Source organism: Somniosus microcephalus, chromosome 10 (genome assembly GCF_052327205.1).
Source record: "Somniosus microcephalus isolate GS21.2 chromosome 10, FLI_Smic_1.0, whole genome shotgun sequence".
In the NCBI taxonomy this organism is placed as follows: Eukaryota; Metazoa; Chordata; class Chondrichthyes; order Squaliformes; family Somniosidae; genus Somniosus; species Somniosus microcephalus.
Window position 1 is genome coordinate 37929016 of NC_140996.1, and position 144179 is coordinate 38073194.

Below are 144179 nucleotides of genomic sequence, written 5' to 3' on the forward strand. Positions count from 1 at the left end.
GAGCCAAACTCAAGCATTAGGCCCTTGACATAGGTTAGGCCTTAGATGCCAAAATTTAATGGAGGCATTTTCAAAACGAGTTGGACATTTTTATGTGTATGTTGAAATTTATTTTGCAAATTATTTATGACATGTTTGTTATGTTATAGATTGTATTTATTACCTGTATGCAATTGGTTGGTTAAGGGAAAGCAACGGCAGCCTAAAGGATATTGATTTTCTTTTTAATGATTTGATTGGTTTGATTTCTATCTATTTTTACTGATAGATTTGCCTCACGACTCATAGTTACAGAGTTATGATTTGTCCTTCCATCATGAATATGAAACCTAAGCCAATCTGTGGCAAGACGTTTGAATACACAAAATACAATACTAGAACATAATGCCACAGTTTATTATCAGAGTATAACACAAGAAGTATGAATATGATGCCTAAATTGTGACACATTGGAAGAATGTACACATGTACCAAATTTAGAAAAATACAACCGGATGTTCTGTGCACTGCTTACAGTTAGTCAGAGGATACATTATTTTATAATAAAGGACAATTAAGCCATATGTTGACTTTCAAGATTTTTCACTATGTCACCACAGGAGGATCTTGATGTTATTAAGTTAAATATAGCACAAGTGTTTAAATTCACAGAGCAACAGAGCTGGGAAATGTAGATTATGATTCAGATCAAGTGACTTTAGACAATGAAAGGTAGTTTAGGTATCCCAGTGAATATTCACACTTTTTATCATAGGGATGACCTATTCATGTGAGCACAGCATGCAGTGTCTACCAAGAACCAATCCTAAGGGGGTGTAAGGGGTTTTAGATCGCAGAGGTTTCCCTGAGGTTTCTCTCTCTAGAGGCCTCTCTTTCTTGCACAGTAAACCTTGAGTGGTTCGACCCACTCACCCCTTAGATTCTGTACTCTGGACTTAGGCGCAGGAACTACAATGTAGAGAAAACTCGTGTAGACCAAGTTTGATGAAACAAAATGAAATTTTATTGCATAAGGAAAAATATCAAATCAAATGCAAGCAGATAAGGGAGTACATGGGAGGGAAAAACACATGAACAAAATCATAACGACACAGTACCAACTAAAGCAAATACAGGCATCTTATACTCTACAAAGATCATTATGAAATAAGGAAACACACGGAACATCGAGGGACAACAACTCATGTTAATTGTACCCTTAAATCCACCCCCTTATTAAACCTATCTAGATCTGATTGTGAAGGGCCAGAAACATGCTCACCAATCCCACTAGGAAGTGCAAGGTTTTGAAATCGAGTCTGTGTTTGGTCCTTTCAGGCGTTTCGTCTCCACGTGGATCGTGGAGCCCCTGCGAGCTGCGCCACACCTCTCTCCTGAGGTGGGGGTCGGGGGCGGCTGGACACCGGCGGGCCTGGATGTCGGCGGGGTCGAGGATCGTCGGCTCGACCCTGGTTAGAGGAGCCTTGGGCTGGCTCCCATCGCTTCTTCAGGTTCCTTTCCTCTCTTCTACCGAGCCGTGGTGGCTGGAAGGTTTCTTCGCTTGGGACCTTTATTTTTTTGTTTCTTCTCCCAAGCTGGGTCGATGGCCTCTCATTCCGGCAATGGCCGGGGACGGTCGATGATCTCCCGATGTGCTTCCCCGGGGCGGAACGCCTGCGATTGACTGCTCCTTCTTCTGGGTGTCCGGATTCAAGCTGCGTGTTTCCAGCTCTCCAACCCGGCGTGTCTGACTGTCCCGAGAGCTTGCTGCTGTTCGTACCTCTCCAAGCTTGCCCCAACTGCCGAAAAGTCTCTCCAGATATACCTTTCTTCCAGAGGCTTCACTTCCCGCCCAAAATCAGGTTAGTCTTTGTTTTAATTTTGGCGGGCTGTCAGCACAGTGGGGTCACCATTATATTTTAAAATGTCTTAAACGGCTGGTAACAGGCCCATCTCTGATTTGAAATTACCTCCATTGTTTTTAATGTCCTGCTGATCTCATTATCTAGTCCTGGGTGCTGTTCTCATGAATATGAAATTGTCCCCTTTTGTCTGGGGCAACATCTTGATGGCCTCTGTCTCCAGGCTGATCTTGACTAGATCTGCATCTATCCATATGCATACCTGTGGGTCTGGTTTTGTTCTCTCAGGAACGGCTTCCAGAACTTACTGTGGGTTGAATCCACAAAATCTGTCTGAGGTTGCGCAGGAACCATTTTAAAGTGTCCCAATAAGCTGGTCACATGGTATGGTGGCCATTTTGTATGCCCCTTTTTCTGGGCTTCTTTTAAAACAGTCTTTAAAATCACGGCCTCTTCTGCCATTTGACCCTTATTAATGTAAAGTCCAATTTTGCGAATCCTACAGGGGTGATTGAGGAGAGGGTAACGGTTCTATCGACAGGCCTACTGGTGAATCATTGACTGGGGAAGAAGTTGCAGGGACAGTCCTCCTCCTCCCTCCGCCCTGCAACTTCCTGTGATCAGGAGGAATAAAATAAGAGGAAAAACATATTCTGGGCAAATCATTCCATTTAGGTATGGCGAGGGAGCCGGGCCTAGCAAGATAACTCTCAATGATCTTAAGCTCAGAGATGGACAAAACCAAAAGGCTGACCAGGCTGAGGTGGGGAAGTTAAGTTAACCCACTAGTGTAGGGTGGTGTGGCATGCTTTATTACTTATTATGGCCTAGAAATTCGGTAGGCCTAGCGCCACATTTGAGGCGCTAGAGGGCCTAGCGCCGGAGTTATGGCCAGTTGAGAAATTCCCTGGGGCCCTAAATCGGCGTTGCACCGGTAGCGCTGCGCCGGCACCGATGACGTCATCGGTGTGCGCAGCGTCCCGGTTGCCGTGGTAACCCGGCCCCAGGCCAAAATTCAGTTGCGCCCGCCTCGCCCGTGGCAGGCACAACTAAGACTCTGGCAACAGAGTCTTCCCCCAGTGTGCGCCGGCGCATAAAGGTGGAGTGGCGGCCGGCCGCGTTCCCGGCAGCCGCCTGCCCGCACCTCCCTTCCCGGACTCCTGCATTCCCCCCCCACGGCCCTGATCAGTGTCTCATGCGAGCCCGGCACTTCCCCGAGGTGCCGGGCTCAGATGTCGGGTCAATCCGCCGGACAGTTGTCGGCTGCAGGCAGCTCCTCCTTAACAGGAGGAGGAGGCCTGCAGTTCCCCCGCCTGCCGCACCGCATCGGGTGCCGCAGCGGGGGATTAGCGCCGGGAAACCCAAGTTCACGCCCGTTTTGAGGCGCTAAAGGAGGGTTTTAGCGCCCGCCGCCGTCTGGGCCCGGCGCACCCGAATTTTCGTCGCGCGCTGCCGCATTACAGCTGGCGCAAACTTTCTGGCGCTACAGCCCTGGCAAGACCAGAACCCAATTTCTAGGCCATATTTCTTATTTATGAGGAGAGAAGTGAAGTTAAGCAAAGTAAGTGAAGTTAAGCAAAGTAACATACTCTGCATGTTCACTTGCTGTCTGTAAATGAAACAGCTGAATGATTTGTACCTGGTTCATCTCACTAAACCAGTTGCAGTCTGCCTACAGAAAAATTGAAGACGTGCATGTGAGCAAGGGCGAAAGACACATATCTGGTTCAGGCCACAAGGGGGTACTATTGTTACACCCCGGGTCATGCTATTGTATAATTGATATTGGGCAGTACGGATTCGCTGTTAGTGCTCGGACCACTTAATGGAGTGACCAGCACTGTTGAACCCAAGAGAATATCTAAATCGGACCTGAAATTTGTAATACCATGTAACACCTAATGTATTATCAGGGCCAGTGATTTAGGATGACTAAATAAGTTAAATTGCATTTTTATTGATTAGTGTTCTGGCATTGTTACCGATATTTGGGAGATTGACGGCAACCATTCAGAAGGAATTTTCAGAAAATGTGTTCAGCCAAGCTCAACCAAGTTTAAGCCAAGCACGCTGTTCATTTTTTGGTGAAAGCAGTAAATCAGTGGTTTGATCATTATTATATTTTGCTTTAGCTATGTAATCGTACTCAATGTCTTCTCTTTCCTTTTTAAAGGCTAGGATCAGCAAGATTTAGATGAGATTGGAGGTATTTTTCTGGCATATTAGCAGCACTAAGAAGAAGCTGGTGATGGGTTTATACCAGTGGGACTGTCAGAAATGTTTATGACACTATGTAGTCTTGGATTTTGACAGAACTGTGGTGGAGTTCCAAAGGTTTAGCATCAGTGGAGGCATCTAGTGTTTAGCTGTATTGAAGAGAGCTCAAACAGTAAATTCTGGCGTGCTCTGAATGGTGAATATTTTATTTTAAATGTAGAATGTTTCTCGGATGTATGCACCCTTTACCCCAGGTAAAGTCACAAAGTTCATGCTTTACATTTTCAATTTTTATACAATCAAATTCACTTATCTCACATGCTTCCAGGCTTTTCTATTGTATCGCTAGGGGGCGGTGCTTACAAACAGCAGGTCCTGGCACATTCCATGAGTGTTAGCTTTGAGTCACAAGAGAAGGACTTCTAACTGATGGAGCCAGAATGAAGACGGGATGGTCTTCACCTGGACGGCAACCATTCAGAAGGAATTTTCAGAAAATGTATTCAGCCAAGCTCAACCTTCTGTAGAAGGGTTTCGACCCGAAACATTGACTCTATTTCTCTCTCCACGAATGTTGCCTGGCCTGCTGAGTTTTTCCAGCATTTTCTGTTGTTATTTCTCAACCTAATAATTCAAGTTTAAGCCAAGTACTCCAAAATGATCCTTAGGCTTCTGACCCAGAATTAGGCTTATTAAAGAAATCATTTTCCAGAGATTTACATTGCTGCACAGGCAACTCTATAGAGGGAAAAAGAGGGAAAGGGGTAGCTGTATTAATTAGAGTTAACATAATGGCAGTAGAAAAAAGGGACATAACTAAAATTAATCTTAAAACATGTGGCAAATCCGAAAGTTGCAGTCAGTTTCAAAGGCGGAATGATGGCAAACTGGCAGTGTTCGCCGTCATCCGGATCGTAAATTCTGGGCCAATATGGCTTAAGATAAAGATTGAGAAAAACGTAAGTAAGACAAAGACCAAAGTAATAGGTGAGAAAAAAGCTAATTTTGAGGGGCTGAGAATGGAACTAGGGCAAATTAATTTCACAATTTTTAACTGGTTTGTCATATTATTAATTTTAGTTTTGCTTGTGAACTTTTGGCTAGGTGACAAATGTAAGTTAGAAACTCAAATAAACTTGAACATCCTAGAAGTAATTTGATTGATTCATTTTCTACTCTTTTGTTGGTAGATTTTCATCACTGCTCATTGTTAGAGTTTAGATAGGAACACTTTTTTGAACTTATCCCTACATCAAGTATCTGCAAAACAGCGAAGGGAGGAACTAAAAATCAGTAATTATATCTGGACACTGGCGATGCAATGGATCAGAAAGTGGTGCTTTCAATTATGGGTTTGAATTTAGTCCAGACTGATGGGATTAGTCTCTGGCTTTGCTTACTGCTGGGGTTCTATTTGGAATGAATTTGAAGAGTCTCAATCAGTAAGTGTAGGTCCCCAGCCTAACCTGTCCACAGAATCAGCAGTCTCACTCTCCAAAGCCACAAAGATGGCTGATATGGCAAGTAGAAAGATTCACTCCCGTGCAATAGGGGCAGCTTCACGGAGGCTTGGGCTAAGGTAAATTGTTAGGGCAGTACAGAGCGAACATATTCTGCAGCTGACTGTGGGATATCTGACTTGGCTGGGAGTGTCCAATGCTGGTGATGATGCCTAAAGTGAGAATGTATTCCACTCCCTAAAGTGGCACCTCTCAAAATTTACTAAAAAAGTTTAAACTGTGGAAAATAAAAGTTTTAATTGCAGCAACACAAATGGCATTTCTAAATAAAAGGAAAACACATTAAGCTTTGTTTGCATGGTATTTCTTGAATTAAAGGATATTAAGGAGAAGCACCTCGAGAAATATAATCTAAGAGATGCAATCCAATGACTGCCTGATATCCTAAAGCCAGAGCCCCAGTTTGTGGGTAAGGAAACCAAAACGGATACCAGGCATTAATGTGAGAGTTAAATTGATGTTGTTACACAAGGACAAATGGTTTGCATCACTTTTGATTTTGTTTCAAATTAGTAGTTAACAGGCGGTTAATAGGTTTTTCCCAATGTTTTGACTACTGCTGTGGTCTTCCCAACGTCAGGTAATACCCCACACCACTTCTGCAGCTGTCATCCAAACACCAACATAACAACAGACCCACAGCACGTGAGCAGAGGTGTGCTGTGGGTCTGTTGTTATGTTGGTGTTTGGATGACAGCTGCAGAAGTGGTATGAAGGATGCAATGGGACAATGGTTAGTATCAGAGGTAAGGAAATGTTGTGAATGTTATTTTTAATGTGGTTAGATATTTCTGCACGTGACAAAGTGTGAGGTGTTTGTGTAGCCTCATCTCATTGGGAGAAGTGACAGATGGCTTCTGCAATCTCAGCTGCAGCTGCCATCTGTTTTATCCTAAGGAGAGAGTAATTGGAGAGCCTAGGTGCAAGGGCTTACCTGTTTACAGTGATTGTCGGTGTTTGACAGCACCTCAATGCTGTAAAAAACTGACAATTCATCTGTCAAACAAGAGTGGTGCATATGCCTTTAAGAAAACTGGCAGATGAAGTGTCATCAACTGACGTCATCTGACACCGGCTTTCTTTTAATTAGCCGCCAAGCCCGCAGGGCAGGCTTAACAAGGCCAATCAGGGCAAAATAGCGTCTGTTCGTCAGACATCGCTGGGGGTGGGACTAGAACCCGGAAGGCAGTAGTCCCGCCCCCAATTCATCTCACTAAGTAAAATCCAGCCCTTTGTGTCTGTCTTCACCGAAGAAGGGGCAAAAATATTCCTGGAAGTAGTGGAGAATCAAGAATGAGGAACTGAAACAACTAGTATTAGTAAAAAAATAGTACTGGAGAAATTAATGGGACTGAAAGCCAATAAATCCCCTGGATCTAATGGCCTACATCCTAGGGTTTTGAAAGAGGTGGCTATAGAGATAGTGGATGCATTGGTTGTCATCTTCCAAAATTCCATTGTTTCTGGAACAGTTCCCACAGATTGGAAGGTAGCAAATGTAACCCCACTATTTAAGAAAGGTGGGAGAGAGAAAACGGGGAACTACAGGCCAGTTAGCTTGACATCAATAGTAGGGAAAATGCTAGAATCTATTATTAAGGACACTTAGAAAATAATAATGAGATTGGGCAGAGTCAACAGTGATTTATGAAAGGGAAATCATGTTTGACGAATCTGTTATAGTTTTTTGAGGTTGTAACAAGCAGGATAGATAAGGGGGTACCAGTGGGTGTGGTTTATTTGGATTTTCACAAGGCATTCGAAAAGATGCCACACAAGAGGTTATTAAACAAAATTAGGGCTCATGGGTTTGGGGGTAATATACTAGCATGGATTGAGGATTGGTTAATGGACAGAAAATGGAGAGTAGGAATAAATGGGTCACAATTTGGGTTGACAGGCGGTAACTAGTAGGATACCGCAAGGATCAGTGCTTGGGCTTCAGTTATTCACAATCTATATCAATGATTTAGATGAGGGGATCAAATGTATCCAAGTTTGCTGATGATACAAAGCTGGGTAGGAATGTAAGTTGTGAGGAGGATGCAAAGAGGCTTCAAGGGGATATAGACAGGCTAAGTGAGTGGGCAAGAACATGGCAATTGTAATATAATGTGGAGAAATGTGAAGTAATCCACTCTGGTAGGAAAAATAGAAAAGTGGATTATTTTTTAAATGGTGAGATATTGGGAAATGTTGGTGTTCAGAGGGACCTGGATGTTCTTGTACACAAATCACTGAAAGTTAACATGCAGGTACAGCAAGCAATTAGGAAAGCAAATGGTATGTTGGCCTTTATTACAAGAGGATTTGAGTATAAGAGTAAAGGGCCTAGAAATTCGGTGGAGCCCCAAATGGGGCGCCAAGCTCGCCTGGGCGGTGGAATTACCGCTGCGAATGGAGCTGTTGCACCTGCCGGAAATTCAGTTTGAGTGCCCCAAAAGGGACGCGGGGCGCTGCTCAAGGCGCCCCGCGTCCCTCTTGGGGTGCTGAAACTGAATATCACAGCGCAACGTGCCGCAGTGCCACATGCTGCGGCACGGCGCACTGCGGTACTTCAGGCCTTCCTCCCCTTCTTAAGGGGGAGGGGCCTGAACCAGCGCGATGACTGATTGCGAGTGCCGGCAAAAGAGACCGGCACCGAGGAGAACTGCCGGGCTCTCAGGACACAGACGGCACTGCCCGGGGGGGATCAGGAGGCCAGGGACAGAGGTGCTGGCAGGCGGCCACCGGAAAAAATGGCCGCCCCGCAACTCCACCTTAATTTGCGCCACTACCGCCACAGGTAGGCCCCGTGAGCTGGGCGCGATTTGCGACCGGCGTTACAGAGGCGGGCGCGACCAAATATCGCGATCGGGGTGGTAGCGGGGTGCTGCGCACACCGATGATGTCATCGGTGGTGGCGCAGCGTTACAGGCTAACGCCACCATTAGCAGCCCACTACATATCGTGGGAGGCATGGCCAGTGGTGCTAAAGCCACTGAGTGCCCTCTTTAGGTGCTAACTGGTGGCTCAGCCCACCGAATTTCTAGGCCAAGATGTCTTACTGCAATTATATAGGGCCCTGGTGAGACCACACCTGGAGTATTGTGTACAGTTTTGGTCTCCTTACCTAAGCAACGATATACTTGCCATAGAGGGAGTGCAACAAAGGTTCACCAGACTCATTCCTGGGATGGGGGGATTGTCCTATGATGAGAGGTCGAGTAGACTAGGCCTATATTCTCTAGACTTTAGAAGAATGACAGGTGATCTCATTGAAACATACAAAATTCTTACAGGGCTTGACAGTGTAGATGCAGGGAGGATGTTTCCCCTGGCAGGGGACTCTAGAACCAGGGGTCATAGTCTCAGAATAAGGGGTCAGCCATTTAGGGCTGAGACGAGGAGAAATTTCTTCACTCAGAGGGTGGTGAACCTTTGGAATTCTCTACCTCAGAGGGCTTTGAAGGCTCAGTCATTGAGTATATTCAAGACCAAAATTGATAGATTTTTGGATATTAAGGGAATCAAGGGATATGGGGATAGTGCAGGAAAGTGGAGTTGAGATAAAAGATCAGCCATGATCTTATTGAATGGCGGAGGAGGCTGGAGGGTCCGAATAGCCTATTCCTGCTCCTAGTTCTTATTTTCTTATGTTCTTATGTTGTTACCATCTAATTTCTTCTCAATTTCCCTCTTAGCTACATCCAGGTGGGCTATAAAGTAATGTCCAACAAAGAGCTGGCACAGACCAGTCCCCAAATTCCAACAATGACCATTGGAGTGCACCTCAATGTTAAGTTGCTTGTTGGATTAAAAAATGCTGACAAAATTTGACAACTTAAACAAAAAAGCACAACAAAATTCTGGTTGAAATGATACTTCTTCAAGTAATCTCTGGCTTGCCTCTTTGCTATTTGGCACATTTTCTCCAGATATTTATGTGGTCTCAGCAGCCAAGGTCATAATCAAGAGACATCTGTCCTTTTTCCAGTTGCCTTCTGCTGTTCCTTGGTTGTTATCACACACACATACACATATTATATTTTATGTATAATTGTATTCATATATATATACTAGTTGGGGGTGCCCGGCATTGCCAGGGCTTTTTTGGGCCGCGCGGTTTACAGCTGGGCGCTGCCGCTCCTGCGCTCTGTGTCACTCTTTGCCTCCCTGACCCTCTCTCTGTCCATCCCCCTCTCTCTCCCTGTCCCTCTCTCTCCCTGCCCCCTCTCTGTCTCCCCCCCTCTCTCTCCCTGCCCATGTATGTCCCCTCTCTCTCTCTCTCCCTGTCTCTACCTCTTCCCCTCTCATCTCCCTCCCTCCCCCTCTTTTGGCACCCGGGGAAGGGCTTTGAAAATTGAGCCAGGCCGCGGTGGCCGTGCGGGGCCTAGTGGTTGAGACCCGGCCGGGCTCTAGGGCCGAGACGGACCCCAGCTGATTACCCGGTGCGCCCGGCTGCCGCGCCGCAGGTAGCGCGGTTTATGGACGGCCGCTGACGCACCCCCGCCCGCTCTGTGTCTCGGGCCGAACGGTTGTGAGGCCCGGCCCGAGTGACTCCAACTCATCTCCCGCTCCCGGAGCCGCAATGTGGGGGTTTGTTTGGCTGGTGCTGTCGCTGTGGGGATGAAAAAAATGGCGGCGAAGTTTCGGGAGGCTGCAGGATTAGGCCCGCCCACAGACGGCGGATTGGTCAACCATCAGGTCTCTGAACTGTAGGATTGGTCAACCATTACGTCACTCAACGCTAATGAGCGGTAGGATTGGTCAACCGCTAATGAGCGGATTTTTGAGGATTTTTGAACGTTTTTTGCATAGTGTCCGAACAATTTTTGTCTGACCAAAAAGTAAATATGTCTATTAGACTCCCCTAATGATAAGCTTTCTTCTGATATAACATGCGTGTAGGTACGCTCTATAACTTTTGAGTGTATAGCGGACGGACAGACAGACAGACAGACAAACAGACAGACAGACAAACCAACTCGTTTATATATATATATTTATATATATATTCCACCCATTTGAATCTTAGTCTTAATTATAGTGTTATAACATCAAAATGCAGTTTATATATTTGTGACTTTCTCTCCCTTCAGTTATTTGTGTAGCTTATGCTATAGTCTAGTGTGTTTACACCACAGGTGATAGTGATGGTGACCTCAAGTGGAGTGCTGCAACATCACATTAACCACTTGTAGATGGAAACGATAAACCTGCTAGCAAAGCACAATTCCTAAGACCACAATCATGGTATTAAGATGTCAGTTGTGTTTTCTTTCCCTTCACTTTAATAGTGCTCCAGCAGAGGACTGACAAAACTCATCAAGCGAATTCAATGTCTAACCACAACATTGCCAGACTATTTTGTGCCTGCTTTTAAGCTGGATAAATGTATATACTCAACAGATCTGAGTACACTAATGTACACCTGTGCTGAAGGATTTGCCAGTTTCTCAAGAACTTGTGTAACACCCAGACAAAAGGCTCTGTATACACACAACAGTAGCGAGATTGGAAACTTTGACCAGATCACATCTGCATCCGTTACCACATAATGAACACTTTTTGTAAACGGAACTCCAAGAGAAATGTAGATTTTGTGATGAAGGAAATAAGCAGAGTCCATCAGCCACAAAATGAACAATTAACAAAGTTAGAATGACACAAGTATATCCAAAGTGTAGATATATTCTGAGTGTATAAGATAAAATAGGCCACTGAATATTATCCTCCCTTTTTTGTTATTGAATGCTTCCTAAGATACGTGCATTAAATTAGCTGCTTGTCTCCCAAGAAACAAGCTTCAAAATGCAATTTGTTGACATCAGATGCATTTTAATTATAGCTCTCATTTTACTTGTGTCAGTTTGGTAAGTGTTTCCAGTAACTGGCAGACTTACAGTCTCGCCCTTGTACTCCTGAAACGTGCTCAGTATTACAAAGGCTTCTGGTCACAAAGCTCTCCAGTCTGAGCTACTTCTTTTGAAAAACCTTATCTTGATTGCAATAGCATACTTAGAGGAGGAAGATTTCATAAGTAGTAAAGTAGAATTCGCATTCATTTTTCTACACTTGCCACATAGCGATTTTCTAAGATTTGGAACAAAGCCAATTTGACTCAGCCTCAGAATATGCATTTGATAAGTCTTTCTAAATATTGACTTTGTATAGGGTGATGACATTTCCAATCAGTCCCACAATTAGTCTGTGTAATTCAGTCTATAAATTTGATGCCTGTTATGTGCGTAACCTGCTACCAACCTTTATCAAGATTCTTTACTCAATTCATGTTTCCATCAAAACGTGTGTTACATCATAAATTATCCAATACATGTTTAAATAACATTTTTTAAAACTTCACGGTTTTATAGTATTTGGGTGAAATTTATTGCAGATGCCAATTAAAACATGATGAGCTCATTGAAAACAAACCCTGGCACCATACATACTTTGGACAGAAGTGAAGAAGAGGACTTTACATCTAAGCATATTTAGCTATCAGCAGTTGCATGCAAATAGTTAAGAGAGAACAGTATATTTTTAAGTAAAATGTTCACGTTTCACACAAGTTATTGCCAAAACCAGAACTCTATGAACATAACATACAATCAAAAATAAACTGGTCCTCATTTCTTTCCGTTTTCAATGAGATTTCAAGTAAACATTTTCCCATATAATGCATGCTCTATAAATGATAATGGTAAGAGGAGTTGCCTATCAGCTATAGAATCAAATTGAAAGTTATGCTGAAGTAGAAGTCATTCCTTTCCAGCACCACAGCTAGGAAACCACCAGAACTTGACATATTGAGAGGCAGGTTAGCAGTGTGATTTCTCCCTCTCACTGGTATAAAAACAGATGGTGGCGGTAAGACCACATCTATGTGTACAAATAAGAACCTTCTCCGGTTCTCATGTCAACACAAAGCATGCAGAAAGGCACAAAATGGTGAACCAAGGATGGAAAACGTTTATATTAAATATATATGATATTTTCTGAACACGAGCAGTGGTGCAAATTACCATAGTTAATGCTGTGCAAGTTGTATCAGTAAAAAGCATTCAGTCCCCAGAATCGGAAATGCTAGGGCAATGACATTTTACAATTTTGGATTATTTAAGATCTTTAATCTGAGGCATTAAACTGCCTGCTCAGGTGGTTGAAAAACATCCCACAGCACAATTTAAGAACAGAATGTTCTCCTAGTAATGACATTTCTCCCTCAGCGAACACCTTCAAAAACAGCTGATCAGGTCCTTCATCTAATGGATGTTTGTGGGAGCTTGCTGTATGAATATAAGAAGTTAAAAATTTGAAACATGAGTAGGCTATACGGCCCCTCGAGCCTGCTCCGTCATTCAATTAGATCATGGCTGATCTTTGACCTCAACTCCACTTACCCGCACAATCTCCATATCCCTTGATTTCCCTAGAGTCCAAAAATCTACCTATCTCAGCCTTGACTATATACATTGATTCAGCATTCACAGCCCCTTTGGGATACAGAATTCCAAATTCCTCCTCATCTCCGTCTTAAATGGCCAACTGTAGGTATTCGTGTTGACCTCTCGGGACGAATGCCTACTAAATAATTTAGTTCGAGTTCGGATGAATAATCACTAAGTTGTTTATTAACTGGAACTGACGAAATACAACAGGCAAGCTGGCTTTATACAGGAGCAATGCGAGATAGGTCTTACCCCGATGGGGACTCCACGAGGACTGAGTCCGTAGTCCTCGGGAGAGCGTGATGACGTCATCACGCTTAGTCACGTTTTCCCACTCTTCGGATGTCATGTGACCGCGTCCTGATGCTAGCGCGTTGGCCCGCGCTTGGGGCGGTCACGTGACCCGCGCCGATACATCGGCGCATTCACCCGGTGCGGAGGCTGGCCGTTGAGGCTGAAGTCACGACCGCGGTAGCAGGAGCTGGAGGCCGAGCTGAGCCGGCGCTTGCCGCGGGGGATCGCGTCGCTCATGTCTGCCAACCGATGTGGCCGAAGTCGCGGTAGGCCAGGCTGTGCCGGCGGCTGTCGCGCGTACGTCACGCAATGCGTGATGTGATGTCAGCGCGCTAGGGCGCGTCTTAAAGGGGCAACGGCCCCCACAGGTAAGTTAAAGGGGCAATGGCCCAAACAGGTAAGTAATACACGTACAGTTAGGTTAAAGTGAATTATATACATTATATATGTGTAAGGGACACCCGGTGGAACCGCCACACAACCCCTTGTCCTGACACTATGCCCCCTAGTTCTAGCTCCAGCCAGGGGAAACAACCTCTCAGCATCTACACTGTCAATTCCCCTCAGAATCTTATATGTTTCAATGAGATCACCTCTCATTCTTCTAAACATCAGAGAGTATCGGCCCAATCTACTCAAGCTCTCCTCCTAGTACAAATGCCTCATCCCAGGAATCAAGCTAGTGAACCTTCATTACATCGCCTCTAAGGCAAGTATATCCTTCCTCAGATAAGGAGACCAAATCTGTGCACAGTACTCCAGGTGTGGTCTCAATAAAGCCCTGTACAATTGTAGTAAGACCTCCTTACTCTTGTACTCCAACCCCCTTACAATAAAGGCCAACATGCCATTTGCCTTTCTAATTGCTTGCTGTACCTGCATGCTAACTTTCTGCATATCCTGCACGAGGACACCTAAATCTCTCTGAACACTAATATTTAATAGCTTCTTACCATTTAAAAAATATTCTGTTTGTCTTTCTACCTACCAAAGTGAATAACCTCACATTTCCCCACATTATAGGCAGCGTATATTTGCCACACCAAAGTTCTAATTGGTCCCCTTGGTTGACAAGACCAGATTTCTGATTGGTCCCCTTGGAGGACAAGACACACCCAGCAGTTTGTCTGGAATGTTTAATTAGATCCTGCCTGCCTGAGTAATCAAGTACTTTGCAATGTTTAATTTGATATATTCATTGTGATTGCCAGGTTCCAATCAGATCTCACATTGCTAACACTATTGCTTTAGAGAACAGACAGGGCTCACCCTCCTGGGTTAGGACCTTCACCACCCCCCCACAACAAGTTCCTGACCTACCCCCACTCCCCGAGTTCCTGACCTTCTTCCCCTTAAGTTCCTGGCCTTTCCCCTCCCCAACAATTCCTAACTTTCTCCACCGCCCACCGGGTTCCTGACCTTCTCCCTCCCCAACAAGCTCCTGACCTTCTTCCCCCCCCAACAAGTTCCTGACCTTCTCCCTCCACAACAAGTTCCTGACCTTCTTCCCCCCCAACAAGTTCCTGACCTTCTCCCTTCACAAGTTCCTGATCTTCTTCCCCCGCAACAAGTTCCTGACCTTCTCCCTCCACAACAAGTTCCTGACCTTCTCCCTCCACAACAAGTTCCTGACCTTCTCCCCCCCAACAAGTTCCTGAATGAAGGGACTGTGTGTGTGGGGTCCATGTGTGTGTGTGCGTGTCTCTGTCTTTCTGGGCTAGTTTGCCAGAAGCATCTTCTTTCTTTCAAATACACAAATTGAATTGATACAGGAAACTTTCTGGTATCCGGCACTAATGGGACCGAGCTGGTGCCGTTAGATCAAAACTGCCATATAAACCAGCGGCAATGTTAAAACCTACAGAGTTTTCAGCTCCATGTGAATCAACAAACCCTGTTGCTTAGCAACAGCTTCAAAACAGTCGGCTGCAGCTGCAAGCGTCTCTAACTGAAGCTGTTGCTTAGCTACAGACCTTGCAGAGCCTGACTGGGAAAAAAAAAGCAACAAGAAGTAAAAATACTTATAGGAAACGGCTCCTGAATTTTGCCGGTAGATAGAGCTTTCCGGACTTTTAACCTCCGGTTAAACGAAAGTTTCCTGTATCATGCTTACTATTCAGTTAAATGAGCAAGATTTATCAGTAACACTGTTACCTAAAAGTTTAATTTGGAATAAGTACAATACACTTATTCATAACAGTAGTGAAATCTAACCATATTTAGTGTACTTGGTACATATCAACTATGTTGCATCTCAGATATAATTGACTGTAACTTTAATACCAAATGGCCAAATTGTAGGAAAATGTGTATATGAATAATATGATAATCTATAGAGGTTCATTGATCAGTTGAAGAACTCACTGATTATTTTCTAATCAAATAATCCTTCATTTAATCTTCACAAATTTTTCCGCTGTTCTACATTTTTGCCATTTTTTTGTTATGGGTTATATCAGTATTGCCAAGCTCACAAAAAAACCACACCATTAAAATACCAACATCAGACAAGTCCAATATTTAAATAATTCATGGAAGGCAACATTTCCATATCCACTGAAGGAAGCTGCTTGTGAAATAATAATGAAAAATGCAGTTCGGATATTGCTACCATCAAAGACATCTGCATTTCAACAATTGTCAGTTAATGTACAACAAATATCTCATTACGGGACATTGGTTCAGCCTATTGCTTAGCAGAATCATCACCCACAATATTCTGGGCAAAAGTCCTGGATGCTCCTTTAGTATAGTTGTTGATTTTCAAAAGCTAACCCAAAAGCCCTTGTAGCTGGCAATAGTCACTGACCCAAATGATGCAGGATACACAAAACAAACACATGACATGGACAGAATCTCATGAAATTTATTGACACAGGACTCACAAGACAAACAAATGACATTGTTCAGCTTTCATGGATTTAATAGATACAGGGTTGACAAAACTCTCACCAGTCAATGTAACGACATGCACCAGCTAGCAGCTGCAGGCATCATGTCTCACTTCTGGGGAGGCAAAAACCCAGAAGGTAAACCACAATCTAATTTGTGGAAAAACTCTGGAAAATTCCTCCCCAACTCCCAAAGGCAATCAAGCAGAGCTCCAGGAGCCCGTGGTCAGCCACGATACATTGGCAAAATAAAATGTAGTGATAGCAGCACTAGATAACTGGCCTTGACCATGTGAGGACCGGTTCTGAGCGATTCAGTGCAAACATCCACTGTGCAGCATGTTAGGCATCCATCATGGAAAAGACATGGTTAACACGAGCACCGCTCACATATATATGTGTATGGAGTCACACTGGGAGGGAAGCAACAACGTTGAAAGAGCTGAGAGCACCCGTGCCCACATCGCACTAATAAAACCTCGAGCTCGATGCTCAGGTGGCAGGGAGGGTCCCTCAGGTGGCAGAAGCTGCAATGAGCCGGGGCAGCATTTCCCTCTCTTGACTTTTTCTTCTTATTGAAATGTCCCAAGCCTTTTGACCCCCTTGGGTGGCCTATTGGCTTAACAGACATCAATCGGCAACCTTCAAGTGCCTGGAGGTGAAACTGACCCGAGCCCCAGGGGTTACACATATTGAAATGTCCTGCGGCCATCTCTTGTGCTGGGCCAGGTGAGGCATCAGTCAGCCCCCGTGTGACAGGCTGCTGCCGGGGCTGCTCGGGTGTGCGAGGCAAAGTGGTGTGTTGCTGGAGCCCAAAGTGCCAGCTGCAGGAGGTGAGGGGGCAGGAGCTCGGTCAGCCATGGATGGTGGGGCGTCCTCCCCATGGGCGGGGGACCGAATCAGCAATGGCAGCTGGAATAGCTGGAACTGCCGTGAAGCTCAATGAGTTGTTGCTTGGCTCGACAGTCTCCTCTGAACTTTCCACACAAGGTTCCTCTCTTCGCTGCAACATGAGAATCTGGCTCCTGAGCCATTCCATGGTCCGTGTGAAGCGCTCTGTTCCACGGCTGGTCAGGATGGTCATCAGGTGATGCAATGCGTTGGATGCAAGTCGGTACTTCTGAGGGGACATGGGCAGGCTTATGACAACACGTGCATGTGAGTTTGCGATGAATGCCAATGGCTAGAGAGGGCAAGTCTCCCCAGAGGCAACCCCAAATGCCTCTCGACTACAACTGCATGTTTACAAGGGAGTAAATACTGTAGCCAGAAAGTGCAGCTGCAGGTAGTTTGACCATCACGTTTCTGCAGATTATATTCCTTGAAACCAGAGGTCACCGTGACTATATCAGCATTGTGCTGCTTAATGCTCATGCCAGCCACGTGCCAGTGATCCTTGCACATTTTCTTTGTGGCATACTCCGTGAACTCTTCACAGAGACTGTAAATCTGCTGGCAATTCTTCAAGGCACCTCAAAGAAGCATGCTGCAGGAACGTAGCATAGGTGCACTCCTTATCCAGGATGTCATTGTGGGAAACCAGGTTGTTGACACACTCTGCCATTGATGAGGAAGAATTGAGTAGTGTTTGATCTTCCCGTTCTCGGACTCAACGCGATTATTCGTACTGTTCCCAAATATTAACACAATTCTGCGTAGATACATGGCCCACATCTCCTTCTGCAGGATCCAGTTGGCCAACAGATATTTCTGAATTAAAAGAAAGGTGTTACAGCACAGGAATTAGCAGACTCACCCTTACATTTTTTATTTTCGTTCATGGGATGTGGGCATCGCTGGCAAGGCCAGCATTTATTGCCCATCATTAATTGCCCTTGAGAAGGTGGTGGTAAATCACCTTCTTGAACCGCTGTAGTCTGTGTGGTGAAGGTACTCCCAGAGTGCTGTTAGGAAGGGAGTTCCAAGATTTTGACCCAGCGATGATGAAGGAATGGCGATATATTTCCAAGTCAGGATGGTGTGTGACTTGGAGGTGGTAGTGTTCCCTTGCGCCTACTGCCCTTGTCCTTCTAGATGGTAGAGGTCACAGGTTTGGGAGGTGCTGTGGAAGAAGCTTTGGCGAGTTGTTACAGTGCATCTTGTAGATGGTACACACTGCAGCCACAGTACGCTGGTGGTGATGGGAGTGAATGTTTAAGGTGGTGGATGGGATGCCAATCAAGTGGGCTGCTTTGTCCTGGATGTTGTCAAGCTTCTTGAGTGTGTTGAAGCTGCACTCATCCAGGCAAGCTCTGCACTTAGTGATAAGCATAGGCCCACCTGCAGTGGAAGGTGCAGCTGCCCAATCCTGTTCATACAACTCTGCAGACTTGGTGCTTGCATGAACCATTTCTTTGCAGATTTGGAACACCTTCTCCTTGATCCTGTTGTGTACTAAGTAGCTGCTGATCTTCTTCTTTAGGTTCATCATAACATGGAACAGACATAGCAGAACGGTAACCCCTGGCAAATTCTACCTGACCGCATTAAATCTCCTTAATGTCCTTATCCACCATGACAGTCTTCACACGATCAATGCTGGATCCCATCAGTTTTACGAATGCTTCAACAATATTATTTAGCATCTCAGATGTCTCATTCTATACAAAGGCGTAGAAGGCAGCCCTGCTATGGTTGTCCTGCACCATGATTTGGTAAAAGGTATAGCCGGGCTTGTTTATCTTATAGGTGCCGTCAATGAACAAAATCTCGGGAAAGGTCTGAAACCAAGACCACATTGCATTTGTTGCAAAGGCATTGAAGTCGACATTATTTCTGTACATGCTAATATGCACCTGCCCGACCTCTGAGACAAGCTCCAATGCAGCTATTAGAGCAGCCATGCTTCCGTTCCCAAGCTTTCAGCCGTGAATTGATGCTCTTGATGTCACTCAAGATTGTGACCTTGTTGAACTTCTGCACAATTTATTCCTTCAACTGCTTGTTTTTTAGGTTGGAGCTTGGCCAACTCTGCCACATATTTCATCTCCTCTGGACTGAGATGCCGCCTGCAGGAGTGAAATGAAAGGAACTCCTTCCTCAGTATGTGGCGCGTGTATACAGGATGGCGTGATGTGATGGGCATTTTCAACTTCTTCCCGCTATAGGCCAGAGTAAGCATGGCCTCGCATCCCATTGGGAAGTACCTGAAACAAAATAGAATTGGGGTCAGAATTATCAGCTGCACACAATCGATTGATGCATACTCACAGTTTCAGTAGATCCCAAGCATCGTGTCCACAGCCTATTCATGCACAACATAGGTCACTTGTTGCGGTACTTAACCTGCATCATATGCATGGTTTGGGCGGGTTTAGGAGAGAAGTCAGCAGGTTTAATTACAGTGAGGGTGTGTTGAATTAACAAGACCACAGCAGAGAAACAATCAATCTATTTGAGGCATGAGGACTAGTAGTGCATGGTGGAGAAGCTCAAGATGCCCACCTGCTGGGCAACCATTTTACCACAGTAACCAAGCAGATGTATTAACACTTACCGCTGGATTGGTATAATCCCAGTTGACTGGATGCACGGCTGCCTGGAGTGGACACAGCACAGTTTCACAAGCATGTACTGGAAGCTTGTGGGGATTGGCATCTTCTGTCTCCTGTTCTCAAATGCCACTGTGTGTGAGGATGCCTTGTTAAAGAGGCTCCCAATCATCTGTGAGAAGGGAAGAGAGTTGATATTCACTGAAATCTGAGTCTTTCACCATAAATGTAAGATAACACAAAGCCTGCAGCTGAACACAATGGGAACAAAATACATAGACAAGCACAGGTACCTGTTGAAACTCCTCCAATTTCAAAGTAAACTCTTCATAGCTATCAAAATCCAATGTTGTGAAGATGTCCTTGAATTGCTGGGTGGTATCCATGGGCACGTCACTTGCCATCACTGACTGCAGCTCTACAAATCAACACATGGAACAAACGGCAACTACAGTGAATGACAGTGAACTCAAGTTAGGATGACAACATGGAAAAATAACTCAATGGCATACAGTGCAGTCTGAGTCAGAGTGACTTAGATAGCTTCTGTGAAATGAGGAGTGTGGTAGTGAGCAGGAAACGGTGACTAGCTCAGGCAGCTTCCATAGACAAGACCACAAGCAAAGGGCTGAGAGGCCTCGCTACAATATTCCAGTCAGCGGAGGTGGGGTGATTAATGGGGAGGGACATGAGGGGGTCAGGGCCATGATTGGTGGTGAGGAAGGTCAGGAGGCCATGGTGCCACAAGAGTCCATGATCAAGTTGAGGAGCTGGAATTGGCTCAGGGTTATCTGGATCGCTCTTCCTAGACACCCCCACCCCTATGCCCCACCATGCCACACATCAGGGCCCGATCAAGCAATGGAACAACATGTAACTCACTTTTAAAGCATCTAGGGAGCATAGCATACGGAGCACAAAGAGAAGTTCACAAAATTTTCACGTTCATTCGTCATTTCTAGTCGGCCTCTATTTTCAGTGACTATGAACGTGGTGTGGATGGTCTCTGGCTATGCTCTCGACCTAGAATGAGTGAGGAGGGAAAAAAACACGCAAAGAAATCTACATAGAGCTACTGATCACTGAACACCATTTTAATGCTCAGAATACTTGCAGTGTCCAGACAGCAGAATTCCAAAGGTTTTCTCTCAGGGCCAGGGTGCCTCTTGCAGCATCTCAAAATAAATGCTTCAGACTCAGTCTATGGGGGAGAAATTCAAGGTCACTGGCAACTGGAGTAAACGGCCGCTGAAAATGGCCGCAATGATAACGGAACAAAATTTGCCTGGGGGCCATGGAGATTGCTGGTGCAGTGCTCATCTACTGTGCAACGCTGTCCTGGTGGCATTACTGGAGGCATCCAAGATGAAGTTCCTGTCCAGGTGCAGCGTCGGGAGCTTCTCACAGCCTCTGGAGGCTCGAGAGGCCGAATGGCCTACTCCTGTTCCTATTTCTTATGTTCTTATGTATGGTGTGGGACAAATGTTGAAAGGGGAATTGGGGTTGGGACCACAGGCAGATGATTCCATCCTGATATCCCGGCCAAAAAGCGGCTGTCTGGGATGCATCCTTCCATCTGCTTCCTCCTCTTCTGCTTCCTCTTCTTTACCTTCTCCTCTTCTGTGCCTTCCTCTTCCCTCTGCCAATTGATGCAGTCAATGTGAAATGACTGCATAAAACACTGGAAATACTCAGCTGGTCAGGTAGCATCCTGACCTGAGACCTGAGACGTGAACTCTGTTTTCCTCTCCACGGATGTTGCGTGACCTGCTGAGGATTTGCAGCATGTTCTGTTTTCTCAAAGGCCTTCATTTACCATCTGAGCCCTTGCAAGTGTCCAGCAGCACTCCCTACACACTTAAAAAAAACTTTTCATATTTATTGCAGAAAGCCACCACTTCAAAAAAATTTCAAAAACTGTCCAAAACCTTAAATCCAAACTTACCTGCACAATGTGTATGTCCATTTAAGAGGTGCAGACATCACCATTGTCAGCCTGGGTTTACCTGTTGTGCTTAGGACCCAGGGCTGAAAGTGCTAGGGTCGAAGTTCACGTTGGTGATGTTAACTCGGCATTGCACACTGTTTGACATCACACCGCTGCCATTTTTTCTTTCAGGGCATTACCAGTTATTGGCAGCACAAAGGAGAACATGAATATGGCAGCCGCTGCGGGACCCACCACCAGCTGGTGAAAGAGCAGTGGCCGCCATTTTATCGCCGTTTCATGGCGCTACGGAGTGGCAATTAGTAGATGAATTTCTAGCTCTATGTTCCTAGAAGAAAATGAGAAAAAGAAACAAACACTAAGTACGGGTACTGTTTTTTACACAGATCATAGAATTACAAAAGGTCAGAAAACTTGCACCTCCCAGACAGCAGACTCCAAGGGCCGTCGCTTGGCAAATGGCAAACCTTGGTCCAGACATGGCAAATAAATGTACAAAAGGATGAAAATTGACCGAGATCCTTGCACCTGAAAGTAAGAAAACACAGCTCTCACAGTTGCACTACAAAGGAAATGAAAACACTGGGAAAATCACACAGAGGACAACTAACGTCCTGCAACTGCAGAGAACTGGCAGTGGGATGCCATTTGTACAGTGGACAATGGTGATCACCAGACAAAAGGCACGGAGAGGAAACTGTGGAGCAAAACAGAACAAACAAAATACACTGGCAGTTTCACATGGAGCGTACCAAATGCACTGAACACAATATGCGGCATATAGTGAACTATGCTCAGAGACTTTCACACTGTGACGATAACCGTACTGGTGGGCTTTCACAGAGTGGGGACCTGAAGGGTTCCTCAAGATGAATTGCCATAATATACTATGCTTAGGAAGACTAGTGCAATGAAGAAAAATACGAGACCACATAGAGCAAGCACTAGTCTGACTACTATGATTAATGCAGTCATTGGTGATACTGCCATAAAGCACTTCTGAGTTTAAGGTGCAACTAATAGGAAGCCACGAATCACTACTCTGATTAAAGCAGCAAGGAATCCAAAATCGGCTCATGTGTGGCACTACAAATTGCAAGCAAACAAGTCACCAACTGTACTTATAGCTACCACAGATTACTATTGAGGTTAACATGCAACTATCATGAACTCACAAAATACTACTGTGATTAAAGCGACAATCAATCCACAATTTAAGCACAGATTGATTTCTAGCAACACTACCATGAATTACTATTGAGGTTAACTACAAAGCAAAGCACAGCCAAAGGTACCAAGATCCAAGCAGCAAGTTGCAGCATCTCCAGGCTCACACATCAGCGGGCAATGCAAGGCAGCAGCTCCGAGCTCATCAGGCTCAGGTTCCAGACTCGGCAACGTGATTCTACAGGCCCCACTTCTGGTTTTGTCATCGAGGATCGAGTGTGCGCATGTTCAGCTCTGGTATACAGTGCGTATGCGCAGAAGGCCGCAAATGTGTTTGTGCAAATATTCACAGCACACATTATACTCCATCTGCCACCTTATTGCCCACTTACTTAACCTGACTATATCCCTTTGCAGGCTCTTTGTGTCCTTCTCACTGCTTACTTTCCCACCTAGCTTTGTATCATCAGCAAACTTGGATACATTGCACTCGGTCCCTTCATCTAAGTTACTAATATAGATTGTAAGTAGCTGAGGCCCAAACACTGATCCTTGCGGCACCCCAGTAGTTACAGCCTGCCGACCCGAAAATGACCCATTTATGCCTACTCTCTGTTTTCTGTCCATTAACCAATCCTCAATCCATGCTAATATATTACCCCCAACCCCATGAGTCCTTATCTTGCGTAGCAACCTTTTATGTGACACCTTATCGAATGCCTTTTGGAAATCCAAATATACTACATCCACTGGTTCCCCTTTATCTACCCTGCTAGTTACATCCTCAATAAACCCTAATAAATTTGTTAAACACGATCTCTCTTTCATAAAGCCATGTTTACTATGCAAATTGGCTGCTGTGTTACCCATAATAACAGTGACTGCACTTCAAAAGTAATCCATTGGCTGTTTTGGGACTTTGGGACATCCTGAGAACGTGATAAGGTGCAATATAAATGCAAGTTCTTTCTTTATGTGACGGGGAGAAAGTATAATAGCTGGACAATAATTATTAACAGCTACACAGAAGAAAATACCCAACCTTCTTAGATATCATTTTGTAGTTCACTAATAATTAAGATACTGAAGATTCATCAGAAATCTGCACATTTGGAAGAAATTAATGCTTATAGATACTGGAACACTTTTAAATCTTAACAGCAAATGGGCCTTGTTTTTTGTACAATCTGATTAATCTTTTATCTCCAGCTTATTAAATAGCACTCATATTTGGATTTAACAGCAGAACTACATCATGATCATAGTTAACTTGTACTTTATAATGCAAGCAATTTATAACCCTTAAGTACCACTGTTCTCAGTAATTTTAATTTCAATATCCCAATTTGGAATGACTAGGCATATTTTCAATAATCTAACATTTTGTAATGTTTCATTCTGTATTTTATCAAACTGATAGCTCTTTTTTCCCCCTCACATGGCAATATATAAAATATTTGAACAGTAATTTATTGAGCAATGCGCGGTTTTAGAGATCGGGCTCATTGTGGGAATAGGACTAATTGGGTAGCTCTTTCAAAGATTCGGCACAGGCGCGATGGGCTGAATGGCCTCCTTCTGTGCTGTATCATTCTACAATTCTATGAAATGGATGAATGAAATCATTTTTCAATGCACACAAGATGTTAAAGGAGGTTGATCTGTATAAAAAATCTTTAATAAACCTTTTTATTCTTTGTTCATTGACACAAAACCAAAGGTGTAAATTGTAAAAGTCATTATTGCATCATTTTGGATGTGATAAAAATAAGGGGCAGCTCTTCTGCTTTTTCATCAAAGAAAGTAAAGTTCACACAGCACGTTTAAAAAAAAGCACCACTCTAAACTATATTTTTTCAAAAAAGGTTCGAATTTTGAGAACTCTTAAGACAATGCCAGATCTGGTTTAGGTTTACATTAGCCTGCTTGCACATTGTTAACTCCATTTAAATGGCATTCAGCTACAAGTGAGTTAAGAGTGATAGCACAAGTCTTGCAACATTAGAGATGTTACACTTTGGAAGAAACAATTGAGGGACACATTTACAGAATGAATGGTGTTGAACTTCGCTAAAGAAGAAGATGAGAGAAATCTAGGAGGTGATAGCAAACTGGGTTGTAGGGCTGGAGGAGGTTAGAGATAGGGAGGGGTGAGGCCATGGAGGGATTTGAACATGAGGATGAGAATTTTAAATTTGAGGCATGATGGGAAACCAACATAGGTCAATGTGCACAGGGGTACTGGATGAGTGGGACATAGGATGTGTGGGTTCGGATACGGGCAGCAGAGTTTTCAATGAGCTTATGGGGGGTGGAAGATGAGAAGCTGGCCAGGAGAGGATTGGAATAGTCGAGTCTGGAGGTAACAAAACAGAATATAAGTGGATGTATAACACCAAGTTAATAGATAATATCACTCAGGACAATGTAGGAAACTGGCATGTAATTTGCCAGAAGTGCACTCAAAATGGAATTTCAGCTTAAAGGAGTCCAACAAAATGGAGTAAGAAGATAAAAGGTGCTGGAAATTGTTGGGAAATTGAAACTAATTGAAATCATGAAGGTTTATTTAAAGAAGATGTTCCCTACAAGCAATAGGAAGCATGGTGGAAGGCATAGACAGGAGATAGCTTGTTAGTGGGACATAAATATGTAATGCCTTATCTGGCCCAGTGTAGCACCCATTGTTAAAAGAAAGTTTGAGAAGTTAGGGAAGTAAAAGTGAAACTTGGCAATTCTAGGTATCCATGCATCATTAACTTGATATTTTCCAGGATACGTATTATTAGAACTGATTAAGAACATAAGAAATAGGAGCAGGAGTAGGCCATACGGCCCCACAAGCCTGCTTCACCATTCAATAAGGTTATGGCTGATCATCAACCTCAACTCCACTTTCCCGTCCATTCTCCATATCCCTTGATTCCCCTAGATTCCAAAAATATATCTATTCCAATCTTGAATATATTCAACGATTCAGCATCCACAGACCTTTGGCGTAGAAAATTCCAAAGATTCACAGCCCTGTATATGAAGAAATTCCTCCTCTTCTCAGTCTTAAATGGCCAACCCCTTTTCCTGAGATTATGCCCCCTAGTTCTGGGCACTTCAGCCAGGAGAAACAAACTGTCAATTCCCCTCAGAATCTATTATGTTTCAATGAGATCACCTCTCATTCTTATAAACTTGTCTATTCCAAAGCTCTCCTGGACAGCTGCTCCTTCACCAAATGAGGTGAATGCTTCGGACACATGTGTCACCTGATTGGTCAATTGAATGGAAATGGGTTTTCCTTTGAACTTAAGGTATATAAGAGCATGCTTGGTACATCTCTCAGCATATTCCTAAGTGAAGAGTTATGATGAGAGGGTTAAGGAGTCATCTGTTTCCTTGGTGTATTTGTCGGGATATCAAATCCAGTGTTCTTATAGCAGTATGTAAATGAGGTAAAGAAGGCAGCTACGGATGGAGCCGGGGTATTCTGGAGGGGATCTTGCAGTGACAGTAAGAGTAACTACTGGTGGAGATGTATTGGCTACATTAGAACATGTGGTAATGGAACCCTGTTAGGGCAATCGGCAGATCAAGATCATGGAAAAGAGATGGTAGAGGAGGCTGTTTGACTGTCCTGAGAAGTCAAGGAGGACCATTGCATTAAACATCATGATGAAATTTCCTCTTTTACGACCGATTATAATGATAACTAGCAATGTGGATTGATTGATGCGTTATATTCAGCAACTTTAGTGACAATCAGAATGCTGCAAAACTAGTCAGAACGTAATCACAAAGCGGAAAGGGGTTGCTTTTCTGCTCAATATTTTTAAGATGTCTCTTTGTTCCTTCATTTTTCTATCCTGTGAGGATCACTGACACTTGCTTCTTCTAGTAAAGCAATGAAACACCAATGGAGATATGAAAATCAAATTGACTAGTCATTATGGGGACTTACTGGACAGTGGTAGCTTCTAGCTTCTAGTATTTGGAAGGACAGAGTATGGAATGCCTGTATTATAATGGAGGAACCCTAATATTCTAGTTTCCATATGGTTATAATAATAGAAGACCATTAAAAATAAAGTTCAAAGTATTGAAAGTTTCTTGTGCAAATCAGGTGAAGGGTCCTGCATAAGAAAGGAAAGGAGGAATTAAGCTTCATCTAGAAGGGTCAATCCTTGCCAGTAAGGATATAGAACAAAACTAGGATTTTTATGACAAACATATTCAAAACATTGATTTAAAATTAGGCAACTAATTAAAATGGAATTTCTTCCTTAAGTAAAGGCAAATAGGCCAAAGAGTAGCAGAAAAGAAGAACAAATGAGAATAGAGGACTAATGAGCTTAGTGGAAATTTTTTTTAATTCATTGGATGTGGGTGCCGCTGGCAATGCCGGCATTTATTACCCATCCCTAATTGCTCTTGGTGATGGTGGTGAGCCACCTTCTTGAACTGCTGCAGTCTGTGTGATGAAGGTGAAGGTACTCCCACAGTGACTTTGTCATAGTGGTTTGTTACAACTGAGTGGCTTGTTACACCATTTCAGAGGACAGCTTAGAGTCAACCACATTGCTGTGGGTCCAGAGTCATATATAGGCCAAGCCAGGTAAGGATGGGCAGATTCCCTTCCCTAAAGGCTGTTAGTAAGCCAGATGGGTTTTTAACAACAATCATGGTCACCATTACCGATACTAGCTTTTATATTCCAGATTTATTTAATTAACTTATATTTAATTTCCCCAGCTACCATGGTGGGATTCTGAACTCAGAGGGATGGGTTTTCATTGAGGAGGCAGGTAGGAGGCGGGACTACAACTTTCGAGGTTGTAGTCCCGCCTCCATCGAGTTGTAGCCAACCCACGTGATTTTGACTTGATTGACCTTGTTGAGCCCACCCAGCCTCGCCAACTTGCCGTGGTTTGGAGCCATCAGGAATCCCACACTTCACCAATGAAAATAAGGATTAGGCTAAAAACCGCCCGTTAACTACCTGTTAACAGGCAGTTAATTGGCACTAATCCCCTTCCCACCTCGGGGAGGCGGGTCCCAGCGCGGGTCGGGCACCCACCTCCTTTGAAACTGGCATGGAGGTGGGTATGGGGCGGGATGGGTTTGTGCCACCTGATTTCAAGATTTTAACCCCCCACACACCTCCAATCCCGCCTCCACGGCTCAATGTAAATCCTGCCCACAGTCTCTCGATCATTACCCCCAAGCCACTGGATTCCTAGTCCCATAACATAACCACTATGCTACCGTTGCCAGTGTTTGGCTGTGCTGCATTGACTGTAGTATTGAATGAGTGTAACGAGCGAACTATAGATGAAGGCATGTTTAGCAAGATTCTATTTTTCGTCATTTTAAAATCTATTGCGACATTCAAAGTGTTATTATGCAAATGATTAATCACTGCACCGCTTAATGATTCCTTTCCCAGACAACTTTTATTGGATTTAAAACCTTAGCTTGGTATCACTTTATCACTACTGTTTGATTTATCTCATCTTGTTTTATTGGCCTAGAAATTGGGTTTTGGCTTAGCCAGGGCTTTAGCGCCGGAAGTTAGTGCCGGCGCTAAGTCCCCTGCGCGCGCCAAAAATTCAGTGGCGCCGCGCCCAAACGGCTGCCGGCGCGACTGAAGGGTCTTAGCGCCTGGAAAAGGGCGCTAACTGCCGTTTCGCGCCGCAATTCCGGCGCTGCGGCACCCGATGCGGTGCGGCAGGCTGGGGAAGTGCAGGCCTCCTCCTTCCGTTAAGGAGGAGCTGCCTGCACCCGGCCGCGGCCCGCGCAAATCTGCTTAAAAATGAGCCCGGCACCTCGGACAAGTGCCGGGCTTGCATCTGTTCCGGGGGGGGGGGGGAGAGAAGTCCGGGGAGGGAGCTGCGGGCAGGCGGCCGGCGGGAAAGCGGCCGGCCGCCGCGGGGCCTTTAATGCGCCGGCGCTAACTGCAGTAAGGCACCTCTGACAAAACGCTGGTTGCGGCTGCCACGGGCGAGGCGGCCGCAACTCAATTTCGGAGTTCGGGCGGGTTACCACGGCAACCGGGACGCTGCGCACACCGATGACGTCATCGGTGCCGGCGCAGCGCTACCGGAGCAACGCCGATTTAGGGCCCCAGGGAATTTCACTACTGGCCATAACTCCGGCGCAAGGCCCTCTAGCGCCTCAAATGAGGCGCTAAGGCTACTGAATTTTCAGCCGATTATTTTCCACTATGGTAGTGCCCTGCACTATGAATCTTGGACCTGCAGCTTGCCTTCTCAACAATAGCAGTAATAATAAAAATCTGAGGTAAACTGTAATGTTATCATGCAGATTAAACCTCTGCAGTCATAAAATATCTGCTAAAATACCATCTAGTTGCCTTTCTATATACAAAGAATATTAGAAAGAATTATTCTACTTTGCCTTGTGCTGTTGAAAATGAAATATTTTTTAGATATAAATAGCGGCTACTGAAGTGTTTTCATGAGCATTGAAAAGGTCAAGATTGGATCAGACACCTTCAGAGACTAATGTCTGGAGAAAAAGAGCAGGCAAGGGTGGATATTTAGTTAAACCAACAAAATCTACAGCTACACAATAGCAAAATACTGGGGATGCTGGAAATCTGAAATAACAACAGAAAATGCTGGAAACACTCAGCACATCAGCATCCGTGGAGAGAGAAACAGAGTTAACGTTTCAGGTCTGTGACTCTTCGTCAGAACATTAACTCTGTTTCTCTCTCTACGGATGCTGCCTGACCTGCTGAGTGTTTCCAGCATTTTCTGTTAAAATCTACTGCTACTATTTTATTGACAGAGTTAGAGTAAATGACACATAATGTGCAGTCTATGCACAGAAAATTAAATCTGGATATAATTGTGAAACCATTTGTTACTATCATAACGGTTGTGTAGAAGTGTTAACTTGAGAAATCTTTGCCAAAATAACCAACCTTTTTAGATTGTGACAGGCTGTAGATGTCAGTATTTTATTGTAATGTCTGTCATGAAACTAATGAAGAAAAATGCAAGCATAACTTCATTCTAACTGGAGGAATTTCTGGAGTTCTTTGAGGAAGTAACATATAGGGTGGACAAAGGGGAACCAGTGGACGTAGTGTATTTAGACTTCCAAAAGGCATTTGACAAGGAGCCACACAAAAGATTATTGCTTAAGCTAAAAAATTACGGGATTGGGGATAATATTCTGGCATGGATAGAGGATTGGCTATCTAACAGAAGGCAGAGAGTTGGGATAAATGGTTCATTCTCAGACTGGCAATCAGTAACTAGTGGTGTTCCGCAGGGGTCAGTGCTGGGTCTCCAACTCTTTACAATCTATATTAATGATTTGGAGGAGGGGACCGAGTGTAACATATCAAAGTTTGCAGATGATACTAAAATGGGACGGAAAGTAGTGAGTGAGGAGGACATAAAAAACCTGCAAGGGGACATAGACAGGCTAAGTAAGTGGGCAGAGATTTGGCAGATGGAATACAATACTGGAAAGTGTGAGGTTATGCACTTTGGCAGGAAAAATCGTAGAGCAAGTTATTATCTTAATGGCAAAAAACTGGAAAGTACTGAAGTACAAAGGGATCTGGGGGTCCTGGTGAACGAAACCCAAAAGGTTAGTATGCAGGTGCAGCAAGTGATTAAGAAGGCCAATGGAATGTTGGCTTTCATTGCTAGGGGGATAGAATATAAAAACAGGGAGGTATTGCTTCAGTTGTACAAGGTATTGGTGAGACCGCACCTGGAATACTGCGTACAGTTTTGGTGTCCATACTTAAGAAAGGACATACTTGCTCTCGAGTCAGTACAAAGAAGGTTCACTCGGTTAATCCCGGGGATGAGGGGATGGACATATGAGGAGAGGTTGAGTAGATTGGGACTCTACTCATTGGAGTTCAGAAGAATGAGAGGCGATCTTATTGAAACATATAAGATTGTGAAGGGGTTGGATCGGGTGGATGCGGGGAAGATGTTCCCGATGATGGGTGAAACTAGAACTAGGGGGCATAGTCTTAGAATAAGGGGCTGCTCTTTCAAAACTGAGATGAGGAAGAACTACTTCACTCAGAGGGTGGTAGGTCCATGGAATATGCTGCCCCAAAAAGCTGTAGAAGCTACATCATTACATAAATTTAAAACAGAAATAGACAGTTTCCTAGAAGTAAAGGGAATTAAGGGTTATGGGGAGCGGGCAGGAATTTGGACATGAGTCTAGGTTCGGAATGGTCATGGCCCTGTGGGTAGCGGAGCAGGTCCAGGGGCCGTGTAGCCTGATCCTGCTCCTATTTTGTGTGTCTAATTCTGTTAGATTCAGGAGATGGTTCCACGATAGTGGATTGGTGGTTAGGATCAGATCAGCCATGATCTTATTGAATGGCGGAGCAGGCTCGAGGGGCCAATTGGCCTACTCCTGCTCCTATTTCTTATGTTCTTATATTCCTACATATTTGCTATATTCCTACAGAGGTCTGACTATGAATATAGTTGATGGCTCTTGACATTGTTGTGCAGTTTTGGTCGCCTTATCTGAGGAAGGATGTTCTTGCCATGGAGAGAGTGCAGCGAAGATTCAGCAGACTGATACCTGGGATGGTAGGAATGACGTATGAGGAGAGATTGGGTCGATTAAGCTTATATTTGCTAGAGTTTAGAAGAATGAATTCTCTACCACACAAGGCAGTTGAGGCCAATTCATTAAATATATTCAAGGAGGTGGATATATTTCTTAAGGCTAAAGGGATCAAGGGATATGGGGAGAAAGCAGGGACAGGGTACTGAATTTGGATGATCAGCCATGATCTCATTAAATGGCGGAACTGGCTTGAGGGGCCGAATGGTCTACTCCTGCTCCTATCTTCTATGTTTCTATGTTTCTATGTGCTGAAGATGAATTTTCAGGAAGGAGCACTTAGCTATCCTGGAATATCAACTTCACCAAGTAATGGACAAGAGTTGTCTTCAGAATGCGACCTGCTTCCATCAACCTATGAAACAAAATTTTTATATGTGTGCACTTCCGATGCAGAGCCTTGCCCACCTTGAGCACAAATTAGGAATTGCGGGCCTGCTCCCCATGGATGGAAAATTATCACTACGTTTTCCCAATACGTGCTCCCGGCAGGCAAAGCTCTCTGCTGGGAGTATCTGCTCACAAAACCTACCTTATGGTGTCAGCTCTTCCCTCTTGTAGGACTATATTACATTGTCTGTACCCATATACAGAGTATTTCATTAGAATCAGATTAGAATGATTTTTGAATTTTTTACCGTTTTAGTTTTCATCAGAAAGTATAAAGACGATTCATCCCACCAAAAGTATTCCTTTCACAGAACCCACACAGTTTGCATTGCTTTACTGCTTTGTTCTGTTCCTTTTTACATGCTGTTTAATTGTAATACCTTCCACTTCTGATGAAGAGTCCCCACCTGAAACACAAACTTGTCTGTCCTCTCTGATGGACCTGCTGAGTGTTTCCAGCTATTTTTGCTGTTTTTCAGACAATCCAGCCCTCTTATTTCAATGCTCAATCATGCAACTTGTTAGTGTCTTGTGCTTGACTGGATTCCCTCAAAGTACAGGGTATATTCGATCCAGCCTTACGTGCCTCTGTGCACAATCTCCTGCCATTCATGAACCACAAGGACTTCCATTCTATTAGTATGTAGGTTGCCTTCATTTTATGGCAACCTACACCACCAGGATTATTTGATTGAGAAAGAAGTGTGCAGGGAGAACTCTTTAGTGATTTAAGGGTGAATTTCCACGATGATTTTCCTCCTTGCCCCCTGGATCTTTGGCAGAAAAGCTGCAGAAATCCTTGGAAAATGGCATAAGTGCCATTTACACAAGTGGATCTTGTTCTCCAGTGCTCACTAGGATTGTTCCCTATACACAGGCACTGTTCTCTGCCCCTTAAATGTGCTGCCTTGACCCCTTTCTCATATTCCCATTCTTGACCCCTCCAGCTATCACCCCAAGTCTAACCCCAAGCTCACTTGGCTGCTCTTCACCCAGCTCCATGCACAGCCCTTTCAAAATGTCCTTGCCAATCCCTTAAATCTGGATTCCACCTTCAGCTGTCTCAGTTTGACTGTCTGTCAATCCCTTGCACATGTCCTCTGCCTTGCTACCTCCCTCTCCTTGAAAAGCCTTTTCAAAATCTATCTCTTTAACCATGCATTCTGCCATCTGTCCCAACTCTTCCACTATTGCTTTGCATTTGTTTCGCCTCTGTGAAGCACCTTGGGATATTTATTATGTTAAAGACCTGTTGTTGTTTCCCTGAGGAAATGATTATTGATGAGATGCGTAGAGGAGGGGATTGAGATTGACCCATTCCCAGTAAGATCAGTATAATCTGATTAATCAGTATAACTAGTGCTACAGCAATGTGCAACATGGGTGTAAATTATAACCATAACTGACTTACTGGCTTCCAGGGATTGATTCATTGTCTTGCTGGTTGTCGCTGCAAGAGCTGAAACACATGCCTTGCTTCCCAAAGATTTAGTAAATAAGATTCATCCAGAGCATCATTGGGGTTTTGATAGAGTGAATAGGGAAAGACTATTTCCTCTGGCTAGGGATTTGGTGACCAGCGGTCATCAAAGCAAACTTGTCACTGAGAGAGTGAAGAGATAGGTTAGGAGAAATGTTCTTTACACAAAGGATTGTTGGACCATGGAATGCTTTGCCACAGGGAATGGTTGAGCCAGTGACCATCGCATCTTTGAAGGGAAAATTCAATAAATATTTGAAGTAGAGGAAGATACCGGGCTACGGGAACTGAGCGATATTCTATGGTTCTTTGCTGGTGATCAGTCGGGCATGGCTTGTGGAACTGGACTGGATTATTTGCCTTTCTTCGCCCCAACAGGTGGCAGCTCTTGCTGGTGGCATTTTGTCTATAATTCTGTTCTTGAGTAGCATTCTGGTGGTGTGCTGATTTCCCATGTGTATTAAAAACAAGAACTAGAAGGAGGTAGGAATTCTGGGCTAAAAATTGGATATAGCCAAGAAAGTGGCAGTGTTAAGATTAAATGAGGTTAAGCTGCACCACCTGAAATTGGTCCAGTTAAGATGCAGACTTCATCCTCACTCTTCATTAACATGATTTTAGTCATGATTTCAGTGCTAAAACTGCTGCTCATTGGCGTTATACTGAACAGGTGGACCAATATCAAGGACGATCTAATTTACAGTCATGATAGCCACAGGCATTTTCCACTACTTACAGCGAAGGTACATTCATGCTGCAGCACTTCATTGTCAGGCTGCTCAGCTGTTCAGCTGCCCCAACAACACAGTGAAGAGGCCGATGGTGAAGCAACACTTACAAGTAGTGATGGTAGAACATAGATGGAGGGAGGGTGCCTGTAGGTTCTCCGATGAAGTTCTCCAGGCATTGGTCTCCGCGGTGGAGAGGAGGTGGGCGGTGTTATACCCGCCAACTGGCAGGAGGCTCTCGCCACACACATCCAGGACCATGTGGCATGAGATTGCAGAGCCACCTAAGCTCTGACTTCTGTCATCGTCGACCGGGATGACCTCAGAATTATTATACGGTGCCCGCAAAGCCATGTGTGTGCACTCGATGGCGCTCTGCACATGGGGAAGCCCGCTCTCCTGGCAAAGCCACATGCACACTCGTTCCGCTTCTCTCTGCTGAGAAATAAGCCAATGTAGTCCCTTCTCCTGGTGTAGAGAGCCTCAGTGACCTCCAGATGCAGCGATGGATGGCGAACTGTGAGATGTTAGCTATATCTCCTACTATCGACTGGAAGGATCCTCTGGTGAAGAAATTGAGTGCCATGGTGAACTTGACTGCCACTGGGAGACCCGTGGTCACCCTGCTCTCAGGCTGCCGGTCTGGTTGCAGCAGGTGGCAGAATTCTGTGACCACCTCCTTGCTGAAGTGGAGCCTCCTAAAACACTGCTCCTCGCTTAAGTGGAGGTAGGAGAAGTGCTGTCGGAAGACCCTAAGGCCTCCTGTTGTGAGCCCTCATGGCCCTCATCGTCCTGCCTCTGTATGCAGGTTCCCATCTTCCTCGCTGCCTCTGCTCCCTCTGCCGTAAATCCTGGAGGGTGAGGTTGACTGCCAGTACAGCCCCCATGACTGTGAGAACGTGTTGTGAGCAGAAGCCTTTGAAAAATAACGAGGGACTTCTGCACTTGAATCAAAACTGCCTTTACCAAAATCTTGAAATAACTAAAGAAAGCTGTTTCTGTTGCAGGAAGTAGCAAACATCTGCTGAAACTGCTGAACCATGTCAGGTGCAATTGATTGGGGATGGTGCCTTTAAATATCACTGCTGCAACCTGCTTCCTCCTGGCAGATGCCAGCTCTCCCTGTCGCTGTTCTGTGCTGATGGTAAGGTAAGTGGCTAAATCCAATGTTGAAAATCGGGCGTCAAGTAAGCGTTGCACATTCATTGACATCACAATCTCTGTCATTTAAATCTCCCTGGTGCTAGTGTTCACCAGCAGCGTTACCGGCAGCTCGAAAATGGCCCACACCAATGAATCTGTCTCCAGCTAGCAGAAGAGCGCCAGCAGCGGTCTTTTCGCCATTTCATAGTGGTAGTCGCCGACGCTAAAGCTTCCAATTTCTCCACCAAAGGCTATTCTGTTATGTAATCCATGCTATTTCATCTTATTTGATCACCCTTTAGACTTCATTTGTTCCTTATTGCTTCACTGGGTAGCATAGAATAGGAAATTCAACGTCTGCTGATACTGCATGAAGCAATGGTTCCATGCAATTGTTTTTATCAAGAAGTTTTAGCTCTGATTTTAACCCCCTGAGCACCACTAGGATGGGGCATGCGGTGGGGCGGGGGGGGCTAAAATATAAGCAGCATGGCACACACCAAGCCCCATGCTATTTAACAGGCCGTGTGTGAGACCCTTGCCCAGAATGGGGCCGTTCTCATCAGGGAAACACAACGCTGAGGATCAGCAAGCACAGAAGAGGGCGAAAAACGTAAAATTATTTTAATTTTTAAAGGTTTCATTGGAGGCCAGGATGAGCAAGCATACTCCTCCAGGTCTCCCAAGGAATCCTTGGGTCACCCATGCCCTGGGATTGCCACGATTGCTTGGGTTCCTGCCATCTTCACCTACCTTTGCCAGGGACTGTTCCCAGCCTCCTGCCATGCTCGCCTGACTCTGCTTCGTAGACTGATGTCATTGACACCAAGTTCGGGTGGGAATTGGGCCTGGTCTATTTAAACGAGACCTGCAAGTTAAAATGGCCCAGGTCTCACGTCAGCGAGCTGGGGTAAGCATTACGCTCACTCCACCAGCCCCAAACTCCCCACCTGCCCCGAGTTAAAATCGGGACTTGTGTGGAGTTATCTGCAGTTAGTATTATAAATTATAACCTATTGCAATGACTGTATTTGGTTAATTAAATTTCAGAAATATAGTTGTGCCCTCAGACATTTGCTGTTGAACCTGATTAAGTTGACAAAGAATTGGTAATGTTATTGCTTAATGTTTTAACTAGGAGTTGGTTGTCACACCAAACTAGAGTATATTTTTTAAAAAGTTTGTCATCTGGACTACTTTATGCATGCAGAAACATCATTACTACATGTATAAAATGCGTAATTTTATTGACGAAATGGAGAACTGGCTCATGTATAGTGCTTTATGATGTCCATAGGGCATCCCAAAGTATGAATTGCTCTTTTAGCAATCACGCCATTGTTAATCTGTAGTGTGCCCAGCTTCTTTAAATTCAACAGAACAATAACTCTTAATCACTCTCCCAAAATGCCTTCCTACCACTTTTGAAATACATTGTACAGCAGTACAAAATCATGATTAAAAGGTGGATTTTCTGATTTCTTTTTTGTTTTGATTACAATGGATAGAAAATCTGATCTGCACTTGCCCCAGGATGTTCCATTACTATGGGCGAGGACTTTGGAAATCTACCCTAAACACAAAGGCCGGAATTTTACCCTTAAAAAATGGTGGATTTGGAGCATGGAGGTAGTTGAAGTGTTAAAACTGGGATTGGCGACCTGATCCCGCCTCCACCCCGCCCACTTCCGGTTTTAACAGAGGTGGGACTGGGACGGGACAGGAGGCAGGTGACCAACCCTGCTCCTAGGGAGCGGTACATCAATATTAAATATTAAAATGAGGCTGGAAGCCTCTTTTCTAACCTCCATTTTGAATTTAACTGCATGTGGACGGGTTTCGCACAATTCGTGAAACCCAGCAGTTAAACCGAGGTGGGGACTGCTGCATCCAGGAGGTAAGTGGCTTTATACCTACCTCCTGGATCCAGGATCTCTGCCTAACCCATCCTACTGTGATTGGAGACCCCACTAGGAGGCCACTGATCACATTCTCAGGCCTCCTCCCACAGGCCTCTGATCCCCACCATGATGCCTCTAGCCCCCAACCGATGATGCGGAGGCCGGCCACAATCCTCTGCTGGCCAGCCCCAATCCTCTCTCCTAACCTGCCGATCCCCGGCTGACACAGCCCATCAGGCTCCCAATCCTCCGGAACCCCACCCCCGCCGATCCCTGGTCGACTCCAATCCCCAATCCCCGGCTGACTACCCAGCCGTTTCCCCCACCCCCGCTGATCCCCGACCAAACCAGCCGATCCCCGGCACGCAGCAGTGGGGGAGGCAATTAAAATCATTAGTGGCTGCTTTACAGCCACTTAACAATGCTTTTTTCCCCCAGCTTTTTGAATTTGACAGGTCGCCTGCCTGTTTCCCGCTGTGCTTAGACCTCGTCTATGAAACTGAGGCGGGAGGTCATTAGCCATTGTTTAAGCTGATCAGTTGACAGCTTCAAATGTCAAGACATCTTCCCTTAGCCACTAGCTTCTCTAAAATGCATTTCCACTACAGATTCAGAATGCTGCAAGTTTTTACACAAGTCTCCATCTAGTCTGACCACATTACCTCTCCCACCATTGACAGATCGCATCTGTCATCTCTACTTCATCTGACATCTATTCCATCAGCATTGGTGCACTTAATAATCTCTCACCTTGGTCCACAGAACCCCACCATGATCAGCCCCAACACCAGCATCACCAGGCACACCAGCAGCACCAACAACAACACCAATCTTCTCCGCAATCAACTGATGCTGCGCAGGACACAGGGCATCAGCACCCAACCTCATTACTGCCCGGGACACCAGAGATGGCCTCACCATGGCCAGATTTACTTCACTTGACACTGTACACCCTGGCTGCCACATGATGCGCCAGGTTGGCATCACCTCACACCAACACCGTAAAGCATCCCTACAATGACCAATTCATTGTTTTCACACACATCACCATTGCGGGGGTTACCGTTATGTCTCGCCATTCACTGCAACTCACTAAGCCAATTCCAAAAGTCCACACAAATCTATCCAAGAATGCAAAGTGTTGAAAATAAAGATTTCAGTGTTTGCCAGCACATTAACAGAAACTTTACATGAATATTGGATAAAACAGCCAAGTGCCTACTCTTGTGTGTTGTTAGTTGGTATGATTGCACTGGTATGAGGATGAGTGTGAGGGGTAACTAGTGAGATGGGGATGTGATAATGTAGATAGAGGGGGATGGGTGGAGGTGCAAGGTAAGTTGGTGTGATTAAGGATGTGCAGGAGTAGGGTAGGGAAGGCAGAGTGATGGGGATGTGATGAGAGGCACAGCAGAATGAGGTTGAGTGTGGCTTTGTACTAACGTTTCATGATCTACTGAGATCATTGAAACATTTGTGACACTGCATCCAGGTCCTCCTGACCACATCCCTGCTTGTGACCTCCTCTGCAATGTGCAACCAGGCTGTGTTGATCTCCTGGGGAGGTCTTCTCTGCCCATGGGAAAGGAAGAGGACCTCCCTGTGTGCTGTGACTCCCTCCACTGCAGTGTGTGTCATTGTTTGCAGCACCTTAATGTTGTAGAACACTGAAAGCACAACTGTCAAATTTAAGTTGGACATGGTCCCTTTAAGGAAATCGGCTGATGACGCGTCATCCAAAGATGTCATCTGACCCGCTTCCATCAATTGGCTAGGAAACTCGCTGAGCAGGCTTAACAAGCCCAATCATGGTAAATTCATTTTACAGAGCGGGCTGGAGACAGCAGTGGGGCCACGATCCGCCACCGATGTTGTCCGTCACGGACCCGCCGAGATTGGTAAAATCCAGCCCATCTTTTCTACAGATCATCCTTCAGCCTTCTCTTTGCTAGAGAAAAAAGCTTCAGCCTGTTCAATCTTCAACCTTGTAAATCTTTTTTGCACCTTCCCTAACGTCTCTATATCGTTTTTATAATACGGCGACCAGAACTGTGCACAGTACTCCAAGGATGGGCTGCAAATGGCAGCGGGCAGATTGGGAGTGGGAATGAGGCAGTAATTCCGCATCATAATTTTCAGAACATCACCGCCCAATTCCCTTGAAGCAGCGGGAATGAAAGTTGGGGCCATCGTGTCACTTGTTGTCATAAATTATGAACCATGTGTTATTTAGCAGAGGAAGATAAGAGAATTAACACCTCTTTCTCTCTGTCTCTAGATATAATTTACTGAGGCTTAGTTCACTGCATGGTGCCTCATCACATGGAAGCATGGGTCAGAGATCAGCACTAAACATCAATTCTGTGAGCCATTACCTCACTCCACATTAGGAGTGGAACCTCAAAAATAAAGCCCTTGTGTGCCTCCTCCATATAGGAGATTGGTGACCTGTGTATTGCCAATCTTTCCATCCCCAACACATCTGGATATTATCAGCCTCTGATATTACTCTTTCCCATTCCATCACATTGTCCAATTATGTTATTCATTGCTTCTTGATCTTTCAGACAACAACTTTCCTTATGACACCAGATTAATATTTTCCTTATCATATTACGTCTTACTTCTTTTATTTCTTCTGCTAAATTTCCTCAAGAGCCCTCTTTTCTAACATGCCTTCAGTCACCTCTCCTAACTCTACTTTTACTGTTCAGCATCCTTTCTTCTCTATGAAATGCCTTGAGATGTTTTATTACATGAAAGGCAACATAAAAAATCTAACTTGTTTTTGTTGTTGCTAGGTCAAGGATTTTCATTCGTCAAACTTCCTTATATAGTGTTCATCAAATGTCTGTAACATCATAACTCAAACCCTAGTCTATTTACTTCAACTTCAAGGTCCAATATTCACAGCCATACAATGCTGTTTAAAATGTTCTACTTCTTAATGCAAGTAGCATCATGTCATGCCATCTATTTTTAAATGAACACAACGGCATTGATGAAGAGAAAGACAGGAGGAAAAACCTTGGCTCTACACAATTCAATGCACCTGGAAAATGTGGACCAGGAATTTCCTCAGAGCTGCTTTAAGTTTGTCACTTAATCGTTGCCGGAAGTGTAACGGAAACCTCATTTATGCACGTAAACGGGAGTACTGCTGCACTTTCGGAGTTATGGTGGTGGAGCTGGAGCAGATCCGATGAACAAACATATTAGCCACAAAGATCGGGAGTTGTCTCCTCAATGCATTCCGCACTTCTAGAAACAGCCAGAGGCACAGCGTATCTGGAAGAATTAAATCACCAAAAATTTGTACAATGATTTTCCATGCATTGGGATTCGGGAGAGGAAGCCGGGGATTTGTAATTGGGAGTCGGGAGAGGAGGCTGGGGATGGGTGGTGGGTGGGGGTCAGGCGTTGTGAGCGGTGGCGATTGGAAGGGTGGTTAAATGTGGGGTTGGGAGGAGCACTCCTGCTCCTCCCGGCTCCACATTCAGGTAAGTAACTTACCTTTTTCCTTGCAGGCGTTCTACATGGTTGGTTTCCGTGAGTGCAGCCCATGATGGCACTGACTGCCTCAGGTCAAGCCAATCTTGGATAGGAGACCTCAAGCAGGTGTTAGGCCCTTTATTTGCATATGCAAAGGGACCAATGGTTGCTTCAGGGTGGGAAATGATGCCTCTTGTTTGTCCTTACCCAATATAGTGGGCGATGCACTTTCAGCCGGATGTATGTGTGCGCTTCCTACCGGCCATTTTGGGGCCTTAGATGCAATTTCTAAGCAATAGACCGAGATAGCAGGAGCTGCAAGTGAAGATTGAAAAATGACGCTGTTGTCCTGAGTTTCTGATGATTGTCCATCGACATCACAACAGAAGATCAGAAGAACCATCACAGAAAGTCCAGGTGAAATAAGCACACAACCTAAGGTAAAAGCGCTTCCATTGTTGGAGGAATGGCTAACATCAGGCCCCTCGGAAGGAATGGTGAGGGAGCTCTGCAACTCCTAGGAAGACACGCTACAGAGCTTGTTGGACATGGACAAGCTAGAGAGCAACTATCAAGTTCAGGTTGGCAAAGGGCTGAATGATTTACACAACTGTGAGTTTTTGCATTCTGATGACTCATTCCCCAGTATTCCTCTCTCCCCCAATCCCCTATCTCCAAACCCTGTTCCCCAGACTCTCGCTCTCTTCAGGAGCCTGATCTCCAGTTCCCTGTCACCCTCTCCCTCTAGTCACGCCACCCTGTTCTAATCTCCCGATGTTAGATCCGTGGTTCAGTGGATAAATAATTACACGGATGCTGTATATAAACAAACAACAGGTCTTTACTGGAGGAGGGTCATCTCTAGACTGGGGTACAGAGGCATGAGCACAGCTTATATACTGGTGTGGTTACTGCCGGTACTACAGTATACAGGAGCTGTAAAAAGTAGTTCTGACTTAAAGCACACACGCTACAATTCCTCCCTTTTTAGATTAATAATACCCCCTTAATATTCAAATAACAATTACATTTTTACATGTACGTTTAATAACAAAAGTCCATTTATAGATTCAGTCTTTGGGGTGGCTTCCTGACCCTTTCGGGATAGCGCCTTTCCGGAGGTTCTTGTTCTTGGTGCAGAGGCGATTCTGACCCCTTTTCATCGGGTAGTTCATCGGTTTCCACTGCCACTGGGTCTGAAGTAGATGCTACCGGTATGTCGGGTTCATCCCCAGGTACTCGAGACATGGGGTTGACGCCTTCCTGTGACGCTAAGATCTGATCGACGTGGTGTCTCACAATGTTCTCCCCGACATCCACTGTGGACATTAATGGCCCCTGCCTTGTACATATCGTTCCGGGTTGCCACTTCTCTGTTCGATAGTCACGGGCCAAGACTGGTTGCCCTACATTGAAGCTCCTTGTCGGCTTCTCGTTGATGTGCTGGAATTGTTTGTCCTCAACATTTCTTCGCACATTTGGTCTGAGCAAGCCCAGACGAGATCTCAACCTTCGGTTAAAGAACATCATGGCTGGGGTCTGGTTGGTAACTGCATGTGTCGCGTTTCAGTAGGCTAATAAGAAATTGTCCATCTTATGCTGTAGTGGAATTTCCTCGTCACACATGGCCTTTATCGCCTTCTTAAAGGTTTGTACGAACCTTTCAGCCAATCCATTGGTGGCTGGATGATACGGGGCGGATGTGTAATGCCTTACCCCATTCCTTTTCATGAATTTTTGGAACTCGTTGGACACAAACTGTGGTCCATTATCAGAGCAGATCTGCTCTGGCAAACCGTTTCTGGCAAATATGGTCCGTAGGACTGCAATCGTTTTCTCTGTAGTGGTTGAAGACATCTTTATCACCTCAGGCCACTTTGAATGAGCATCCACTGCTATTAAGAACATTGAGTCCATGAATGGACCAGCAAAATCAATGTGCACCCATTGCCATGGAGAGGAGGGCCACTCCCATGGGTGTAGAGGGGCATGTGGTGGTGCATTTTGGACCTTCTGGCATCCTAAGCAGCTCTTTGTTAGGTCTTCGATTTGTTGATCGATTCCCGGACACCACACATAAGCCCTAGCAAGGCTTTTCATTTTCACTCCCCCCAGATGACCTTCATGTAGCTCCTTTAGCACTCTCTCCCTTAACTTGGGTGGAATCACCACTCTGGATCCACACATCACTGTCCCCTGGCATACTGACAGCTGTTCTCTTCTAGATGAGAATGCTGGCAACAGTGAGTCGCCATGTGTTGGCCATCCCCTCACCGTCAATTCATATACCCGTGACAGCGTCGGATCATTGCGGGTCTCCTTCTCTATATCCGCGTTTGTTACTGGCAATCGTTCCATTATCGACGAATAAAATATCTCGATAGGTTCCACTGCTGGTGCTTCCTCCACCGTAGGCAGTGGCAGGCGCGATAGCCCATCAGCGTTCCCATGCTGTTTCCTGCCTTTATATTCTATTTCATATTGATTCGCCCCTAGAAACAGGGGCCATCTTTGTAACCGCTGTGCAGTCATTACTGGCACGCCCTTCTTAGGATTAAAGATGGAGACAAGTGGTTGGTGGTCAGTCAGCAAGGTGAACTTCTGCCCATGCAGATAATGGTTGAATTTTTTTACTCCCCATAATAGGCTGAGGGCCTCCCTGTCAATCTGGGCGTAGTTGCGCTCGGCTGAGGTTAGTGACTGAGACGCAAAGGCCACTGGCCTCTCCAACCCGTCTGGGAATTTGTGCGACAGCACCGCTCCAATGCCGTAGGGTGATGCATCACATGCCAAACGAATTGGTAGTGCTGGGTTGAAATGGGCCAACACCTCTTTTGATGTGATCAATTCTTTACACTTCTGGAAAGCTCGTCTACATTCGTCATCCCACTTCCATGGTACCCCTGTTTGCAGTAGAGTGTTCAGCGGGTGTAGTACCGTAGACAAATTTGGTAAGAACTTGTGGTAATAGTTTACCAACCCGAGGAACGACCTCAGTTGTGACACATTTTCTGGTGCTGGAGCCTTGACTACTGCCTCAATCTTGTCAGGGGACTTATGTAACCCCTCTTCATCGATGACATGGCCGCAATACGAGATCTGTTTCTGGAAAAACTCGCACTTGTGGCGATTAGCTCGTAGCCCATATTCCTTTAATCTGGCGAGCACCTTCTCCAAGTTAGCGAGGTGATCGCCGTCATTTTCGCCCGTGACCAAGATGTCGTCCAAATAACACTGGGTCCCTGGAATCCCTTGCAGGACCTGATCCATCACCCTTTGCCAGATGGCCGGAGCCGAGGCTACTCCAAACACCAGCCGGTTGTATTGATAGAGACCTTTATGGGTGTTGATCGTAAGGTAATGTTTTGAAGCTTCTTCTACCTCCATTTGCAAGTACGCCTGGGCTAGATCAATTTTGGTGAAGCGCTTACCACCAGATAGCGAGGCGAAAATATCCTCAATTCGTGGAAGCAGATATTGCACCGTGTGAAGGAGTGGGTTCACTGTCACCTTAAAATCCCCAAAGATGCGGACCTTCTTTGGTTCCCCAGGCGTATTACTCAACGACCTCTTCATTACAGGGACGATGGGTGTAGCCCACTCCTCCAGTCCACTTTGGACAGTACTCCTGAACGTTCCAACCCTTCCAGCTCTGCTTCAACCGCTGGTCTGATCGCATAAGGCACTGGTCTGGCCTTCAGAAACTTTGGGCTTGCATTATCCTCTATTTTAATTGTTGCTGTTATTCCTTTTAGTGTTCCTAGTCCCTCCTGGAACACTTCTTTTGCGTCAGTTAGCATTTTTGACAGTCGTCCAGGTGTGATGTCGTCATCCTTTTTGGCCTCCACCTTCAGTGCCTGTATGGAATGCCAATCTAAATGTATCTTCCGGATCCACTCATGTCCTAGCAGTGGTGATCCTCCATTTGGCAATACATATATATCCATTTTAGGTATTTCCTGACCTTTATATGTCGCTTTCACCCTTATTATTCCTTTGGGGTAGACTTTTTGCCCCATATACATCTTCAAGACAATCTCTGTAGCTTTCAAGGGTATGTGTGAAAATAGCCGCTTGTAGTCTCTTTGATTTATGACTTAGAGCTGACCCTGTGTCCAATTCCATTTCCACTTGGACTCCGTCTATCTTGAGTGTAATCCAGATAGTCTGGTGATCCTCTATTTCGGTTACATTATGTAGTTTCAGACAACCGAGCTCCTTGCTCCCGGAGTCTGTATCACTTTTCTGTTCATCTGAACCACTGTCCATCACCTGGTGTACCTTTTTGTACTTCTCCAGTGGAGATTTCTTACTGTTGGTTTTCTTCCCAGACCTGCAGACTCTTGCTATGTGTCCTGCTTTCCCACACTGTCTGCACACTTGGTCCTTGAACCAACAATCTTTCTGGTCATGTGTTGTTCTGCCGCAGCGATAGCACTTCCCTGTTCCATAGGTCATTTCGTTGGTGCCGTATTCTTGCGGTTTCCGTTGTATCTCTGCAGCGCCCCTTGTGGCTGCTTCGTGTGATACTGCCATATTGAAAGCTTTGTCCAGCGTAAGGTCCTTTTCTGATAGAAGCCGTTTCTGGGTTCCTTCACTTTGTAGCCCACACACAAACTTGTCCCTTAACGTGTCTGCTAGTCCCGCTCCAAACTGGCAGTATTTCGATAGCTTGCGCAGTTCTATTAGGTACTCAGCATTGCTTTCGTCTTTGTGTTGGTTCCTTTTATGGAACTTAAATCGTTCTGCTATCAGCAGCGGTGTGGGGCTTAAGTGGTCCTGTAGGATTTCTACTATGCTTCCAAAATCCTTGTTTACCGGCTTCTCTGGGGTTATTAGATTTCACAGTAACCCATAAGTTTTTGCACCCATGGAATTTAATAGAACCAGTGCTTTATTAGCATCTGGCACTTCATTCGCCCTGCAGTACACCTCAATATGTTCCACATATGTCGCCCAATCTTCGACTTCATTGTCGAACGTAGAGATACTGCCACTCTTCGGCATCCTTGGTTGTGCGTTAACTATCCCCAATGGCGCCTCCCGCGCTTCCCCTTCTTCTCCGCTGGCACAAAATGGCATCTCCCGCGCTTTCCTTCCTTCCCGCGCTCACCCGTCTTCTCTGCTGCGGCTGCACAAAATGGCGTCTCCCGCGCTCTCCCTGCTTCTCCGCGGCTCAATGGCGCCTCCTGCGCTCTCCCTGCTCCTCCGCGGCTCAATGGCATATCCCCTTGCTTTGCCCCGCGGACCCTGATCAGCCCGTGATCCCTGGCTGTGCTCTGCGCATTCTTCTCTTGATATTTGTCGACGCCGCTCAGTCTAGAACCCGACTGTTTCTTACCCTCTCTCTCCGGTTTGCAGTATTTTTCCTTGACGCCGCTCGGTGATCAATCCCCGGCTGCGCCCTGCTCTCTTCACCCTCTTTCTTACCCGGTCGACGCTGCCCGGCTCTCTCTCTCTGCCGTCGGTCGGCTCCAGCCGCCGCTGCTCGGGAAGGGTCTGCTCTGGACCTGTCATCGGTCTCTTACTGCTCATTGTGGCTGGGGAACTAAACCCGGCTCTCCACAGCCTCCCCAGCGAAGTTGGATCTCTGCCTGACTGCTGGGCGGTTGCTCGCGGTCGACGCCCGTGTTCCTGGACTCGACTATTTTTTTTTTTTTTTTATGTTGCAGGTAGATTCGCATCAACACTCGTCGCCACTGTTAGATCCGTGGTTCAGTGGATAAATAATTACACGGCTGCTGTATATAAACAAACAACAGGTCTTTACTGGAGGAGGGTCATCTCTAGACTGGGGTACAGAGGCATGCGCACAGCTTATATACCGGTGTGGTTACTGCCGGTACAACAGTATACAGGTGCTGTAAAAAGTAGTTCTGACTTAAAGCACATATACTACACCCGACCTCACCTCCCTGAGCCCCAATCTCACCAAATCCACCCCCACCTCAGAATCCCAGTATCTGGGCACCCAATCTCCTGCCCCTTAGTCCCAGTTCACCGAATCCATCCTATCCCCACTTTGTGCTTCTCCACAAACTGCTCCCGTTTCCAGTCACTCCTCAGTAGGAGGGCTGAATCTTTGTGTTGGCAGGAGGGGGTCACTGATGTCATGGACCCGCTTGTAGAACGTTACTGTGGCTCAAAATTTGAAAGCGCAGGTCTTCCGGGCTGTAAGAAGCAGTACCCAGGAGACTTGGTATAACACACAGCAAGCTGGATGGAACTGTTCCATTGAGTTCCATATGTTTGACGCCCCTGGTCTACATAGTAACATTGACTGCACTTTGAAAGTAATTGCTTGTGGAACAGTTTCAGACCTCCTGAGGAAGTGAAAATTTTGATATGAAGGCAAGCTTTATGTGCTATATAAAAGTTTTCTTGCTTTCTCTCTTTCTCTCTTTCTCGCTTTCTTGCTTTTTAAAGTTTCACAGAGAATCGGCTTAAGTCTCCGCTGTTTAAGTTTACACAACAACATGGGTGCATCAGTAAATCTTATTTTACAGTACATGTTGGAAGAAGAAAGAGGACGAAGAAGAACAGCAGAGGAGAACCAGGAAGGATTGACTATTACCCTAGGCTGCATGCCTACCTCGGGCAACAAAGCTACCTCGATCTCACTGAACAGGAATATTTGCCGAGGCTATTCCACATGAAAAGAACCAATGAATAATTGTGCCATCTCCTGGAACCATGGCACAGCAACAACACTGTACTGCCAGTATCAGTAAAAGTGACAAAGGCACTTTATTGTCATGAATTCCTTCCCAGGACTTGAGCAAATATATCTAGTGCAGTACAGAGAGAGGGCTGCATTCTCAGAGGTGCCGTTTTTCGGATGAGACATTAAACCGAGGCCCTGTCTGCCCTCTCTGGAGGATGTAAAAGATCCCATCGCACTATTTCGAAGAAGATCAGTGGAGTTCTCCCCAGTGTCCTGGCCTACATGTGTGCCTCAATCAATATTAACACAAACAGATTATCTGGTCATTATCTCATCCCTGTTTGTGGTATCTTGCTGTGCTCAAATTGGCTGCCACCTTTTCCTAAATTACAACAATAACTACACTTCGAAATTACTTCCTTGTGTGTAAAGCACTTTGGGACGTCCTGAGGCTGTGAAAGACATTTTATAAATGTAATTCTTTTGGTTTTTTTCTTTTTTCCAGCCAACAGCAGAAGATTCAACAAGGATCAATCAGTTTGCAGTTCAAGCTACGTTACCCATAGCACTGACATCTTGATTTGACATGTTGGTGGATATATTAAAATTAGCACCATTGTGGAGTAATAGTGGCAGGAGAGGCTGAGAGAGTTTATTTTTGAAAATGTAGCATTTCTAGCTTACAAGTTTGCATTTGTTGCATCTACGATGACACTCAAGCATGTGTGCAATGTCCTATGTTATTCATCAACAGAAAATGACAGCACTTGATGAATGTCTGAATGATCTGTCATCACTGCCAAATCATTCTGCATGTCATAGAGTCATAGAGGCATAGGGGGAAACATTCAGTATCGCCCCATTTGGGGTGCCATTATCGGCCGTGCGCAAAGTTTAGCGCCTGGCGCTAATTATCGCCTCTGATGGCAAACTTGGCTTTTATCGCCCCTGGAGGTGATTGGAGCATTAAATCAGGCGCTTCACACCTGTCTTAAGGTGCAAAGGCCGAGGAGCGAGGCGTTACCTCAGAGCGCTGGCGAAGCAAGGAAGGGCAAATCAAAAGGAACCTGCAAAGTGCTGCTCAGTACCCAAAACTCCTTCACACAGCGTTGAATCTATCCAGAAGTCTCTCTCTCTCTCTCTCTCTCTCTCAGAATGCGTGGTGCAAAAATGTCACCAACAAAAAAAAGGCAGGAAGCAGTCGCCTTTAAATAGCAATCCCCCAGTCCCTTCCTGACTGCAAAACGCTCCCCTCAACTTGTCGTTGCTAGTGGCAGGTGTTGTGTATGTACCTTAAGAGAAGATCTGATTCTATACTGCAGTACCGGCAGTGACCACCCCTGTATATAAAGCCATAGAAGGCTTCTGTATTTCAGTCTTGAATTACTCTCTGTTCAGTAAATACCTGTTTTATTGTTCTCCTGCAGTCTGAGTATTATTGATACCCGGACACTACACTGGCGACGGGCAGGTTCGAACTCACCTGCAGTACTGCATCACCTCACGGGGATCTTTTCCCTGAAGAGAAGCTTCTTGGAGGTCGAAGTCAGAATGGCGGGCGTCGACCGCGGGCAACCGCCCAGGGATCCATCGGAGAGTTGCAGGGGAGGCTGTGGAGAGCTGGGCCTGGCTCCCCAGTCGAGGTGTTCCAGCAAGTTGTGCTGGTAGCAGGTAGTGCGCTGACCCTTCCGGACTGCGGCGGGCTCGGGCTCGATCGAGCGGCTCTGCAAAGGGGCCATGCAGCGGCGTCAGGAGGAAGAGAGAGAAGAGGGTGGAGCGCACAGGGCGTGGTCGGTGCTCAAGAACCGGGCAGCGTGGAGAGGATAGAACGAGGGGAAGGAAAAGTGATACGCACCGAAGCCGCGGGTTGCTGCCATTACCCTGTAGAATGCTAGGAGCAGCGTGGCAGCAAGGGGAAGAAGGAAAAGCGCGGGAGGCGCCATTTTATTCCATTGGGGAAGAAGGGAAAGCGCAGGAGGTGCCATTTTATTCCATTGGGGAAGAAGAAAAAGCGCGGGAGGCGCCATTTTAAATCACCCAAGATGCCGAAGAGTGGCCGTATCACTGCTTTCGACAATGAGGTAGAAGACTGGACCACATATGTGGAAAGAATTGAAGTGTACTGCGAGGCAAATGAGGTGGCCGATGGAAAGAAGGCGTCGGTATTATCAAATTTGATGGGCATGAGAACGTATGGCCTATTGCGGAATTTAATTACCCCAGCTAAACCAGTGGAGAAAAGTTTTGAAGAGATTGTTAATATCTTACAGGAACACCGAAACCCGACACCGCTGCTGATAGCAGAAAGATTCAAGTTCCATAAAAGAAACCAGCACAAAGATGAGAGCAATGCTGACTATCTTACGGAACTACGCAAGTTATTGAAGCACTGCCAGTTCGGAGCAGGACTGGCAGACACCTTACGGGATAAGTTTGTCTGTGGGCTCCAGAATGAAGGAACCCAGAAACGACTACTTTCGGAAAAGGACTTGACGCTAGAACAGGCTTTCAGCGTGGCAGTATCCTAAGAAGCAGCAGCACGGGGAGCTGCGGAAATACAACAGAAACCAGAGGAATATAGCGCTAACGAAATGGCGTATGGAGCAGAAAAGTGCTATCGCTGCGGCAGAACAACCCATGATCAGAAGGACTGCTGGTTTAAGGACAAAGTATGCAGGCAATGTGGGAAAATGGGACACATAGCAAGGGTCTGCAGGTCGAGAAAGAAAACCAATACTACAAGAACTACTAAGGAAAAGTACAAGAAAGTAAAGAAATTGACAGACAGTAGTTTGGAAGATCAGGAGAGTGATAAGGACTCCAGGAGCAGGCGACTAAGTTGTCTAAAGTTACACAACGTGATCGCAAAGGAGGATCACCGAACCATTTGGGTCACCCTCATGATAGCAGGGTCCCCAGTAAAGATGGAATTGGACACAGGAGCAGCCCTAACTGTCATGAATCGACGAGACTATGAGCGGCTATTCTCACACATACCCTTGAAGGACACGTCCATTGTATTGAAGACATACACGGGGAAATTTTTTTACCCCAGAGGAAAAATAAGGGTGCCAGTTGAATACAACGGCAAGGAAACACAGAAACTATATCTATATATACTACCAGATGGAGGACCGCCATTATTGGGACGTGAATGGATCTGAAAAATACAATTGGATTGGCATTCCATTAAGGTGCTAACTGTGACTGATAAAAAGGATGATGACGTCACACCTGGACGACTGTCAAAAATTCTAACTGACGCGAAAGAGGTGTTCCAACAAGGACTTGGGACTCTAAAAGGAGTAACGGCAATGATATAAATCGAAGATAACGCAAACCCAAAATGTTTTAAGGCCAGACCGGTACCTTTCGCGATCTGCCCAACCGTTGAAGCAGAGCTGGAGAGTCTGGAGCGTTCGGGTGTGCTGCCCAAGGTGGACTGGAGCGAGTGGGCCACACCCATCATTCCTGTAATGAAGAAATCATTGAGCAGCACGCCTGGGGAACCGAAGAAGGTTCGCATCTGTGGGGACTTCAAGGTAACTGTGAACCCAGTCCAGTACACAGTATAATATCCACTTCCACGGATAGAAGATATTTTCGCCTCGCTATCTGGAGGGAAACGCTTTACAAAGATTGATCTGGCCCAAGCGTATCTACAAATGGAGGTGGAAGAAGCATCTAGGAAATACCTCATGATAAACACTCACAAAGGCCTTTACCAGTACAATCGACTGGTATTCGGGGTAGCATCAGCCCCGGCTATTTGGCAGAGGGCGATGGAACAAGTCCTGCAAGGGATCCCGGGGACCCAGTGTTATTTGGACGACATCCTGGTTACGGGCGAAAATGACAGTGAACACCTTGCCAACCAGGAGCAGGTGCTCACGAGATTACAGGAATATGGGCTATGAGCCAACCGCCCCAAATGCGAGTTCTTCAGGAGACAAATCTCGTATTGTGGCCACATGATTGATGAGGAAGGGTTGCATAAGTCGCCGGACAAGATTGAGGCTGTAGTCAAGGCTCCAGCACCGGAAAATGCGTCTCAACTGAGGTCGTTCCTCGGGCTGGTGAACTACTACCATAAGTTCTTGCCGAATTTATCTACAATTCTGCACCCACTGAACGCCCTGCTGCAAACTGGAGTAACATGGAAATGGAGTGATGAGTGTAAGCGTGCCTTACAGAAATGTAAATGCCTAATCACTTCAAACGAAGTATGGGCCCACTACAATCCAAAAATACCGATTCGGTTAGCATGTGATGCATCTCCCTACAGCATCGGAGCATTGCTGTCACACAAATTCCTTGATGGTTCAGAGAGGCCAATAGCCTTTGCGTCGCGCTCGTTAGCCTCAGCCGAGCGTAACTACGCCCAGATTGACAGGGAGGCCCTCAGCCTGGTGTGGGGGGTGAAGAAGTTCAATCATTATCTGCACGGGCAGAAATTCACCCTACTGACTGATCATCAGCCCCTGATCTCCATTTTTAACCCAAAGAAGGGCGTTCTGGTGATGACGGCGCAACGGCTGCAAAGATGGTCACTTTTTCTAGGTGCACATCAGTACGACATAGAGTACAAGGGTACGAAACAGCATGGAAACGCTGATGGGCTGTCGCGCCTACCGTTGCCTACGGTAGAGGAAGCACCTGCAGTGAACCCTGTTGAGATATTCCATGCGACCATAGTCGAATGTCTACCTGTTACAAACTCAAGTATAGAGAAGGAAACCTGAAATGACCCAACACTCTCTCGGGTCCATGATTTGACGGTGAAGGGATGGCCAACACATGGTGACTCACTGTTGCCAGCATTCTCGCCAAGGAGAGAACAGCTGTCAGTGTGCCGGGGGACCTTGATGTATGGATCCCAAGTGGTAATTCCACCCAAGTTGAGAGATAGAGTGCTCAATGAGCTTCATGAGGGTCATCTGGGAGGGGTATAAATGAAGAGCCTAGCCAGGGCGTTTGTGTGGTGGCCGGGAATCGATAAAGAAATCGAGGATATGACCAAGAGATGCACAGGATGCCAGAAGGTCCAAAACGCTCCACCACAGGCCCTGCTACACCCATGGGAGTGGCCCTCATCTCCATGGCAACGGGCACACATTGCTTTTGCTGGTCCATTTATGGACTCAATGTTTTTAATCGCCGTGGATGCACATTCGAAATGGCCAGAGATCATCAAAATGTCCTCCACCACCACGGAGAAAACTATTGCAGTCCTATGGACCATCTTCACCAGGAATGGCTTGCCAGAACAGATTTGCTCCGACAATGGACCACAGTTTGTGTCCGAGGATTTCCGGAGATTTTTGAGGAATAATGGGGTAAAACATTACACATCTGCCCCATATCATCCAGCCACAAATGGATTGGCTGAGAGGTTTGTTCAGACCTTTAAAAAAGCAATAAAGGTGACGTATAACGACGACATACCACTACAACACAAGGTGGATAATTTCTTGTTTGCTTACCGGAATGCGACACATGCAGTCACCAACCAAGCTCCAGGCATAATGTTCTTCAAACGAAGGCTAAGATGTCACCTGGATTTGCTCAAACCAAACATAAGACGAGATGTTGAGGATAAGCAACTCCAGCACATCAATGAGAAGCCAACCAGGAGCTTCAATGTAGGGCAACCAGTCTTGGCCCGCGACTACCGAACAGAAAATTGGCAGCCAGGAACGATATGCACACAGCAGGGACCACTAATGTACACAGTGGACGTTGGAGAGAGCATCGTGAGACGCCATGCTGACCAGATTCTAGAGTCACAGGAACAAGTCAAACCCATACCATGAGCATGCGCACCTGGTGATGAACCTGAAGTACAGATTGCGTCTACCTCAGAATCAGTGGTATTGGAAGCTGACGAACCAACCAGTGACAATGAGCCAGAATCGACTCCGCCGCAAGAACAGGATACTCGAGAAAGGCGCTATCCAGTCAGGATCAGGAAGCCTCCTCAAAAACTGAATTTATAAATGATTACTTCAGTTGTTGTATATAGTACAGAGAAAATTGTAATTGTAATTAGTTATTATTTAATTGTTAAATGAATGTTATGTACTGTTTATCAAAAAGGGGAGGAATTGTTGTGTATGTACCTTTAAGAGAAGAACTGATTCTATACTGCAGTACCGGCAGTGACCACCCCTGTATATAAAGCCATAGCAGGCTTCTGTATTTCAGTCTTGAATTACTCTCTGTTCAGTAAATACCTGTTTTATTGTTCTCCTGCAGGCTGAGTATTATTGATCCTCGGACACTACAGCAGGCAGTAAGGCAGGGGGTCCCACTCAATATCCGGTCCGGGGTGCTACCGGGGCGTTGCGCACTTGACTGACATCACGATCTGCCGGCACAGGAGATCGTGGTGGTAGATTTTAGCGCCGCCGCAAAATGTCTAGTTAATTTTTCGAGCGGCGCAAGCATCGCCGTGCCTGGGCGCGAGTTGCTTTGTGCCCCATTAGCGCCCTCTTAAGGCACGAACGGGAGGCACAAACAACTGAATTTTTCCCCCATAGAATCATAATGGCACAGAAGGAGGCCATTCGGCCCATTGAGTAAGTGCCGGCTCTCTGTAGAGCATCCAGTCAGTTGCATTCCCCCACTCTATCCCCGAAACCCTGCAAGTTTATTTCCCTCAAGTGCCTATCCAGTCTCCCTTTGAAAACATTGAGTGTCTCCATCTCCACCACTTCTGTCAGCAGCGAGTTCCAGGTCCTCACCACTCGTTGTGTAAAAACGTTTTTCCTCATGTCTCCCCTGTATCTCTTGCCCAAAAACTTAAACCTGTGTCCCCTAGCCCTTGTACCATCAAGTAGTGGGAACAGCCTTTCCCCGTCCAGCCTATCCAAACCCATCATAATCTTCTACACCTCTATCAAATCACCCCTCAACCTCCTTTGCTCTAATGAAAACAAATCCAGCTTCTCCAACCTGTTCTTGTAGCTAAGATCCCCCATCCCCAGAACCATTCTGGTAAATCTCCTCTGCACCCTCCCAATGGCCTTCACATCCTTACTAAAGTGCAGTGACCACAACTGGACGTAATACTCCAGTTGTCGCCTAACCAGCGCTTTATAAAGGTTCAGCATAACTTCTCTACTTTTGTACTCAATACCTCTATTTATGAAGCCCAAGATCCCATATGCTTTGCTAACTGCTCTCTCAATATGTCCTGCCATCTTCAGGGACCTATGCACATTAACTACCAATTAGCTTAGCCAAACACAATCTGCCTTTTACAAATCCATGTTGGCTCTCCTTAATTAGCTTAAACCTTTCCAAGTGCCCGTTAATTTTTTCCTTGATAATTGTTTCTAAAACTTTACCCACCACAGATGTTAAACTGACTGGCCTGTAGTTACTAGAATTATCCTTACACCTTTCTTGAACAATGGTGTCACATTTGCCACTTTCCAATCCTCAGGCACCTCCCCCGCATCTAAGGAAGATTGCAAAATTATGGCAAGCCCTTCCGCTATTTCCTCCCCCAATTCCCTTAGCAACCTGGGATGCAAGCCATCTGGACCAGGCAACTTATCCACTCTAAGTATACCCAGGCTTTCTAGTACATCCTGTCTATCAATTTTCACCCCTTCCATTGTTTCTATCTTTTCCACTTCTACCGATATTTTGTCACCATCCAGCTCCTTAGTAAACACCGATACAAAGTACTCATTGAGTATTCTATCCTTGCCCTGCTCCTCTAAGCATATATCACCTTCTTTGTCCCTAATAGGCCCCACCCCACCTCTTACTACCTGCTTACTGTTTACATGCTGGTAGAAGTTTTTTGGGTTCCCTTTTATGTTAACCGCCATTCTACTCTCATATCCTCTCTTTGCCAATCTTATTTTCATCTTCACTTCCCCTCTCAACTTATTGTATTTGGTCTGGTTCTCACTTGAAGAATTCACCTGACATTCATCGTACACCCTCTTTTTTTGTTTCATCATCTTCTCTATTTCCCTCGTCATCTAAGGAGCCTTTTATTTGGTTCCCTTACCCTTCCCTCTTGTTGGAATGTAACTAACCTGTACTTGGAACATCTCCTCCTTAAAGATCACCCATTGTTCTGTTACAGTTTTTCCTGTCAGCCTTTGGTTCCACTTTACCCTGGCTAGATCCTTTTGCATCCCATTGAAGTTAGCCCTATTCCAGTTTAGAAGTTTCACTCTAGATTGTTCCTTGCTCCTCTCCATTGCTAATCTAACTCTTATGATACGATGATCACTCGTACCCAAGTGTTCTCCCACAGACACTTGGTCGACCTGGCCCACCTCATTCCCCAGCACCAGATCCAACAATGCCTCCTTCCTAGTTGGGCCAAGAACATACTGGTCAAGGAAATTCTCCTGAACACATTTCAGAAATTCCTCCCCCTCCTTTCCCTTTACCCTAGCATTATTACAATCGATATTTTTGGTAATTAATGTCCCCCAATATCACCACTCTATGGCCTAGAAATTCACTAGCCTTAGCGCCGCTTTTGAGGCGCTAGAGGGACTAGCGCCAGAGTTATGGCCAGTTGAAAAATTCCCTGGGGCCCTAAAGCGGCGTTGCACCGGTAGCGCTGCGCCGGCACCGATGACGTCATCGGTGAGCGCAGCGTCCCGGTTGCCATGCCGACGGACCCCAGCGCCGAAATTCAGTTGCGGCCGCCTCGCCCGTGGCAGCCGCAACTAAGACTCTGGCAACCGAGTCTTACACAAGTTAGCGCCGGCGCATTAAGGTCGCGCGGCGGCCGGCCGCTTTCCCGCCGGCCGCCTGCCCGCACCTCCCTCCCCGGACTCCTCCACCCCGCCCCCGCGGAACAGATGCATCTGGCCTGCAAGCCCGGCACTTGTCTGAGGTGCCGGGCTCATTTTTGAAAAAATCAAACGGCCAGCGATCGGGTGAAGGCAGCGCCTCCTTAACGGGAGGAGGAGGCCTGCACTTCCCCAGCCTGCCGCATCGCATCGGGTGCCGCAGCGCCGGATTAGCGCCGCAATTCGGCACTCAGCGCCCATTGGGAGGCACTCATGCCCGCCAGTAGCGCCGGCAGCCGTCTGGGCGCGGCGCTACTGAATTTTTGGCGCGCGCAAGGGAATTAGCGCCGGCGCTAAATTTCCGGCGCTAAAGCCCTGGCGCGGCGTCAACTCAATTTCTAGGCCTATAGCTCTTGCATATCTCTGCAATTTCCCTGCAGATTTGCTCCTCTACCTCCCTCTCACTATTTGGAGGCCTGTAGAATATCCCCAATAGCGCGATCATACCTTTTTTGCTTCTCAACTCTAAACAAATGGATTCTGTCCTTGTCCCCTCAAGAACATCCTCCCTTTCCAACACTACAATGTCTTCCTTAATCAGCACAGCCACCTCACCTCCCTTTTTTCCTTCCCTATCTTTTCTGAACACCTTGTACCTTTGAATATTAAGGCCTAGAAATTCAGTAGGCCTAGCGCCCCATTTGGGGCGCTGGAGGGCCTAGCGCCGGAGTTATGGCCAGTTTAAAAATTCCCTGGGGCCCTGGAATCGGCGGTAGACCGGTAGCGCTGCGCCGGCACCGATGACGTCATCGGTGTGCGCAGCGTCCCGGTTGCCATGCCGACGGGCCCCAGCGCCGAAATTCAGTTGCGGCCGCCTCGCCCGTGGCAGCCGCAACTAAGACTCTGGCAACAGAGTCTTACACGACTTTGCGCCGGCGCATAAAGGTGGAGCGGCGGCCGGCCGCTTTCCCGCCGGCCGCCTGCCCGCACCTCCCTCCCCGGACTCCCCCACCCCCCCCCCCGCGGAACAGATGCTTCTCGGCTGCGAGCCCGGCACTTCCCCGAGGTGCCGGGCTCATTTTTGTGGCGATTTTACCGGCCAGCGGGCGGGTGCAGGCAGCTCCTCCTTAACTGAAGGAGGAGGCCTGCACTTCCCGAGCCTGCCGCACCGCATCGGGCGCCGCAGCGCCGGAATAGCGCCGCAATGCGGCGCGTAGCGCCAGTTTTCAGGCGCAAACACCCTTCAGTAGCGCCGGCAGCCGTTTGGGCGCGGCGCTACTGAATTTTTGGCGCGCGCAGGGGGACTTAGCGCCGGCGCTAACTTTCCGGCGCTAAAGCCCTGGCGCGGCGCCAACTGAATTTCTAGGCCTAAGTGTCCAGTCCTCACCATTTTTAAGTCCCATTTCCGTTATTGCTAGAGAGGGCCCACAATTCCGTATCATTGCTAGAGAGTGCCCACAATGCCCATATCTTAAGTGAAACATGGATTTTCCACTTATTGGAAGATAAGGACAATAAAATTAGGTTATCTGCTTGAAACATGCCTTAGGACATCAACAACAACAACTTGTATTTATATAGCACCTTTAACGTAGTAAAACGTGCCAAGGTGCTTCACAAGTCGTTAATAAAACAAAAACTTGACACCGAGCCACTTAAGGAGAAATGAGGGCAGGTGACCAAAAGGTTGGTCAAAGAGGTAGGTTTTAAGGAGCGTCTTAAAGGAAGAAAGGGAGATAGAGAGGCAGAGATGTTTAGGGAGGGAATACCAGAGCTTAGGGCCTAGACAGCTGAAGGCACAGCTATCAATTGTTGAGCGATTATAATCAGGGATGCTCAAGAGGGCAGAATTAGAGGAGCGCAGATATCTTGGCTGTTTGTGGGCCTAGAGGAGATTACAGAGAAAGGGAGGGGCAAGGTCAGGGAGGGATTTGAAAACAAGGATGAGAAGTTTGAAATCGAGGTGTTGCTTAACTGGGAGTCAATGTAGGTCAGCGAGTACAGGGGTTATGGGTGAATGGGAAATAGGAGGGGGCCAAGGATAGATCCTTGGGGGACACCAGAGTTAAGCAGAAATAAAAGCCATTGCAGGTGTTTCTCTGGCTACAATTAGATAAATAAAAATGTAACCAAGTGAGTGCAGTCCCACCGAGCTGGACGATGGTGGAGGGGTGTTGGAGGAGGATAGAGTGGTTAACCGTGTCAAAGGCTGCAGACAAGTCAAGAAGGACGAGGAGGGTTAGTTTACCTTTATCACAGTCACAAAGAATGTCATTTGTGACTTTGATGAGAACTGTTTCGGTATTGTGGCAGGGGCAGAAACCTGATTGGAGGGATTGAAATATGGAGTTGTGTGAAAAATGCGCACAGATCTGGGAGGGGACAATACGTTCAAGGACTTTGGAGAGGAAAGGGAGATTGGAGATGGGACAGTAGTTTGCAAGGACGGAGGGGTCAAGGTTTTTTTTTGAGAGGGGTGATGATGGCAGATTTGAGGGAGGGGGATCAGTACCTGAGGTGGGAGAACCGTTAAAAATGTCAGCTAACATGGGAGCCAGAATGGTCAGCATTTTGGTGGGAATAGCGTCAAGGGAGCAGGAAGTGGGTCTCATGGACAAGATGAACGTGGAGCGGTCATGAGGAGAGATTGGAGAGAAACTGGAGAAAGATGCGAGATCAGGGCTAGGGCAGGGGTGAACCTTAGAGGAAGTTTGGCCCGGTGGGCTAGCGAAGGAAGGGAAGTGGCAGAGGCAGCTCAACGGATGGTCGCAAACTTAGAGACAAAGAAGTCAATGAGCTCCCACACTTGTCGGAGTTGAGGGTGGAGGAGATAAGGGAGAGGGGTTTAAGAAGGCGGCTAGCAGTAGAGAATAGAAGCCGGGGTTTATCTTTGCATTCTGGAATAGTGAGCAGTTGTGGCAGAGAGCAGGACCCGATAATGCTTTATGTAGTCCAGCCAGATCTGGCGGTGAATGACTAAACCAGTTGTCAGCCATTTCCGTTCAAGTCTGCATCACTTGGGCTTAAGGGAGCAAAGATGAGGGCCGTACCAGGGGGAATGGACAGGGTGTGAGAGGGTAATTGTTTTAACATGGACTAGGGCATCAAAGGTGGTGGTGAGGGTGTGGTTGAGCAGCTAGGTAGCTGCAGAAATGTTGTGGTGAATGGAGGGCCAAAGGCTGGACAGTTGGGATTTTGTAAGTTGTAAGAGAGAGTTTTTTCCAGGGTCAGGCACAGAAGGAAGTAGGGTTGCGGCGGGGGGCGGGGGGGGGGGCGAAGGAGGATGTGGGTGGATGACGATACAAGGAAGTGCTCAGAGACGGCCTTATCTGTGATTGACACAATGAGAGTGCGATGCCACGAGAGATGACCAGGTTGAGGGGATGGCCATGAATATGGGTTGGGGCATTTACATGGAGGGAGAGATTAAGGGAGGATAAGAGGCTAGTGAACTCAGAGGAGAGAGAACATGATGAATTGAGATGGAGGTTGAAATCACCGAAGGTGAGAAGACACTCGGTGCAGAGGCTGAGGGAGGAAAGCAGTGAAGATAACTCAGTAATAACATTTTTATGGTACTTGGGTGGGCGGTAGAGAATGAGAATTTTAAATGAGTGGCGAGAGGGGTGGAATAAGGTGACATGCAAATCACTGTGCACAGGTTACCTGAATGTAAAGTATCTCGCCTACAGAAACATTTGAAAGAATAATTGAGAGCTGACTGATTGCATTGTAATTGTCTGCATTGTGTGTGTATAATGATCATCAATCTTCAATCTTTCATTTTTGGTTCTTCAGTTTGGTTCCACTGTGCCAGTTCGCAATTATACTTATTACTTTCTTTTAAGAACATAAGAACATAAGAAATAGGGGTAGAAGTAGGCTACTCGGCCCCTCAATCCTGCCCCGCCATTCACTAAGATCATGGCTGATTGAATCTTGGCCTCAACGCCACTTTCCTGTCCGCTCCCCATAACCCTTGACTCCCCTGTAGCTCAATTATCTGTCTATCTCCGCCCTGAATATATTCAATGACTCCGCCTCCACAGCTCTCTGGGGTAGAGAATTCCAAAGCTTCACGACCCTTTGAGAGAAGAAATTCTTCCTCATCTCCGTTTTAAATGGGTGACCCCTTATCCTGAAACTATGCCCCCAGTTCTAGATTCCCCCATGAGTGGAAACATCCTCCCTGCATCTACCTGTCAAGCCCCCTCAGAATCTTATATGTTTCAATAAGATCCCCTCTCATTCTTCTAAATTCCAATGAGTATAGGCCAAACCTGCTCAACTTTTTTTCATAAGACAACCCCTTCATCTCAGGAATTAACCTAGTGAACCTTCTCTGACCTGCCTCCAATGCAAGTATATCCCTCCTTAGTAAGGAGACCAAAACTGCATGCAGTTCTCTGTATTGATTTCTTTGTGGGTTCAATGACGAGACATTTATGAAAGAGAATGCCTTTTAATCTAAAGTATGTTCAACTCTTTTTAACAGCATTTACAGGAGACTCCATGCTAGAGATCCATCTAGAACGAAACTGAAACTAAACTCAAACTGCTTGTCTCTGTCACATGACCTCTGCTGGTCAGGCATAAGTAATCAATACATGCAAACATGCTGGTAAGGCATCATAATCAAACAGGCAAATAACATCACTATTTGCTGATATCATTACATTCTCCAGGTGTGGTCTCAAGACTTCTCTACTTTTATACTCCACCCCCTTGCAATAAAGGCCAACATTCCATTTGCCTTCCTAATTACTTTCTGTACCTGCATGCTAACTTTTTGTGTTTCATGTATGAGGACCCCCAAATCCCTCTGTACCACAGCATTTTGTAGTCTCTCTCCATTTAAATAATAATTAGCTTTTTTATTTTTCCTACCTAAGTGGATAACCTCACATTTTCCCACATTATACAGCATCTGCCTAATTTTTGCCCACTCACTTAACCTATCTATATTCCTTTGCAGACTCAATGGCCCGTATTTCCCGATCCCTACGGATGTGTATGAGGTGTGTACACACCTGTAGGAACATCGGAAATGACAGTTTCAGGCATGCGAAGACAGATCGGATGCCATCCCTGGAGAAGGGCCTCTGCGGGTGGAGGGTTCCGCTTTCTGCAGAACCTCCACCCGCTGAAATCGCTTAAAAATCTTATGCCTGGTAAAAGCAGGCGTAAGGCCTGCTTATTACCAGCATAAGAGTTTAAAAAAAGTTTTAAAAAAAATGTCACTCATTTATAATTTTAAAATACTTTAAAAAAAGGTAAGCTTATTTTTAGCCCTGTAAAAAACTTTAATTATTTTATTCAAAAAATTAAATTTTTGTTTAAAATATTTAATTTAATGTAACTTGAACTCATTTTAAAAACTTGATGGTTTTTTAAAAATTTATTTACTATTTTGATGTCTTTTTTCAGTGATCCCCATTCATACTTTTGACAGGTCTATCTGTCAAAAGTGTGAAGGGGGATTCCCTTCTCCCATTGGCTCGCCTGGCCCACGTGATCCCAGGGAAGCTTGCGAACTGCATGCGCCCTGGGATCCATGGGCCCTGCGCATTTCAACTGTAGCGAGGTCCAGGAGCAAAAATGGCCGGACCTCGGGAGCTCTCAGGTAAGGGTGTAGATTTTTTCCCGATAGGAGGCATCTGCACGCAGGAAGCCTCCTATTGGAAATTACGGGCCTTTGTGTCCTCCTCACAACTTGCTTCCCACCTGTCTTTGTATCATCAGCAAATTTGGCAACAGTACACACGGTCCCTTCATCCAAGACATTAATATATTGTAAATAGTTGAGGCCCCAGCACTGATCCCTGTGGCACCCCACTAGTTACAGTTTGCTAAGCTGAAAATAACCCATTTATCCTGACTCTTTGTTTTCTGTTAGTCAGCCGCCCTATTGAAGGCCCAGGCCCACCTAATATCATATTCAGGCAGGCCTGTAAATGGAACAGGCGTAAAGCTGCTTTATTATCAAAATTGGGGTCCTACTTACACAAAGCACGTTCCACACAGTTCTACCCAGTCTTGAATGGCTTAACCAGCAGTCCTTACAGGGCCCGCTGGAGACCGCTCAAAAAACGGCCACAAAACGTTCTCAAAAGTTATAATTTGGTGGAGCCAGAAGGAGCAGGACTCAAGGCTTCTCCCCCTTGACTTTACCTTCCCCTAATACCTGTGAACCAGGTCAGTGCCGGAGCTGAGCAGAAATCGTCAAACCCCTGACTGGCGAGTTGCATCGGGATACCGGTTTGCTGCCTACGGCTCATGGCTGCGATTCGAATGAGGCCCGATTTTGGTTTGGGCCTCAGGCCAGCATGCAGAGCAAATGTCCGCCAACCTGCTGCGCGAATTGGGCGCATGTCAAATGTCTCCCCCTTTAGGTGGAAACATAGAATTAGAAGTATGCTTATTAATTAAATATAAAGCAAAACTTGAGAAAACATTATTCATTTCATATTCTTATTTTATTATAATTGGCTCATTCACATTAACTTCTCGTTGCATCTGATTGTGATAACTGAGCTCTCATTTAGTTCGACTTGCCAGAGGGAATTTGGCATTGAGCAGATAGGTTCACAGGGAGTTGCTGCTCAGAAGATCTCACTGAATCTCCCATGCAAGCTTTGCGTTATTAGAATCGAAGCACGAAGACACTTGTTTGCATCCTAAAATTCTGGCAGCCCTAAAGTAGTCAGGTCAATGAATGCTTTGAAACGATGCCGAGTATTTTGTTCATAGTGGACCTTTCAGTCTGCTCGCCACAGAATTCCTCAGTGACTCAGTGCACAAAGAATAGAGTTTTCCCTTAAGAGATTTTTATCTCCTTATTTCGGTGTCCTTGACTTGTGGTGGATCTGACTCCCATGCACAGTTTTTCAGGGTTTTACTTTTCTTCTCTTCTTACCATACTTCTTGCTCTACACAAAAGAATGAGGCTGATTGTTACTACTGATAATGTGGGAATAATCACAGCATCAATGAGCGTGAATATTATTCAAGAAATTCAGAACAAGTGAAGCCCAGGCCACTGGAGGCCCTCAGACAGAGGAGCCATTGAAAGCCATTACACTGGTTTCAGTGACAGTCACAGATCTTTTTAAACTCGTGTGAGTCTGTCTTGCTACTGTGCTCAGCATGGGTTACTGTCTGTCATCTGATAGTTTATTGCTTCATTGGAGCATCGAAACCTAAGATGTTGAATTATTTTTCTTTTTACAGACACGATTCTGAAGAAGGATTTAAGAGCCTTCACCAAACAAAAATGGCTACTTGTATATTCCCTCATTTTCTCCAAGATGAGAAAAAAATCTAAAATTCAACAGTTAATTCCATAGTTAATTTTGGATGGTTTAAAAACAGAGCTAACTGCATTTAGTTTCTTGTTTTTCTATGCAAGATAGCACAATTTCATCAGGGGAAAAAGGATCCAAATAAAACAAACCTTCAGTGAATTAAGTCATTTTACTTTACAGTATTTGGTAACAACAATAAACAAAGTGAGAAGGACAGTGGATTTAGAAAGCTGACATCAGGCTTTGCCACAATCTCTTGTTAGTTCGCTACAGTGAAGGACCAATTTATAAAGGAAATGCAACAGTGTTCTCAGAATGCAGAAAACAAAGTTCAAAGCTTTGGACTGCATTTATCATGGATTTGCTGGCACAGCATGTTAAACGGTTGATTACAGAATTTATTTGATGAGTATGAAACACAAAACAACAGCAATGAAAGCTTTTCTGCAATCAAAAACCTCTATTCGGCACTATCAATAATGCGATATTTCCTTTCTTTCAAACTTTTCTCCTGTTATAAATAAGGCAAATACACATGGTGGGATCTTCAAACAGAATATTCCACAACAGCTTTTTAATGCAGCTGAAAGCATAGATTAAAAGAAAGAACATGCATTTATACAACACTTGTCACATCTTCAGGATGTCCTGAAATGCTGTACATCCGATAGATTAATTTGAAGTGCAGTCCCTGTTGGGAAAGATGGCAACCAATTTGCACAAACAAAGTCACACAAACAGCAAGTGTGAATGACCAGGTATTTAGTTTTTGGTGAGTTGGTTGAAGAAGGAATGTAGGCCAGGACTTATTAGGGAAACCTGGTGCTTTTTTATGAATGGAGCTATAGGACAGACTGGACCATCGTTTAACATCCTACCTGAAAGACAGCAAATCTGGCAGCCCAGCTGTTGAGTGTTAACCTAGATAATATGCTTGAGTCTGTCTCCTGGCTCAGTGTCGAGATTGCCACCAATTGGGCCAAACTGGCACTTACTCGTGTGTGGAGTACTATTCCCCATTGTTTGACTTAAATTGTTCTCCTTTTGCTATAGTAATGGCAAAACATTAGGTAATACCCCTTGAAAGAAAAATTCAAAGTCGAACACATGACTACCACTTCCCTACCTAAGACACTCTCGCGCTACCATTTTTGGTTCTTATACCCAAAAGGTAATGAAATATTTGGGACGAGTGAGAAATAGGATTCTATTCTTACAATTTAAAAAAAAACACTTAAAAGGATGTCCAGAGAAACTTTGCTTTTATATCCTAATTCATTCATATGTCAATAGATTAATGTACAAATGCTAATCTACAGAACAAACGGGAAACTGTTCAACCTCTGTTGGCTCCAGTCCAGATCCAAGTCCATCCCAACCTCTGTCATCGAATTACAGTATGCAGACAACGCTTGCGTCTGCGCACACTCGGAGGTCGAACTCCAAACCATCGTCAACACCTTCACCGAAGCATACAAGAGCATAGGCCTTACACTAAACATGCGTAAGACAAAGGTCCTCTACCAACCTGCTCCCACCACACAGCACTGCCCCCTAATTAGCTAAATCCACGACGAGGCCTTGGACAATGTGAACCACTTTCCGTACCTCAGGAGCCTACTGTCAACAAGGGCAGATTTTGATGACAAAGTCCAACACCACCTTCAGTGTGCCAGTGCAGCCTTTGGTCACCTGAGGAAGAGTATGTTTGAAGACCAGGACGTCAAACCCGGCACTAAGCTCATGGTCTACAGAACAGTAGTGATACCCGCCCTCCTGTATGCTTCAGAGACATGGACCATGTACAGCAGGCACCTCAAAGCACTGCAGAGGTACCACCAATGTGGCCTCCGCAAGATCCTGCAAATCCATTGGCAGGATAGCCGCACCAACGTCAGTGTTCTCGCTCAGGCCAACATCCCCAGCATCGAAGCTCTGACCATGCTGGATCAGCTCCGATGGACGGGCCACATCGTCCGCATGCCCGGTACGAGACTCCCAAAACAAATGATCTATTCGGAGCTCCAACACAGCAAGAGAGCCCCAGGTGGACAGAGGAAACGATTCAAGGACATACTCAAAGCCTCCTTGAAAAAGTGTAACATCCCCACTGACACCTGGGATTCCCTGGCCCAAGACCGCACAAAGTGGAGGAGAAGCATCCGGGAAGGCATGGAACACTTCAAGTCTCTTCGCCAGGAGCAAGCGGAAGTCAAGCACAAACAGCGGAAGGAGCGCACGTCAACCCAAGCACCCCACCCACCCGCCGTCTACCCCACCTGTGACAGAGACTGTAGGCCCCGCATTGGACTCATCAGTCACCTGAGAACTCATTTCCAATGTGGAAGCAAGTCAACCTCCGTTCCGAGGGACTGCCTAAGAAAAAAGAGAAGTGCACAACTGACAGTGCGAGTATAGGCCAATGTAAAAATCCAAACTGAGGAAACCAAATCATGCAGAAGCAAGATCAAGCAGGAACGCAGATGGCCAGATTAGTCAGTGGAAGATAATATTAAAGAACTAAGGCCTAGAAATTCAATATGGCCATGAAACGAGCAGTGTTAAGGCTTAATGATGTTAAGCTGCGCCACCTCAAAATGGTCTAGGTAGCACTAAAAAATGTGTGCTCACTCTTCAACAACATGATTATAGTCTTGATTTCAGTGCTAAAACTGCTGCTCATTGGCTTAATGCTCAACAGGTGGACCAATATCAGGGGCCTGTCTAATTCTCAGTCATGTGTGGTGCAGGCTTTACTCAGTGCTTAAAGGGGATGTGCATTGATGCAACAACACCTCATTGTCAAGCCAGTTGTAACTGCAGCTGCCAGAAAAAGAAGGAGAATAAGGAACTGCAACGCCATGGTGGGACGTCTTCAAAGGGAAAGAGCCCGGAGATTTTTTTACAAAGCTCTGGAGGCAATGGTTGTGGCTGTGGAGAGGAGACGAGCTGTCCTCTTCCCACAGACTGGAAGGAAGACCTCACCACACACCTCCTGAAGGCTGTGGCAGGAGATAGCTGCCCATGTGACGACCAGCACTGTGGTGCCAAGGTTGGCCATCCAGTGCCAAAAGAAGCTTAATGACCTCACACGAGTGGTCAATGTGAGAGAAGGCTTCAGCAATTGTCAGATCCCACCATCTGCACCACAAGTCTCAGACATTGCTCAATGCACCACACCTCCAGCACTCAACTACCAACAGTCTCTACCTATCACTACTTACACCTCACAATCGAGGCTTCACTTCACCTTCACTGCCTTACCACTGCTGCAACACTCACACCCACATTTTAGACCTTGCACACACTGACGCTATACAACCTTGGCAGGCACATCACCAAAACACGTTGCACCACACTCACTCACACACGTCTCTTTCTCTTGCAGGCCAAGGTCACACATAACCGCCGGGAACAGCGGCAGACAGGCAGGGGGCAGGTTGCCTTTCAGGAACTCAACCAGTTGGAGAAGAGAGTTCTGCAGATAATTAGGTGGCAGATCGTAGATGCTGTGGCAACCGGCGAGGTTGAACCCCTTGGGGACAGCAATGGAACGATCATTCCTAATCCTTCTTCTCACATCCCACTTTCACCATCTCCCACAATCTCTTCTCACTTTAAAGCTACTGATGCTGTTTGCATGCATACCTTGCTTCCCTCCCCCGACTCCCCTCACCGTAACCTGCCTCTTGTTCGTTTCCCCTTTCAGATAACCAACAATAAGCAGACTGTTCCCGAGGCGATGCATGAGAGCGATGGGGGAGAAGAAGGGGGCATGCTGGGTGCCTCAGAAGCCCAACAATCTGTGCTCAACAGATTGCTAGGAACGCTGAGGCGCCACCTCGGGGGAGTGGCAGTGAGTCAGTGGAGCAGGACCCTGCTGTCCTCTCTCAACATGGCAGCATTCCTGTTCCCACCACTGCCATGCTGCCATTGCCCTTGCTGCTACCTGTCAGCCAGCCAGCCCAGCCTACGGCTGCCCATGCCAAGGTGGTGCAGTCTGCAGCCTGGCCTTTTAGAGCCAGAGCTGCTTGAGGTTGTCCTGCAAAACCATCTGAAGTCTTCACCTTGGAAACTCGGCAGCCTTCCGCCAGCCGTGCTGCAGCCACTGGGGGAGCACTTTGTAGGAGCACTAGGACAGGAAAGGGCTCCTGAACGACAGACACTAAGTGATTGCACAAAGGTGATTAGTTCATATCATTACAGTAAATATGCTAGAATTGACCCACTTTTTATTAAAATTGGGCACCAAAAGTGTAGAAAAATGCTTTATCTTCCAGCACTAATATTCTTCACCTCAATGAGCCCAATATTCAGACAGAAATATATAACGGGAGCATTCATACATGCTCAAGTCAGTGGAGGATTAAATAGGACTAATGTATCTGCAGTCCATCTTTTATTTTTCCTGCAATGGAAATGGAATCAGCTCATGTTTTCAGAATGCACAAAATTTTCAATTTATCATCACTTTCTATTTCTGTTGCTGAGCTCTCCATCCAGTCATCTAATCTGCCATTATTTTGATGAGCCTCAGTATTCTTTATAAGCCTCATTATATTGAGCCTGATCAATTGCCTTCTGAAAATCTAAGTAGATTGTATTCATTGGATTACCCTAATCAATCTTGTCTTTTTGAACATATCTGTGAGGTACCTCGTGTTCTTCCTACATTCACGCTGATCATTCTTTATTGCATTCATGTTTTTTAAATGACCATACTATCATGTGTAAAATGCTGCTGAATATTTTACCACACCCAACATTCGGTTAACTTTTCTGCAATTTACAGGCTCATATCTCCCTTTCTAAAATGTCATTATATAATTCACTATCCTCCAGTCCTCAGGCACAGCTCCTATGTTTTTCAAAGTCTTAAAACAACTAACCAGCGCTTACCTATTTCCTCCCTTGTCCCCTTGAGGAATCCAAGCTGTATGCCTTCTAGACCATGGATTTCTTGGGGGAAAAATTCAGTATCGCCCCGTTTGGGGCGCAATTATCAGCCGGGCACAAAGTTTAGCACCTGGCGCTAATTATTGCCTCCAACAGCAAACTTGGCTTTTATCGCTAAAGAGTGCTAAATCAGATGCTTCACACCTGTCTTAAGGCGCTAAGGCCGAGGAGCGAGGCGCTACCTCAGAGCGCTGGCGGAGCTCATGTGATGTCAGTCAGCAATGGAACACAGACACAATGGCGCCAGCCAGTTCTTAAAGGGGAGGGTTGATCTTGCTCTCCATCCACATCCTGCTCATTGCAGCCTTGAATCTTGGCCTGGAGAGACCTGTACATCAAATCTGCTGGAAAAAACAATGGAGAGATCCAGGGAAAGAGCTCAGAGTGCAACCCCCACAGTCTCTTCTAAATCGGTACAAGGAAGGGCAAATCAAAATGAACCTGCAAAGTGCTGCTCAGTACCCAAAACTCCTTCACACAGCGTTGAATCTCTCCAGAAGTCTCTCTCTCTCTCTCTCAGAATGCGTGGTGCAAAAATGTCTCCAACAAAAAAAGGCAGGAAGCAGTCGCCTTTAAATAGCCCTCCCCCAGTCCCTTCCCGACTGCAAAACGCTCCCCTTAACCTGTTGTTGCTAGCGGCAGGCGGTAAGGCAGGGGGCGCCACTCAATATCCGGTCTGGGGCGCTACCGGGGCGTTGCACACTCGACTGATGTCACGATCTGCCGGCGCAGGAGGTCGTGGTGGTAGTGTTTAGCGCCGCCACAAAATGTCTAGTTAATTTCGTGAGCGGCACAAACATCGCTGCGCACGGGCGCTAGTTGCTTTGCGCCCCATTAGTGCCCTCTTAAGGCAGTAACGGGTGGTGCAAACCAAATGAATTTCCCTCCCCCCTTGTGTTTTTCATAATGTATGCTTTAATGAGGTCATCATATGCTAGAGTTCTCAAGCCAAAATCATTGGATCTGGAATTAGTCCATTTAGAATCATAGGCCCTGATTTTACCACCCCCACGCCAACCCTCGATGGGCAGGAAAGGATCAGGGAAGGGGTTAATATCCAAAAAATTAATGTAAGTATTGAAGAAATTAATGGCACTAAAGAGTGACAAATCCCCAGGACCAGATGGTTTCCATCCCAGGAATTTAAAGCAAGTAGGTGAGCACATTGCAGATGCCCTAACTATAATCTTCCAAAGTTCTCTCAATTCAGGAACCGTTCCTTTAGATTGGAAAATTGCACATGTCACTCCACTATTTAAAAATGTTGAGAGAGGGAAACCAGGGAATTACAGACCAGTTAGCCTAACATCTGTTGTCGGGAAATTGCGAGATTCTATAATTAAGGAGAGGGTGACTGAACACCTCAAAAATGTTCAGTTGATCAGAGAGAGCCAGCATGGATTTGTAAAAGGTAGGTCATGCCTGACAAAACTGATTAAATTTTTTGAGGCGGTGACTAAAGTAGTGGACAGGGGAATGTCTATGGATGTTATTTATATGAACTTCCAGAAGGCATTTGATAAAGTCCCACATAAGAGCCTGTTAACTAAGGTAGAAGCCAATGGAATTGAGGGCAAATTATTGACTTGGTTAGGAAATTGGCTGAGCGGCAGGAGACAGAGAGTAGGGATAATGGGCAAGTACTCTAATTGGCAGGATGTGACTAGTGGTATCCCGTAGGGATCTGTTTTGGGGCCTCAACTATTCATCGTATTTATTAATGACTTAGATGATGGTATGGAAAGTCATATATCCAAATTTGCTGATGACACAAAGATAGGTGGCATTGTAGGTAGTGTAGATGGAAGCATAAAATGACAAAGAGATATTGATAGATTAAGTGAATGGGCAAAACTGTGGCAAATGGATTTCAATGTAGGCAAATGTGAGTTCATCCACTTTGGGCCTAAAAAGGATAGAACAAGGTACTTTCTAAATGGTGAAAAGCTAAAAACAGTGGAGGTCCAAAGAGACTTGGGGGTCCAGGTACATAGATCATTAAAATTTCATGAACAGGTACAGAAAATAATCAAAAAGGCTAATGGAATGCTGGCCTGTTTATCTAGAGGACTAGAATACAAGGGGGTAGAAGTTATGCTGCAGCTATACAAAACCCTGGTTAGACCACACCTGGAGCACTGTGAGCAGTTCTGGGCACCACAGCTTAGGAAGGATATATTGGTCTTGGAGGGAATGTAGTAGAATAATACCTGGACTTCAAGGGTTAAGTTATGAGGAGAGATTACAAAAATGAGGGCTATATTCCCTAAAATGTAGAAGGCTAAGGGGTGATCTGATCAAAGTTTTCAAGATGTTAAGGGGAACAGATAGGGTCGATAGAGAAACTATTTCCGCTGGTTGGGAATTCTAGGACTAGGGGCATAGTCTAAAAATTAAAGCCAGACCTTTCGGGAGTGAAATTAGGAAACACTTCTACACACAAAGGGTGGTAGAAGTTTGGACCTTTCTTCCGCAAATGGCAATTGGTGCGAGATCAATTGTTAATTTTAAATCAGAGATTGATAGTTTTTTGTTAACCAAAGGTGTTAAGGGATATGGGCCAAAGGAGTTAGGTCATAGATCAACCATGATCTCATTGAAGGGTGGAAAAGGCTTGAGGGGCTGAATGGCCTACTCCTGTTCCTACATTCCTATCCTACTTCCAATCCACTGCATTCCTGGCTCCTGTCTTATTTACAATGGTGATTCGGGCCCTGGATGAGGCTCCCATTAAAAACAGGCATGGGCCTACTTAAGAGTCAGAAGTCATGTCCCGATGATGTCATCGGTGCTGTGACATAATTTTAAAGTTGACGTAGGGGGAGCCCTGCTGTCTGTTCACCGTCAGAGGAACTGACTGGCCAGAAGAGGCCCAGGTAAGTATTGAATTCCTTGTGGGTCAAGAGGAGCAGGAGAGAACTGAAATCAGTTCTGATGAAAGATCATTGACCTGAAAAGCGGACTCTCTTTCTCTCTCTACAGATGTTGCCTGACCTGCTGCGTGTTTTCCAACTTTTTCTGTTTTTATTTTAGATTTCCAGATTTCCCAGAATTTTCTTCTTTTTTCTTTTTTATTAGTTGTGTTCAAGCTGTGTTTTTCTCTTTTCCAATCAGATATTTTCTACCATTGTTATGTTTTCATTAGTTATCAATCATATTGTGCAAAACTTTTCACTCCAATTTCAGGTTTATGCATGATCATATTCTGCCAAAAATTAAGTTCCTGAAAAACAATGGGAGTTTTGCTGATCTCCTGTTGTAACTCCAGTAGGAGACTGGCGAAACTCACTGGAAAATGACAGATGGGACTCCACCTTTTCCAAGCACGGTGACATAGTGGTTAGCACTGTTGCCTCACAGCGCCAGGGACCCGGGTTCGAATCCGGCCTCGGGTGACTGTCTGTGTGGAGTTTGCACATTCTCCCCGTGTTTGCGTGGGTTTTCTCCGGGTGCTCCGGTTTCCTCCCACGGTCCAAAGATGTGCGGGTTAGGTTGATTGGCTATGATAAATTGACCCTTAGTGTTAGGGGGATTAAATACGTGGGGTTACAGTGATAGGGTGGGATATGTGTTGGTCTAGAGGTTACGGGGATCGGGTGGGATATGTGTCGGTGCAGGCTCGATGGGCCGAAATGGCCTCTATCTGCACTGTGGCGTTTCTGTGATTCTGTGATTCTTCAACATGCTTAGAAAGGGGCAGATCCTTTGCCCACCTATTCCATATAGATTGTGAATAGCTCAGGCCCAAGCACTGATCCTTCCGGTACACCACTAGTTTGAGCCTGCCAACCTGAAAATGACCCGGATGGACGAAAGTGGGCAACACTGTGGGAGAGGAAGGGTCCAGGCTCCAGTAAAGCACCCTGGACTCCTGCAAAAAGGGAAAAATGTTGCTTTTAACAAAGTTCTTCATCACCCCTGTGAAGGAATAGCCATGATTCAGCAAAATACACGATACTATGAACAGAATTCTAATATTATTAATACAGAATATACTGGGTTTAAAAGTCTGGAAAGCCTCGGAGACACAGGCTGTAAACAGAAATCCAGGCTTCGGAGAAAAGTTCAGTTGATAACAAAGTTGTAAACAAGCTTTGAAATGGGAATTAGTTAAATATACTAAAACAATGAAAGATTGAAGCAAACCATTGGTGCTTCCGAAAGGTCTACGGTTTGCAACAAACACAATGAGAATGCCCAGTTTAAAGTGTGAAGAGCTAACACGTAAAACTGAAATACAAACATTAAAAGAGGCATGTGCCTTTGAAACATGACATCAAGTAAAGAAACATCTGCTGGTCAAATAGTTTTATGTTAAACTTGGAAAACAGGAACCATAAGATTAAATATGCAACCAACTGAGATAGCTAGAAAACAAGTAAACACACAGCTAAAGTGGTTTTGATTTATATATTCTAAATATAATACCAGCAAGGACACTTTGAAGATATAACTTCAATAGAGACACCCAGCAATTGCATTCTGTTTTTATTCAACTTGCATCATCACGCAGTCAAAATGTCTGCTAAAAACCAGTAAAGCCAATATTAAGAATTGAATGAAAGCATTTTGCAGGAATGACATCAAACAGAATCCACAGCTGTCATTGTTTTTATGATGGTTTTTGGAACACCTAAATGTAGAGAATTAATTATGCATGCAATAGTTCAATTGACAGTAAGAATAGAAAGCATTCGAAAGAGGTATCAATAAAGACAATTAGCTGACATCAGCAGAGAACATCAAAGAAGAAACCACTGCCAAAACAGTATAAAAATAAGACCTTTTTCAACAGAAAAGTCAGAACTCGCTGAACAGGCAAAGCATTTCTCAACTCTTCAGAGGAAACTCTGTAAGTCTTTAGGTATGAGTCTCGGGAAGTCAAATTGATTGATTTTTGTGGATGTTTTGGAATTAGAAATAAGTAAGAAATAAGAAATGTAATGAAGTAAAGATTTGAGAATAAGGATGTCTGAGAAATAAAAAATGTAAGCTAATTGTATTTTGAATTGTTAATGTTGTGACTGATTCAACAGATGTTAACTGAATGTCAGCTCTTAAATAAAACTATATATTATTAGAATTGTCTCAAAGGGTAATTCTGTATAAACTCACGAACCCACAAATTCTGTACACTCTTTTGTAAGGAGTTGCAGAATTCTGGGGGGTATACTGGACTCTCACAATATCCGGAAGGTTACAGTCTAGTTCAACATATTAAAAGTACGATCTGGAGAACGGTAACATCTTCAGTCATTCCGTTCCTTTAGGGAGAGATAGCCTGAACCTTTACATAGAAACATAGAAGATAGGAGCAGGAGTAGGCCATTCGGCTGATCATCCAAATTCAGTACCCTGTCCCTGCCTTCTCCCCATATCCCTTGATCCCTTTAGCCTTAAGAAATATATCCAACTCCTTCTTGAATATTTTAATGAACTGGCCTCCACCGCCCTCTGTGGCAGAGAATTCCACAGGTTCACCACTCTCTGGGTGAAGAAATTCCTCCTCATCTCAGTCCTAAATGGCTTACCCCTTATCCTTAGACTATGACCCCTGGTTCTGGATTCCCCGGCCATCGGGAACATCCTTCCTGCATCTAGTCTGTCCAGGCCTGACAGGATTTTATAGGTTTTGATGAGATCCCCTCTCAATCTTCTAAACTCCAGTGAGTATAAGCCCAATCGACACAATCTCTCCTCATACATCATTCCTGCCATCCCAGGTATCAGCCTGGTGAATCTTCGCTGCACTCCTTCCATGGCAAGAACATCCTTCCTCAGATAAGGCGACCAAAACTGCACACAATACTCAAGGTGCGGTCTCACCAAGGCCCTGTACAACTGCAGCAAGACATTCTTGTTCCTGTACTCGAACCCTCTTGCTACGAAGGCCAACATACCATTTGCCTTCTTAACCGCCTGCTGCACCTGCATGCTTACCTTCAGCAACTGGTGCACAAGAACAGCCAGGTCGCTTTGCACTTCCCCTTCTCCCAATCTATTGCCAATCAAATAATAATCTGCCTTCCTGTTTTTGCCACCAAAGTGGATAACCTCACATTTATCCACATTATAGTGCATTTACCATGTTTCTGCCCAATCACCCAACCTGTCCAAATCGTACTGGAGTTTCACGACATCCTCCGCACAACATACCCTCCCACCCAGCTTTGTGTCATCTGCAAATTTGGAGATGTTACATCCAATTCCCTCGTCCAGATCATTAATATATATTGTGAACAGCTGGGGTCCTAGGACCGATCCTTGCGGTACCCCACTAGTCACTGCCTGCCACTCGGAAAATGACCCATTTATTCCAACTCTTTGCTTTCTATCTGCCAACCAGTTCTCTATCCAAGTCAATATCGTGCCACCAATCCCATGTGCCTTTATTTTGCATGCTAATCTCTTATGCGGGACCTTATTGAAAGCCTTCTGAAAGTCCAAATACACCACATCCACTGGTTCTCCCTTATCTATTTTACCAGTTACATCCTTAAAAAATTCCAGTAGATTAGTCAAGCAAGATTTACCTTTTGTAAATCTATGTTGACTTTGTCCGATCCTGTCACTGCTTTCCAAGTGCTCTGCTATTACATCTTTTATAATGGACTCTAGCATTTTCCCCACTACCGATGTCAGGCTTACCAGTCTATAATTAGACCCATTTAAGCGTCTTATGGAATTTGGCTATCTCTAACTTAAGTTGAAGGTGAACGCCTGGGGAATACGCCTGATCTGGGATAGCCCAAAAAGGCTAGGACTGTAATTATCCCTTCACCCCCTTTACACAGGGGGCCAAGGCAATCGTGGCTGAGTTCTGTAAGATTCGCAAAATTTCCACATTTCCCCAAAGGTCATTATGAATAAAAGGGACCCTGCATGGACATTTTAAAAAGGGTACCCAAAGATGGCGTCCGTACTTCGCGGCCAAAAGCCTGCAAGATTTAAAAGCTTGGACTCTGTGGCACAAGCAGCTTTTGGGGAAATCGAAACCTAAAGTGCAGTTTCTGTGAAGAAAGACTTTTGTATTTTGAATAGCAGACAGCAGGACTCTGAATTATGCATTAAGCCAAATCGGAGACAGACCAAACCAAGTTAGGCCTATACTTGAGGACATCAAGTTGTTTGCATAAATAATCGGAAACAGCTTAAGGAAGCCATCGAGGCTGGGCAGGCCGATTAAGATGCATTAATAACAAAACAACTCGATAATCAGGCCAGTAGGTGTGATCACCGGCCATCTAAAAACAGTGGCCTAGAAATTGAGTGGGGTTAGCGCCCATTTTGAGGCGCTAGAGGGCCTAGCGCCGCAAGTATAGCTGATTGAGAAATTCACTTGGGCGCTGCCATCGGCGTTAGCCGGTTGCGCTGCACCGGCACCAATGACGTCATCGGTGTGCGCAGCGTCCCGGTTGCCGTGGCAACGCGCCCGAATGCCGAAATTGAGTTGCGGCCGCCTCGCCCGTGGCAGCCGCAACCAACGATTTTTCAAAAGTTCGCTACGGGTCTTAGCGACGGCGCATTAAGGTCGCGCGGTGGCCGGCCGCTTTCCCGGCGGCCGCCTGCCCGCACCTCCCTCCCCGGACTCCTCCAACACCCCCCCGCGGCACAGATGCGTGTGGGCCGCGAGCCCGGCACTTCTCCGAGGTGCCGGGCTCATTTTTCTCCACAGATCAACGACCAGCGGTCGGGTGCAGGCAGCTCCTCCTTAACGGAAGGAGGAGGCCTGCACTTCCCCAGCCTGCCGCACTGCATCGGGTGCTGCAGCGGCGGATTAGCGCCGCAATGCGGCAGTCAGTGCCCATTGCGAGGCGCTGACACCCTCCAGTAGCGCCGGCAGCCGTCTGGGCGCGGCGCTACTGAATTTTTGGCGCGCGCAGGGGGACTTAGCGCCGGTGCTAAATTTCCGGCGCTAAAGCCCTGGCGCGGCGCCAACTCAATTTCTACGCCAGTCAGTTTAGATTGCTACAATTATTTAAACTAGCCCGCCAAGATTGGGACAATAAACTAACCTGATTTGGCGTGCAGATAAGGGCCATCCGAAAGAATATAATTGTAGGCCCACCAGCAACCGACGCTCTCTTCTCTCTGCTCTTGCTCTTGGCTCCTGCTCCGGCCCCTCGCCCTCGTGGCTGCTGCTCTTTCCCCGTCCCACGCTTACCGCCTGGCCACTGCCCGTGCCTTTCCCATCCCATCAGGAACGCCCGGCATTGCACCAGGCGGACACGGACAAACCAGGCCAGGCGAGGCGGGAGGAGACGAGGCGAGGTGTTGAGGCGAGATGAATTGGGAAGACGAATTGGAAGACAATTGAAGAAACGCTTCGAATAATCGGGCCTTCAATCCAGCTGACCTGCGACTATCTTCATGTAAACTCCAACTGCCACCCGAGGAAGAGGAACCAACATCCCTGCAAGGTAAAGTACCCAAGCAGAGACTTTAACCTTGGGGTACTTGTACCTGGACGACGCCTTTGCAGCGTGCTGAGACCACGTGACGATGGCAGGCACCAGCGAGCACAAAGAGCGAACCCCAGCATGAATTCTGTCCCCTCATAGCTTAATCTAGTTAGGTATAAGGGGTGGGATAAGGATAAGGGGATTGTTAAGATAGTTGTTTTCCCTCGATGTGACGTGTGTTCCCCATTCCCTGTATAAGTATAGTTATTTTGTATTTGCCTGTAATTTTATACTAGTAACTTTTCATAAGATTGTGTTCATTTCAATTTCAATAAAATCCTGGTTTTCTCACATCCAAACCATCTGTCTACTCGAGTCTTTTTTGTTTCGCCGCCTGTACCTAAGTCCGGTGTCTAGAACCCAGGGGCGTGGGAGCGATTCGAACCACTCACAAACAGTCAGGGGCATAACTGACTGGGCACACGTGCCAAACCACACCACCCCCTACATTTCTTAAGGGAAATGGCTTGGGCAACCCACCTAATGGCAGGCAAGAGCCAGATTCCCCAGCTGCGGAGGGAGGTGGGCATTGGAGATGCAGCTACGGTGCTTGTAACCCCTTGCTCATGCAAATTATGTGCCCTCCCATAGCCTCTACAAACTACCGTGCAGTCAGCACCGGCAGGTATGACCTCGATGGAATTGCTGGGATTATTCCTGAAGATATTGAGGGACAAAGCCTCCACAATTACATTCCAAAAAATAATGATTCTCCGAGCCACATGATCCTTGACAGCTCCTCACTCAGCCCACAATATACCCCAAAATGGAAAACATGGCACATTACAAATTTCACAAAAACAAAAATCACAAACTTACCCATAAGCTTGGTGCTAACAATTTCCCATTTCATCTTTTTCAAAAAAATCAATGGACACCATAAAGCTTCTGAAGATTGTGGGCTTCTACTACACTCACTCTTCCCCCAGTTCACAAATAGAGAATCAAGGCTTCCTCTCAGTTGAGCGGCTATCAAAAGTTAATGTTCAAGTATAACTGATGGGCACTCAATTGCAAGTATACTTGGACAAAGATATTTTGATTTGGCACTTAATTAAAGAGCTTGGGCCCAGAAATGCAGGATACAATGCTACTAAATTACCATTAATTACTAATGAATTTACAATATTTTCAGTTGAAAAAATTACAAAAATGGAACCATATTTCTATGCATTCTTTTGATGACTCTTATTTCTACCATTCACCTCTACATGATCCATAATTTACCATCCTCCAGAACACAGCCTAGCTTTAGGTTGCAGTGATGCATGTTCCCTGATCTTGACAACAAACAGCCCCAGAATTTCAACAGCTCTGGTTGAATGCTGTGGTATAGGTTTAACTACAAAAAAAAACATATTACTGAAGGTTCTTAATAACCTGGCAGCGTTGCTACAGGAGTTACCTCACAGAAAATTAAACTACAGCAGAGAAAAAATGTGTGACTGAAAGATTGATCCACAATCTGTCTCTATTACATAAGAACATAAGAAGTAGGAGCAGGAGTACGTCATACGGCCCCTCGGGCCTGCACCGCCATTCAATAGGATCATGGCTGATCCGAATCTGGACTCACGTCCACTTCCCTGCCCTCTCCCCGTAACCCCTAATTCCCTTGCCTGCTAGGAAACTGTCTACCTCTGTTTTAATTTTATTTAATGTTGCAGCTTCCACAGCTCTCTTGTGTAGCATATTCCATAGATTTACTACCCTCTGAATGAAGAAGTTTCTCCTCATCTCAGTTTTGAAAGGGCAGCCCCTAATTCTAAGATTATGCCCCCTAGTTCTAGTCTCACCCATCAGTGGAAACATCCCCCCCGCATCCACCCGATCATGACCCCTCACAATCTTATATGTTTCGATAAGATCGCCTCTCATTCTTCTGAACTCCAATGAGTAGAGGCCCAACCTACTCAACCTTTCCTCATACATCAACCCCCTCATCTCTGGAATCAACCGAGTGAACCTTCTCTGAACCGCCTCGAGAGCAAGTATATCTTTTCTTAAATATGGAAACCAAAACTGCATGCAGTATTCCAGGTGTGGCCTCACCAGTACCCTGTATAACTGCAGCAAGACCTCCCTGTTTTTATACTCCATCCCCCTTGCAATAAAAGCCAAAATTCCATTGGCCTTCCTGATCACCTGCTGCACCTGCATACTAACTTTTTGTGTTTCATGCACCAGGACCCCCAGATCCCTTTGTAATGTAGCACTTTACAGTTTCTTTCCATTTAGATAATAACTTGCTCTTTGATTTTTTTTGCCAAAGTGCATAACCTCACACTTTCCAATATTTATATTCTATCTGCCAAATCTCTGCCCACTCACTTAGCCTGTCTATGTCCTTTTGCAGGTTTTTTATGCCCTCCTCACTCACTGCTTTCCCTCCCATCTTTGTATCGTCGGCAAACTTGGATACGTTGCACTCGGTCCCTTCCTCCAAATCGTTAATATAGATTGTAAAGAGTTGGGGTCCCAGCACTGACCCCTGCGGAACACCACTAGTTACTGGTTGCCATCCTGAGAATGAATCATTTATCCGAACTCTTTGTTTTCTGTTAGATAGCCAATCTTCCACCTATGCCAGTATATGACCCCAATCCCGTGATTTTTTATCTGTATCAGTAATCTTTTGTGTGGAACCTTGTCAAATGCCTTTTGGAAGTCCAGATACACTACATCCACTGGTTCCCCTTTATCCACCCTGTATGTTACATCCTCAAAGAATTCAAGCAAATTTGTCAAACATGACTTCCCCTTCATAAAACCACGCTGACTCTGTCCTATTAAATTATGTTTATCCAAATGCTCTGTTACTGTTTCCTTAATAATGGACTCCAACATTTTGCCAACAACAGATGTCAGGCTAACTGGTCTATAGTTTCCAGCTTTTTGTCTATTTCCCTTCTTAAATAAGGGTGTTACATTAGCAGTTTTCCAATCTGCCGGGACCTTTCCTAAGTCCAGGGAGTTTTGGAAAATAATCACCAATGCATCCACAATCCCTACCGCCACTTCTCTCAAGACCCTAGGATGTAGGCCATCAGGTCCGGGGGATTTATCCGCCTTAAGTCCCATTATTTTACCGAGTACCATCTCCTTAGTGATTTTAATCATGTTTAGCTCCTACCCCCCCCCCCCACATTGCCCCCTGTTTGTCCAGTGTTGGGATATTTTTAGTGTCCTCTATTGTAAAGACTGATACAAAATATTTGTTCAGCATCTTTGCCATCTCCATGTTCCCCACCACTAGTTTCCCGGTCCCATCCTCTAAGGGACCAATGTTCACTTTAGCCACCCTTTTTCTTTTATATAGCTTTAGAAACTCTTGCTATCTGTTTTTATATTTTTGCTAGTTTACTTTCATAATCTATCTTCCCTTTCTTAATTAATCTTTTAGTTATTGTTTGCTGGCTTTTAAATGCTTCCCAATCTTCTATCCTTCCACTAGATTTGGCTACTTTATATGCCCTTGTTTTCAGTCGAATACTATCCTTTATTACGTTAATAAACCACGGATGGCTGTCTTTTCTTTTACTCCCCTTTTTCCTCAGTGGAATATATTTATCTTGAAAGATGTGAAATATCTCCTTGAATGTAGACCACTGCTCTTGTACCGTCTTACACTTTAATCTGTTTTCCCAGTCCACTTTAGTCAATTCTACTCTCACGCCTTCATAGTCTCCTTTATTTAAGCTCAGTACACTGGTTTGAGATCCAACTCTCTCACCCTCAAACTGAATTTGGAATTCAACCATATTATGGTCACTCATTCCAAGGGGATCCTTTACTAGGACATTTTTTTATTAATCCTGTCTCATTACAAAGGACCAGATATAAGATTGCCTGCCCCCTGGTTAGTTCAGTTACTTACTGCTCAAGGAACCCGTCCCTAATACACTCTATGAACTCTTCCTCAAGGTTGCCATGCCCAATTTGATTAGTCCAGTCAATATGAAACTTAAAATCCCCCATGATTATAGCTGTTCCCTTATTACAAGCCCCAACTATTTCCTGATTTATACTCCGACCAACAGAGTTGCAACTGTTAGGAGGCCTATAGACTACGCCCACTAGTGACTTTTTCCCCTTATTATTCCTTATCTCCACCCAAACTGTCTCACTATCCTGATCCTTTGACCCAATATCATTTCTGACTGTTGCAGTGATTCCATCCTTGACTAACATAGCAACCCCACCTCCTTTCCTTCCTGTCTGTCCTTCCTAATTGTCAAATACCCTTGTATGTTTAGTTCCCAGTCTTGATCATCTTGCAGCCATGTTTCCGTAATGACCACCAGATCATATCCATGAAGGTATGAGAGCGGAATGAGTAGAGTGGATTGGGAAAATAGAATAAAGGGTAAGACAATACATGATCAGTGGTGTACATTTAAGGAGTTATTTTACAACTTCCAAAAAATATATATTCCACAGAGAAGAAAAGGGTGTAAAAGAAAAGACAGCCATCCGTGGCTAAGGAAAGAAATTAAGGATAGTATTCGACTAAAAACAAGGGCATATAAGGTAGCCAAATCTAGTGGGAGGATAGAGGATTGGGAAAACTTTAAAAGACAGCAAAAAATAACAAAAAGATTGATTAACAAAGGGAAGATAGATTATGAAAGTAAATTAGCAAAAAATATAAAAACAGATAGTAAGAGTTTTTATAGTTATATAAAAAGAAAAAGGGTGGCTAAAGTAAATGTTGGTCCCTTAGAGGATGAGACCGGGAAATTAATGGTGGGAAATATGGAGATGGCAAAAACACTGAGTGAATATTTTGTATCAGTCTTTACAGTAGAAGACACTAAGAATATCCCAACACTGGACAAACAGGGGGCTATGGGGGGAGGAGCTAAACACGATCAAAATCACTAAGGAAGTGGTACTCGGTAAAATAATGGGACTCAAGGCGGATAAATCACCTGGACCTGATGGCTTACATCCTAGGGTCTTGAGGGAAGTGGCAGTAGGGATTGTGGATGCATTGGTAATAATTTTCCAAAACTCCCTGGACTCGGCAAAGGTCCCGGCAGACTGGAACACTGCTAATGTAACACCCTTATTTAAAAAGGGCAGTAGACAGAAGGCTGGAAACTATAGCCTAACATCTGTGGTAGGAAAAATTTTGGAGTCCATTATTAAGGAGACAGTAACAGGACATTTGGATAATCATAATTTAAAAGGACAAAGTCAGCATGGTTTTATGAAGGGGAAGTCATGTTTGACAAATTTTCTGGAGTTCTTTGAGGAAGTAACATATAGGGTGGATAAAGGGGAACCAGTGGATGTAGTGTATTTAGACTTCCAAAAGGCATTTGACAAGGTGCCACACAGAAGATTATTGCTTAAGATAAAAAATCACGGGATTGGGGGTAATATTCTGGTATGGATAGAGGGTTGGCTATCTAACAGAAGGCAGAGAGTTGGGATAAATGGTTCATTCTCAGACTGGCAATCAGTAACTAGTGGTGTTTCGCAGGGGTCAGTGCTGGGTCCCCAACTCTTTACAATCTATATTAACGATTTGGAGGAGGGGACCGAGTGTAACATATCAAAGTTTGCAGATGATACTAAGATGGGAGGGAAAGTAGTGAGTGAGGAGGACATAAAAAACCTGCAAGGGGACATAGACAGGCTAAGTAAGTGGGCAGAGATTTGGCAGATGGAATAAAATACTGGAAAGTGTGAGGTTATGCACTTTGGCAGGAAAAATCGTAGAGCAAATTATTATCTTAATGGCAAGAAACTGGAAAGTACTGAAGTACAAAGGGATCAGGGGGTCCTGGTGCACGAAACTCAAAAGGTTAGTATGCAGGTGCAGCAAGTGATTAAGAAGGCCAATGGAATGTTTTCATTGCTAGGGGGATAGAATATAAATATAGGGAGGTATTGCTTCAGTTGTACAAGGTATTGGTGAGACCGCACCTGGAATACTGCGTACAGTTTTGGTGTCCATACTTAAGAAAGGACATACTTGCTCTCGAGTCAGTACAAAGGAGGTTCACTCGGTTAATCCCGGGGATGAGGGGATGGACATATGAGGAGAGGTTGAGTAGATTGGGACTCTACTCATTGGAGTTCAGAAGAATGAGAGGCGATCTTATTGAAACATATAAGATTGTGAAGGGGTTGGATCAGGTGGATGCGGGGAGGATGTTCCCGATGATGGGTGAAACTAGAACTAGGGGGCGTAGTCTTAGAATAAGGGGCTGCTCTTTCAAAACTGAGATGAGGAGGAACTACTTCACTCAGAGGGTGGTAGGTCCATGGAATATGCTGCCCCAAAAAGCTGTAGAAGCTACATCATTACATAAATTTAAAACAGAAATAGACAGTTTCCTAGAAGTAAAGGGAATTAAGGGTTACGGGGAGCGGGCAGGAATTTGGACATGAGTCTAGGTTCGAATCGGTCATGGCCCTGTGGGTAGCGGAGCGGGCCCAGGGGCCGTGTAGCCTGATCCTGCTCCTATTTCGTGTGTCTAATTCCGCTAGATTCAGCGGATGGTTCTGTGATAGTGGATTGGCGGTTAGGATCAGATCAGCCATGATCTTATTGAATGGCGGAGCAGGCTCGAGGGGCCGATTGGCCTACTCCTGCTCCTATTTCTTATGTTCTTATGTTCTTATGCATAGTTATTTGTACCATCAACTCGTCTATTTTGTTATGAATGCTACGTGCATTCAGATAAAGAACTGAGGTTTTAAGGTTAAGAGGTTACCATGGTATCAGAAAAGAAAAACATGGATTGTAATGATATCAGCAAATAGTGATGATATTTGTCTGTGTTTGATTACTTATGCCTTATAGCATATTTGTCTGTGTTTTTGATTACTTGTGCCTAACCAGCAGAGGTCATGTGAGAGACAAGCAGTCCAGAGGAGTTTTACTTTCAGTTTCATTCTAGATGCATCACAGCATAGTGTGTTCTGTAAAAAGCTGTAGAAAGTCTTGAACAAGACTTTAGATTAAACAACATTCTCTTTCTAAAATGAGTCTTTATTGAACCCAAAAAGAAATCAAAACATGATGTCAGAAGTGGCTGAAAGAGAAAAAATCTGAAGTTAGCAACTTGATGGGACAGTGAAAGCAGTTGTGGCAAGTAAGCGAAATCAGCTCTCCACATATTAGCAAGCCAGAAGAGAACATCGTTGCTTACCATTAGAGAATAGCTAACGAAGTGAAAAAATGGAAGGTTTTCTCCCACCGGCGACGCTTCAATTAATAGGTAATGTGGCTGAAAATTGGAGAAGGTTCAAACAACGTTTAGAGTTGTATTTAGCGGCAATCAGAGCTGACAAGAAAAGTAATAAACAGAAATCGTCACTGTTCTTGCATGTCGTGGGTGATGAAGCGCTGGAGGTGTATAATAACTTCACATTCGCTGTTGATGGAGACAAAATGAAGCTAGATAAAATAATGGAACAGTTTGAGGCCTTCTGCATACCTAAATGCAACGTGACCTTTGAGAGGCACAAATTTTTCACATGTGTACAGAAAATCGGTGAGACTATTGATCAGTATGTGACTGAACTGAGAAACCGGAGCAAATCATGTGAATTTGGGGGACTCACAGACTCGCTGATAAAAGACAGACTGATGTGTGGTATTCGAGATAATGGTCGAAGGGAAAGACTGCTAAGAGAGCAAGATCTAGACCTGGGAAAAGCCATAGCACTGTGTAGGGTTACAGAGACTGTGAAGTTGCAGGCAAAGGAGCTGTTCAGTGACAGTAGCTGCAACATGGATGCAGTGAGAAAGAACGGATACAAACCGTTTAACAAAGAGAGCGCCAATGTGAAAAAAGAGACGTGGCCAGCAAACGAAAATGAAAGGGACAATCGGAAGTCATGTAGTCGATGCGGTACACAGCATCCACCAAGAAAGTGTCCAGCATATGGTAAAACTTGCAATAGATGCAACAAAAACAACCATTATGCCCGTTGCTGTAAGAACCAAGCGCAACAAAGCAAGGTCCATACAGTAGATGAAAGCGAGATAGAGGAATTCAATGCAGATGTTGTGTCTGAAAACAAAAAAGAGACTGGATGTTGACACTAAAAGTGAATGACATACACATTCCATTTAAATTGGATACTGGAGCACAAGTTAATGTGATATCAGAGACCGATTTTAAGAGAATTAGACCCAGACCAAAGTTACATGGAATACAAGTGAAAGTGATCGGATACTCAGGTACTGATATACCAGTGAAAGGAAAATGCATTGTCAAAGTAACACGCAAGGACAGAGAGCACACGCTAGCATTAATCGTGGTGCCAAAGGATGTGCAAGCCATACTAGGGTTAAAAGCCTGTGAGAGACTGAATCTGGTAAAGAGAGTCCTCGTTGTGGAAAGCGAAGGAGAGACAGTCTATGATGTACTCATGAAAGAGTACAAAGACCTATTTAAGGGTCTAGGCTGCATTCCAGGAGAACACACGATCAGAGTAGATAAATGTATGACACCGGTCATACATCCATGCAGAAAAGTTCCGTTTGCTCTTCAAAAGCAACTGAAGGCAGAGTTGGACAGGATGGAAAGCCTGAACGTGATTCAGAAGATAGATGAGCCAACTGAGTGGGTGAGTTCCCTCGTCGTAGTGGACAAAAAGAATGGAAAGCTCAGAATTTGCCTGGATCCAAGAGATCTAAACAGAGCAATAAAGAGAGAGCACTTCAAGCTTCCTACACGTGAGGAAATCATGGCACAGTTTGAAAATGCAAAATATTTCAGCAAGTTAGATGCGTCCTCAGGATTTTGGCAGATGAAGCTGGATGAAGCACGTTCAAGACTGTGCACGTTCAACAGTCCATTTGGCAGATACAGATTCCTAAGGTTACCATTTGGCATTGCCTCAGCTCCTGAAGTGTATCACAAAACTATTCAAATGATCTATGAGCACCTGGAGGGAGTTGATACATCAATGGATGACATCATAGTATGGGGAACCACGAGAACTGAGCATGACGAGAGACTGAAAAAAGTGCTGGAAGCAACAAGGAAAGTCAGGGATAGTCAACATGGCTTTGTCAAGGGAAGATCATGTCTGACTAATTTGATTGAATATTTTGAGGGGGTGACTAGGTGTGTGGATGAGGGTAACGCAGTGGATGTGGTATACATGGATTTCAGTAAGGCCTTCGATAAAGTCCCGCACAGGAGACTGGTCAAGAAGGTAAGAGCCCATGGAATCCAGGGTGCCTTGGCACATTGGATACAAAACTGGCTTAGTGGCAGAAGGCAGAGGGTGATGGTCGAAGGTTGTTTTTGTGACTGGAAGCCTGTGGCCAGTGGGGTACCACAGGGATCGGTGCTGGGTCCCTTGCTGTTTGTGGTCTACATTAATGACTTGGATATGAATGTAAAGGGTATGATCAGTAAGTTCGCGGATGATACAAAAATTGGTAGGGTGGTAAATAGCGAGGAGGGTAGCCTCAGTCTGCAGGACGATATAGATGGGTTGGTCAGATGGGCGGAACAGTGGCAAATGGAATTTAACCCGGAAAAGTGCGAGGTGATGCACTTTGGGGGGACTAACAAGGCAAAGGAATACACAATGAATGGAAAGACCCTAGGCAAGACGGAGGGTCAGAGGGATCTGGGTGTGCAAGTACACAGATCCCTGAAGGCGGCGGAACAGGTGGATAAGGTGGTAAAAAAGGCATATGGGCTACTTGCCTTCATTAGCCGAGGCATTGAATATAAGAGCAAGGAGGTTATGATGGAGCTGTATAAAACACTGGTTAGGCCACAGCTGGAATATTGTGTGCAGTTCTGGTCGCCACACTACAGGAAGGATGTGATCGCGTTAGAGAGGGTGCAGAGGAGGTTCACCAGGATGTTACCAGGGCTGGAGCGCTTCAGCTATGAAGAGAGACTGGGCAGGTTGGGTTTGTTTTCCTTGGAGCTGAGGAGGCTGAGGGGGGACATGATTGAGGTGTACAAAATTATGAGGGGCATAGATAGGATGGATGCTGAGGAGCTTTTTCCCTTAGTAGAGGGGTCGATAACTAGGGGGCATAGATTCAAGGTAAAGGGCGGGAGGTTTAGAGGGGATTTGAGAAAGAACTTTTTCACCCAGAGGGTGGTTGGAGTCTGGAACTCACTGCCTGAAAGGGTTGTGGAGGCAGAAACCCTCACAACATTTAAGAAGCATTTGGATGTGCACTTGAAATGCCATTGCATACAAGGCTACGGACCAAATGCTGGAATATGGGATTAGATTAGACAGGGCTTGATGGCCGGCGCGGACACGATGGGCCGAAGGGCCTCTATCCGTGCTGTATTACTCTATGACTCTATGACTCTATGACTCTAAACCTGAAGCTGAATAGAGAGAAATGCCAGCTCGGGGTGACAGAACTGACATTCGTGGGAGATATCCTTAGCAGTGAGGGCATCAGACCAGATCCCAGAAAGGTGTCCACCATTGAGAATATGCCAAGGCCACAATGCAAAAAGGACGTGCAGTGGTTTAATGGAATGATCAACTACATGGGTAAATTCATATCCAACCTCTCAGAAAAAATAGCGCCACTGAGAAGACTAACTGAAAAGAACATAGAATGGGAATGGAATCATGAGCATGAGAAGTCATGGAGCGATCTAAAGAAACTGCTCACAGAGGAACCAGTTCTGAGGTTTTATGACCCAGCGAGACCCATCAAGATATCATCAGATGCATCACAGAGTGGGCTCGGTGCCGTTCTTCTGCAACAATATGACTACTGGCAACCTATTGCATATGCATCGCGCTCAATGACAGACGCGGAGACGCGGAGACGCGATATGCTCAAATAGAAAAGGAGCTGCTCAGCATCACATACGCCTGTGAAAGATTTCACCAGTTTGTGGCAGGACAAGCAATCAGTGTAGAGACTGACCATAAGCCCTTGATTGCATTGTTCCAAAAGCCACTGAATAGCTGTCCGCTTAGAATACAAAGAATGATGATCAGGCTGCAACGCTATACACTGAGTGTTGCGTACACACCGGGTAAGCTGATGTATACAGCAGACACGTTGTCCAGAGCTGTTGACCCAAGTGAGCCCGCAAACACCACAATGGATGAAAAAGTGAACGCCTACGTGGACATGATCACAAGTGCACTGCCCATAGCAGATGCAAAAATGGAGCTCATAAAGACTGAGACAAACAAAGATGAAACAATGAGACGACTGAGAAAAAGCATCTTGGATGGATGGCCCAACATGAAGCAAGACTGCTCACCTGATATAGCAGAGTACTGGAACTGCAGGGCGGAACTATCAGTGGCCGAAGACATCATCTACAAAGGAAGTAAAATAGTTATCCCAAAGAGTCTGAGAAGAGAGATGCTAAAAAAGATCCATGGAGGACATCTGGGAATCGAAAAGTGTAAGAAAAGAGCACGAGAGGTGATGTACTGGCCACGAATCAACCAAGATGTGACAAATGAGGTGTCAAACTGCACAATATGCCTGAAATATCGAGCAAGCAATCCGGTAGAACCACTAAAGCCACACCCAGCACCAGACAGACCTTACCAGAAGGTAGGCGCTGACCTATTCGTATGTCAAGGGAAGGACTATCTTGACGTCACAGACTATTACTCCCTGTATCCAGAGGTTTGTAGACTGTACACCACCACTGCAGAAGCTGTGATAAGAAGTATGAAAGCCATATTCTCCAGACATGGCGTGGCAAGCGAGGTCTTCACAGACAACGGACCCCAGTTTAACAATGCAAATTTCCGACACTTTGCCAAAGAGTGGGGCCTAGAAATTGAGTTGGCGCCGCGCCAGGGCTTTAGCGCCGGAAATTTAGCGCCGGCGCTAAGTCCCCCTGCGCGCGCCAAAAATTCAGTAGCGCCGCGCCCAGATGGCTGCCGGCGCTACTGGAGGGTGTCAGCGCCTCGCAATGGGCACTGACTGCCGCATTGCGGCGCTAATCCGCCGCTGCGGCACCTGATGCGGTGTGGCAGGCTGGGGAAGTGCAGGCCTCCTCCTTCCGTTAAGGAGGAGCTGCCTGCACCCGACCGCTGGCCGTTGATCTGTGGAGAAAAATGAGCCCGGCACCTCGGAGAAGTGCCGGGCTCGCGGCCCACACGCATCTGTGCCGCGGGGGGGTGTTGGAGGAGTCCGGGGAGGGAGGTGCGGGCAGGCGGCCGCCGGGAAAGCGGCCGGCCGCCGCGCGACCTTAATGCGCCGGCGCTAAGACCCGTAGCGAACTTTTGAAAAATTGTTGGTTGCGGCTGCCACGGGCGAGGCGGCCGCAACTCAATTTCGGCATTCGGGCGCGTTGCCACGGCAACCGGGACGCTGCGCACACCGATGACGGCATCGGTGCCGGCGCAGCGCAACCGGCTAACGCCGATGGCAGCGCCCAAGTGAATTTCTCAATCGGCTGTACTTGTGGCGCTAGGCCCTCTAGCGCCTCAAAATGGGCGCTAACCCCACTCAATTTCTAGGCCTGGGACTTTGTCCACACAACGTCAAGTCCTCACTATCCACAGTCCAATGGACTAGTGGAAAAATCGGTCCAGACAGTGAAAAGACTGATGTACAAGGCAAAAGACAGTGGAACTGATTCTACCAAAGCATGCTTGTATACCGCACAACGCCGCTCGAGTGTGGTATGTCACCAGCCCAACTCCTGATGGGACGTCGGCTAAGGTCAAACCTACCCATCCCGGAGAACCTCCTGAAAACAAAAGAGGGGGAGAAAGTGAGGAAGTTCAAAGAGCAACAGAAAGAAAAGCAAAAGTACTACTATGACAGAGGAACACAAAACCTACTTGAACTCCACACTGGTGACCAAGTAAGGTTGAAAGACAAAACAAACACATGGACTCAGAAGGGAACTGTCCTGAGTGAAGTTCAACCAAGATCATACACCATTCAGACAGATGAGGGTGCTGTTCTGAGAAGAAATCGTCAAGATCTTCTCATGGGACCAGCCACAGCAGGTCAAGAGACTGGTACTGGTGAACAACCTGATCGCACAGCTGAGAACTAATCATCTGAGGCAACAACTCAGATTCAAGGACAATCAATCAGAAAATCCTCAAGACACGTGAAGCCTCCTGAGAGACTCATTGAGCAAATTTAAGGACTATTGTTAAAGAAGGAAGTAATGTTATCTTATTCTTTCTTCAAGTTCTAGTGTATTGACATATTTCATGTGGACACACAAAGCAAGGGTAAAAAACCTTGATCATGATAATGATAATGTAAGTTCATTAAATGTTGTTAGTTAAAAGTAAAATACTTTTGTTTTAAGAAAGGGAGATGTAATGATATCAGCAAATAGTGATGATATTTGTCTGTGTTTGATTACTTATGCCTTACAGCATATTTGTCTGTGTTTTTGATTACTTGTGCCTGACCAGCAGAGGTCATGTGAGAGACAAGCAGTCCAGAGGAGTTTTACTTTCAGTTTCATTCTAGGTGCATCACAGCATAGTGTGTTCTGTAAAAAGCTGTAGAAAGTCTTGAACAAGACTTTAGATTAAACAACATTCTCTTTCAGAAATGAGTCTTTATTGAACCCAAAAAGAAATCAAAACATGGATGATGTTTTAAACATTGCAAGACAGAAACTCTTGGGGCTGGAGAGGACAGAGAGTGGGCACATCACCTGCCAAGGGGTCAGAATTTGGACCAAACCCATTTTTACCATGTTTGTGCCTTGTTTAATTGCTGCCCAAAGTTTGACTGGAGAGAGATGTGGTGAGTCTTTCAGTTGCCCACCTACCTGAAGGGGGTGTGGCTGGAGAGCTCCCAGGATATTCTGGGAATTCCATACCATTGTGTCTTTGCAAGGCCTCAACAGAACTGTTGCCAGTTAAAGCCCTGCATGAGTTCTTAGAAAGGCCCCAAAAATCACAAAGGAAATGTTAATCATTTGCAGGGGGGATTGCTCACCATTCAAACTGTGCCACCTTCGGAGCATTAAAAAAATTACCATGCTTCTCTTCAGCACTTCCTGGGTTATTAATCCACCATCAGAATGGCTATGGGTAGCTCTGACATACACTGATGGATCGGGGATTGTTGTTCTGACATACACTGATAGATCGGGATGGGATGCTCTGACATACACTGATGATCGGGGATTGTTGCTCTGACATATACTGATGGATCGGGGATTGTCGCTCTGACATGCACTGATGGATCGGGGACTGAAGCTCTGACATACACTGATGGATCGGGGATTGTAGCTCTGACATACACTGATGATCGGGGATTGTTGCTCTGACATACACTGATGGATCGGATATTGTCGTTCTGACATACACTGATGGATCGGGGATTGTAGCTCTGACATACACTGATGGATCGGGGATTGTAGCTCTGACATACACTGATGGATTGGGGATTGTAGCTCTGACATACGCTGATGGATCAGGGATTGTAGCTCTGACATACACTGGTGGATCAGGGATTGTAGCTCTGACATACACTGATGGATCGGGGATTGTAGCTCTGACATACACTAATAGATCAGGGATTGTCACTCTGACATACACTGATGGATCGGGGATTGCAGCTCTGACATACACTGATGGATCGGGGATTGTAGCTCTGACATACGCTGATGGATCGGGGGTTGTAGCCCTGACATACACTAATAGATCAGGGATTGTCACTCTGACATACACTGATGGATCGGGGATTGTAGCTCTGACATACATTGATGGATCGGGGATTGCAGCTCTGACATACACTGATGATCGTGGATTGTAGCTTTAACATACGCTGATGGATCGGGGATTGTAGCCCTGACATACACTGATAGATCAGGAATTGTCACTCTGACATACACTGATGGATCGGGGATTGTAGCTCTGATATACACTGATTGATCGGGGACTGTAGCTCTGACATACACTGATCGATCGGGGTGGGTCGCTCTTACATACACTGATGGATCGGGGATTGTAGCTCTGACATACACTGATGGATTGGGGATTGTCACTCTGACATACACTGATGGATCGGGGATTGTTGTTCTGACATACACTGATGATCGGGGATTGTTGCTCTGACATACACTGATGGATCGGGGATTGTAGCTCTGACATACACTGATGGATCAGGGATTGTAGCTCTGACATGCACTGATGGTTCGGGGATTGTAGCTCTGACATACACTGGTGGATCGGGGCTTGTTGCTCTGACATACACTGATGGTTCGGGGATTGTAGCTCTGACATACACTGGTGGATCGGGGATTGTAGCTCTGACATACACTGCTGGATCGGGGATTGTAGCTCTGACATACACTGGTGGATCGGGACGGGTAGCTCTGACATACACTGATGATCGGGGATTGTATCTCTGACATACACTGATGATCGGGGATTGTAGCTCTGACATACACTGATGATTGTGGATTGTAGCTGTGACATACACTGGTGGATCGGGGATTGTAGCTCTGACATACACTGATGATTGTGGATTGTAGCTGTGACATACACTGATGGATCGGGGATTGTAGCTCTGACATACACTGATGATCGGGGATTGTAGCTCTGACATACACTGATGATCGGGGATTGTAGCTCTGACATACACTGGTGGATCGGGGATTGTAGCTCTGACATACACTGATGATCGGGGATTGTAGCTCTGACATACACTGCTGGATCGGGGATTGTAGCTCTGGCATACACTGATGATCGGGGATTGTAGCTCTGACATACACTGCTGGATCGGGGATTGTAGCTCTGACATTCACTGGTGGATCGGGATGGGTAGCTCTGACATACACTGATGATCGGGGATTGTAGCTCTGACATACACTGATGATCGGGGATTGTAGCTCTGACATACACTGATGATTGGGGATTGTAGCTCTGACATACACTGATGATCGGGGATTGTAGCTCTGACATACACTGGTGGATCGGGGACTGTAGCTCTGACATACACTGATGGATCGAGGTGGGTAGTTCTGACATACACTGATGGATCGGGGTGGGTCGCTCTGAGATACACTGATGGATCGGGGATTGTAGCTCTGACATACACTGATGGATCGGGGATTGTAGCTCTGACATACACTGATGATCGGGGATTGTAGCTCTGACATACACTGGTGGATCGCGGACTGTAGCTCTGACATACACTGAAGGATCGGGGTTTGTAGCTCTGACATACACTGATGGATCGGGGACTGTAGCTCTTACATACACTGATGATCGTGGATTGTAGCTGTGACATACACTGATGGATTGGGGATTGTAGCTCTGACATACACTGATGGATCGGGGTGGGTCGCTTTGACATACACTGATGGATCGGGGTGGGTCGCTCTGACATACACTGATGATCGGGGATGGTAGCTCTGACATACACTGATGGATCGGGGATTGTTGCTCTGAAATACACTGATGGATGGGGTGGGTCGCTCTGACATACACTGATCGGTCGGGGTTGTAGCTCTGACATACACTGATGGATCGGGGATTGTAGCTCTGACATACACTGATGGATCGGGGTTGTAGCTTGACAGACACTGATGGATCGGGGATTGTAGCTCTGACATACACTGATGGATCGGGGTTTGTCGCTCTGACACACACTGATGGATCGGGGATTGTCGCTCTGACATACACTGATGGATCGAGGTGGGTAGTTCTAACAGACACTGATGGATCAGGGATTGTCGCTCTGACATACACTGATGGATCGAGGTGGGTAGTTCTAACAGACACTGATGGATCGGGGATTGTCGCTCTGACATACACTGATGGATCGGGGTGGGTAGCTCTGACATACACTGATGGATCGGGGTTGTAGCTTGACAGACACTGATGGATCGGAGATTGTAGCTCTGACATACACTGATGGATCGGGGTTTGTCGCTCTGACATACACTGATGGATCGAGGTGGGTAGTTCTGACATACACTGATGGATCGGGGTGGGTCGCTCTGAGATACACTGATGGATCGGGGATTGTTGCTCTGACATATACTGATGGATCGGGGATTGAAGCTCTGACATACACTGATGATCGGGGATTGTAGCTCTGACAGACACTGATGGATCGGGGATTGTTGCTCTGACATACACTGATGGATCGGGGATTGTTGCTCTGACATACACTGATGAATCGGGGTGGGCGTAACTCTGACATACACTGATGGATCGGGGTGGGTCGCTCTGACATACAGTGATGGATCGGGGTGGGTCGCTCTGACATACACTGATGGATCGGGGTGGGTAGCTCTGACATACACTGATGGATCGGGGATTGTAGCTCTGACATACACTGATGGATCGGGGATTGTCGCTCTGACATACACTGATGGATCGGGGTGGGTAGCTCTGAAATACACTGATGGATCGGGGTGGGTCGCTCTGACATACACTGATGGATCGGGGTGGGTAGCTCTGACATACACTGATGGATCGGGGTGGGTCGCTCTGAAATACACTGATGGATCGGGGACTGTAGCTCTGACATACACTGATGGATCGGGGTGGGTAGCTCTGACATACACTGATGGATCGGGGTGGGTCGCTCTGAAATACACTGATGGATCGGGGACTGTAGCTCTGACATACACTGATGGATCGGGGATTGTAGCTCTGACATACACTGATGGATCGGGGATTGTCGCTCTGACATACACTGATGGATCGGGGATTGTAGCTCTGACATACACTGATGGATCGGGGTGGGTAGCTCTGACATACACTGATGGATCGGGGTGGGTAGCTCTGACATACACTGATGGATCGGGGTGGGTAGCTCTGACATACACTGATGGATCGGGGTGGGTAGCTCTGACATACACTGATGGATCGGGGATTGTCGCTCTGACATACACTGATGGATCGGGGATTGTCGCTCTGACATACACTGATGGATCGGGGATTGTCGCTCTGACATACACTGATGGATCGGGGATTGTCGCTCTGACATACACTGATGGATCGGGGACTGTAGCTCTGACATACATTGATGGATTGGGGATTGAAGCTCTGACATACACTGATCGATCGGGGTTGTAGATGACATACACTGATGGATCGGGGATTGTCGCTCTGACATACACTGATGGATCGGGGTGGGTTGCTCTGACATACATTAATGGATCGGGGTGGGTAGGCCTGACATACACTGATGATCGGGGATTGTCGCTCTGACATACACTGATGGATCGGGGTGGGTTGCTCTGACATACATTAATGGATCGGGGTGGGTAGGCCTGACATACACTGATGATTGGGGATTGTAGCTCTGACATACACTGATGATCGGGGATTGTAGCTCTGACATACACTGGTGGATCGGGGACTGTAGCTCTGACATACACTGATGGATCGAGGTGGGTAGTTCTGACATACACTGATGGATCGGGGTGGGTCGCTCTGAGATACACTGATGGATCGGGGATTGTAGTTCTGACATACACTGATGGATCGGGGATTGTAGCTCTGACATACACTGATGATCGGGGATTGTAGCTCTGACATACACTGGTGGATCAGGGACTGTAGCTCTGACATACACTGAAGGATCGGGGTTTGTAGCTCTGACATACACTGATGGATCGGGGACTGTAGCTCTTACATACACTGATGATCGTGGATTGTAGCTGTGACATACACTGATGGATTGGGGATTGTAGCTCTTACATACACTGATGATCGTGGATTGTAGCTCTGACATACACTGATGGATCGGGGACTGTAGCTCTTACATACACTGATGATCGTGGATTGTAGCTCTGACATACACTGATGGATCGGGGACTGTAGCTCTTACATACACTGATGATCGTGGATTGTAGCTCTGACATACACTGATGGATCGGGGTGGGTCGCTTTGACATACACTGATGGATCGGGGTGGGTCGCTCTGACATACACTGATGATCGGGGATGGTAGCTCTGACATACACTGATGGATCGGGGATTGTTGCTCTGACATACACTGATGGATGGGGTGGGTCGTTCTGACATACACTGATCGGTCGGGGTTGTAGCTCTGACATACACTGATGGATCGGGGATTGTAGCTCTGACATACACTGATGGATCGGGGTTGTAGCTTGACATACACTGATGGATCGGGGATTGTTGCTCTGAAATACACTGATGGATGGGGTGGGTCGCTCTGACATACACTGATCGGTCGGGGTTGTAGCTCTGACATACACTGATGGATCGGGGATTGTAGCTCTGACATACACTGATGGATCGGGGTTGTAGCTTGACAGACACTGATGGATCGGGGATTGTAGCTCTGACATACACTGATGGATCGGGGTTTGTTGCTCTGACATACACTGATGGATCGGGGATTGTCGCTCTGACATACACTGATGGATCGAGGTGGGTAGTTCTAACAGACACTGATGGATCGGGGATTGTTGCTCTGACATACACTGATGGATCGGGGATTGTCGCTCTGACATACACTGATGGATCGGGGTGGGTAGCTCTGACATACACTGATGGATCGGAGATTGTAGCTCTGACATACACTGATGGATCGGGGTTTGTCGCTCTGACATACACTGATGGATCGAGGTGGGTAGTTCTGACATACACTGATGGATCGGGGTGGGTCGCTCTGAGATCCACTGATGGATCGGGGATTGTTGCTCTGACGTACACTGATGGATCGGGGATTGTAGCTCTGACATATACTGATGGATCGGGGATTGAAGCTCTGACATACACTGATGATCGGGGATTGTAGCTCTGACAGACACTGATGGATCGGGGATTGTTGCTCTGACATACACTGATGGATCGGGGATTGTCGCTCTCACATACACTGATGAATCGGGGTGGGCGTAACTCTGACATACACTGATGGATCGGGGTGGGTCGCTCTGACATACAGTGATGGATCGGGGTGGGTCGCTCTGACATACACTGATGGATCGGGGTGGGTAGCTCTGACATACACTGATGGATCGGGGATTGTAGCTCTGACATACACTGATGGATCGGGGATTGTCGCTCTGACATACACTGATGGATCGGGGTGGGTAGCTCTGAAATACACTGATGGATCGGGGTGGGTCGCTCTGACATACACTGATGGATCGGGGTGGGTAGCTCTGACATACACTGATGGATCGGGGTGGGTCGCTCTGAAATACACTGATGGATCGGGGACTGTAGCTCTGACATACACTGATGGATCGGGGATTGTAGCTCTGACATACACTGATGGATCGGGGATTGTCGCTCTGACATACACTGATGGATCGGGGATTGTAGCTCTGACATACACTGATGGATCGGGGTGGGTAGCTCTGACATACACTGATGGATCGGGGTGGGTAGCTCTGACATACACTGATGGATCGGGGTGGGTAGCTCTGACATACACTGATGGATCGGGGTGGGTAGCTCTGACATACACTGATGGATCGGGGATTGTCGCTCTGACATACACTGATGGATCGGGGATTGTCGCTCTGACATACACTGATGGATCGGGGACTGTAGCTCTGACATACATTGATGGATTGGGGATTGAAGCTCTGACATACACTGATCGATCGGGGTTGTAGATGACATACACTGATGGATCGGGGATTGTCGCTCTGACATACACTGATGGATCGGGGTGGGTTGCTCTGACATACATTAATGGATCGGGGTGGGTAGGCCTGACATACACTGATGATCGGGGATTGTCGCTCTGACATACACTGATGGATCGGGGTGGGTTGCTCTGACATACATTAATGGATCGGGGTGGGTAGGCCTGACATACACTGATGATTGGGGATTGTAGCTCTGACATACACTGATGATCGGGGATTGTAGCTCTGACATACACTGATGGATCGGGGTTTGTCGCTCTGACATACACTGATGGATCGGGGATTGTCGCTCTGACATACACTGATGGATCGAGGTGGGTAGTTCTAACAGACACTGATGGATCGGGGATTGTTGCTCTGACATACACTGATGGATCGGGGATTGTCGCTCTGACATACACTGATGGATCGGGGTGGGTAGCTCTGACATACACTGATGGATCGGGGTTGTAGCTTGACAGACACTGATGGATCGGAGATTGTAGCTCTGACATACACTGATGGATCGGGGTTTGTCGCTCTGACATACACTGATGGATCGAGGTGGGTAGTTCTGACATACACTGATGGATCGGGGTGGGTCGCTCTGAGATACACTGATGGATCGGGGATTGTTGCTCTGACGTACACTGATGGATCGGGGATTGTAGCTCTGACATATACTGATGGATCGGGGATTGAAGCTCTGACATACACTGATGATCGGGGATTGTAGCTCTGACAGACACTGATGGATCGGGGATTGTTGCTCTGACATACACTGATGGATCGGGGATTGTCGCTCTCACATACACTGATGAATCGGGGTGGGCGTAACTCTGACATACACTGATGGATCGGGGTGGGTCGCTCTGACATACAGTGATGGATCGGGGTGGGTCGCTCTGACATACACTGATGGATCGGGGTGGGTAGCTCTGACATACACTGATGGATCGGGGATTGTAGCTCTGACATACACTGATGGATCGGGGATTGTCGCTCTGACATACACTGATGGATCGGGGTGGGTAGCTCTGAAATACACTGATGGATCGGGGTGGGTCGCTCTGACATACACTGATGGATCGGGGTGGGTAGCTCTGACATACACTGATGGATCGGGGTGGGTCGCTCTGAAATACACTGATGGATCGGGGACTGTAGCTCTGACATACACTGATGGATCGGGGTGGGTAGCTCTGACATACACTGATGGATCGGGGTGGGTCGCTCTGAAATACACTGATGGATCGGGGACTGTAGCTCTGACATACACTGATGGATCGGGGATTGTAGCTCTGACATACACTGATGGATCGGGGATTGTCGCTCTGACATACACTGATGGATCGGGGATTGTAGCTCTGACATACACTGATGGATCGGGGTGGGTAGCTCTGACATACACTGATGGATCGGGGTGGGTAGCTCTGACATACACTGATGGATCGGGGTGGGTAGCTCTGACATACACTGATGGATCGGGGATTGTCGCTCTGACATACACTGATGGATCGGGGATTGTCGCTCTGACATACACTGATGGATCGGGGACTGTAGCTCTGACATACATTGATGGATTGGGGATTGAAGCTCTGACATACACTGATCGATCGGGGTTGTAGATGACATACACTGATGGATCGGGGATTGTCGCTCTGACATACACTGATGGATCGGGGTGGGTTGCTCTGACATACATTAATGGATCGGGGTGGGTAGGCCTGACATACACTGATGATCGGGGATTGTCGCTCTGACATACACTGATGGATCGGGGTGGGTTGCTCTGACATACATTAATGGATCGGGGTGGGTAGGCCTGACATACACTGATGATTGGGGATTGTAGCTCTGACATACACTGATGATCGGGGATTGTAGCTCTGACATACACTGGTGGATCGGGGACTGTAGCTCTGACATACACTGATGGATCGAGGTGGGTAGTTCTGACATACACTGATGGATCGGGGTGGGTTGCTCTGAGATACACTGATGGATCGGGGATTGTAGTTCTGACATACACTGATGGATCGGGGATTGTAGCTCTGACATACACTGATGATCGGGGATTGTAGCTCTGACATACACTGGTGGATCAGGGACTGTAGCTCTGACATACACTGAAGGATCGGGGTTTGTAGCTCTGACATACACTGATGGATCGGGGACTGTAGCTCTTACATACACTGATGATCGTGGATTGTAGCTGTGACATACACTGATGGATTGGGGATTGTAGCTCTGACATACACTGATGGATCGGGGTGGGTCGCTTTGACATACACTGATGGATCGGGGTGGGTCGCTCTGACATACACTGATGATCGGGGATGGTAGCTCTGACATACACTGATGGATCGGGGATTGTTGCTCTGACATACACTGATGGATGGGGTGGGTCGTTCTGACATACACTGATCGGTCGGGGTTGTAGCTCTGACATACACTGATGGATCGGGGATTGTAGCTCTGACATACACTGATGGATCGGGGTTGTAGCTTGACATACACTGATGGATCGGGGATTGTTGCTCTGAAATACACTGATGGATGGGGTGGGTCGCTCTGACATACACTGATCGGTCGGGGTTGTAGCTCTGACATACACTGATGGATCGGGGATTGTAGCTCTGACATACACTGATGGATCGGGGTTGTAGCTTGACAGACACTGATGGATCGGGGATTGTCGCTCTGACATACACTGATGGATCGGGGTTTGTTGCTCTGACATACACTGATGGATCGGGGATTGTCGCTCTGACATACACTGATGGATCGAGGTGGGTAGTTCTAACAGACACTGATGGATCGGGGATTGTTGCTCTGACATACACTGATGGATCGGGGATTGTCGCTCTGACATACACTGATGGATCGGGGTGGGTAGCTCTGACATACACTGATGGATCGGGGTTGTAGCTTGACAGACACTGATGGATCGGGGATTGTCGCTCTGACATACACTGTTGGATCGGGGTGGGTAGCTCTGACATACACTGATGGATCGGGGTTGTAGCTCTGACATACACTGATGGATCGGGGTTTGTCGCTCTGACATACACTGATGGATCGAGGTGGGTAGTTCTGACATACACTGATGGATCGGGGTGGGTCGCTCTGAGATCCACTGATGGATCGGGGATTGTTGCTCTGACGTACACTGATGGATCGGGGATTGTAGCTCTGACATATACTGATGGATCGGGGATTGAAGCTCTGACATACACTGATGATCGGGGATTGTAGCTCTGACAGACACTGATGGATCGGGGATTGTTGCTCTGACATACACTGATGGATCGGGGATTGTCGCTCTCACATACACTGATGAATCGGGGTGGGCGTAACTCTGACATACACTGATGGATCGGGGTGGGTCGCTCTGACATACAGTGATGGATCGGGGTGGGTCGCTCTGACATACACTGATGGATCGGGGTGGGTAGCTCTGACATACACTGATGGATCGGGGATTGTAGCTCTGACATACACTGATGGATCGGGGATTGTCGCTCTGACATACACTGATGGATCGGGGTGGGTAGCTCTGAAATACACTGATGGATCGGGGTGGGTCGCTCTGACATACACTGATGGATCGGGGTGGGTAGCTCTGACATACACTGATGGATCGGGGTGGGTCGCTCTGAAATACACTGATGGATCGGGGACTGTAGCTCTGACATACACTGATGGATCGGGGATTGTAGCTCTGACATACACTGATGGATCGGGGATTGTCGCTCTGACATACACTGATGGATCGGGGATTGTAGCTCTGACATACACTGATGGATCGGGGTGGGTAGCTCTGACATACACTGATGGATCGGGGTGGGTAGCTCTGACATACACTGATGGATCGGGGTGGGTAGCTCTGACATACACTGATGGATCGGGGTGGGTAGCTCTGACATACACTGATGGATCGGGGATTGTCGCTCTGACATACACTGATGGATCGGGGATTGTCGCTCTGACATACACTGATGGATCGGGGACTGTAGCTCTGACATACATTGATGGATTGGGGATTGAAGCTCTGACATACACTGATCGATCGGGGTTGTAGATGACATACACTGATGGATCGGGGATTGTCGCTCTGACATACACTGATGGATCGGGGTGGGTTGCTCTGACATACATTAATGGATCGGGGTGGGTAGGCCTGACATACACTGATGATCGGGGATTGTCGCTCTGACATACACTGATGGATCGGGGTGGGTTGCTCTGACATACATTAATGGATCGGGGTGGGTAGGCCTGACATACACTGATGATTGGGGATTGTAGCTCTGACATACACTGATGATCGGGGATTGTAGCTCTGACATACACTGATGGATCGGGGTTTGTCGCTCTGACATACACTGATGGATCGGGGATTGTCGCTCTGACATACACTGATGGATCGAGGTGGGTAGTTCTAACAGACACTGATGGATCGGGGATTGTTGCTCTGACATACACTGATGGATCGGGGATTGTCGCTCTGACATACACTGATGGATCGGGGTGGGTAGCTCTGACATACACTGATGGATCGGGGTTGTAGCTTGACAGACACTGATGGATCGGAGATTGTAGCTCTGACATACACTGATGGATCGGGGTTTGTCGCTCTGACATACACTGATGGATCGAGGTGGGTAGTTCTGACATACACTGATGGATCGGGGTGGGTCGCTCTGAGATACACTGATGGATCGGGGATTGTTGCTCTGACGTACACTGATGGATCGGGGATTGTAGCTCTGACATATACTGATGGATCGGGGATTGAAGCTCTGACATACACTGATGATCGGGGATTGTAGCTCTGACAGACACTGATGGATCGGGGATTGTTGCTCTGACATACACTGATGGATCGGGGATTGTCGCTCTCACATACACTGATGAATCGGGGTGGGCGTAACTCTGACATACACTGATGGATCGGGGTGGGTCGCTCTGACATACAGTGATGGATCGGGGTGGGTCGCTCTGACATACACTGATGGATCGGGGTGGGTAGCTCTGACATACACTGATGGATCGGGGATTGTAGCTCTGACATACACTGATGGATCGGGGATTGTCGCTCTGACATACACTGATGGATCGGGGTGGGTAGCTCTGAAATACACTGATGGATCGGGGTGGGTCGCTCTGACATACACTGATGGATCGGGGTGGGTAGCTCTGACATACACTGATGGATCGGGGTGGGTCGCTCTGAAATACACTGATGGATCGGGGACTGTAGCTCTGACATACACTGATGGATCGGGGATTGTAGCTCTGACATACACTGATGGATCGGGGATTGTCGCTCTGACATACACTGATGGATCGGGGATTGTAGCTCTGACATACACTGATGGATCGGGGTGGGTAGCTCTGACATACACTGATGGATCGGGGTGGGTAGCTCTGACATACACTGATGGATCGGGGATTGTCGCTCTGACATACACTGATGGATCGGGGACTGTAGCTCTGACATACATTGATGGATTGGGGATTGAAGCTCTGACATACACTGATCGATCGGGGTTGTAGATGACATACACTGATGGATCGGGGATTGTCGCTCTGACATACACTGATGGATCGGGGTGGGTTGCTCTGACATACATTAATGGATCGGGGTGGGTAGGCCTGACATACACTGATGATCGGGGATTGTCGCTCTGACATACACTGATGGATCGGGGTGGGTTGCTCTGACATACATTAATGGATCGGGGTGGGTAGGCCTGACATACACTGATGATTGGGGATTGTAGCTCTGACATACACTGATGATCGGGGATTGTAGCTCTGACATACACTGGTGGATCGGGGACTGTAGCTCTGACATACACTGATGGATCGAGGTGGGTAGTTCTGACATACACTGATGGATCGGGGTGGGTCGCTCTGAGATACACTGATGGATCGGGGATTGTAGTTCTGACATACACTGATGGATCGGGGATTGTAGCTCTGACATACACTGATGATCGGGGATTGTAGCTCTGACATACACTGGTGGATCAGGGACTGTAGCTCTGACATACACTGAAGGATCGGGGTTTGTAGCTCTAACATACACTGATGGATCGGGGACTGTAGCTCTTACATACACTGATGATCGTGGATTGTAGCTGTGACATACACTGATGGATTGGGGATTGTAGCTCTGACATACACTGATGGATCGGGGTGGGTCGCTTTGACATACACTGATGGATCGGGGTGGGTCGCTCTGACATACACTGATGATCGGGGATGGTAGCTCTGACATACACTGATGGATCGGGGATTGTTGCTCTGACATACACTGATGGATGGGGTGGGTCGCTCTGACATACACTGATCGGTCGGGGTTGTAGCTCTGACATACACTGATGGATCGGGGATTGTAGCTCTGACATACACTGATGGATCGGGGTTGTAGCTTGACATACACTGATGGATCGGGGATTGTTGCTCTGAAATACACTGATGGATGGGGTGGGTCGCTCTGACATACACTGATCGGTCGGGGTTGTAGCTCTGACATACACTGATGGATCGGGGATTGTAGCTCTGACATACACTGATGGATCGGGGATTGTAGCTCTGACATACACTGATGGATCGGGGTTTGTTGCTCTGACATACACTGATGGATCGGGGATTGTCGCTCTGACATACACTGATGGATCGAGGTGGGTAGTTCTAACAGACACTGATGGATCGGGGATTGTTGCTCTGACATACACTGATGGATCGGGGATTGTCGCTCTGACATACACTGATGGATCGGGGTGGGTAGCTCTGACATACACTGATGGATCGGGGTTGTAGCTTGACAGACACTGATGGATCGGAGATTGTAGCTCTGACATACACTGATGGATCGGGGTTTGTCGCTCTGACATACACTGATGGATCGAGGTGGGTAGTTCTGACATACACTGATGGATCGGGGTGGGTCGCTCTGAGATACACTGATGGATCGGGGATTGTTGCTCTGACGTACACTGATGGATCGGGGATTGTAGCTCTGACATATACTGATGGATCGGGGATTGAAGCTCTGACATACACTGATGATCGGGGATTGTAGCTCTGACAGACACTGATGGATCGGGGATTGTTGCTCTGACATACACTGATGGATCGGGGATTGTCGCTCTCACATACACTGATGAATCGGGGTGGGCGTAACTCTGACATACACTGATGGATCGGGGTGGGTCGCTCTGACATACAGTGATGGATCGGGGTGGGTCGCTCTGACATACACTGATGGATCGGGGTGGGTAGCTCTGACATACACTGATGGATCGGGGATTGTAGCTCTGACATACACTGATGGATCGGGGATTGTCGCTCTGACATACACTGATGGATCGGGGTGGGTAGCTCTGAAATACACTGATGGATCGGGGTGGGTCGCTCTGACATACACTGATGGATCGGGGTGGGTAGCTCTGACATACACTGATGGATCGGGGTGGGTCGCTCTGAAATACACTGATGGATCGGGGACTGTAGCTCTGACATACACTGATGGATCGGGGATTGTAGCTCTGACATACACTGATGGATCGGGGATTGTCGCTCTGACATACACTGATGGATCGGGGATTGTAGCTCTGACATACACTGATGGATCGGGGTGGGTAGCTCTGACATACACTGATGGATCGGGGTGGGTAGCTCTGACATACACTGATGGATCGGGGTGGGTAGCTCTGACATACACTGATGGATCGGGGTGGGTAGCTCTGACATACACTGATGGATCGGGGATTGTCGCTCTGACATACACTGATGGATCGGGGATTGTCGCTCTGACATACACTGATGGATCGGGGACTGTAGCTCTGACATACATTGATGGATTGGGGATTGAAGCTCTGACATACACTGATCGATCGGGGTTGTAGATGACATACACTGATGGATCGGGGATTGTCGCTCTGACATACACTGATGGATCGGGGTGGGTTGCTCTGACATACATTAATGGATCGGGGTGGGTAGGCCTGACATACACTGATGATCGGGGATTGTCGCTCTGACATACACTGATGGATCGGGGTGGGTTGCTCTGACATACATTAATGGATCGGGGTGGGTAGGCCTGACATACACTGATGATTGGGGATTGTAGCTCTGACATACACTGATGATCGGGGATTGTAGCTCTGACATACACTGGTGGATCGGGGACTGTAGCTCTGACATACACTGATGGATCGAGGTGGGTAGTTCTGACATACACTGATGGATCGGGGTGGGTCGCTCTGAGATACACTGATGGATCGGGGATTGTAGCTCTGACATACACTGATGGATCGGGGATTGTAGCTCTGACATACACTGAAGGATCGGGGTTTGTAGCTCTGACATACACTGATGGATCGGGGACTGTAGCTCTTACATACACTGATGATCGTGGATTGTAGCTGTGACATACACTGATGGATTGGGGATTGTAGCTCTGACATACACTGATGGATCGGGGTGGGTCGCTTTGACATACACTGATGGATCGGGGTGGGTCGCTCTGACATACACTGATGATCGGGGATGGTAGCTCTGACATACACTGATGGATCGGGGATTGTAGCTCTGACATACACTGATGGATCGGGGATTGTAGCTCTGACATACACTGATGGATCGGGGATTGTCGCTCTGACATACACTGATGGATCGGGGTGGGTAGCTCTGACATACACTGATGGTTCGGGGTGGGTCGCTCTGACATACACTGATGGATCGGGGTGGGTAGCTCTGACATACACTGATGGATCGGGGTGGGTCGCTCTGACATACACTGATGGATCGGGGACTGTAGCTCTGACATACACTGATGGATCGGGGATTGTAGCTCTGACATACACTGATGGATCGGGGATTGTCGCTCTGACATACACTGATGGATCGGGGATTGTAGCTCTGACATACACTGATGGATCGGGGTGGGTAGCTCTGACATACACTGATGGATCGGGGTGGGTAGCTCTGACATACACTGATGGATCGGGGATTGTCGCTCTGACATACACTGATGGATCGGGGATTGTCGCTCTGACATACACTGATGGATCGGGGACTGTAGCTCTGACATACATTGATGGATTGGGGATTGAAGCTCTGACATACACTGATCGATCGGGGTTGTAGATGACATACACTGATGGATCGGGGATTGTCGCTCTGACATACACTGATGGATCGGGTTGGGTTGCTCTGACATACATTAATGGATCGGGGTGTGTAGGCCTGACATACACTGATGATCGGGGATTGTCGCTCTGACATACACTGATGGATCGGGGTGGGTAGCTCTGAGATACATTAATGGATCGGGGTGGGTAGCTCTGACATACACTGATGGATCGGGGTGTGTCGCTCTGACATACACTGATGAATCGGGGTGGCTATCTCTAACATACACTGATGGATCGGGGACTGTAGCTCTGACATACATTGATGGATCATTGCAGATGGTTCTTATGAGTCCTTGCAGCTGCAGGCTATCCACCCTCATGATGCTATTGACTCCATCCATACAAGTAGTGACGTGGTCTGCACCCCTCTGTAGAGGTGCCTGTGATGAAATAACTCTGTGTTCTGGCATTTGTATTGTTGTTGTTGTTGTTGTTGTACTTGTTAATGTCTGGAATGTTCCACCGGTGTAACCACTAATGCTCCTCCCTGGCCCCGCCCCTCTTCTGGAATGTTCTACCAAGGGCTGGGTCAGTGATGACTGTGTTAACTTGATGCCATGTTCTTACTTAATAAAAGCCTTTAGTTTTAAGCTTTAACCTCATGGATTCAGTCAGTTATTTGGCACATCAATTTTATTAAGTAACAACTTTTGGAAGATGGATCGATTTTTGAAACCAGAGCGTCTGGATATCGATCCCCATTCGGCAGATGCGTCGAAGAAATTTACGCATTGGCTTCGATGTTTTGAACACTTCATCGCATCGGTCGATTCGACGGTTAACAAGTTGGGTCTTCTCGCCAACTTGGTAAGTCATCAAACTTACTCAATAATTGAAGATATTACTACATATGAAGAGGCCCTCGCAGCCCTTAAGGCCCGGTACCTTAAGTTGGTTAACGAAGTATACACCAGGTATCTTTTGTCTACTCACAGGCAATTACCCGAGGAATCTCTGGACGATTTCCTGCAGGACCTTAAGGCTTTGGCTAAGGATTGCAACTACAAGGCTGTCTCTGCCATAGTGTATCAGGAAGAAGCCATCCGCGATTCTTTCATATCTGGCCTCCGATCTAATTATATTAGACAGAGACTCCTCGAGAACGACTCGTTAGTTTTAAAAATGGTCGTCGCTACTGCTCGATCATTTGATGTAGCCCAGAAGAATTTAGAAGTGTATGCATCAGCCCATGCGTCTCTCTCAGCCTCGTGTGTTCCGAGTATGGAGGCATCCATAACACCAATGGAGCCTCCACTTAATCCTATTGTTGCGGCTGTACCCCATGGGTCTAAGTTTTATTTTTGTGGCCAATCTAAACACCCCAGGCAAAGATGCCCAGCCAGAGAGGCTACCTGTTATAAATGTAAGAAACGGGGACATTTTAGTAAAGTGTGTAAGGGTAATCCTGTACCCGATGTCTTTTCTGCTGCCGCCCATCGTTTTACTCTAGCCTCGGCTACAGTTGACCAGACCATACCGTGTTCCTTGTCGAAATCTATGATGGACATCAAGATTAATGGTCATCCTACTGGGTGTTTGATAGACTGTGGCAGTGCTGAAAGTTTTATACACCCCAACCTTGTTAACTCCTGTTCATTGAAGTTGTATCCTACTCGAAGTGAAAATGTGATGGCGTCCAAGTCCCTTACTTCGGAGGTAACTGGATATTGTAAAGTCACATTGACCGTTAAGGATACGGAGTATAAGGACTTTAAACTCCTCATATTACCTCAGTTGTGTGTGAACTTAATTTTAGGCTTGGACTTCCAGTGCTAGCATGAGAGTGTTACCCTTAAGTATGGTGGATCTCAGCCTCCACTCACAGTCTGCAGTCTTTCTACTTTAAAAGTAAGTCCGCCTTCTTTGTTCGCGAACCTTGCTCCTAATTGTAGACCTATAGCGACTAAGAGTCGACGATATAGTTCAGAAGATAAAACGTTTATAAAAGAGGAAGTGGAAAGGCTTCAACGGGAGGGAATCATCGAACACAGTAATAGCCCATGGCGTGCCCAGGTGGTGGTGGTTAAAACTAATGAAAAGAAAAGACTTGTGCTCGATTATAGCCAGATTATAAACTTGTACACCCAATTAGATGCCTATCCTTTGCCTCGTACTTCTGAGATACTAAATACTGTGGCTACAAGAGCAGGCCAGAGGCTGGGAATTCTGCAGCTAGTGTCTCACCTCCTGACTCCCCAAAGCCTTTCCACCATCTACAAAGCACATGTCAGGAGTGTGATGGAATACTCTCCAATTGCCTGGATGTGTGCAGCTCCAACAACACTCAAGAAGCTCGACACCATTCAGGATAAAGCAGCCCGCTTGATTGGCACTCCATCCACCACCTTCAACATTCACTCCCTCCACCAACGGCGCACTGTGGCTCAGTGTGTACCATCTACAAGATGCACTGCAGCAACTCGCCAAAGCTCCTTCAACAGCACCTTCCAAACCCACGACCTCTACCACTTAGAAGGACAAGGGCAGCAGACGCATGGGAATATCACCACCTACAAGTTCCCCTACAAGCCACACACCATCCTGACTTGGACCTGTATTGCCGTTCCTTCACTGTCGCTGGGCCAAAATCCTGGAACTCCCTTCCTAACAGCATTGTGGGTGTACCTACACCATATGGACTGCAGCGGTTCAAGATGGTGTCTCACCACCATCTTCTCAAGGGCAATTAGGGATGGGCACTAAATGCAGGCCTAGCCAGCGACACCCACATCCCATCAATGAATAAAAATTAAAAAAAGATGGTGAACCAGATAGCTCAGTATCGTGTGTTCTCCACCATTGATTTAAAGTCTGCCTACCATCAACTCCCCATTAAAATAGAAGATCGACCTTATACGGCCTTCGAAGCTAATGGGCGCCTGTACCAATTCCTTAGGGTGCCCTTTGGAGTGACGAATGGGGTATCCGTCTTCCAACGGGAGATGGATCATATGGTGGATGAATACGCGTTGGAAGCAACATTCCCGTACCTGGACAATGTTACTATCTGTGGGCGCGACCAACAGGAGCATGATCAAAATCTCGCGAAGTTCCTAGAGACTGCAAAGAGGTTAAACCTGACCTAAAATGAAAACAAGTGTACCTTCAATACTACACGTTTGTGTATTCTTGGTTGCGTTGTAGAGAATGGGGTAATCGGGCCAGATCCTGAAAGATTACGCCCACTTAAGGAATTACCTTTACCTCACACTGTAAAAGCTTTAAGAAGGTGTCTGGGATTCTTCTCGTACTATGCCCAGTGGATGGCTAACTACTCAGATAAAGTCCGACCTCTTATTAAGTCAACGTCTTTTCCGCTATCGGCGGAAGCTCTGGAGGCTTTCCTTAATATCAAACGGGACATTGAGAAGGCAGTGGTATGTGCCATGGATGAGAAGATCCCTTTTCAAGTGGAAAGTGATGCATCTGATTATGCGTTGGCAGCAACTCTTAACCAAGCTGGTAGACCAGTAGCTTTCTTCTCTCATACATTGCAAGGACCAGAAGTTCGACATTCTTCAGTGGAAAAGGAGGCACAGGCGATTATCGAAGCAGTCAGGTATTGGAGACATTATCTGGCTGGCCAATGTTTTACGCTCATTACTGACCAGCGGTCCGTGGCCTTTATGTTCAACACTAAGCAGAGAGGCAAGATCAAAAATGATAAGATTTTAAGATGGCGAATAGAACTGTCAACATATGACTATGATATTCAATACAGGCCTGGAGTATTTAATGAGCCATCGGATGCTTTGTCAGGAGGAGTATGTGCTCGTCTAGGTATAGATATGCTTCAAAGTCTCCATGATGCACTCTGCTACCCTGGGGTTACCAGAATGAACCACTTCATTAAGTCCCACAATCTACCCTACTCTGTTGAGGAGGTCCGGACAATGACCAGAACCTGTCGTGTTTGTGCTGAATGCAAACCCCGCTTCTATAAGCCGGCCGAGCCAGCTCATCTTATTAAAGCAACTCGACCATTTGAGCGTTTGAGTCTCGATTTTAAAGGTCCCCTTCCATCAAGCGACCGTAATGTCTATTTCCTTAATATTATAGACGAGTACTCTCGGTTCCCTTTTGTTATCACCTGTCCGGATGTGACTAGTGCTGTTGTAATTAAATGCCTCTGCCAACTGCTTTCCTTGTTTGGCGTACCTAACTATATACATAATTGATGTGCCTTCAATAACCACAAAACTAGAAGTTATAGGCTTAAACAAGTTGGCTTTTAATCACTAAGATCAGAGCTACATCTCAACACACCGACTGGCTCACAGGAATGAGTCATACAGATCCTGAGATCTTTATGTAAGAGAAGTCAGGGGCGGAGCCAAGAGCCAAGACCTGGAACCTTCCAGGTTAGTCAGGAAAAAGGAAGTGAAACTATACACAGTGTGGGGGAGGGTAATATACATGAGTACAGGAAATACAGGATCAAGACAAACAGATTTAATTACATTCACCCCTTCTTTAGATTTAGTCCATCGGGGTGATGTTTCTTAAAAGTTGGTATAAGTGAGTCTGTCAGGAGGTTTCGCGGTTCTCAGTGATCGGCGCAAAGCCAGTTGGGGTGCCTCTAGGGGAGTGGATTCTGGTTCCTCCGCTGTCCGGGCCTCCGCAGTGTCTTCCAGGTTATCTGCAGTGTCCTCCAGGTTAAAGTTGGGTATTGATACCTCTGGGCGTCCTGTCTCTTTTTGGTGTAGGTCTTCCTTGGGTAGTCTCTCATCGTTCTCTCCGCTCCCCGAGGGAGCGAGGTCTTTTATGGAAACAGTGTCCTCTCGCCCATCAGAGTATTCGATATAGGCGTACTGAGGGTTTGCATGGAGGAGCTGTACCTTTTCCACAAGGGGGTCCGTTTTATGGCCTCTCACGTGCTTCCGCAATAGTACTGTCCCCGGAGACGTCAGCCACGCGGGTAGAGATATGCCCGAGGTGGATTTCCGGGGGAAAACGAACATCTTTTCGTGAGGGGTAGCGTTAGTGGCTGTACATAACAGAGACCTTATGGAGTGGAGCACGTCTGAGAGGACTTCCTGCCAGCGGGAGGTCGGAAGGCCTTTTGACTTTAAGGCTAACGTGACAGCCTTCCAAACAGTAGCATTCTCCCTTTCCACTTGCCCTTACCCCGGGGGTTGTAGCTAATGGTTCTGCTAGTGGCTATCCCATTTGAGAGCAAGAACTGTTGCAGTTCGTCACTCATGAATGACGTCCCCCTATCGCTGTGTATGTAGTTCGGCATGCCAAACATGCAGAATAGATTACAGAGACACTTGATGACCATGGCACTGGTCATGTCTGGGCAGGGAATGGCGAAGGGGAAGCGGGAATATTCATCGATGATATTGAGGAAGTATACGTTACGGTCGGCAGAGGGAAGGGGTCCCTTGAAGTCCAGACTTAGGCGCTCGAATGGCCGTGTGGCTTTGATAAGGTGTGCACGGTCAGGCCTGTAGAAACGAGGCTTGCATTCCGCACAGATGCGGCAGGTTCTGGTCATTGCCCTGACCTCCTCGATGGAGTGGGGCAGATTGTGGGACTTTATAAAATGGTATAGTCGGGTGACCCCTGGGTGACAGAGGTCGTTGTGGAGACCCTGTAATTTGTCCGTATGAATGCTGGCACACATTCCCCGCGATAGGGCGTCTGGGGGTTCATTAATGGCTCCCGGCCTGTACATAATATCATAGTCGAACGTGGATAGTTCGATCCTCCACCTGAGTATTTTGTCATTCTTGATTTTCCACCTTTGTTTGTTATTAAACATGAAAGCCACCGACCGCTGGTCGGTGAGCAGGGTGAAACGTTTGCCGGCTAGGTAGTGTCTCCAGTGCCGCACTGCCTCCACTATAGCCTGTGCCTCCTTCTCTACAGAAGAGTGCCTGATTTCAGGTCCCTGAAGGGTTCGGGAGAAGAAGGCCACAGGTCTCCCAGCCTGATTGAGGGTCGCAGCTAAGGCAAAGTCTGACGCATCGCTTTCGACTTGAAAGGGAATACTTTCGTCCACTGCACACAGTGCAGCCCTTTCAATGTCCTGTTTGATACTGGTGAAAGCCTCCCGAGCTTCAGCTGATAGTGGGAAGGACGTCGATTTAATGAGGGGTCGGGCCTTATCAGAGTAATTGGGCACCCATTGGGCATAATACGAAAAAAATCCCAGGCACCTTTTAAAGCTTTGGGATTGTGTGGCAGGGGCAGTTCCTTTAGGGGGCGTAATCGGTCAGGGTCCGGTCCAATTACCCCATCTTCCACCACACAGCCGAGGATACAGAGACGGGTTGTGTTGAAGACACATTTGTCTTTGTTGTAGGTTAGATTCAGCTTTAGGGCAGTTTTTAAAAATCTCACAAGATTTAGATCGTGGTCTTGCTGGTTGTGCCCGCAGATAGTGACATTGTCCAGATAGGGGTAGGTAGCTTGTAGTTTATTCTCGTCAACCATGCGGTCCATCTCACGTTGGAAGACCGAGACCCCATTTGTTACCCCGAAGGGCACTCTGAGAGAATGGTAGAGGCGTCCGTTCGCCTCAAAGGCGGTGTATGGGCGGTCCTCCATTCTAATGGGGAGCTGGTGATACGCGGATTTGAGGTCGATAGTCGAGAAGACTCGGTATTGCGCAATCTGGTTGACCATTTCTGATATGCGGGGTAAAGGGTAGGCGTCCAGCTGGGTATAAATATTAACAGTCTGGCTGTAGTCAATTACCATCCGTTTCTTTTCGCTATTTTTAACTATGACTACTTGGGCACACCACGGACTGGTACTGCATTCAATAATGCCTTCCTGCAGGAGTCTGTCCACTTCCGCCTTGATAAAGTGTCTGTCTTCCAGACTGTACCGTCTACTTTTGGTCGCTAAGGGCCTACAGTTCGGAGCGAGATTAGCGAATAAAGAGGGCGGGCTGATTTTTAAGGTTGATAGGCCACAGACTGTGAGTGGCGGCTGGGACCCGCCATATGCTAGCGTGACACTTTCGTGGTGGCACTGGAAGTCCAGGCCCAAGATTACATTAACACAGAGTTCTGGCATCAGGAGGAGTTTAAAATCCTTGTAGTCCGTGCCTTTTACAGTCAGTGTTACCACACAGTAGCCCAAAATGTCCGAAGTGTGGGGCTTAGCAGCCATAGCAAGTCTGCTCCGTGTAGAGGTTACCGTTAATGAGTGCCGCCATACCAGGCTAGAGTGGATAAAACTCTCGGTACTCCCACAGTCAATTAAACATTTCGTTAAATTCCCGTTTACCTGTATGTCCATCATGGATTTTGTCAACGGGTGTGGCCTGGATTGATCCACCGTGATCGAACCCACTGTTGGGCCCTGGGCGGCCGTTGAGTCGGGAAAAGATGGCGGATCCCAAGATGGCAGCCCGCATGGCACGCACGAGGCGGTGACGGAGTTGGAAATCGGATTTCCCCTGCAGACTTTGCTAAAATGCCCCTTTTTCTTACATTTGGAGCATGTAGTGTCCTTCGCTGGGCATCGTTGTCTGGGGTGCTTGGCCTGGCCGCAGAAGTAGCATTTCGGGCCTCGAGACATTGCCGCTGTAGTAGGACTCCTGGGTGAACTTCTGTGTGGGGACTCCGGCGGTGTAGAGCTGGTCTGCGACCTGGATGGGGAAGATGGCTGATTCCAAGATGGCGGCCCGCTCAGCGCGTACGAGGCGGTGAGGGCCGCATGGCTGGAAGAATAAGAGTCAGAGTTTTTCTGGGCCACGTCCAGCGATCGCGCAGTGGCCACTGCCTTTTTTAAGTCCAGGACCTCCTTCTCCAGCAGTCTCTGCCGGATATAATTCGATTTGAGGCCCGTAATGAAGGAATCGCGGACCAATTCGTCAGAGTACACATTGGCCGTCACGGCCTTGCAGTTACAGTCCCGGACCAAGTCCTTTAGGCCCTGTAAGAAATCGTCCATTGATTCCTCAGGTCGCTGCCTGCGTGTAGCCAGCAGATGTCTGGCGTACACTTCGTTTACCGGCCTCTGGTATTGGGCCTTCAGGATAGTGATGGCCTCCGTGTAAGAGGTGGCGTCCCGGATGAACGAATAAATCCGATGACTAACGCAAGTAGTCAGTAGACTCAGTTTATCTACCTCGCTAGCGGATGAGGCCCTCGCGAAGAGTTCGAAGCATTTGAGCCAGTGTCCAAATTGATTTGATGCTTCAGCAGAATGTGGATCCAAGTCCAGACGCTCTGGTTTTAGGAGTCGATCCATCCTAGTATTTTTAGTGATTAAAATGGATGTGCCTTCAATAACCACAAAACTAGAAGTTATAGGCTTAAACAATTTGGCTTTTAATCACTAAGATCAGAGCTACATCTCAACACACCGACTGGCTCACAGGAATGAGTCATACAGATCCAGGGATCTTTATGTAAGAGAAGTCAGGGGCGGAGCTAAGAGCCAAGACCTGGAACCTTCCAGGTTTGTCAGGAAAGAGGAAGTGAAACTATACACAGTGTGGGGGAGGGTAATATACATGAGTACAGGAAATACAGGATCAAGACAAACAGATTTCATTACAATAGTGATAGGGGTTCTTCCTTTATCAGCGAAGAATTGGGACAGTTTTTGCTATCGAAAGGGATTGCAATGAGTAGAACTACCAGCTATAACCCTCATGGTAATGGGCAGGTTGAGAAAGAAAATGCGACAGTGTGGAAGGCTATCGTACCGTCTCTGAAGTCGCGAGGCCTGCCAACCTCTCGCTGGCAGGATGTCCTGCCAGACATGCTGCATTCCATAAGGTCTCTTTTGTGTACAGCGACGAATGCCACCCCTCATGAAAGGATGTTTAGTTTTCCAAGAAAAGCTACTAATGGAGTAATGTTACCCACATGGTTGACGACCACGGGCCCTGTGTTGTTGCGCAGACATGTGAGAGGCCACAAGACTGATCCACTGGTGGAGGAATTACAACTCCTTCATGCTAATCCCCAGTATGCATATATTCAATATCCGGATGGGCGAGAGGATACGGTCTCTATTAAAGATCTTGCACCTGCTGGAGCTCGAAAAGAGTTCGACTCTGAGAGTAGAGTTTTCAATCGTGGTATTGGACCTTCAGAAACACAAACAGCGTGGAAAATACTGATGATTCTGGGAATTCGAATGAACTGGAGTTAGTACTCTGGGAGGAGCCTCGGCAAGAGTTACGTCATTCCCAGAGGATTATCAGACCTCCTGACAGACTGAATCTATAGCAGGGGGTGAAATTGATGTATTAACTCTGTGTTCTGGCATTTGTATTGTTGTTGTTGTTGTACTTGTTAATGTCTGGAATGTCCACCGGTGTAACCACTAATGCTCCTCCCTAGCCCCGCCCCTCTTCTGGAATGTTCTACCAAGGGCTGGGTCGGTGATGACTGTGTTAACTTGATGCCATGTTCTTACTTAATAAAAGCCTTTAGTTTTAAGCTTTAACCTCATGGATTCAGGCAGTTATTTGGCACATCAGTGTCCAGGTGTTCTCCTCCACTACACTTGCACTGGCAGTGAGACTCGCAATGTCATAGGAAATATCACCTCTGTAACTTTACGTCAACAATGTGGCCATGCTTACAAATGGAGTTCATTGCTTTGTGAATTTGGTTCTATGAAATTAAAATAAACAATTAAAATATTGTAATATACAATGAATAGTGAGAATCCACAGGATTTGATTCAGATCCAATGTATTTGCTGATTTGTTAACTCACAAGCGACAAATTTAACAAAGAACTACAGTCAGTGAATGATACTTCGTTATGGATTTTGTTCTATGTATGCCACATGCTTGATAAGCAATTTAATTGATGGAAGTTATGAATTTTAAATGCAAACTACATTGAGGTGCAGCTTGTGGGGTTTTTCCTGTAATTGCACTGTGAAACACTGGGCCAAAGTTTACTGTCAAAGTCTAATGGCGCTCACCATTATTTATGCGTAAATAGTACACCAACTTCAGAGGAGGGGCAGATGCGTGGTTAATCTCAAATATTCAAAGTTGCTGTCCGAGCTGAGCTGCTCTGCTGTTGGCTTTGGGAAAGCGGCATCTCGCTGTCTGCCTCACCATTGAAATGCATTGCATGGTGTGAAGTTGCTGTATTTGCGCGATAGATATGAACTAAACTCGCCACAGAAAGTTATATCTTGTCTATTTCAGTCTAAGTACCCTTAAAACGCTGTGATAAGTGTTAATTACAGCCAAGCAATGTCTCTGACACTGAAAATAAACTATTACAAGTGTGGAATCTCAATCCTTCAGGTTTCAATTGTTTTGGAGATTTTGAAGATGTTTAAAATTTAATTTTTTTTTTACTTTTCCTTTCTGTCTCTTTTTATTCTCTCTCTTAATCCAATCTTTCTTTCCCTCTCTGTATTTCTCTTTCTGTACCTGATTTGACATTGAATTCACCCACTCTAGCTTATACTTCCTTCTCAGTCCTTGCACTGTTTCCTTCTCAAACCTTCAGTTGGATTGGTTAAGGAGATATACAATTGCTTGCCTAGTTCACTCAGGTCCCAGATGCCCTGTTTCCCTCACTGTGATGTTATCAGCTCAAATACAAACTATAGTGCGTGGAGCTGACATCAAGTATAGTATTTGAGAAAGTTTAAACCATTTGCAGTTGGCCATTCCAATGTAATTCTATAGTGCAGACGTGAAGAGCGGTTTAAGAAAGTAAAAGAAAAGAGAAGGTAAATCAGGAAGTAGGGATTAAGTTAAGTCAAGTTTTGGTTTGTAAGAGGCAGTAATAACGTAGAGCAGTTTTGAGCTTGTGGGAAAGAGTGAATTAAAGTTTTGGGTGAGTGTTAATTACTGCCCAGCAATGTCTCTGGCACTGGGCATTTGTGTATAGTTTTGGTCTCCTTACCTAAAGAAGGATATACTTGCCATAGAGGGAGTGCAACAAAGGTTCACCAGACTGGTTCCTGGGATGGGGGGATTGTCCTATGAGGAGAGATTGGGTAGACTGGGCCTATATTCTCCAGAGTTTAGAAGAATGAGAGGTGATCTCATTGAAACATACAAAATTCTAACAGGGCTTGACAAGGTAGATGCAGGGAGGATGTTTCCCCTGGCTGAGGAGTCTAGAACCAGGGGTCACAGTCTCAGAATAAGCGGCCGGCCATTTAGAATTTAAATTAGGAGAGATTTCTTCATTCAGAGGATGGTGAATCTTTGGAATTCTCTACCCCAGAGGGCTGTGGAGCCTCAGTCGTGAGTATATTAAAGACAGAGAGATATAGATTTTTTGAATATTAAGGGAATCAAGGGATATGGGGATAGTGCAGGAAAGTGGAGATGAGATAGAAGATCAGCCATGATTTCTGCAGAGCAATCCAGCCAGTACTCCTCCCCCGCTCCATCCCCACAGCTCTGCAAGTCCACCTCCCCCAAGTGCTCGTCCAGTCTCCCCCTGACAACATCAAGGGGTCAATTTTAACTCAGGTGCGGGGAATTAGCGGGTTCTCCGAATTTAGTGTTTCCCACACGAATGTAAATGAGTCTGTGAAATTGATGCAATTTTAACTCAATTGGCCAATTGATTTCCAACATGTGGGAAGCCTTGGCAATTGAATATTTCCAGTCAGAAAGTCACAGAATATGACGTCATCATTGCTGCTGCTTTTAAGGACCACAGCAAGCCTTGCTTCTTCTGCAGGCTCCCAAACTTCACCATTAAGTTGGCACATGAGCCTACAGGAGCAATGGCCAGCAGGAGGGCAGGAGCTGCCCCCAAGTTTGATGAGGCTTCACTCCAGGCATTGCTGGATGGTGCTAGGGCCCACAGGGAGGTCATGTTCCCTTCTTCAGGGAGGAAGAGGCCTCCCAGTCAGACCAAGGCTGTGTGGCTACAGTTGGCTGGTGAAGTCAACTCCTTGGGGCTCACACGGTGCACCTGGATGCAGTGCTGGAAAAGATTCCATGACCTTCATCGCACTGGAAGAGTAAGTACTGTATGAAGTTTCCATTACCCTCAATCTGATCCCCATTGCCTTTCATCACCAGCACTCAGCTTTAGCAATCTCTTCCTCCACATCCCACTAGACACTCACATCCATGCACCCTTACCCATTCCCTCTCTCTCTCTATGCTCACATTCACTTAACTATTCCACCATGCAGCCCTCACGCTCCCTCTCACTCTAATGCTTTGAACACAACTGACAACACACAGGGAGGGCCCTTGGTCTTGCAACCTCACTCCATCTTTGTCTCCTTCTAAGTATCTATGCTATGCAGTCTCTGCACTCACTCCTTCATTCTCACTCAACCTCCACTTGTCTCCCTCATTGCAGGAAAAGAGAGCTCACAACAGGAGAGAGCGAGCCAGGACAGGAGGAGGGCTGCCCTCATTAGCCAAGCTCACCCCCTGGGAGGAAGGTGTCCTGGAGATTGTTGGGGCTGACAGAGATGCGGAAGTTGGGGAAGGACAGACAGGTGCATCCCCGCAGGCTGGTGACAGAATAGGTTTCCATCTCTCTCATTGGCATTGCATGAGTCGCTGATAATGATTCTGAAGCTATATCATATGGACTTATGATCATCTACAAAATGCAATGTGCATGTAACCTTGGCATCACATCGCTAACTTTTTCCTTGACTCCCCCACAGGACCATCAAGAGCCCCCGTCCCCAGTGTGCAGGAGGAAGAGCCTGAGATGCCGGACTCCTCAGAGGAATCTGCAACCTCTGAGGGCGCAGCATCAGCAGAAATAAACGCACCCAGCACCAGCGCAGACACTCACACCTCGGTGGGACCTTCGGGACATAGAGTAGAGTTGTCACCTGGTGTATCACAGCTCACAAGCGAGCATCAGCAGATTGTGGAGAGAGGGACAGCAGTGGAGTGTCCTCGTCGGAGGGCACAGGACTCTGCCAGCTCGGCTCAGCTGCATGTCGACCTTTTGCCTCTGGGTCCATCCGTAAGATCAGAGGTAATGGAACTCCATGCCGACCCCCAGGTTTTGCAATTTTAACCCCCCACACGCCTCAAAGCCCGCCTGACAGCTGAGTTAAAATTGAGCCCCAAGTGTCTCCGCCTCCACCACCCCCGTCGACAGCGAACTCCAGGCCATCACCACTCGCCGCACAAAAAAGCCTCTCCTCTCCTCTTCTGTTGTTGGAAACAGGCTAATAGGCTGCTCAGCCATTTACAGGCTCTCCTGAAAATTATAACAGGTGAGCTTTGGGCATCAATGGGTGGCTGAGGTGCCCCTCCCACCCCCACCCCCCGCCCTGCCCCACTGACCTCACTTTTTCAACGGCCAGGTGCCTATTTTCAGTTGACTGTTGATCTTCCCCATCAGCTTTCTCATGGCTTCAAATTTTCTCTTGGCACATTGCTTATAAAAATCAGCTCCTGCTTTCATCCTGAGTTAGTTACCTCATATTTGAAGAGAGTAGGTGCCATGGAGAAAAAGTAGAAGTTTGATAAACAATTCCAGTTTTGTATTTATATGGGAGCTGATTTCCTTTGTATTGATTTCTGCTCCGCACAATGTCCTCCTGCAGCCATGGTAAGATTCACCACACAGGCCCATGGCTGAATCTCTTGAAATTGCTCTGCCTCCCTCTGGGAAAGTGCCAAGCAGTGTCACAGCTAAGAATGGGAGCTTAGCGTATGAAGCAAGTCCACTGTAACAGATGTGAATCCACATCCAACTACTGCAGTTTGTGATGTATTCATGCTGCAATATACAGCACCACCACACAGACAGAAAATTGCCAGCTTGTTGTTGCTTACATCTTCAGGGAGAATGTGCAAATGTTAATTGTTCTGTTTCACATATCACATAAATTCCCAGTTTCCCAATCAGATGCAGATGAGATGTACGGATGTAGTCTGTATCCAATATTTCACATACGATTCCCCATGTGGAAAAACAGCAAGTGGGGTCTGTAATAGGCATGTTTTCACGCGCTGCAGATGAACAACTTGGTAAAGGGTTGTTTATTATTTGCTTTTGGGGATATGGAACAGGAATGCAATTTAACCTGAAGCATCACTGTTTTAGTTCAGACTCAGGTTGAAATCCGGTAAAGGAAATTGAAATGAAGACTATTAATAACCTAGTTGATCTCTTGTAGTGTTAATGATGAACATAATTGCATTCCTTTCTTGGCATTATTGTCCCTATGCTTGTCTTTCTCCACTTATTTCGGTTTTACTCAGGCGAATTTCCACAATCCTGTGCTCCCATCAGGGAAGGAATGTTCCAAAGGAGATGAGGTCAAATATGGACTGTAACATTGTAGCTTCTATTCTCTGGCCCATGCTACCTTTGAGGGTAACTCTATACTGTTAACACAGGATTTACCATATGTCACCTGCCTTTTTGTGTTTGTTTTTCCACTTCTTCCTTTTTCGTCTTTCTTTCTCTCTCTCGCCCTCTCTCTTTCTGTTCCCTTTTTGTTATGTCCGTGTAATAATCAGACACAGACTGCAGAGAACGGTACAACGGTGTTTACTCAACGTGGCTCACACTGCAACTGATCTGTGCAGATTACTACTCAGTGTTATATATAGGTGTGGTCACTGCCGGTACTGCAGTATACATGAGCTGTAAAACATAGTTCCCCCCCTTAAAGGTACATACATTACAATTCCTCCCCTTTTAGATTAACAGTACCATAACACTCATTTAACAATTAAATATCAAACTAATTACAATTAACACTTTTAGCATGCAACATAAGCTGAAAATAGTCTATTTATATATTCAGTCTTTGGGGAGGCTTCCTGATCCTTTCTGGATAGCGCCTTTCCCGAATGTCTTGCTCTTGGTGCGGAGGCGATTCTGGCCCCCTGTCGTCGGTTGGTTCATCAGCTTCCGATGCTACTGTTTCTGGAGTAGATGCGACCTGTACGTCGGGTTCATCACCAGGTATGTATGGGCGAGGCATGGAGTTGACTTGTTCCTGTGACTCTAGGATCTGGTCAGCATGGCGTCTCACGATGCTCTCCCCAACGTCAACTGTGTACATTAGTGGGCCCTGCCATGTGCATATCGTTCCTGGCTGCCATTTTTCTGTTCGGTGGTCGCGGGCCAAGACTGGTTGCCCTACATTGAAGCTCCTTGTTGGCTTCTCATGGATGTGCTGGAATTGCTCACTCTCAACATCTCTTCGCACGTTTGGTCTGAGCAAATCCAGGCGAGATCTTAACCTTCGGTTAAAGAACATCATGGCTGGGGCCTGGTTGGTGACTGCATGTGTCGCATTCCGGTAGGCGAACAGGAAATTGTCCACCTTGTGCTGCAGTGGAATGTTGTCATTGTACATAGCCTTTATTGCCTTTTTAAAGGTTTGTACAAACCTCTCAGCCAATCCATTTGTGGCTGGATGATACGGGGCGGATGTGTAATGCCTTACTCCATTCTTTTTCAAGAACCTCCGGAACTCTTCGGACAAAAACTGTGGTCCATTGTCGGAGCAAATCTGTTCTGGCAAGCCATTCCTGGCAAGAATGGTCCATAGGACTGCAATAGTATTCTTCGTGGTGGTGCAGGACATTTTGATGACCTCAGGCCATTTCGAGTGCGCATCCACGGCTATTAAAAACATTGAGTCCATGAATGGACCAGCAAAATCAATATGCACCTGTTGCCATGGAGATGAGGGCCACTCCCATGGGTGTAGAGGGGCCTGTGGTGGTGCATTTTGGACTTTCTGGCATCCTGAGCAGCTCTTGGTCAGGTCCTCAATTTGTTTATCGATTCCCGGCCACCACACATAAGCCCTGGCTAGGCTTTTCATTTTTACCCCTCCCAGATGACCCTCATGAAGCTCATTGAGCACTCTATCCCTTAACTTGGGTGGAATTACCACTCGGGATCCACACATCAAGGTCCCCCGGCACCCTGACAGCTGTTCTCTCCTTGTCGAAAATGCTGGCAACAGTGAGTCGCCATGTGCTGGCCATCCCTTCACCGTCAAATCATATACCCGAGACAGTGTCGGGTCATTTCTGGTTTCCTTTTCGATACAAGCATTAGTTAGCGGTAGGTATTCAACTATAGTCGAATGGAATATTTCGACAGGATCCACTGCTGGTGCTTCCTCCGCAGTAGGCACTGGCAGGCGTGATAGCCCATCAGCATTTCCATGCTGTTTCATGCCCTTATATTCAATCTCATAGTGGTGCGCCCTTAGAAAAAGTGACCATCTTTGTAGTCGTTGCGCATTCATCACCGGAACGCCCTTCTTTGGATTAAAAATGGAGACAAGAGGCTGGTGATCAGTCAGCAAGGTGAATTTCTGCCCGTGCAGATAGTGATTGAACTTTTTCACTCCCCACACTAGGCTGAGGGCCTCCCTGTCAATCTGGGCGTAGTTACGCTCGTCTGAGGTTAGTGATCATGACGCAAAGGCTATTGGCCTCTCTCAGCCATCCGAGAATTTGTGCGACAGCACCGCTCCAATGCCGTAGGGTGACGCATCACATGCCAACCGAATTGGTAATGCTGTGTTGTAATGGGCCAATGCCTCTTTCGATGTGATTAGTGTTTTGCTCTTCTGGAAAGCTCGTCTACATTCGTCACTCCACTTCAATGGCACCCCAGTTTGCAGTAGGGTGTTCAGTGGGTATAGTATTGTAGACAAATTTGGCAAGTACTTATGGTAGTAGTTTACCAGCCCGAGGAACGACCTCAGTTGTGACACATTTTCCGGTGCTGGAGCCTTGACTACTGCCTCAATCTTCTCTGGGGACTTATGTAACACCTCTTTATCGATAACGTGGCCACAATATGAGATCTGTTTTCTAAAAAACTCGCATTTGGGGTGGTTAGCTCGGAGCCCATATTCCTGCAATCTAGTGAGCACCTGCTCCAGGTTGGCAAGGTGATCACTGTCATTTTCGCCCGTGACCACGATGTCGTCCAAATAACACTGGGTTCCTGGGATCCCTTGCAGGACTTGTTCCATTGCCTTCTGCCAAATAGCCGGAGCTGATGCTACCCCGAATACCAGCCGGTTGTATTGGTAGAGACCTTTATGGGTGTTGATTGTGAGGTATTTTTTTGATGCTTCTTCTACCTTCATTTGCAGATACGCCTGGGCCAGATCAATCTTAGTGAAGCGCTTCCCTCCAGATAGCGAGTCAAAAATATCTTCAATCCGCGGAGGTGGATATTGTACGGTGTGAAGGACCGGGTTCACTGTTACCTTAAAGTCCCCACAGGTGCGAACCTTCCTTGGTTCCCCAGGCGTGCTGCTCAACGACTTTTTCATCACAGGGACGATGGGTGTAGCCCACTCGCTCCAGTCTACCTTGGACAGTACACCTGAATGTTCCAGACTCTCCAGCTCTGCTTCGACGGCTGGTCGGATCGCATAAGGTACAGGTCTGGCCTTAAATAATTTTGGGCTTGCGTTTTCTTCAATTTTAATCGTCGCTGTCATGCCTTTTAGTGTCCCGAGTCCTTGCTGGAACTCTTCTTTTGCATCAGTTAGGATCTTTGACAGTTGCCCAGGTGTGACGTCGTCATCCTTTTTGTCAGACACAGTCAGTGCCTGTATGGAATGCCAATCCAGTTGTATGTTATGGATCCATTCACGTCCCAGTAATGGTGGTCCTCCATCTTGCAATACATACAGGTCTAGTTTTGGTGTTTCCTTACCGTTATATATAACGGTCACCCTTATTTTTCCTTTGGGGTAGACTTTTTGCCCTGTGTACGTCTTCAAAATAATTTTTGTGTCTCTCAAGGGTATGTGTGAGAATAGCCGCTCGTAGTCCCGTCGGTTTATGACTGTTAGGGCTGATCCTGTGTCCAATTCCATCTTTACCTGGACTCCTGCTATCTTGAGAGTGACCCAAATGGTTCGGTGATCCTCCATTGTGATCACATTATGTAGTTTCAGACAACTCAGTTCCCTGCTTTCGGAGTCATTATCACTCTTTTGTTCGTCTGAACTATTCTCCGTTATCTTATGTACCTTCTTGTACTTTCCTTTGGTCGGTTTCTTATTGCTGGTTTTCTTTCCCGACCTGCAGACTCGTGCTATGTGTCCTACTTTTCCACACTGTCTGCACACTTTGTCTTTGAACCAGCAATCATTCTGGCCGTGTGTTGTTCTGCCGCAGCGATAGCACTTCTCTGTTCCATATGACATTTCGTTTGTGCCATATTCTTGCGGTCTCTGTTGTATCTCTGCAGCGCCCCGTGCTGCTGCTTCATATGATACCGCAATGCTGAAAGCCTTTTCTAGCGTAAGAACCTTTTCAGATAAAAGCCGTTCCTGGGTTCCTTCACTTTGAAGCCCACACACAAACTTGTCCCTTAAGGCATCTGTCAGCCCCGCTCCAAACTGGCAGTGTTTCGATAGTTTGCGCAGTTCTGTTAAATAATCAGCATTGTTTTCATCCTTATGCTGGTTCCGTTTGTGAAACTTGAATCCTTCTGCTATCAGCAGTGGTGTGGGGTTTAACTGTTCCTTTAGTATCGTTACTATGTCTTCAAAACTCTTTTCCATTGGCTTCGTTGGGGTTACTAGATTTCGTAATAAATCATACGTCGTTGCACCCATTAAATTTAACAATACCGACGCTTTCTTGTCATCTGACACCTCATTTGCCTCGCTGTACACCTCTATTCGTTCGACATATGTAGTCCAATCTTCGACTTCATTGTCAAATGCGGTGATACTGCCACTCTTTGGCATTTTGGGTCTGGTTTAAAATGGCGTCTTCCAATGGCTTAAAATGGCATCTCCCACGCTTTCCTTCCTCCCCCGCTGCTGCCGACGCCGCTCCTGGCGGTTCTCGTGGCAATGGCGGCGCCCTGTAGGTTTTGCGCGCTTCTCTCTCTTCCTGTCTCCGATGCTGCTTGGCCCCTGAACACCGGCTGTGCCCTGTGCGCTCTGCCCTCTCTCTCTCTCCCCCGTCGACGCTGCTCGGCCCTTTTGCTGTGCCGCTCGGTCCGGCTCTAGCCCGCCGCTGTCCGGGGAGCGTCTGCGCACTACCTGTTGCCAGTCCGTCTCACTGGACCACCTCAACTGGAAAGCCAAGCCTGGCTCTCGACAGGCCCCCCCGCAATTCTCGAGTCTCTGCTGGATGACTGGGCGGTTGCCTGTGGTCGACGCCCGAGTCTCTGACCTTGACCTCCAATCCACTGATCTCCAGGAACGAATCCCCGGGAGGTGATGCAGAGTTGCAGGTAGGTTCGAACCTGCCTCGTTGCCAATGTTACATCCGTGTAATAATCAGACACAGACTGCGGAGAACGGTACAACGGTGTTTACTCAACGTGGCTCAGACTGCAACTGATCTGTGCAGATTACTACTCAGTTTTATATACAGGTGTGGTCACTGCCGGTACTGCAGTATACATGAGCTGTAAAACATTGTTCCCCCCCTTAAAGGTAGATACATTACACTTTTCCCCTCTGTCTGCCTCTTACACAATGAATGGCATTGTTAGGGATTGCCTTGGAACATCTGGTCTCGGCACTGCTGAAAGTATTACAGTGCTTCTTTTGCAGATCGTACCTCTAAAACAAAACATGAAAGTTGTGACTTTCAAGCCCTACCCCACACTTAAGTTCTTTGGATTTAGGTAACTGGTCTGTGTCCTGAAGGAGAGAGTCTGCACTCTACAATGGGCAAACAGATTCCCTACACGTGGGTTCAGATTTCTCAGTATCATTAACTGGAGACCCTTAGAAATGATGATGGATTTTCATGTATGTTAAACACATATTTGATCAAAATGCCACTGATCAATGTTCTCTCATTGCTGTCTCTGTCTCCAATTCTACTTTAACATAAGAACATAAGATATAAGATGTAGATGCAGGAGTAGGTCATTTGGCCCCTCGAGCCTGCTCCGCCATTCAATAAGATCATGGCTGATCTGATCTTGGCCTGAACTCCACTTCCCTGCCCGCTCCCCATAACCCTTGACTCCCTTACCTTTCAAGAATCTGTCTATCTCCACCTTAAATATATTCAGTGACCCAGCCCCCACAGCTCTCTGGGGAAGAGAATTCCAAAGATTCACGACCCTCTGAGAGAAGAAATTCCTCCTCATTTCCGATTTAAAAGGGTGCCCCCTTATTCTGAAATTATGCCCCCCCAGTTCTAGATTCCCTCACGAGGGGAAACATCCTCTCTGCATTTACCCTGTCAAGCCTTTCAGAATCTTATACATTTCAATAAGATCCCCTCTCATTCTTCTAAACTCTTTCTGCTTCTTTCTGCTGGTCTGTTATTCCTTCTGTCACTTTGGGTGCTTTTGTGAATAAAGGAGCAGTGGACGGGCAAAGGCCTGAAAGTGAAGGAAAGAGGGCAGCTAGTCATTACAGACACAAAACATTTTATTACATGGATGATAATAGTTAGATAGATAGATAGATAGACATAGATAGATAGATGGATAGATGGATACTAGATGATAGATAGAAAATACAAGTAGAATAAGAATATACCAGACTTAGATTTTTCATAATAAGTACAATTATTGCTCCTTTTTTAATTACTGCAGGTGATGCAATATAAGCTCTCCAGTTAGGCAATGCAGCATTATGAATAATATTCAATCAACTGCACCTTTACTTTTTGAATTTTAGTTATGATTACCACATACATAATTATTTGTAACCTATTCATTACAAATATTCTATTTAGGAGATTTGACATTTAAAATAATAATATATTACAAGTGGAGGGAAATGCTTTTCAGTTTTTTTCTAATTATGCGCTCACAAGAATTCAGGCCTGGAGTTCACCACTCCCCACCCTGACTCTGGGCTCTGGTGAATCCGACTCCCAATTTCACAGCCACTCACTCTCAATCGTTCACTTTGTTATTGCCTCCAATTCCTAACCTTCCCTCCCCCAACTAGGGGACCACAGTAGTGGTGAAACCCAAGGGCTGGGCAATGGTGGTGAGGGTCACAGCTAGGAACTGGTAACAGCGAACTCCAGGAAGCAGCAATGCCAAAGGTTGATGCCAGAGTCAGTGGTAAAAAATTTACAGATAACTACACTGAGTTGATCCATTGGTTAGCTCTCCATACTAAAATCCCAAATAAAGAATCAGTGGTAGAAAACAATATCAGCCTAAATATAAAATACTAAAAAATGTTTAAATGGCTGCTCTGTTTCGTTTTATGGGGATCTAATTACGAGGTGGTCTGACATCGTTAATATGGACCAATCAGGAAAATTAGAAGCTCACCACAATATCACATACACTCTGACATAAGAGGATAAATTCACAAATCCTGCAATTCCGAGTGGGGAGCCACATTCAGTGGGATCATGGGTCGGAGAGAGAGCGCTACAATGCCACTTCTCCAACCTGTGCTGTTTTCAAACGCTTTTCCCTACTGAAAGTGTGGGATCAGTGAATCAACTCTTAGCTTTTTGATGATATGTAGATTCATACTGATTCTTTCTCACACTTTTCTAATGTACTGTACCTTGATAAATTTGACATTTGGCATGTGTATTTTGATTAGTGACAGATCAATTTCTCTTAGCATGGGAGCATTTACTGTCAGTGTTATGAATCAGACCATGAAAATGCTTCTTTCACACAATCACTTTTAAACTTACCTCCCATGGCACTATAAATACAGTTGTGTGCCTAATTCTTGGTTTGTAAGCTCTGATAATTCACAGTATGATGGAAAGTCCTGCCAGTTTCTTTATTATTAGAAGGAATTGTCACACAAAAGATTAATTCTTAGACAGATTGCATCTAAGGAAAACCTCTGAATGCCCTTAGCCAAGAAACCATGGCCTGCAATCACATGATACAAATGCAGAGGGCTGGATTTTACCAACCTCGGCAAGTCCGGGACGGGTGACGTCCTTCACGTGTGGGGACCTCGCATCAGTCTCGATCCCGGCCTCCAACAAGATTTTTCATTGATTTGGCTTGTTAAACCCGCCCTGCAAGGTTCCCGGCTGATTAATAGGAAGTGGAACTGATGACGTCATTTGATGACACATCATGAGCCAGTTTCCTTAAAGGAGCCATGTCCACAATCATTTTGACAGTTGTGCTGTTAGTGTTCTGCAGCATTGAGGTGCAGCAAACACTGACAAGCACTGCAGAAAGGTGCATGGCTGCACCCAGGCTCCCCCATGACTCCCTCCATAAGCATACAGAACACAGGGAGGTTCTCTTCCCTTCCAATGGGCGGGCGACACCTCCCCAGGAGACCAACACAGCTTGGTTGCACAGTGCACAGGAGGACACAAGTAGGAATGTTATCAGGAGGACCAGGCTGCAGTGACGCAAACCTTTCAATGATCTCAGTAGATCACAAAACGTTACTGCAAAGCCACACTCAACCTCATTCTGTTGTGCCACCCATCACAACCCCATCACTCTGCCTTCCCTACCCTACTCCTGCACATCCTTAATCACACCAACTTACCTTGCACCTCCACCCATCCCTCTCTATCTACATTTTCACTTCCCCATCTCACTAGCCGCCCCTCACACTCACCCTCATCCTTGTCCAATCATACCAACTAACAACACACAAGGGTAGGCAGTTGGGTGTTATCGCCAATGTTCATGTAAAGTTTCTGTTAATGTGTTGTCCAACATTGAAATTTTTATTTTCAACACTTTGCTTTCTTGGACAGATCTGTGTGCACCATTGAAAGTGGCTTAGTGAGTTGCAATGAATGGTGAGACATAACAGTAGCAGCCCCCCCCCACCCCCCAATGGTGATGAATGTGAAAGGAATGGCTTGGGCATTGCAGGGATGCTTTATGGTGTTGGTGTGTGGTGGTGCCAACCTGGTGCATCCTGTGGCAGCCAGGGTGTACAGCATCAACTGAAGTAAATCTGGCCATGGTGAGGCCATCCCTGGCCTCCCGGGCAGCAATGTCATCGGGTGCTGCTGCCCTGTGTCCTGTGCAGCATCAGGTGATTGCAGAGAAGGTTGGGGCTGTTGTTGGTGCTGCTGGTTGTAGTGTATGTAACCTGTACCACCTTAAGAGGATACCTTAAGGTGATGGACTACTTTTTGATGGCTCCTGTACATTGTAGTACCGGTGGTGACCACACCGGTATATAAACCCTGTTGAGCAAAGTGTATCCCAGTTCAGCCTTGACCCTCAATCACTAAAGACCTGTTTGATTACTTCTGTAGTCTGTGTCCTATTATTCAGCATAACTACATTTGAAAACACAGACTCAACAGTGGCGACGAGTCTGATCTTACTTAGCGGCAGTTGCATCAAAGGAAGCTTTGCCTCTGAAACGGGCGTCGAACAAGGACATCCACCCTCAACATCCTGCTGGGCACTGCATCGCACGGGAGGCCATCGGGAACCCAGGTTGGTTTCTGGCCACGAAGTCAAACATCAGTGAACATCCCTTCGACGACAGCGGCGGGTAAGCCCGATCGAGCGGCATGGGGGGGGAAGTCGGCCGAGTTGTCAGTAAGAGAAGGGGAGGGAAACGACGAAAAGGGCGGAGAACACGACTGCAGCCGGTGTCAGGGGCCGGACTGCAATCGAGGCAGAGACGCGCAGCAGCCAGGGAAGCGTTTATGACCACAAGGACCGCGGGAGTGGCGGGGAACAAGAGCAGCAGCGTAGGGGAAAATAAAGGAACGCTGGGAGGCGAGAACGGCAACAGCGTGGTAATCGCCATTTTGAGTCGGCGGGGGAAGAAGACAAGCGCGGGAAAAGCTGCCAAGCGCGGGAAAAGCCGCCAAGTGCGGGAAGCCGCCATTTTGAAAATAAATAAATAAATAATTAAATAAATAAATAAAATAATAATCATATCCGAAGGAAAGGAAACTCAACAAGGATGCCAAAAATGGGTAACATCACTGCTTTTGATAGCGATGTGGAAGATTAGGCCACTTATGTGGAACGCATCGGTTTACTGTACAACGAATGAGGTACCGGAGGATAAGAAAGCACTAACCCTATTAAACTCGATGGGTGCGAAGACGTACGGTTTATTAAGGAACCTTGTAACACCAGATAAACCAGTAGGAAAGAGTTTTGCGGATATTGTTACTATCCTGCAAGAGCATTTAAACCCCACGCCGCTGCTGATAGCGGAACGATTTAAATTCTACAAAAGAATTCAACTCAAAGAAGAAAGCAATGCTGAATTCTTAACCAAACTGCGCAAGTTATCAAAGTACTGTCAGTTCGGTACAGGACTAGCAGACGCACTGAGAGATAAGTTTGTGTGTGGGCTCCTAAGGGAAGGAACCCAGAAGCGACTGCTAGAGGAAAAGGATCTTACGCTGGACAAAGCTTTCAGCATTGCAGCATCGCACGAGGCAGCAGCACGAGGTGCTGCAGAGATACAGCAAAGGCCATTGGAATTCAGCACCAATGAAATGGCATTGGGCGCAGTAAAGTGCTATCGTTGCGGAAGGACAACGCATGACCAGAACCAGTGCTGGTTCAAAGATAAAGAATGCAGGCAATGTGGCAAACTTGGTCACATAGCGAGAGTATGCCGGTCAGGAAAGAAGACCAGCAGCAAAAAGTCGCCGCAGGAGAAGTACAAAAAAGTACACAAGGTGACAGAGAACAGTTCGGATGAACAGAAGATGGATTCAGACTCCAGCAGTAAGGAACTGGGTTGTCTAAAAATACATAATGTGGGTAACACAGCAGACCACCAAACTATCTGGGTCATGCTTCGGATAGCAGGAGTCCAAGTGAAGATGGAATTGGACGCTGGATCGGCATTAACGGTCATGAATAAGCAAGATTACAAAAGGTTACTCTCGCACATTCCCCTGAGGGATACGGAGATTGTATTGAAAACATACACGGGGCAAATAGTATACCCCAAAGGAAAGATAAAAGTAAATGTGGTCTACAATGGTAAAGAAAGTCAGAACATGGACTTGTATGTGTTACCTGGTGGAGGTCCGCCACTACTGGGACGGGAATGGATCCGGAGAATAAATGTGGACTGGCATTCCATACAAGCACTGACTGTAGATGCCTGTAAAGAGGATGACGTCAAACCTAAACGACTGTCCGAAATATTAGACGATGCTAAGGAGGTGTTCCAACAGGGATTGGGAACACTGAAAGGAATTACGGCAAACATCAAGGTTGAAGAACATGCAAACCCAAATTTTTTGAAAGCCAGACCGGTACCTTATGCGATACGACCTGCTGTGGAAGCAGAGCTGGAAGGGTTAGAACGTTCAGGAGTACTGTCCAAGGTGGACTGGAGTGAATGGGCCACACCCATTGTTCCTGTCATGAAGCGTTCGTTGAGCAACAAGCCGGGGGAACCTGGGAAGGTTCGCATCTGTGGCGATTTCAAGATCACTGTTAATCCGGTTCTTCACACGGTGCAATATTCACTTCTGCGGATTGAAGATATCTTCGCTTCGCTGTCTGGTGGGAAACGCTTCACCAAGATAGACCTGGCGCAGGCGTACCTACAGATGGAAGTTGATGAAGCGTCACGCCAGTATCTCACGATCAACACACATAAGGGCTTATATCGGTATAATAGACTGGTTTTTGGAGTGGCATCGGCTCCAGCGATTTGGCAAAGGGCCATGGAGCAGGTATTGCAGGGAATTCCAGGCACACAATGCTACCTGGACGACATCCTGATTACAGGAGATGATGATAAGGATCACCTCTCGAATTTGGAGCAGGTGCTCACCAGATTGAAAGAATATGGGCTCAGAGTTAATCGCCAGAAATGTGAGTTCTTTCAAAAGCGAATCTCGTACTGCGGCCACGTCATTGACCAGGAGGGGCTCCATAAGTCACCTGACAAAATCGAAGCTGTTGTGAAAGCTCCTGCTCCGGAAAATGTATCCCAGTTGAGGTCGTTCCTTGGGTTGGTTAACTATTACCACAAGTTTCTTCCAAATTTATCCACGGTGTTACACCCGCTGAACACTCTTTTGCAAATGGGAATACCATGGAAGTGGAGCGATAATTGTAAGCGGGCTTTTCAAAAGAGCAAGGCACTGATCACCTCTAAGGAAGTGTTGGCTCACTTTACCCCAACGCTGCCTATTCGCTTAGCTTGTGATGCTTCTCCATATGGTATCGGGGCAGTGCTCTCACATAAGTTTCCTAATGGCTCGGAAAGGCCAGTCGCGTTCGCATCCAGATCATTGACCTCCGCAGAGCGCAACTATGCTCAGATAGATAGGGAGGCTCTCAGCCTCGTGTGGGGAGTTAAGAAATTTAACCATTACCTGCAAGGCCAAAAGTTTACGCTGCTGACAGATCACCAGCCGTTGGTTTCCATTTTCAACCCTAAGAAGGGTGTTCCGGTAATGACGGCGCAGAGGCTTCAGAGATGGTCCCTTTTCCTAGGGGCACATCAATATGATATTGAATTCAAAGGTACAAAGCAACATGGTAATGCTGATGGGCTGTCGCTCTTGCCACTACCTACAGCGGAAGAGGCACCGGCTGTTGACCCTGTCGAGATATTTCACTCGACCATCATCGAATGCTTACCAGTCACCAATGCGGGTATTGAGAAAGAGACCCGAAACGACCCGACACTGTCTCGGGTCTATGATTTGACAGTGAAGGGATGGCCAGCACATGGCGACCCACTGTTACCAGCATTCTCAGCCAGACGAGAACAGCTGTCCGTATGTCAAGGAACATTGATGTATGGAACAAGGGTGATTATTCCTCCTAAATTAAGGGAGAGAGTTCTGAAGGAATTGCATGAAGGTCATCTGGGGGGAGTCAAGATGAAAAGCCTTGCTAGGGCTTATGTGTGGTGGCCAGGTATTGACAAACAAATAGAGGATCTGACTAAAAGCTGCTCAGGGTGCCAAAAAGTTCAAAATGCACCTCCAATTGCACCGCTGCATCCGTGGGAATGGCCTTCAACCCCATGGCAACGTGTGCATATCGACTTTGCAGGTCCATTCATGGATTCCATGTTTTTGATAGCAGTAGACGCACATTCTAAATGGCCAGAAGTGATTAAGATGTTGACCACTACCTCTGAGGAGACGATCGCAGTTCTAAGAACCATATTTGCAAGGAATGGGTTGTCGGAACAAATATGTTCACAGTTCGTGTCAGAAGAATTCCAGAAATTCATGAAAAAGAATGGGGTGAAACACTATACATCTGCCCCATATCATCCGGATACAAATGGGTTGGCCGAGAGATTTGTACAAACGTTCAAAAAGGCGATAAAGGCCATGAGCAAAGACCATATTCCACTACAACACAAGGTGGACAATTTCCTGATGGCATATCGAAACGCCACGCATGCAGTGACAAATCAAAGCCCTGCCATAATGTTCTATAACAGGAAGTTGCGGTCCCGGTTGGATTTGTTAAAACCCAATGTGCGAAGGGAAGTCGAAAACAAGCAATTCCAGCACGTAAATAATAAGGCCACTCGGAGTTTCGAAATAGGACAACCAGTGTTGGCCAGGGACTATATGGATGATAAATGGCAATCCGGAACAATTCGTGCCCGACAAGGACCCTTGATGTACACGGTAGACGTTGGAGAGAACGTAATACGACGTCATGCTGACCAACTTGTGGAATCGATAGCAAGGGTCGACCCCATGTCTACGGCAGAGACACCAGTTGAAGAAGTTATTGAGCCTGTAGCATCTACCTCAGAATCGAACGTACATGATGATGTTCAATCCATAGGAGATCAAATGGATGAGTCACCCCAGCAACGAGAACCAGAGACCCCTGAAAGGCGTTATCCGGCCCGGATCAGGAGGCCTCCTCAGAGACTGAATCTTTGAACAGTTTTGTGTGAAAATTGTATATATGTTATCCATGTAATGTTTAATTTGGGGTGTACACTGTTAAGCTAAAAGGGGAGGAATTGTAGTGTATGTAACCTGTACCACCTTAAGAGGATACCTTAAGGTGATGGACTACTTTTTGATGGCTCCTGTACATTGTAGTACTGGTGGTGACCACACTGGTATATAAACCCTGCGGAGCAAAGTGTATCCCAGTTCAGCCTTGACCCTCAATCACTAAAGACCTGTTTGATTACTTCTGTAGTCTGTGTCCTGTTATTCAGCATAACTACATTTGAAAACACAGACTCAACACTGGTGTGCCTGGTGATGCTGGTATGCCTAGTGATGTTGGTGTTGGGGTTGATTGTGGTGGGATTCTGAGGACCAAGGTGAGATTCTTTCAAGGGCACCGATGCTGATTGAATAGATGGCAGCTGAAGTTGAGATGACAGAAGCAATCTGTCAATGGGGAGAGAGGTTGCTCCAAGGAGGTGACACTGGACAGAGAATTTGCTCCAAACACTTCAAACCTCCATAAAGCTGAAAAGTGTGTTCCAAATCCTGAAGACTCCAGCCTTTGGCCAGATTTACTTCAGTTGACGTTGTACACCCTGGCTGCCACGTGATGCGCCAGGTTGGCACCACCCCACACCAACACCATAAAGCATCCCTTCAATGCCCAAGCCTTTCCTTTCACACTCATCACCATGGGCGGGGTGGGCGGGGGGAGGTACCGTTATGTCTCACCATTCATTGCAACTCACTAAGCCACTTCCAATGGCGCACACAGGTTGGAAATGGAACAGCTGTGAAATGATAGCTTTTATACCACTTTTGTAGCTGTCAACTATTCACAGCAATGCAGAGTCATTATGAACTCGATACAATTAACTGGCGTGATCCCTGAGCGCCGTGAACCTCGTAAAAAGCATAGAAAAATCGTTAGGACCTGGTAAAATGCTGCTTAAATACCTTTAAGCAGCTTCTTAAGTATCGCAATTGCTTGACCTGCCGCTTAGTGCCGGGTGTGCAAACCGCAGGCAGAGCCGACACTTGGAAAATTAACAAGGACGGCGGGTTTAGAGCAGATTCCACCCCGCTGTCAATCACTGTCATTTTGACAGTGGACCCGCCTCCGAACCCACCGACAAAATTCAGCCCAGAGTGTGAGAATGAATCCTCTCCTCTCCCTGTCATACAGCAGCTACAGAATTTTAGATAACTGTGTTGAGTTGATCCATGTCAGCTCTCTGTACTAATATCCCAAAGAGAGAATTGGTACTTGGTATGGGAGCATTTAGCCATACAGTATTCATTTAAAATAATTTATGAGACCTGTTATAACATTTACACTAGAGTTCATAGATTTCACAAAAAATAAAATACTATGGTATCTTAATGATATATTTATAGATGAATCTTTCTCTAGTTTCTCTCCTGTCTCCCCTCATGCCCACTCCAAGCTCATCTTGTCTATGGGATCCACCTCCTGCTTCCTTGATGCAATTTCCAGTAAACTCCCTTTCAAAACTGACGTCATCATCCTGGCTTTTATTGCAGCATTGTGGTCAAGAGGACACTGTGATGGTCAGTAACAGAGGGAAGGTGTGGGACAAATGTGGAAAGGTGAATTGTGGTGTGGTCACTGGTACTGCAGGCGAATGATTCAATCCCAGATATCCAGGCCAGAAGGGGGCTGTCTGGGTTGCATCCTTCCTTCTGCTTCTTCCTCTTCTGCATCTTCCTTATCTGCGTCTTCCTCTTCCGCTTCCTCCTCTTCTGCTTATTCCTCTTTGCTCTGCGAGCAGCTTCTCCCCTTTGCTGCCTCTGCTTCATCTCCATGTGCCCCCGAAGTCTGTGAACAAGTGATCCTCTCAGAGGAAAATACTGCGGATGCTGGAAATCTGAAATAAAAACAGAAAATGCTGGACATACTCAGCACGTCAGGCAGCGTCTCGACCAGAAATGTTAAATCTGTTTCTCTCTCCACGGATGCTACCTGACCTGCCAGCACTTTCTGTCTTCTCAGAGACCTTAATTTACCATTCAAAGCCTTGCAAGCATCCAGCAGCACTCCCTGCACACTTTAACAACTTTTCGAATGTATTGCACCAAGCCACTACTTCAATAAAATACTTTAAAAACTCTGAAAAATGAAATCGAAACTTACAATAGAGATACACCCTGCCACCTTCTCCCGAAACCATCCCCCCCGCAACCCCGCAACTTCCCGCCACACCCCAGAGCCATGTAATCTCCTGGGAGAGGCCAATTAGGGAAAAAACTCTGGAAAATCCCTCTATGAACCCTTTACATGATTGAAATTAGTCGAGGAGATCCTAATTTATTTATAGGATACCTACTTCTTGCATGAGCAAAAAACAGATCCAGCTCTTTCTTGAAGGAATACAGTGAATCAGCATGAGCCAGCAACCTGTTCCACAGGCCCACTATTGTCTGGAAAGATCCATTCTAGTTCTGCCCTTTGTAATGATCAGTAACATGTCATCCTAGGATGGTACACTAGGTGGAGCTGTATGTATATAAGAGTGGGCTACCCATGATGCACTAGGCTACCCACAAGGCAGTAGTCAAGATGGATGCTGTATAGAAGTCCACATGGCTGAATAAAGTGACTAGCTCAAGCTAGCTGTTCATAATGAAAATGTCTATTTATTTATGAACATAACACCCTTATTTAACTTATAAACGTGACCCCTGGTCCTCCCTAACCTATCCAGTTGAATCAATTGGTCCACCAGAACATAATCAAGCCCCTTCATTATTTTATCAACCTCGATCAAATCACCACTGAATCTCTGCTTTTCTAAAGTATACAGACCCAGCTCTTTGGGAGAGAAATTCATTATAGCCGCGTTTGGGCGCTACAACTTCGAAAGCTGACAAATTAGCGCCAGGCGCTAATGATAATAGGCTCCTGTGAAATTCAGTTGTCGCGCTCCAAGAGAGAAGTGGAGCGCTAACCACTTCTCTTAGGGTGCTAAAGTCGGCGAGCGGGGCGGTACTGGCAGAGCGCGAGACAATTTGCATTCCAGACAGCACTCTTCAATCACAGGGGCTGCTTTCCTCGCTTAAAGGGAAGGGACAATACTGCACAAGAAGCTATTTGTCAGCACTGCAGTCTTGCAAGGCGACTGCCAATACAGCCCCAAACACTGTCACGAAGTGAAAGGCTTGGACATCCTGCAACAATGAAAGAGTGAAAACTTTGCGCAGGCACCAGACTGGTGCAAATAATAATGGTTCAGCGATCTGAAAAGCATTCCCTTTAATTACAGCTCCCGAAGCGGCCATCCAACTTCAGAATGTCTCCTCTTGCTGCCGTTGTCCGCGCAAGGCAATACTGCAGGGGGCGAAAGTCAATTTCACATCCGAGGCAGTAACAGGGCGCAGCGCACTTGATGACGTCACGATCTCCGGGGCGCTAGAGACCGAGGTGGTAAGTGTTAGCGCCAGTGCCATACCACCAGGGAAGTTCATGGGCATTGCTGAATTCACTGCGCCTGGCCGGTAACCCCTTAGTGTCCTGTTTTCGCCACCCGCAGGCGCTAACGGGAGGCGCAAAGCAGCCGAATTTCTAGCCCTTTGAGCCTATCTGGGTAATGAAGGTGTTTTAAACTAGGAATTAATCTTGTGGCCCTCCTCTGCACCCTTTCCAGAGCCTCAAAAGCCCCCGCATGTGAGGAGACCAACACTGGACACAGTATTCTAACTGAGGCCTAACTAGGGTCTTGAATAAGGACAAAATGGCATGCTTTGTTTGATATAGAATTGTCCTGTGAATACAACCTAGAAAAATGTTTGCTTCACCTATAGCTTCACGGCATTGTTCATGAACATTTAGAGCATGATGCACTAAAACACCCAAATCTCTTTCTTCTACCACTGGCTTTAATTCTGTTCCATGAAGGTTGGAAGTAGATTCAACAGTTGATCTGCCTAAATGCATATTGTTGACTTCCAGATATGGCAAGGCCTCCTGTTTTAAATGTTGAATAAGATTTATATTACATTTCAATTATTCCAATAATATTATTTCCTCAAAAGTAGCATTAGGCTAGCTTCATATCATTGAACAATATGATCGGCGGCTTCATCTGCCTCCTCTCCTCTTCGTATTGCTGTATCCAGCTGGAGAGAAATTAAAGATAAATTAGCTGATTCATGCCAGCTTAACACACATGTATGGTGATAGATAAAAGATAGGGTGATAAATATTTCTATAGTTGGTGTGGGATTCTGAAGAAGAAATGTAATCTCAAACATGCACTACTCTCGTACCTCCACGCTTATTTTTAATTTCAATTTGCAGCTACAATAATAGGAGATAAATCTGTTAAGTAGGCCCTGAGAATGAGCTGGATTTTGTAATATTTGCTGGAGGCCAAATTTGCTCATTCTGCTATTGCTTGCTTCTGAGAGTTTTGCCTGGTAGACACCTAGAAGCAGGATTACATAGAACTGGAGGCTGTGCTGCTTCAGGCCATAAGCCAATGACTCTCTAAACCAACTGTTAAACAAAACCTTTATTTAGAAGATATGCAATGGATTTGGTTTGTTTTCAATGCTTAGAATCTTTTTAAAGTAATGCTAATGTACTTCACTTGTTAAAATGTTTCTAAAGCCAGAATATGCATCCAAACATAACATAACAACAGATGGTGGCTGTAAGGGGTTTTCTCTCCGAGGTCGCAGAGGTTTCTCTCGCCAGAGGCCTCTCGCTCTCTTTTGCACAGTAAAACCTTGAGTGGTTCGACCCACTCACCCCTTAGATTCTCGACACTGGACTTAGGTGCAGGAACTACAATGCAGAGAAGACTCTTGTAGGCCAAGTTTAATGAATGAAAATTGAATTTTATTGCATAAGGAAAAACAAATCAAATGCAAGCAAATAAGAGGATACATGGGAGGGAAAAACAAATCATAACAATACAGTACTAGCTAACATAGATACAGGCATATTATACTTTACAAAAGTCATCATGAAATGGGAAACACACGGAACATCGAGGGACAACAACTCATGTTAATTATACCCAAAATGACCACCCCCTTTAACCTATCTACATCCGATTATGAAGGGCCAGAAACATGCTCACCAGTCCAATTGGAAAAGTATAGAGTTTTGAAGTCTTGCATTTTGATCCTTTCAGGCGTGCTATCTCCACATGGTTAGTGGAGCCCCAGCGAGCTGCGCCACACCTCTCTCTCTCTCTCTCAAGGTGAAGGTCACGGGCCTGGATGTCGGCGGGGTCGGGGATCGCCTGCTCGATCCCGGTCAGAGGAGCCTCGGGTTGCCCCCCATAATTTCCTTCTGCAGTTTTTTATTGTCTCTTCCCCCGATCCGGGGTTGGTCGATGGCCTCCCAACGGTTACCTCGGGGCGGGATGTGGACTTAGAACTACTTTCTTGATGGCTGCCTGGTTTTCTTCTACTTCCCCTCCGATGATGGAGCCACGCTGATCTTCTTCCAAGCAGCCCCTCTCTGCCAAGCTCCCCAAAGCTGATAAACTGATCAAGCTCATAACCTTCATTAAGCTTTCTTTCTACCCGGGTGTCTCCCAATTATACTTCTCAGCAGAAGCCCTTATCTCGCGCCAAATCAGGTTAGTCTTTTGTTTTAATTTTGGCGGGCTGGTTGCACAACGGGGTAGTTATTATATTTTAAACTGTTCTTGGATGGCCGGTAAACGGCCATCTCTGGTCTGGAATGACTTTCGTTGTTTTTAATGTCCTGTTGATGTCCTTAACGGGTCCTTGATGCTCTTCTCATGAATGTGTAACTGTATTCCTTTGTCTGGGTAAACATTTAGATGGCCTTTATCTACAGGCCGATCTGTTTGGATCTGCATCCAATCTATATGTATATGTAAAAGTCTGGTTTTGTTTTCTCAGAATTGGCTTCCAGAACCTACTGTGGGTTGAATCCACAAAGCTGTCTGAGGACTGCAGGAACCATTTTAAAGTGTCCCAATAAGTTGGTCACGGGGTCTGGCGGCCATTTTGAATGCTCCTTTTTCCTGGGCTTCTTTTAAAACAGTCTTTAAAATCATGGCCTCTTCTGCCATTCGACCCTTATTAATACAATATCAATTTTGCGAATCTTACGGTCCTCCCTGATGATACTATAACTTGCTTGAAGTATCATAATTCTGGGTGAGCAAAATTTTCTGACCTTCCACAATCAAACCATCCCCTGTGATTACCTATCTATGACCCTACGACACATGCATTTCCCATTTCAGAAAACCTACAGTGTGCATAAAGCATCTATAGATGGCAATACATTGGGTTTAAAATCTGACACATTCACTTCCAGGTGTGGAGGGGGGGCCTAATACCCCTACACCACCTGGTTCATACACATTGGCCTAGAAATTGGGTTTTGGCTTAGCCAGGGCTTTAGCGCCGGAAATTAGTGCCGGCGCTAAGTCCCCTGCGCGCGCCAAAAATTCAGTGGCACCGCGCCCAAACGGCTGCCGGCGCTACTGAAGGGTCTTAGCGCCTGGAAAAGGGCGCTAACTGCCGTTTCGCGCCGCAATTCCGGCGCTGCGGCACCCGATGCGGTGCGGCAGGCTGGGGAAGTGCAGGCCTCCTCCTTCCGTTAAGGAGGAGCTGCCTGCACCCGGCCGCGGCCCGCGCAAATCTTCTCAAAAATGAGCTCGGCACCTCGGACAAGTGCCGGGCTTGCATCTGTTCCGGGGGGGGGGGGGTGGGGAGAAGTCCGGGGAGGGAGCTGCGGGCAGGCGGCCGGCGGGAAAGCGGCCGGCCGCCGCGCCTCCTTAAAGCGCCGGCGCAGACTCCGGCAGCACTCGTTTGCCGGAGTCTTAGTTGCGGCTGCCACTGGCGAGGCGGCCGCAACAGAATTTCGGCTTGGGGCCGGGTTACCACGGCAACCGGGACGCTGCGCACACCGATGACGTCATCGGTGCCGGCGCAGCGCTACCGGTCTACCGCGGCGGAAGGGCCCCAGGCAATTTCGGCGCCGGCGCCAATTGCAGCGCTAGGCCCTCTAGCGCCGCAAAATTGGCGCTAAGGGCACTCCATTTCTAGGCCATTATCTTTTATTAATACCAACTCACTTAATAAACTTCAATAATAAAGAATACACACCTTAAACTTAATTTATGTACAGCGCCGCCCGTCCCCGGGCAGCTTGCCTAATCCCTGATTGGACTTCAGCTCGCCGCTCCTTGTGGTGGGGCTGCACTGACCTGTGGCTTGGGTTCCCCGCAGCCTTTTGCTGTCAATCGGGGACTGCATTTTGTCAGGGATTTCCCAAGTCGGCGTTTACTGAAAATGGGGGAATCGGGCCAAGGTTTTACCGGCTGAGGCATTCGAGCCGACCTGCGAAGAGGTACTTTGGGCGTGGCTCCCTCAGTGAGCGGACCTTCGGTTGGGACTTTAGCCCTCACAGCCCGTGGCACTTCCACGGCTGCCGGCTTCGGCTTCCTTCCCTCAGACTCCGCCCTTTGGGATTTGGGTCTGTGGCAGATGAAGCCTCCTCACCTGTCCCTACAGGTGGAGGATCTCCGCCCCCAATTTTTACCTCCCCTAAGCTTGAGTCGAGGGCCGGACCTCCGTCCTCCGACTCCACCTCCTCCAGAATCGTGTCAAGGGCGGGGCCTAGCTGTTCGGGCTCCCCCCCGATGGAGTTCGGATCAGGAGGAGGGCCTAGCTGTTTGGGCTCCTCCTCGTCTGAATCACAGGCCAGTGGGGAAACCTCCCAGGTGGGCGGGACAGCTTCTCCCTCCAGGCAGGCTGCGGTTCCAGCCTGTGTGGTCTGTGACTTGTTGCACGCCTCAGGCTGAGGAATTTTACCCTCAGACCTGGCCTCAGTTGTTGGCTCTTTCGCACCCGACTTAAAGAGTTTGCACTGATTGATGTGAAACCATTATTGCGTCGGGGTACCTTCACTACGTGACTGGCGGGGACCGGTTGATCTTGCACCGACTCCTGTCTATCCTGGTCCGTGTCTCTCTCGCCAACGCAGAGGGTCAGACCCAAGAATTTTACTTTCCGCCAGCTGACCCGTGCTTTCGTTGGGCTGGCCTTGGCATCCTCTATCCCTTTCACACTCGCACCCGCTCCCCAGAGACAGTGATTTCTCAGGTCCAGGAGGATCCCGTGGGCTACCAAGAAATCAGACCCAAGGACTCCCGTTCCACCCCCCACCTCCCACTTCATTAGTGTACACTTCCACGTGGTGCGGAGTGGTCCTAAATGAATGGAGAGGGGAATGGAATGTGCGCCAGCCTGTTCTTCACCCGTGAAGTCCGACAGAAGGTATGGGACCCCGGTTGGCAGAGGCAAGGCGGTGGGGTTATCTGCGTGGATCACGGTACATGATGCCCCCGTATCCAACAAATAGGTCCCTGTTACCTCCTCCACCTCCATCTCCACGAGGGATCGCCTCCATACATCATATCGCAGCGCACACAGGTAGATGGGCTGCGCTGGCTCTAGTCATTAGGGCACAGGACGGGAGTCGGGGTTTCGGGAACGACAAGGCCAGTGGTGAGAGCTATCTTCCCCTGCGCGATCATAAGAGACCGCATTGTCTCTAAAATTGATTCTATCGCAGCGGGATCCATAGCCGCACCGGCTCCCTTTGCTGGGACAGGAGCTGCGGCTTGTGTTTGGGCTGGTGCTGGGGCGGCGGTCTGGGCTTGGGTTTGGGCTGTGGGAGATTTCCCTTATTATCCTTCCACGGATTTCTACAGTCCTTGCGCCAATGTCCATCCTTCCCACACCCGTAGCAATTGAGCTTGGCTTGGGCACTCCTTCTTGCTTGGGGCTGCGGGTCTTGCCTCATGCACCTTTCCGTTAGAGGGAGGTGTCTCCTGACCTCTACAATTCTTGTATGCCACGGTGAGCTGGCGGAGCACCGCTTCCTCCGTGACACCGGGACCTTGGGGGTCAAACCAAGATTTGGCTAGGGCCTGTATCTGTGGCAAGCTGTTGGCAACCAAGCAACGGAGCCAATGAACCCACTGTTCGGCGCTCATTCCAACCCGTTCAGGCATGCCCGGACAACTGCTTCGATACACTGGCCACAGCCTTTCTGCGAAAACCCGAGGGGGTTCTCCAGCTAGCTGCACAGTCCCTTCCACCCGTTGGAACGGATTACCGTCGTCCCCTCCCATAAATTCCAAGACCTCACCCCTGAGATCCGTATACCCTTCCCGTCCCCTCTTACTCTTGTCTGAGAGGCACTGAAGGATTGTGCTATCCAGGGAGAAGAGCAGCATCTTTGCCTGTTCAAGATCATCACAATCATTGATGGCGGCTGTCTCCTCTATCTCCCTGAAATGGACTGAGGGATCTCCCTTTACTGTGAGTCTTGGGAGGTGGCTCACCGTGGATCTTAGTTGTGGGGCAGCGTATGGCACCACGAGCTGGTTCATGTGGGGTCCGGGATCACCATTGTCCTCGTGGGGACTGAACCTCTGGTGCCGAGCAGGACACATTGGTGCCGGCTCCGGCTTTGCTACCAGGGGCTGTTCCTCCTCCTGTACCATCTCGGCTACCCTTTCTTCCACCACCCCCTTTTCGGGCCAAGCCTCACTATAGCTTGGCGGGGCTGAGGGTTCAGTGGCTGGTGCCACAACTACTTCGCAAGGAACCGGATGTTTGGACTCCTGCAAAAAGTCAATCTGACTTGCTGTTGAGCTTACGAGGCATACCATGCCTTTTGCCTTAACCAGGGCCGTTCTCAGGTCCTCTATGGTCTTTTGGCAGGGGCCATGGTCTGCGCTCTCAAACCCATGTTCAAGGGACAGTTTGTAAGCTGCCTTGACTTCCACTACTCTCTCCTCCTGCGCTCTTAGCTGTTGTGCGAGGCGGGCGTTTTTCTCCCGTATTCTCGCTTCATGGATCTTTGCCTCAGTAACCTGGCATTCCAGATACTCTATTCTAGCCTGATGTTGGCTGGCTACAACTTGGCGTTCTTGAT

The 144179-nt window shown here is 46.6% G+C and overlaps 1 pseudogene; it reads right to left on the reverse strand.

Annotated features, from left to right (window-relative positions):
• Positions 1 to 17336: 17336 nt before the first annotated feature.
• Positions 17337 to 20073, reverse strand: LOC147111496 (zinc finger SWIM domain-containing protein 3-like; annotated as a pseudogene).
• Positions 20074 to 144179: the final 124106 nt, after the last annotated feature.